The sequence below is a fragment of the Periplaneta americana genome, chromosome 17, assembly GCF_040183065.1.
Source record: "Periplaneta americana isolate PAMFEO1 chromosome 17, P.americana_PAMFEO1_priV1, whole genome shotgun sequence".
Lineage (NCBI taxonomy): Eukaryota > Metazoa > Arthropoda > Insecta > Blattodea > Blattidae > Periplaneta > Periplaneta americana.
In genome coordinates, this window is record NC_091133.1 from 12,746,671 (window position 1) to 12,890,849 (window position 144,179).

The 144,179-nt window shown below is 36.0% G+C and overlaps 1 protein-coding gene and 2 long non-coding RNA genes across 9 annotated transcripts; 1 reads left to right on the forward strand and 2 right to left on the reverse strand.

The window, feature by feature from the left end:
• Nucleotides 1-21,167: 21,167 nt before the first annotated feature.
• Nucleotides 21,168-64,938, reverse strand: LOC138692825 (uncharacterized). Of its 5 annotated transcripts, none has more exons than XM_069816076.1 (6): nucleotides 62,855-64,938; nucleotides 52,771-52,863; nucleotides 47,926-48,071; nucleotides 37,385-37,509; nucleotides 33,857-33,980; nucleotides 21,168-23,770 (listed from the first exon to the last, which is right to left on the reverse strand). In XM_069816076.1, exon 1 carries the CDS (start codon nucleotides 64,779-64,781, stop codon nucleotides 62,886-62,888), a length of 1,896 nt encoding a protein of 631 aa, XP_069672177.1. In that variant the 5' UTR covers nucleotides 64,782-64,938; the 3' UTR covers nucleotides 21,168-23,770; nucleotides 33,857-33,980; nucleotides 37,385-37,509; nucleotides 47,926-48,071; nucleotides 52,771-52,863; nucleotides 62,855-62,885. The 5 variants fall into 5 exon arrangements, with proteins under 5 accessions (XP_069672177.1, XP_069672175.1, XP_069672174.1 ...); XM_069816074.1 differs by having other exon boundaries at nucleotides 33,857-33,983; XM_069816073.1 differs by lacking the exon at nucleotides 37,385-37,509 and having other exon boundaries at nucleotides 21,169-23,770.
• A 215-nt stretch (nucleotides 64,939-65,153) lies between these two features.
• LOC138692826 (uncharacterized) lies at nucleotides 65,154-92,128 on the forward strand. 2 transcript variants are annotated; one of them, XR_011330140.1, is made up of 3 exons: nucleotides 65,154-65,376; nucleotides 67,335-72,516; nucleotides 91,210-92,128. It is a non-coding gene; the product is annotated as an uncharacterized lncRNA (long non-coding RNA). The 2 variants fall into 2 exon arrangements; XR_011330139.1 differs by lacking the exon at nucleotides 91,210-92,128 and adding an exon at nucleotides 66,306-66,446 and having other exon boundaries at nucleotides 72,419-72,988.
• On the reverse strand, nucleotides 73,335-120,312 carry LOC138692827 (uncharacterized). 2 transcript variants are annotated; one of them, XR_011330142.1, is made up of 3 exons: nucleotides 119,994-120,312; nucleotides 98,086-98,171; nucleotides 73,335-73,730 (listed from the first exon to the last, which is right to left on the reverse strand). It is a non-coding gene; the product is annotated as an uncharacterized lncRNA (long non-coding RNA). The 2 variants fall into 2 exon arrangements; XR_011330141.1 differs by lacking the exon at nucleotides 119,994-120,312 and adding an exon at nucleotides 115,176-116,151.
• Nucleotides 120,313-144,179: the final 23,867 nt, after the last annotated feature.

Here is a 144,179-nt window from a genome sequence, read left to right on the forward strand (position 1 = left end):
ATAGGTGGTGCCTTGTCGGTATCACTTGTGACCTGTCTTCGGATAGTTGACTAAACAACAACAAAACAAGGGATCAAGATGTAAAAACAAGGGATATAAAATTATGCCTTTACTGAAATCAGATGTTTTCCCTAGGACTGGTATTTAATTTTAATATTAGGATAAATTACTATCTTGGAAATTTCAAGCTCATAGGGAACTTGCACTCTAAATATCATGCAGTCGAATACAGGGGCGTTTTAAATGAAAATAATACTAATTGATCTTATTTCTCATTACGAATGTCATAACAATAGAAACTTGTTAAAACTAGGGTTGCCATAAAGAAGAAACAAAGAAACCAGTACATGATTCACAAGTCAATTTGATCGACAGGAAAAAACGTATGAATTTATAAGAAACTTGTATATATCATTTATTTTTCACATTAATATCACTTGTTTACTTAATGTGGATGAGACTGGCCACTTCAGTGATACACTTTACCTTATCTAGCACACTATTTGGCATGCAATTTACATTATTACCATTTATTTTAACACCACACCATTCATGTCTGTAGACCACCGTCACAGAACCTCTCATACTTCTCAGAACTGTGAAGAGAAGGAAGGATGAGTCTGTGAAGCTAACTGCAATTTACATTTACCATATTATACTCTATCTGCAGATGCGTTTACTAACTTAAGTGATAATTTGTTTCTTTCTTGTATCCACTAAACATTCATCAAAGAAAATGATCTTTGAACGTTGGTATTATATCCACATAGACAGAAATAACAATTCTACCATTTGCAGCAGTTCTAAGTAGGCTACTGCACCATGGAAATACAACTGCGACAAAAATTTACCGAGATTTCGTGTGAAATCATATTTTTAGAAATTTCCTCTTTGTTGTGCAGTAGGAAAAAATTAAATTTTATCACCTAGTCAGACAGAAGGCTCTTACTGAGTTCGTAAGATGTATTATCTTGCACCCATTTGAGTATCATTTGAACACTATCTTACAAATTACTGCATTTTTCCAGATTTCTGTCCGACTTCATTCAAAATCGTGGACATCAGTCTTTTCTCCCTACACTATAAAGGTATGGACTGTCCGCGGCCCTTTGTTACAACACAATGCATTTTCTCAATTCTCTTCATCAGATCATTTTGAAGGGATATGTGTTTACATTCACAAAAATATACAAGTAAGCTCTTGAAGGATGTTTAATTTACATTCAAACAATATGATTTATTGTAAACAATAAATGCATAATATTCTAAATTGTAAAACATTAATTAATGATATAATTTGTTTATATCTACATTTTATACAGTGATATTATTGAATCATCAATCAATGCAGAGAACTTAAATTGTACAATGAGAGAGTGAACTGGGCATCAGCAGAAATATTTAAATGTTCCTTATTAATATGTTTGAATATGTCTTGAAATGTTTGTGAGATGCCACAGAAACTAGTGAAATGTCATAAGTACGCCTCAAAATTGATGTTTCTATTTCGATAAATAAGATAAATTGATGAAATCAAGAAACTGCTGTAATGGAATTGAAAACTGGCAAAACTGTAGGAAGTTTTACAGGTTTTCTCGATTGCAGGGTCATGGGGATTGTGTCAGTCTTCAGTCTGGGCATTGCACACACGTATCTTTGTGGCTACTCCGTGCCAAAGGTGAGTGTAAGCTCACGTCTATCACGTGTGTTGTGGGGGAAAGGCGTCATATGACACAGCTTCTCTCTGATGCAGAACTCCATGGTGTTGACCAGCCTGTACAGCTACCACTATGCCCCTGATGTATGGGACGATCCCCAGCCAGAGTGAGGATTTTGATTACTTAAAAAATTATCCATAAAAGACCCAAAAAGTTATATTATAATGACTAGAACCCGGAATTTTAGGTGCTAAAAGTTAATATTGTTCCTCACTATAGTTTAATATAAAAGCCATGCCCCCACTTCTTTGAGATGTCATTCTTGTCATTCAGTATTTTCCCTTCGGTACTGCTAAAGGTCTCTAATCCTCTTAACCACCATTTACAAACTTTTCCCAACCGTAAGGTGAATGCCAGGTAATCTATGGCGAATCCTCCGCTTCATCTCGCCAAATACCATCTCGCTATCACCAATCTCATCGACGCTAAATAACTTAGTAGTTGATACAGCGTCGTTAAATAACCGACTAAAAAAACAAAAAGCACACGATTTACAAAATCATTGCCATACCTCCACTTCATTGAAATGCTATTCTTGTCATTCAGTATTTTCCCTTTGGTATCGTTAAAGGTCTTTAATCCTCTTAACCTCACTTACAAATTAGCACACGGTTTACAAGATCCATTGCTCAGTCCTTCTGACTCTGTTGTCTATTATTACATATCAGAATCTTGTGAACTAAGCTTAAAACTCTCCTCACGGGCACTAGGCCTACTTCTATTCATCTACACTCAGTGACATTCTTAACTTTTAGCACATAAAATTCTGGGCTCTAATAATGACCTAAAATGCTGAAAAAACAGACCTAAAAACAAACAATCCTATACATAAGTAGTCAAAATACTACCTTAAATTAACAGCTCTTCAGACTGTCTACTATGGTATTCCCATATAAAAGTATAAAAATTTCCCACACGAACACAAATTTTCCCACAACCTACAGTGTGAGCTACAATAAAATAATTAATTAGGTCATAATTAAACGTTAAGCTACAATAAAAGAGAAGGGTGGATGTACCAACCACCAAATCTCCTCCACATCTAGCATAATGTATCCCAATAGCGGAAACTAAAATGGATGCTGGTGACTTCAAAGGTGCTCTAGTTCAATTATTTTATTTGGAAGCAAAGCGTACAACTTAGCTGAGAGCTTCATGTGCTATTCTATTCTCTTCTTCCTTTTGACATGACTATCGAAAAAATCCTTCCAAGTTCTGCATTTGAATGAGGTAGTGTCAGTACTAATTTTGCGAGTTTTCCTATATTGGGAAATTTTACTTCGTCATTGAAGACTAGCTTAAATTACTAAAAAAAAAATTACACGACTACTATGAAATAGCCAATGTGTGTTATCACCTTTTAATTCGAGAAAAATTCGTTCCGGCACCGGGAATCGAACCCGGGACATCTCAGCTCTATGCGCTGAGTGCTCTTTCCAACTGAGCTATGCCGGGACACGATCCACGGTGCCGGCCGAACTCCTCTCGTAATGTTTTACGGCCTTACTACCTGCACTTTAGACAATGTAAGTCATACATGCAGGAGCGCATATTTAAATGACTTTATGGCCATATTCAACATCAGTTTGTGAAAACTGCTAACAGTTAATACATCACATATTCATTATATATGAGGTCTCGCCTACCTCATCCTGACATTGTATACACATGCCCAGGAAAGATTCAACTGTTACATGGGAAAATGCCAAAAAGGTGACACTACAAAAACATTACATTACAATGTTTTTGAAAGAGGCTTATGCTATCTTTCGAGAGGAACAGTTCAGGCTTTTCAAAGTTTTGCAGTTTGAAACTCAAAAATGTCCTCTTATTGAAGGATATACCATGTGACCAATGCAGATGTCATTTACATGAACACTTCATTTTTAAATTGAAAGCACTAAAAATAATTTATTCTGAAGAATTCTGGAAATTTACGCTAAGTAATGTTTCATTAAATTCTGCATGTTGGTAGAACTCTTGCTGGAAGGTCTGGGAAAAAGATTCAGAGGCAGACTGACTTTGTTCTTGAAGGAAGGCTTTGTTGATGAACTTCGAGATAATGTAATTAACTATTTTCCAGAAATGATGTGACATGTCAATCTGAAGGGAATTCAAACCATGGTATTTGAAAATGACAAATTGGATTATAATACTTGTATATTACAGGTGGACTTCTCAGTGTCATTCAGTTGTGAATACCAGAATGAAATACAAAGTGCTTTATGCATAGGCGGAGTTATGGGAGAGGGGTAAATGGGGGGCGGGGCACTGCCCCCCCAAACTTGTCTGAACTCTTTTTTTTTCCGGTTAACGTTAGGAAGTATTGAATTCAAAAGATCTAAATTTAGATCTTATTTGCTTTTGTTTATGATTAAGTTTCTGTGCTTAAATTGACGAATTAATGTCTTCAGATCGTGTGTTTGCACTATAATTTTATTTCAAATTTCTCAATGTATAAGAATTTCTATAGCCTACCTCATTTGAGGAATGTTTCTTTTGTAACAGCCTGTATTAGAAGTCTGCAGGTGTTCAGACCGCTACTTGGAGATGATGAATAACATACTGCACAACAATGCAGAAAAAAGAAAAGTGATCCCGGTATAATGTTTAAACTTAAATACGAGATTAAATAAAACAATTAGAGTTTACATTTCATATGATATCTTCAGGAAGGTAAGCTTCATATAAGGAAGTTTCTGTTAGCACTGTTACGTAGTTTTATTGATGCATGCTTGTGTTTCTGTATGATAGAGAAAAAGAGGGAGATTGTTTTAAGTTACGCTCTGTTAGACCTATAATAGGCCTATGTAGTAGACCTACAGTTCAAGCTCTATGCAACTCGGTCCGAACTATCGCAGATATGGATGTAACACTGTAAGAAACATGTCCTCCCAAAAATACTTTTATTAAATTTTATCATATACCGATATCTGATCAGAATGAGAAAAAGGAATTGGTTGGGTCACTGGTTGAGAAGAAACTGCCTACTGAAGCTACGTAAAGATTTTTTTTGTCCTACAGAATAACCATTAATAACCAATAATATCCATTAATAACCATTGCCTACTGAAGAATGCACTGGAAGGAATGATGAACGGGAGAAGAGTTAGGGACAGAAGAAGATATAAGATGATAGACGATATTAAGATATGTGGATCATAGGCGGAAGTTAAGAGGAAGGCAGGAAATAGGAAAGATTGGAGAATGCTGGGTTTGCAGTGAAAGACCTGACCATCAGCAGAACACTTATGTATATATTCCGATACTGTACCACAGTCAAGCTGTAACAGGGGGAGGAAGTAAATGATGTCCCCCATAACCCCCATTATATGGAAATTCTGTGGTTTTGCTTTGTCCCAGCCAAGGAAACGGTTCACTCTCCGCCTATGGCTTTATGGTCTAGGAGAGGAATCCTTTTGTTTACAGCTGTTACATTTTTCATGGATAAATGCAAGATGTTTCAAATCTGTTCCAATACTGCACACAAGGATAAAGATATTATATTTGTCATGATCAACTTTGTAACAGAATATTTATGTTGGAAAGGGATTCACAACAGCCTGCTGAAGAAGCAATTTGGAGTGAGGAACCAGCTTCTGAATTTAAGAATAAGTACATTGTTAGGCTGATGCAGTTCCTCTCTGATAACACAAGAAACAATTCAGTTGAAAATACTTCGTTACGTCTCACAGGAAAGATGTGATAGATGATGTGGGCAGTAATGTGAAACGCTTAGTGAGGCAAAAAATTATAAATAAAAGAAATTCCAACTTTGTGCAGTGTGCAAAATATTTTCCTGAATTGGCAACACAGCTATACCGTAAACTTGTATTTTCCACATTAATAAAGACGATATCAGAACTGAAATAGAAAAGGCAATCCATGGAACACAATGGTCATGGTTCCAGGCATTTCTACTGTTCATGTCATGACATAAATGTAAGTTGCAAAGTACACGCCCTGTCAGAAGAAACTCGAGCAAGAAGTACACTTGCTCTTCATATGTAACAGTTACCCATTCTCCATGGGTAACTGTTACATATGAAGTGCAAGTGTACCCAGACCAGGTCAAAAAGAATAATTCAGGTAATGTCAGTTATGCACAAGTTTTGCATTGGGAGTACAATTGTCCAAAGGATCCAGACTGCATCATCTATGATCTGGGGGACATAAAAAATGATCACCCGAACAGGTTAACAAGAAGGAAGTTTCAAATTTGAGAATCTGTAATATTTCATGCTAATGTTGTCGTACTGTTGTTTGTTATAGCCTATGTTAAATGTGTTGCTAACTAAATGCTTTGAGAATGTCAAGAAACCATTTCATCTTTCATAGTTCAGTGCACAAATCCCATACGTGACAACACAGTTAAAGCTAAATTCTACTCTGCTGAAGAGCAAGAAGCTAATCGGAATGGTCTAGTCGATAAGCAAACTTCACAATGAAAACGTAAACAATTTGTCAAATTTTTAACATTGATAGTTTAGCTGAATATTGATAGTAGTCTTACAAAAGCAATATGATGGTGGACTTCAAGTGTCCCATACGTGACAACATCTTAATTAAGTAACTCGAGTAATAGGGCTTGCACTAAGAATCTAAATGCACTCTGAATCTCCTGAAGTGTCCTGCTAAGTCTCATAACAAGCCAAATTTTTTTGCAACTATTTTACTAGCTGTTAGAGTAATTATTTCAAAATAAAATGTGCTTTTTTACCTTAAGAGATATCCCACCTTTGCCACAGCCTTTACAGAGTACATTATTTTGCAGTACACTGGATAATATGCGAACATCTATAACCTCATTGGTATCACTAACACTGTGTTCTTGTTTCAGAGTTTCATTTTAGAATCTTCAAGTTTCTTTCCTGATGCACAGCCACTTTTACAGATTCACTATGACCACATGCTAGAGGGTTGTAGGTTAGAATTCACATTACTAACAGTGGTCACGTTTACCAACATTTCTTTTCTTCTTAAATACGAAATGGCGTGCCCAAGCTTCACAATTAATTTAAATACTTTCAAACTACTTCTATAACCCATATTGTAAGAAAATATCACAAAATGCACATCTATAATTCAACTCAACGGTATCGTACAGCACGTGTATAACGTCACAACCATTGTAAACAAACCGTTGCTACGAAACAAAGGACAGGACGCTAAACCAGGTGTGCCAATACATATAAATTCCCTACAATGAAAAAATTTCGCATATAAGGCGCAAAATTTGAAACATAGTAGAATGCCAGACGAACAGGAGACACGCCCACTTTAAATGTCGCTGTCCATTTAAACCCAATAAAAAACATATTTAGGAATCAGATACACACTTAAATCAAGGCTCATATGAAAGATAAAGCTTCATAGATCAATAAGACACGAAAAAATTAAAAATTCAAGATTTTCTGGCTTACTGGGTCCCTTAAGTTTTTTATCTCTATAGCAAAAACCATGGAGTCCATGATCTCCAACAGATTAACTTGGTATTTAGAATCCCAAAATCTTTTATCACCAAGACAAGCCGGCTTTCGACAATTACACTCTACCAATGAACAAGTCATACGCCTCGGCCAAGAAATAAAAGATAGTTTTAACAAGAAAGAAGATACCTTGGCAATATTTATTGACTTTCAGTTAGCATATGACTCTGTTTGGAGAAATAAATTATTACTAAAACTCCAGAAATTAGGTATCTCCAGCAATATGTTCAGATGGATATCAGAATTCCTTAGTCAAAGATTCATTGCCACTAAATTCCATAACTCACTTTCTAGTTACAGACAAACATATCGAGGTCTACCTCAGGGCGCTGTCCTCAGCACAACTTTATTCAATATTTATATAAATGACTTACCCTCCCTATTAGAGGAATCAAACATGAAAACAGCATTATTTGCAGATGATATAGTTTTGTGGACTTCCGGATCTTACAGACATAGAGACAAAATTCAAAATTCTGCTCTTAAAGCTCTAAATCAACTACATGAATGGAATACATCAAATCTGATGACACTCAATTTAAGCAAACGTAACTACCAAATATTTTCACTTGGTAAAAAAGAAAGAGAATCCAATATCCAATACAATGGCCAACACCTTCCTAGGACTTACGAATCCAAATATCTTGGAGTTATTTTCGATAGTAAGTTAACATGGAGCAACCACTTGAAATACATTTCTGAAAAAGCTCGTAAAAGATTCTTCCTTCTAAAAAGACTAGCAGGAAAGAAATGGGGATGCTCTAGAAATACTTTGAACACTGCATACAAAATGTTTATACAGCCAGTGCTGGCATACTGCGGAGAAATTTTAATTATTTCACCTTTCATAAACGAAATAGAATATGTTCAAAACCAAGCTCTCAGACTCATTACTGGTGGAATCAAAACAACTCCAATAGATTCTATGAGATTCCTCACTAATATTAACAGCATCAAAATGACAATAGAAGAAAAAGCACTGATTCAATATGGAAAACTCATTAGATTACCAGGAAACAATTGGCATTCATACAGTCCTCTCTGTAGATTGAAAACTCAAAAAAGTTTCATATCCAATGTTCAAGAATTAAAACAAAAAATCAATATCCCGAATTTAAAAGAAAACTTACAAATTAAACCAAACCCTTTAACTCTATTAAATATAAAATATAATCTAAATTTTACAGAAGAAATACTGAAATCAGAAGTAAACACTGAAATACTGAAACAATTGTCTTTAGAGACAATTAATATTACGTACCCTCCACAAAACTGGCTTCATTTGTACACTGACGGATCCTTGAACTCCACAGAACAAGATGCCGGTGCAGGTCTTACATGCTGTCTCTTCTCACTTTATAGATCTCTTGGGTATGGAACAACAAGTTTTGATGGAGAAATCATTGCAATAAGTGAAAGTCTCAGGAATCTTCTATGCCACATCAATAAATTTAGGAATGCAGTTATATTGTCAGACTCCAAAGCAGCTATTCTATCAATAGTCTCTAAACACACACCTTCATCTCAAACAGCAGAAATAACTAAAATGCTCTCTCAATTAATATCACTCAATGAAAGAATTGTATTCCAATGGATACCATCCCATTGTGGAATCCTGGGAAACGAGAATGCGGATGCTTTAGCAAAGAAGGGCACCACTGCTACTTACAGACCTGTTACTAAATCTACATATTACTCTGTGAAAAGATTTATTAAATCTACATACTTAGACTTCAACAAACAAAATTTGATAACACAATCTCAAGGGAAAAAATGGAACTCTCTGCATCAAAATCCACAGTTAATTCCCGATTTACCACGAAAATCGTCTGTAGCTGCATTTAGATTGGCAACAAGCCATGATTGTTTGGCCAAACACCTGCATAGAATTGGAATATATCAGTCCCCTAACTGCTCATTGTGCAACTCAAACCAAGAAATGGATTCGGAACACCTCAAAATCTGTGCTTCAGTGGCTGGCCATGATAATATCTTTGAAAAATATTGGAGTGCAAGAGGTCAAATGACTTTATTGTCAAATGCCTGGCATTAGAAAACAACAACAAGTTATTGATCTGGTTTCAAGACCCTGTACAGATTATACTTAACGGCACCATAATTAAAGAAGTTAAAAACACAACATTTCTAGGTATCTGGGTTGATACAGACCTGACATGGGAAAGCCACATTCAGTTCTTAACAGAAAAAATATCTCGACTATGCTATGTATTCCGAGTCCTTTCAAAAATATCACCCATTGAGCTACTATTGTCAGTTTATTTTGGCTATGCACATTCAGTCATATCATATGGTAACGTATTCTGGGGATCATCATCAAAATCTTCTCTTATACTTAAACTACAAAAACGAATAGTTAAAATTATGAAGCAAGTATCCATTTGCACAGAAAGTAAAGGACTTTTCAAGGAACTTAAAATTTTACCGGTACCCTGTGTTTATATCCTAGAAACGGTATGCTTTATTCATAAAAATTTAAATTCTTTTAAAACAAATTCAGAATATCACGAGCACAATATTAGGACATCAATAATATACATTGGAATTATCACAGACTTGCCAAAACTCTCAATATCCCTACGCATATTGGCAGTAATTTATATAATAAACTTCCCCCACATGTCAAGGCACATAAAATTAGTATGTTTAAGAAATCTGTTAAATATATATTACTGACACACATGCCAATGTGCACAAAGTAATATTTAAATATAAAGTTTTAAATCTTAACCATTTATTCTTGTGAGTACTGCCCTTCTGTTTTCTCTTGTTTCATGTGCCTGGAGACCCTACTGGAAGAGAGGCAGCATCAGGACTCAGAAGAAAAAAAATCTAGTGAGCTAGTGTGTGATTACAAAATAATTAATTATGTATCTCTTAAAATAAATTCAACATCTTATTTACAAGTAACTATTCTAGTGTGTTATGCATTACTGACTGAATTAGTAGTATGTTATTTGCTTAGTAATTAAATACATTATATTCTAAGTAACTAGTATTCTATTAAATAAGCATGTGACATGTTACCATAGATTAAGATGACTGTAATATTTATTGTATCAATGTTAGATTAATGTACATTGATGATGCCATGAATAATTGTATTCCAACGGTTAATAAAATATCTATCTATCTATCTGATAGTTTTATTTTGACAAGGTTATTCAAGTCAGGTGTTATGCAGTTTATTACTTTAGTTTTATCAAGTGAGATTTCATTATTAAAATATATCCCTAGATATTTAATATGTTCGTTTTTTGAGGTAAATGAAGCAATAATTGATCCTTGTAGAGTGGTGATTTTTCCTTTTCGTAAGACAATAGATTTACTTTTTAGAGGATTGAGATTTAATCCTCTTTCTGAAAGGCTCGTGTCGGTAATGTTCTGTTCTTATTGTTAAGTGACAGAATTTTGAGGTAAAATTGGACAATACTCATTTTGTACATTCATACTGCAAGAATGTGTAGTATGTATCTTACATTTTACATTGCATTAAACCACAAAATTGGCTTTGCACTGAATATTTTCGTACTGGTTTCATCATCTTTTTTTTTTATAGAAACAACAATCTCAACTTTATTACCCCATCTTGTGATAATATGTGTTGCATTGGTTGCATGTAAGGAAAAAGTTGCTTGAGATCCTTCAATTTGGCTTCTGTGATTTTTCTTACTTTTGGATATAAAGTAGCCAACTGGGCCCACCCCTCTCTTTCCAATGAAGGGCGACCTTTCTTACAGACCTCAATGTTACCCACTTGTATTTGAGTTTCATTATCATTGGTTGACTACTCTATATTCTATACGTAGACATTGAGTTTGTAACCATTCTTCTTGATATACAGTATATGTATACAGTGGCGGCTCGTGGGTATTGAATTCAGGGGGGCTGCATAAAAAAATAAACCATGCAACTTACCTTATTTAAAGATTAGTTCCATGCGCCTTGTCTTGTAGGTTGCAAACTTTTGAATCCTCTTCTTATTAAAATCCGATGTCGTTTAACATAGTCTTTACAATGGAAAACATAGCTAATGCGGTCAATCTCTCTTCTCTCATCGTATTTCTGAGATAGGATTTTACTCTCTTCAAACACGAAAAGCAACGTTCTGGTTCGGAAGTTGTCATTGGTATGGTGATAGCTATGCGTAGTAGTTCCACAACTTCTGAAAATGAGGCCTGCAAGTTCTCAGATAGAAGAAACTGCAAGAGCTTGACTGCGTCACTGATATTTCTGAATTCTTGTCTCTGATACAAGACAGTGAGTTCCGTTTTCAGTTTGTCTTTATCGAATGTTGGAAAAAGCTTCACATATGCATTTAGGTCATTTTCAGGAAATGAGCTTTTATAGCTTTCAAATTTTTCTTGGCACAGAAGAGAAGAAAATATCAGGTGATCTATGAACTGGAATTGGGTGTTAGCTTATGTGATAATGAGGTCACACACTTCCTTGGCTGCCGCAACCCTTGTCTGAATCCCTTCGACCTTACGACGCTTTTTAGGGTTTTCATTTTCACAGATCTCGCTGCTCAACTGTGCACTGTTCCGTATTGTCTATATGGCATTAACAAAGCTTGATATGCAGAGTCGGCCTCGGTAGCATAGTCAATTGCGGGTTCGATCCCGGCCCAGGTCGATGGCATTTAAGTGTGTTTAAATGAGACAGACTCATGTCAGTGGATTTACTGGCATTAAAAGAATCCTGCAGGATAAAATTCCGGCACACCGGCGACGCTGCAGTTGCGAGTGTCGTTAAATAAACCATAATTTAATTTTTTATATGCAGATTTGAACCTTAGAAATATCTAACTGGCGATGTTGTAGTTGGTTTTATAATATATCTACATGATACATCAACAAATGAAAAAAAAAAAAAAAAAAGAGCCAGAAATTGAATTCAGGATCTTCAAGAGTACGCACCAGGGCGCTTGCCTCATTTATTGTGATGTTAGATGTTTCAGATTCCATTATGGTTTGAAAACATTCTAGCAATTCTCATGAAAACATTTACTGTTCGTATTTTAAAACTCCATCTTGTTGCCCCAGCTGATGGAATTGTCTTTGAAACACAATAATCTAATACAGGCTGTGTGGAGATCGAGAGAAGAAAGCAGGGATACTGGATAAATTAGCAAAAAAATATGCGAGCTTTGTAGGCTATTTGTTTATCGGCTCTTTCCATTATGAGATTCGACTGATGGGCACTTAATTTGACATTTCTCCTGAATTGTTAAGGTGCTGAACTGAATAGACTGTAAATATTGTACAGAATTAAACACTGTTGCACTTGTCATACTCACAACATTAAAGAAAATGTATTTAAAACTGCGCGCTACTGATAAACTGCTGCAAATTCTGCAGCGCCTGGAACTCTGGATTCACGGCGAAGGGCAGCAGGGGGAGGGGTAAAACTAACACACAAAGCATCCGAGACGAGACTGGCAGCTCCAGGGGAGGAAGTGGCTTCACCAATCCATCCTTGTCTCTCGTTTCGCTCTGGCTGCACCAGGGGAGGAAGTGACTTCACTAACGATTGCATGCATGTCAGTGAAAGCGAAATTTAAAAAAAAATTAGAGCCGCTAAATAAAGACTGTATAATAAATGTATTTCACAACATAAAACGAATCAAGAGCCACAAATGTCTGGGGGTGCTGCAGCTCCGCAGCCCCCCTTCGAAAGCCGCCCCTGTATGTATATACAACATCTTTCACCCAATCAGCAAGAGACACAAAACCATTTTTCTGCAGTCTTATAAAGACCCATAAATTCTTTCTTCTTTGTCTTTTGTAATATCTTCAATCAGTGCTAATAGATTGTGATTTACAGATTTACATTTTTCATATGCAGTTTGCGAAGGAGGGATTATTTGATCAATTCCTTTCATAATAATTTTTTATCCAAAAATTTGTCATAGGTGCTCTAGTGGAATGATACGTTTTCTATTCTGTTGGCTTTAGTTGTAATTATTTTTGTATGTTTCCATACAACCTGAGTACTGCGTTAAACAGCTTAGTGATGTGGTATAGGTACTGTCTTACGGGACATTATTTTCAAAGCAAGATAATTTATTTTGTCAGATCCCAGAGCTTTAAACGATTTTAGAGTTTTAATTACCAGTATCTTCTTTTTTCTGACAGAGTAGTGTAAGGTAGGCCTATACTAATATTTTCTATGAACTAATTTATTCATTAATGTTCAATTCATGAATGGAGGGTTCTCTAAATAGCCCCTTAAGTGCTTTCCAAGAGCTTCAGTTTTGTTCATCAGTTGACAGTAGATATTCCAATGAATTCTGAAGATATATTATTTTATAGTTGGTTTACTAAGATGTTTTGTGATACACCAAATATTACTAGAGGGTCCGGCATATCGAATATGAGCCTCAAATTTGTTTATTTTTATCTCATTTGTTTTCCCATAATCTGTTTTTGAGATTACCATATAGCCTACATTTCTGTCAGCCTCAGATTTAGTTCTTTGCCACTATTTCTGGTTTTTTATTTTTGCAGGCATAAATACTTAAATCCTGGATTTGTTTAGAATGAATAGTCGTATCATTTTGTTGCTATTTTGACTGCAAATTTAATAGTTGATATATAAGTACATATCCATTGCAATATCCAAATCTTCAATTCACGTAGGATTTATAATTCCAGGAATGGAAATGACTTTGTAAGTTTTACAATCATTGTCAGCACCACTGTTAACTTTTATCTTTTATTGCTGTTGAGGCTGAAGAATAGTGCAAGATAAGAATAACAGGGTTATGATCAGAAGTTAGAGCTACTATTGATTCTACATAAAGTAATATCATACCGTAACTGTATGAATTACTGCAATATCCAATAAATCAGGTCGATGACTGATGTATGGAAAACGTGTAGGTTGAGATATAATATTGCAATGATGTTGAGTTGAATGATCAACAACTATTTCTTCACTGAAAGTTGTGATTGATGAATTCTAACTTATATTCTTGTCCCACGATGTGGCGTCACGGTCTAAGGCATCCCGCCTAGGACTCGTGTTACGGAATGCGCGCTGGTTCGAGTCCTCATGGGGAAAGAAATTTTCTCATGAAATTTCGGCCAGTGTATGGGACCAGTGCCCACCCAGCATCGTGATGCACTTGGGGAGCTACGATAGGTAGCGAAATCCAGTTGTGAAACCAGCTATAACGGCTAGGGGGATCATCGTGCTAACCACACGATACCTCCAATCTGGTTGGATGATCGTCCACCTCTGCTTCGGCATGTGGGCGTGAGGCCAGCAGGCAGCTGGTCGGTCTAGGCCCTTCACGGGGTGTAGCGCCACGGATTTTTTTTTTTTAACTTATATTCTTAGTATTAAAATCCCCAGCGTGCATATAGGCCTAAATATTTGAAAGAAAGCAAAGTAAATAGAGATATGATTTTAATAATGTCAAATTCGGGGAACAGTAAATGTTTCCAATTTGCAGGTTTGTGTTCTTTATAGGAATTTCTATAAAGCAAGCTTCTAGATTGATGAATTAAGATGTTGGGAATGGCCTTTAATGAAATAAAGATTTCACTGCTATAGCAGTGGCACTCTGTGGTGTTCTTGGTCCGTCATTTCGATATATAACATAATTTATTATTGTCAACCATCTAATTGCAGTAAGATGCATTTCATTTATGAGAGATATGTTAATACAGTTTCCTTCACGAAAATCTATTAATATAAGCTTTTTCAAAAGTAGGAGGTAATTTTAATTGTTCATATTTCACTGAAGAACTGTCAAGTTATTCAAATAGAATACTTCACTGTATTACTATTAAACTACGTATTTCTGCCTTTCTTGACTAGTTTCGATGTGAATAATTTCACAGGGAGCATTACCTGAAAAACTAGACTGGCATAATACGAGGCATGTTCTTAAAGTAAGTTCCGTTTTCAATTATAGCCGTCGCATCGCTGCAATCGTTATTTTGTGCATGCGTATTTTCTCCTTCAGTCCTCAGACAAGCTGTGCATGCAGTTTCAGAGCTTCAGTCCATGTGTGTGGTTAGTTGTGATCAATTGAAATGTTTAAAGTGATCAAGTACCCTGCCGACTGTGAGATGCAGTCTGTTATCCATTTCTTGAATGCGAGAAACATCAAACTAGCTGACATTCATCGTCAACTTTGTGAGGTGTATGGTGATGATTTAGTGATGGAATGGTCAGGAGATGGGTTAGGAAGTTCGAGGGCCGCGTCTCTGAGCATGACGAGCAGCGTACCAGTCGGCCATCTTTGATCAATGATGATTTGGTGTGTGCTGTCGATGAAAAAATTCATGAGGACAGGAGGTTCACAATTTCTTTGCTTTCCATGAATTTTCCACAAATGTCGTGGAGTATTCTCTACAAAATTGTGACAGATCGATTACGATATCGAAAATTGTACTTACGATGAGTACCCAAGGTGCTCACCGAGGAACACAAAACCAAACGAGCTTCCAGTGCATTGAGCTTTCTCACACGTTACAGTGAGCAAGGCGATGAGTTTCTTGACCATATCGTGACAGGTGACGAGACTTGGGTGTCTCACATGACACCTGAATCGAAGCAGCAGTCCATGGAATGGAGGCACACTGCATCACCAAGGAAAAAGAAATTCAAACAAACCATGTCAACACGCAAGATCATGTGCACTGTTTTTTTGGGACAGAAAAGGAGTCCTACTCATCGAATTCTTGCCTCGGGGTGAAACCATTAATAGAGACCTTGAAGAAGCTTCCATCGCACAATTCAGAACAAGAGACGTGGGATGCTGACCGATGGAGTTGTGTTGCTTCATGACAAAGCTCGGCCACACACAGCTCGTGACACCCAAAATCTCATCTCGAAATTTGGCTGGGAACAAATTGACCATCCCCTCTACAGCCCAGATTTGGCTCCGAGTGACTTTCATCTCTTCCTGCACCTCAAGAAGTTCCTCGGTGGTCAACGTTTTGATGGCGACAATGAAGTGAAAACAGCAGTGTGGGAGTGGTTCGCATCGTGGGCGGGCGAATTCTACAATGAGGGGATAGAAAGACTTGTGCCACGACTCGATAAATGCCTCAATAATGGTGGAGATTATGTTGAGAAGTAACTGAAGTGTGGGGAATACAATGCAACAAAAATGGTTTGTAAATATCTTCCCGTTTACTTATTACACCCTTTTGGAACTTACCTTAAGAACACGCCTCGTATATACATTATTCTAGGTACGCTAACACAATTCCAAGTCACACAGAATTTGTGTGCACTCAATGTGGGTCTCTGGCATCTTGTCAGCCCTGTCGAGTTGTGTGCATATAAGGGGAAAAATTGAGATGGTGTCGGATGGAGTTCCTGGGTAGCTCAGTTGGTAGAGCACTGGTACGTTCAACCAGAGGTTCCGGGATCGATATCCGGCCCTAGAACAATTTTTTCCTTGAAATTATTCAAGTCTACGTCACAAGGAGCTTTACCTGAAAAACTAGACTTTCATAGTTTCGATGTGATGTGCACTATCTTCTGAATGAGGTCTCGCGCAATCTTCTGGCTTTCTGTTATTCTTGGTGGGGTATGTTCCTGATTAGTAGCGGGTGTGTGTTCAGTATGTGTAGTGGGTATGGTTTTGTGTGTCTATAAATTTCGTATTCTTGTAGAGTAGGGATGGACATAACAATATTTCTTGGCTTTTCTTCTGCTTAGGGATATACAAAATTAATGTGGCAAACAGGTACACTGAACATGTAATATACTCATTATAAATAATCACTCACAAGTTAGATCGCCTATACTGTTTGGTCAGGATGAGTCTGTCTATATTAGGATGAATACTATTACTACATAAACGCAGAGCAGTTACGAGATGATAGGTTTTTAGATGTGTACAAGCAATATTTTTCATCAGATTCACTTTAGAAAAAAGAAATGTTCTCAGACATAAGGGAATTCAGAGATTGCCAGCATCTAAGTTGCGAAATTACTTAAGTTAGGAGACCTGTTATTAGGTAATAATTCATACAATTCCTTGCTGGTTTTACCTGACATTTGAAAAAGGGGATTGTTCTCTATGACCAGCTTATGTGATTGAAATGCAATAAATTGAACAAAATGCATTTTCAATTAGTAATCTAGCGATTATGGGTTGGCTTTTCCATTAAAAAATTATTCTTATGGATTTTTTAAAACTTTCTTACTATTTCAACCTGCACAACAAATTACTTAAAATAACACACTGCTTCATTGCATGTAACAACTATTTCATTAATGTAAACCATTTTTAACAATCCCATTTTAAACTTTTATGTATAAATAAATGATGATAAAAGAACCTTCATTTGACTGTCTATTTATTATGAATAAGTTTATGTTCGCCAAAATCCTTCTGATGTTCAAGACTGAAGTGGTGTCTGATATTATAACAATTTACATAAATCTCAACTGAACAGTTGAGACATTGAATTTTACCTTTATTCATAATAACAAAACAGTCTTGTTCCCATGTTTCTTGGAAATTAAAACGAAACCTACAATTTATTCGTCATATTCAGACTTTACACACCCCTAACCACAACAGTATGGTACCGACGTCAACCTGTGATTACTGTATCAACTTTTTTACTCAACAACAATATGATACTGGTTGTTCATATAACAATTTTGATAACCAAAACCTAAGTAAAGAATCCATTAGTGGTAGTAGATACCATTTCCCATAACAAACCGGAAGTAGAGGTATCTGTGGTCAACTTCGAAATTTCAAATGAAAACATAGGTCATTGAAGGTACCATAGGATACCACTTTTGAAAAGAAACAACTTTTACTCAAACATTTTTTTTTCTAGGTTTTATCGTTTATTCACAAAGCAACAGAAATTGTCTTCTGAAAAATGCTGTATGTTGTTTTGTCCTTACTGTATCTGTAGTAGGTACAGCTATTGTAAACAATGCAGGTTTTGAAACCAAGTCACTTTTCACTGTCTTTTATTTTTACATAGCCATAGTGCATTTTGTTCATTCATCCACATCACATCGTCTTCCTTTGGGTTTGCTATTTGGAAAATGCCATTCACAAACGAAGAAGCATTTAACATGTTCATGATACTTGGAAGAATGCCATTGGAATTGCAGAGAAGCAGCACATGTTTATGCAGAAAAATATCCATTGCGAGCCCATCATTCGTACAATGTTTTGCATATAAACGGCATGGTGCAACCGAAATACAATTAAGGTGAGCATATCAGACGACCTGTGAGCTGCCGATGTCCTCACTAGTTATCTTCATGACTCCACAAGAAGGAATTACACATAGTACAGTATTTAGAATTCTCTAAGACAAATTTCATCCATACCATATCCATCTCCATCAGGAACTTGGGGGACATGACTTCCAAACTCGTGTTGATTTCTGCGACTAGTTTCTAAACATGGACTATGATTTCGAGCTCAAAATTCTGTTGACTGGTGAGGCAACTTTCAAAAGTAATGGTCAGGTGAATCTCTACAATGTCCATTTTTGGTCTCAGGTTAATCCACACTGGCTAAGGGGAAATGGATTATTAGCACGTGTGGAGCTTCAACACATCGTGTGGCCTCCTCAGACACTGAGTCATAGGACCATACTTTTTTGAGAATTTGAATGGTAGAATGTACGCACGCTTCCTCTAAAACATTTTGCACCAGTTTCAGCAGGATGGCTGTCCAGCTCACTCTTCACATAGGGCTCAGTGAGTTATTAACTGGTTATTTCCCCTACAGTGGAGGATCAGTAGCTTGGCTGACCCAATCTCCTGACTTTGCTCCAAATGACTTCGTCTTGTGAGAGAGAATTAAAGACATGATCTACAAGGTGCGTCCAACAACTAGAGAAGACATGAAACAAAGAATTAGAGAAGCCTGTGGGTCTCTGACGTCAGGTGTGCTGAAATGTTCAGTGCAATCATGGATGTTAGGAGGAGATCAGAGCTTGTTTAGACAGGCTGGAGGTCATTTTGAACACTTACTATGAAGAGTGTACGTACATAAACAATGTAGTACAGCCTTACTCAGAAGATACCATTTTTGTTGCTTTGTGAGTAAACAATAAAAAGTTTGATTAAAAGTTGTTTCTTTTTAAAAGTAATTTCCAGTAGTACCTTCAATGAACCATGTTCTCATTTGAAATTTTGAAGTTGACCACAGGTACACCTACTTCCGTTTGTTACAGTTACAGAAAATGGTACTACCACCAATCGATTGTTTACATAGCTTTTGGTTATCAAAATATTGTTATATGAACAAACAGTATCATATAGTTTTCGAGAAGAAAGGCTGATACAGGTGATCTGAAACACCCAGTATATACACACAGACAGGTAAAATATTTGTGGAGAAAGAAATAATGAATGTACACAGTGTCCGTATGGGAAAATAGTGCCCATCCCTGTTGTAGAGTTTTGGTTGAATGTCGGTTTCTATATTGTATGTATGCATGTATGTATGTATGTATGTATGTATGTATGTATGTATGTATGTATGTAATGCTCAACCAGATTGATTCAACATCATTTGGTTTCTGGCAGACCAGTACAAAATTCCCATAGAGGATTTAAAATGTACAAGTTTTTTACAAACATTTCAATGTTCCCAATTCATAATAGAATTTTCCTCATTACAAATGACACACTGAGGTGATGGTAAAATACCCAGTTTATATAAATATTCTGCCAGGCAGTTGTGTCCTGTGGCAATCCTTATGGCAGCTACAGTCTCTCTAGTATCTCTGACTCGACAACAAGACCAGCCCATTTCTTGCCATCATTCTTTATTTGAAGATCTGAGAGAAACTCATTCCTAAATGAGCGGTTAACTAATCATTTCAAGTTGTGATACAAAAGTTGGGAGGTCGTCCATAACAATATTTCAGTCCCTTTTTGTTTCTGTATTGTTGTAGTTGTAGTTGGGGTTTGTTATGTGTTCTGCATAGGTCACATTGTAACTAATCAATTAAGGCAAAAATACATAGTTTAATATCAACACAGTTAAGTAGTTCTTTATTTAAAAAAGAACTTAACAATTCTTCAATAATATATAAACGTTAAAAGAGCGGACAATAGAAAAGAATGGAGAATGCTGGTCTTGCAGTGAAAGACCTGCCCTTGGGCAGAACACTATGAATGAATGAAAAGAGTAATACCTAATCAAGAATAAAAATTCTGGCATTGGCATATTACACAAGGAATAGGATTTTTCGCATCACCACCCATCGTAATAACTTAATCATAGTTGTTGTGTGTTCACTATGTTGTTCTTGTACAAGTAACAACCCCTCTTCAATGTTTTACACAGCAGGCTGAGTTCGTGTTCTGGAATATCTGCCACGGTGTGTGTGATGAAATCCAACTCATCAATTGTCGTAGGTTTCCTCAAGAACACCCTTTCCTTCAGATAGCCAAAAAATCAATAATCTGCTGGGTTAATATCTACTGATGACAGTATTACCAGAACAATCACGAAACAAATAAATCATACATGGGCAGAATTTTCAGTTGCGTGCGGCACAATATTACGCAATACTTTGTTTACTAGGAGGGCAGAGTAGGAAGGAAGATTCAAACTGCGACCAGTGTCCACTTATCTTTTTTTTCAGTAGGTTATTTTACGATGCTTTATCATCATCTTAGGTTATTTTGCGTCTGAATGAGGTGAAGGTGATAATGCCAGTGAAATGAGTCCGGGTCCAGCACCGAAAGTTACCCAGCGCTTGCCCATATTGGGTTGAGGGGAAACCCTGGAAAAAATCTCAACCAGGTAACTTGCCCTGACCAGGAATCGAACCTGGGCCACCTGGTTTCGCGGCCAGACGCACTAACTATTACTCCACAGGTGTGGACTCGTCCGCTTATCTTAATTGCTTGGACGATCAGTGGCGGATTGTAAGTAACCATTAACAAAGCATGCTATATACAGGAAAAGACTTAAAAATGTTATAATTGAATCAGTCAGTGGAATAAGGACTGAAGTCCAGAGAAGTAAATTTTTCAGGAGACGAACAAAACATCACATCTCCTAAATCATTACACCAACACTAACAAAAATTTGCATAGTTCCAGGTCATAATGCAAGACTCTGACTGATAATGAACACTCACGTCTGAATTTAATAGTGTGGGTAATAAATAGGATGATAAGTGATGGACTTCGGTCCTTATTACATTGTTTTACTACGCAAGTGTAAAAGACATGCACAATAATCTGAAATAGTGAATTTTATTTATTGAGTAAGTTGTATTTTTAGAAAACACAAATCACTTAAGCTAATTGACTAGAAAAAATAGGATATGACACCAATATGATTAATAATAATATAATGGCGGCTCGTGAATTATTAAATTCGGAGTTCACAATAGTATATGGATAACAAAAGAGACTATTGATTAAATGTTGTCCTTTTCTTATGTGTCTTTAATTGCCAATAATATAAGACAAATATTTTTAAATAAGTACTGGAAGAGAAATTCATTTTGACAAGGTCTGAAACTAAATTTAAACAATAAGCTTAATTAATATGAAGATTAAAATTCAAGTTCATATCTAAAATTGTCAAAGTAAAAGCATTTAATATCTTGGTTTCACTATTTGTTTCTACAATAAACATTTCCTTTTACTAAAACAATTTGATAGTTTGTACTTAAAAAAAAATAAAGTGTATTATCTTAAAAGTACCCATTAGGAATACGCATCTTTCAGTTTTTATGTCACGGCTGGACTTCGATTTTTCTTCTATCCTTTATACATGTATAAGCTAAATATAAACAAAAGATCTGATACACAATGATACTGTATGTTAAATTTGACACAAAATTAGAAAATATCTAAATATTTCTCACATAATAAGACATCCTAAAGATCGGACATAAAATAAAACAATATTTGTACATTTGACACAAAAATAAGATAGAACAACATCTAAATATTTTGCACACAGTAGGAAAATATATAAAGATCTGACACACAATAAACACAAATATCTAAAGATCTAACATGCCGTAGGGTAATATAACACATATGTATGAAGCTTTGACATAAAATAAGACAAGTAGGCCTAATGATCAGTTACAAAATAAGATAGGCCTAATATTTATAGATTTGACACAAAATAAGAAAGTGTCTAAATATTTTTACAGTAGGAACATATCTCAAAGTTTTACACACAATAACACAAATACTGTATATTTCTGCAGATAAGACGACAATTGAATTATAAAAATATCCAAAAGACGAGGGTAGTCTCATCTGGCAGATACAAAAAGGAGGAGATCTTAAAATTCTACACTAAAACCATTACAAAATACAACAAATCACTTACTTGTATATTTAAAATCCTGCGAAACCATAATTTTCGTCGTCAAAGGCAAAGAACTGGTCAAGCACGTCCTCACTTTCAGTGTTAACAGCGTCGTCATATGGTCTCATTCTGAAAGTGGTGACTCAGTTCTACTTCATCAGTATTCCATAACAAATCATCCTCTGGACATCCATAGCGTTAGAAATTCCGCACTTATTTTTTAAAGGATTTTATCACTGTTTCCACTTCCACTTTTTTCCATGATTTCAGCGCGAACTCGTAAGTGACGCAGCACACATGTTCATAGTTTGGGGTTCGTCTTGAAGGACAGATATAAGCTACAGTAAAACCATAATACTGTGCTCGAAATTTATACCTCGTCTTATCTGTGGAAATATACGCCTTCTAAAAATTTAACACATGATAGAACAACATCTAAAGCTTTACATACAATAGGACAATATAATACAAGCATAAAAAGATTGACACAAAATAAGACAATATTTAAGAATTTGGCACACAGTGAAACAATGTTCATGTACAGTTTTGGTATAGAAAGTCGATCTTTCTTTCTTTCTTCGAAGCAAACAAATCAATCACAGTTTCATTAAAATTAGCAATGTTGCTAATCATGCTTTTTATAATAGAAAGCATTGCTAATGCACTTAACTTTCCTTCGGTCATGGTACTTCTTAGAAAGGTCTTTATCATTTTTAAAGTTGAGAAGCAACTCTCGGCCTCAGAAGTTGTCATAGAAATTGTAATAACAATGAGCAATAGCTTGTAAGTCTCTGAAAATGTATATTGTAAGTTATTTTCTATGAGAAATTGCAAAAGACTGACAGCGCCACTCATATTCCTAAAATCCGATCTTCTGTAGATAATCTGCAATTCTGTTTTAAGGCGATCCTTTTCCAGAAGTTCATAAACATCTATTATTTCTTCAATTAGTTCATAAGGGAAGTGTTTCTCATATTGTTGAAATTTTTTGGCATCAAAGAGACACAAGGCAGAAAAGTGAGCAGTAAAAGAAAATCTTCTTTTTGCTTGATTTGTGATGTTGTCGCAGACTTCCTTAGCTGCCACAGTCTTATTAATGTAAGTAGACCTATTTTCTTCTTTTTTTTTTTTGTTGGCACCTCCACATTCTCAACTTCCATCCTTACTGCCTCCATTCCCTCTCTTTCCTTCTGCATTGCAACATCATATACTGGCACAGATACATAGACGACATACTAAATCTATACAAAGGAAACAAAAGACAGATTGAAAACCTACACAAACACATAAACAAAATACACCCGAAACTACACTACACACTAGAAACAGAGAACAACAATCCATAAATTTCTGAGACATCGCAATAACAAATACAGACAACAAACACAAGTTCAAAATATACAGGAAACCCACTACCATGGTAACACACATACACAACACCTCCAATCATCCCACACAATATAAACACGCAGCATTCCGATCCACGATACATCAACATTCCTATGAACTAGCAGGACTATAAGTAAGAAATAGACACTATCAAATACACAGCATAGGAAAATGGATACAACCCCAACATAACAGACAACATCACAAGAAAAACTAAATGCAAACAACACTAACATATCAAAACATGAACACATACAAAACTGCATCATCATTCAAGGAACTAGAATACAACATAGAACATAGAACACACTACAAAAACATCTTAACACACAGACAAGACATCACAAATAAATACAACTTGACAAGAGTTTACAAAGTATCATGCAACAGCAGCAACGACTTCTACATTGGACAGACTGGAAGATCATTTCAAACGCGTTACAAAGAACACATCACAGCCTTACCAAACTACACAACAATTCAATCTACGCAGAACACATCACAAACTCCAACCACAGCTACAGTAACATAGACAAAGACATGAAAATACTACACATCCAGCCAGAAACTTGACGTCCACACCTGTGGAGTAACGATCAGCGCGTCTGGCCGCGAAACCAGGTGGTCCGGGTTCGAATCCCGGTCGGGGCAAGTTATCTGGTTGAGGTTTTTTCCGGGGTTTTCCCTCAACCCAATACGAGTAAATGCTGGGTAACTTTCGGTGTTGGACCCCGGACTCATTTCACCGGCATTATCACCTTCATTTCATTCAAATCCTAAATAACCTAGATGTTGATACAGCGTCGTGAAATAACCCAATAAAAAAAAAAGAAACTTGACACCCTGGAACAATATGAAATTTATAAGCATACAAAAACAGACCCTCAGCACATCCTGAACACTCAACTCAATTTCAAAACACACACAATCATGAACACAACCCACCACAACACGAAACCAGAAGATAGACTTTGGACAATGAAACACAAGACTTCTAAACTAGTCAAGCAAGGTAAATCCTAAAGATTAACACAGTAAGGAAGTCGGAAATTTAATCAATGACATATAAGACTTATGTGAAACCAGTTTTAATGTATGGCAGTGAAGTTCTTATATCTACGGCACCAACACAACTTAATGAAATGGAACCAAGCTAAGAGGATAATTACATGTAGTGTTAAATCTGCCCTCACACAAATAAGTACTGACAATATACGTACAATAAGGTTAAAAAAGAATGGGCCAATGACACATGTCTGAGTTCCAGGAACAGAACAGTGCGCATGCCGGCTCCAGTCCATGTAAGTGTGCTGCATTTTGTTCTAAAACAACTGAAGAGTGAAATGGCAATAAAATTGATAAATACTACATCTATCAAAATGGGGTACAAAATTTACCAAAACGAAGATGAATGAGAAAGCTACGTAATACGCCAGATTAAAGTATGAGCCATTGTAGCAGAGGTGGCTTAAACATGGGTCTAAACGAGATAGCATTGGTTGTAGGAGGTTCGAATCTCGGTTAGTCTCAGTGTTTTACATTACAAAATTACCATGTTGATTGAATATTTAGTACATAGCACAACCCATCCCCTGGGCAACACTACTGTCTTCATAAAACCATCTGCATTTATATCTCATTTATAGCTTTTAATAATATGTTTAACTACAACATTAAAACATGTTAACATTGTAAACATTAATTTTGTTCTATTTCTTTTAATAATGGCAATACTCAAGTGATACTGTCTACCATTCTTCAGTTTAGCTTTTTGTTTACCTATATTCTTCACAGGGAGTGTTGACAACGTTTGAAAGCCAATTTTCATAAATAATAAAACAACATTTGAAATAATAATAAAAAGTAGAGTGATATGTTATAATAATATATAACATATTGAATGATCGTCCACCTCTGCTTCAGCATGTGGACGTGAGGCCAGCAGCCGGCTGGTCGGTCTTGGCCCTTCATGGGCTGTAGTGCAATGCATTTACTTTACTTAATATATAACATATTACATTGATATTTCATATTCTTCATCAGTCATATGTCAGCTGATACCTGCAGCCGTTTAGGTTCTTGAAGCCCCTTTTTGGGCCAGACATGATATTGCAAACATTAATTAGGGCCTACATATCGAATTAAACCGTAAAATTTTGCATGGGGACTAGAGAAGGATAGTTTGTCTTTTTATTTAGATACATATTAAAATTATTTTACTTTAATATGTGTTTTGAATATTAACTCCAGAAATAAATTGTATTTTCGTCCAAAAACACCTGTGACACGAAATTTTTACAACTCTCATAATGTTGGATCATTCACATCTTACAAATGTGTTATGACAAGGGAAGAGAATTCTATTACAATGAGACAGTCTTCACTCAGCGATTATGTGGCTTGGTCTGCGACATTTCTCAACAAACAAGTATCATTATCAACATCGTCATATTTTACGACACAGATTAAGTCAAATTATTTCAGTTTCAAAGTGGTTTAATATTTGTCTGATCAGCGTTTTCTTGGACGCCCTATCTTTCTCCTTTCAACTGGTTTGTAATAAAGCAGTTTACTGTATATGGTATTCCAGGATTCTATTCATTCTACGTGTTGTCTCCATTTATTATTGTCATCTTCTGTTTACTGAGATATAATTATAATTTCCCTATGTAACATGGCTGTACTTATATAATTAATATCACATAAAATTATTAATTTCTGCAAAGTATAAGAGTCTGGGAAATTATTATTATTATTATTATTATTATTATTACTATTACTATTATTATTATTAAGGTGATATGGTGAACACATGAAACTGACTATAAATGTTGTTTACTCATATTTGATGTGCTTCTGATTTTCAAAAAGCAAATAAACTATTAATTTTGTATACAGGCTAGCTAATAGCCCACAATGATACTTGCATAACTAAGTTTATTAACAAATTCCACTAACATTTGTCATTAAAAACATAAGATAGCTAATACAATAAGAGAAAATCAACTCTACCAGGAAGCGAACTTACACCTGTGGTTTCGAAATCAGAAACATTACCCCAATGCCACACCACCTCGCTGTCATTGCAGATGGGTAGCTGTCAAAGACTCAATAACACAGCACTGCCTTCGAACACAATGAGTTTGCTTGTGTGAGCCTGACTTAAAAACTTTACATTAAACTGCCAACTGTACCTATTAAATACGAAATTGAGAAACGAACGAAGTCTTATTTTGTCTGAGAAATTAAAACGAATTCCAAAGAATGCTTACTAGGAGGAACTACAAAAATTCTGAAGGAAACTCAAAACACAACCTGGCTTCTTCCAGGATATTTAAAAATTACGAAGTAAATACAATGTACAAACGACTGAAAATATAGAAAAACTTCTATTCCCAGAAATTAAATGTGAAAATGAACTGATACAACACATCACTGCAAAACGTGACATTGACCAATCAGTATTAAAATCATTAGCTATTGAAACCATATGTACAAGATATCCAAAATCTGAATAGCTTCATATTTGTACAGATGGATCTCTGCTTGACAAACACAGTAACGCTGGAGCAGGAATCTAAGTGACTTTTTTAGCTTTTACGTATCTCTTGGAACAATGTCCACTCATTATGATGGTGAATTAGAAGCAATCAATACAGCTTTCCATCACATACATAAATTTAACAAAGCAGTTATACTTAGTGATTGTAAATCTGGACTCCAAGCACAAACATCGAGTCCTCCAGAAAACAGACTAGTAAGAGAAATTCTTTCTGCTCTTAAAATGCTACAAGGGCTTCGTAAAGAGGTAATTTTTCAATCAATACCCTCACACTGTGGAACAGTAGCTAATGAGAAGGCTGACTTCCTACCCAAAAAAGGAACAAACATCAGACAAACTCGAAATAATATGAGTACAAACTCCTTTCATACTTCAAAAGTAAGGATCAGACACACAGTCCAGTCTTTTGTAAACAGGAATCCCTGAAGAAAAGCGAAGGCAAACCTTGGAATATTCTGCTAGACAGTAATAACATCCCAGATTTGCTATAGTTATATTTCGCTTAATCACCGGACATGAATGTCTCGCCTCTGATTTGCATTGGATTAATATTTACCAGCATCCACAGTGTACACTGCACCCTCTGTAGAAATCAAAACTCCATCATGGAATAAACAACATCTGCTACAATGCCCAGCAATAAAGAAAATAAATGCTGATTTATCACCACAGCCCACCATATATTATTGGGAGAATCAGAGAAATCCAAGATCCTTAGCATTGGTCAACAACAATAACAGTATTCAGTATTCATATTGTAAATTTGTGTACGTTACACTGTTTAACATGAAAGCTGGAATAATCTTACTCTTGTGCATTCCAGAAAAAGCACAGTTAAGGTTACGGCACTTTTCATTTCCAGGTATGATCCATTAAAGTTACACGAAAATGCTAAGCAGACTGAACAGCACTGCAAAGAGTGAACAACCCATCTCAACAATATCGTAATAAAAATACGCGCATTCTCATTCTTCTCCAAATTCTTTCTTGGAGCGAATCTTGTTAGGAGTCCACCTGTATGTAGGCAACAATTTCGCACGACTGTCCACAAGTAGCATATATACAGGGGCTCTTGTTTACTGCACATGCGCAGTGTGCTGTAAGCAAAACTTATACAATAAAAGAGCTCCAAATTTGCTTTCCATATCTGTACATACTCGTAGATCTGTGGTTCACACTTTTGTACGTGGTTTGTAACACCTGGGGCTAATCCACAAAGATATGGTGTTGTACATTACAAATTACTGATGAAAGATGTTGTAAAGTATGGAGTTGTATCTTTCTGTTCCACGAAAGGATTAAAGTGTATTGTACATTACCAATGAACCGCTACTAATGACGTCATATCAATAAACATACTATGTCATAACATGAAGCAACTGGTTATCTTCGTATTTCATTAATCGAATTCAGTTATGTTTGCCTCTTTAATTGTAATGTATTTTAAGGTTGGTTACAGAGCAAAGATTCGTAGATTCTATAAATTTCGTAACAATGCAATGCTATTTATTTTAGTTTACTTCTTTAATAATGAAAAATTTACTTCCTTATTATCATCATGTTCTGTGATCCCCACATAATGCTCCTTCATAGTTTGATAGTTTCCCATATTAGCACTATACTAGGGACAGAAGAAATAGGCGGGAATGGCGAACCCCTCAGAACCTGCTTGGTGTATGGTCCTGTGCCAAATAACTTACTCCTCCATTCACACTTTTTGCACTATAGGAAAACTTAAAAGAACAAATAAAATGAAGGGCTTGGTGCAATAAGATGCTAACCCTGACTTTTGTGAAAATTGAGATTTATACACAAACATACATGGAATAATATTGTGCACTTTCTGTCAAAAGATGGCTCTAGTACGAGTATAAATTTCGCAGCAGTAAATGCATATCCTTTTTCCAATTAATGTTAAGAGTAATTTGTTTTGAGCAATAAGGCGCCAACCTATACAAAGTTGGAAGGAGAAAGTAGCCAAAAGAACAGATTATAAAAAAATAAGTTAATTAAAACGATGACGTGAGTAACTACACTGATGATAGCATCGACAACCCAAATTATATTATATCAGACTGGAAATGAAGGCACATCAGAAGAGGTAAGGATTAATTTAATTTCTCATTATTAAAATAGTATTGAGGGATGGCGCCTTTTTGAATCAAAGTTAAACGTTATAAAAGTTACATATATATATATATATATATATATATATATATATATATATATATATATAATTTTACTCCACTGTTTCAGTGTGAATTAAACATATCAAGGGAACCTGAGATCAGTCACATCAAATTCCCTCCAAACAGGAAAAGAAAGCGTCACCATCAAGACTGGGAACGTTTTAAACACAAGAGAAGGAAAAATAAAGGACAACAATATACTTCACTATTCAACAAAAAAGTTATTCAATCTAGAGCGATCGTGATTTTGGTCGCATACAGTAGAGTTGTATTCTCGGAGATATTGTTCCACCGTTTATACTACAGAAGACTGGTCATATACAGGGTGTATCAAAAGTTCAGGTCAAGCCTTAGGGAGGTGATTCAGGATCTTATTTGCAACAAAAAATCCTAATACACTTTTCCAATATTCATCCCCACTTCCGAGTTACACGAATATCCCTTACCGTATCTACCCCCTTTGATTCCACACCTAATGGACATGTTTGCTTGAGAGAAGGTAGGCTAATTGTCAGTTGTCTAGAGCAGATGCTCAAAATGTCCCCCCCTTGCATGAACACACGCTTCAGCACGTCGTCTGACCTCTCGCTGCTCATTATCCAATCCGTGCTGGTGTATCTCCATTGCAGCCATGTTAATCTTTGCAACGAGCTCTTCCCTGCTTGCTATCTCTGTTTGGTACACTTTCTCCTTTTGCAGCCCCAGAGAAAGAAGTTCAATGGTGTTAAGTCTGGGGACCAGGCTGGCCGGGCAACTATGATATCAACTAGATCACCATTTTCGAGGTAGATGGATTGAAAGGGGTGGTCCCATTGCTTGGCCAGCCCAGTTCCCAGACCTAACACCATTGGACTTCTTTCTCTGGGGCTCCATGAAGGAGAAAATGTACCAAACGGAGAGAGCAAGCAGGGAAGAGCTAGTTGCAAAGATTAACATGGCTGCAATGGAGATAACCACCACGGATTGGATAATGTGCAGCGAGAGGTCAGACGGCGTGCTGAAGCGTGTGTTCGTGCGAAAGGGGGACTTTTGAGCATCTGCTCTAGACTACTGACAATTAGCCTACCTTCTCTCAAGCAGACAGGTCCATTAGGTGTGGAATCAAATGGGGATAGATACAGTACGTGATATTCGTGAAACTCGGAAACGGGGATGAATATTGAAAAAATGTATTAGGATTTTTGTTGCAAATAGGGTCCTGAATCACCTCTTTAAGGCTTGACCTGACCTTTTGATACACCCTGTATAATCTTAAATGCTAATACAAAAAAAGATGCATCAGTTGGATTAAAAAATTTTCGTCCATTGACTTATTCAATACTGAAGAAAATAGTTTCAGATTCAAAGAAACCTCTCCAATTTTCAAATGCCTCTTTGTTTAAGATTGACTCAGCTTTACCAGGCATTTTAGAGGTTTGTTACACTTACTAGCATGAACTGTCATTACATTCAGTACACTCTCAAGAAATGGGGTCGTCATAGTTCAACAATTTCAATTTGTAATTTGCAACCTTAATATTCAACACAACTTCCTATAGAGAGTCGAAAATTAGCAGATGTAATGTTACTTCTGGAATAGATCTCACCAGTACATCATGTTTTCTACAGGAATCTCGTTACTCGCGGTAGTGCAGATGAAGAACATTAACCTGAAAATGTGGATATACTTGATGATATATAGTGCATGGTAAAATTGAATTGCTGTAATGCCATTTAAATTTCAGCCAGTGTATGGGACCAGTGCCCACCCAGCATCGTGATGCACAAGGGAAGCTGCAATAGGTAGCGAAATCTGATTACGAAAGCCGCTATAACGGCTGGGGGGATCACTGTGCTAACGACACAATACCCGCATCCTGGTTGGATGATCGTCCACCTCTGCTTCGGCATGTGGACGTGAGGTCAGTAGCCGGCTGGACGATCATGGTCCTTCATGGACTGTCGTGCCTTGGATTATTATTATTATTATTATTATTATTATTATTATTATTATTATTATTATTGTAAGCAAATCTTTTTGTAAACACAGAATAATACAACGTTAAATTAGAATGTCTAAGTGTAGAGGACAAATTCAGATATTATTCATTATAATTCTAATTTAGTTAGGTTGTATAAGTGTTCAGAATAAATTTATGTTTGTAATTCATTCGTAATCCCTCTCAAAGCAGTGTCCAACCATCTGGTGCAATAAGGTGCTAACCAACATAGACATCCGCGATTATCAAATATGCCTGTAATATAGGTCTTCCAAATTCGGTAAAATGTTTCAAAATTACATAAATGTAACTTAAGAGTCACAGCTTCACATTGAAAGCAGTTTCAGCATTTAAATTTCAATATTTGGAATTATGCCTTTTTCTAAACTTTAAAATACTCATATCTCAGCAGTAACTACATGTGGGTTAACATCTTATTGCACCGAGCCCTTCAAATAATAACGTGATTTCTAGTAATTACAAATACCTGATTTACTGAACATTGTTGTTTTGTTTAGCCAACTGTCCAAACACAGGTCTCAAACTCACAACAATGAGGCATCATTAATGAGGTAACTAAGCCAGGAGATAATGGGTTATGGTGGACAGTTCTCTTTCCCCCTCCTTTGCATACGTCGCTGAATAGTAACATATTACACTAATCAGACTTTAGATTATATTATCATTTATAATATTTTGCAAGTTAGCCATTTCACAAATGTAATAATTATCATCATGTAATGTGAACGTAATACGAGAAATCAAATATTTAGCATTACACACAATTATTAATATTTTGTTTTTATGTGTTTTCAGAATACTGTATTGAAATAGTAACTACTAAATAATGTTTATACAGTAATCAACTTTGTTGAATCATGAGGAAATTAAAAATTAAAGTGCAAAAAAAGTAATATATTTTTCTGTGTGTAAAAAATATGTATACACGTTATTGTAACATGGAGTATCATAATAAAAAATACTTATGTATTAGAAGCACACTTAAGACTGGCTTAGCTTAACAAAAGAAATAACACAATAAATATGACTAAAAAATCGTTCTGCACAGATTCTCTTAAACGCTGTAGAGATACACCACACTCCTTGGCAGTGGCTGTCTGTGTTGACACTTTTAATGTCGTCACAAACTTTAAGTTCTTTCAAGAAACAACACCTTTAGTAATGACTTCTGATAACAGGGCTCCACTGAAACATGATAGCTATTGCCTGGATGATTAGTATTTCAAAATACTGTTTATTGTGTTATATATTTTTTCGAACAAGCTCTAACATAGTAATATCACAGGCGAACACTTGTCAACAACTAGCATTCGAACGCAGCAACAGGAAGGTCTCTTTGTTCAGGTCATAAATAGCCGGGGAAAATGTGGAGTGAGTAGTTTCCGCACAAGACCAAAAACCTGCCTATTTCTTCTGCCTTTACTATAATAATGATCTTCACCCTCAAACTTAAATGTTGCGAAATTACAAACACTGCAAAGTTATTGAAATGGCGTCAAAAGAGATGAAATTGTTTCTTTTGAATGAGATAGGAGCAAGAAAAGAAGATATCCTATAGCACATATTTATCAAAATATATCTTAATATTATGAAATAAATATAATTAAATCGCATTAGTACATGTAATATATTAGTCTCCTAACACCTGACAATTCACTAGTAAGTTAATATACTAGTACTTTTGTGGAACACAATCAGGAAACTTCATTGGTAATTTGTAAGTATGGAGTGGTAAAATACTGCTGTAGAGGAGTCTGTTGTGGAATAGAAACTCTAGTATGTTCACTACTTACTAGAGAATTTATTTATAATGTACAACATCATACCTGGCCCCTGGTGTTGCTGAAACTCCAAAAGACACAAAACCCTATAAGGAAGAACACAGGCTACTGTTTTATCGTCGTTAAAAGCTACATATTTTCACACATTCGAACATGCAAGTTATCAAAAATCTCTACAAACTAACTTCAAGAATTAAGGAGAAATGCCCGTTGAAGACATTATGAAAATGCAATAATTTAACATGAATATTTATCAAAGTAAAAACCTTATATTTCTAGACGTAAACAATCTTAAATCCTCAGTTTGCTGCTATTGCAATGTGGATCACGAATATTGTTGGAGTAATAGTTCATGCTAATTCAATTATTTGACCTAATAAAGAAGATAAAAGCCGCAAGGTCTTACCTTGCTGGCGAAATGTCTAGTCCACCATCATTACTTCTGTTGGGTATCCTGTTCGGCTGGGTTAGTCTCACTCCATGGGCTGCATGCCATTCTCAGTGTCAGTGCCTTCTCACTGCATGGGCTCCTGCTGTTCCCAGAACATTTCAGAAAGTGGAATAATAAATGGTAACATTTTAATCGACAATGGTGAAGTCTTAAGGGCTATAAATGCAGTAATTTGGCTCAGTTTCCAACAAAAATAAAGATTGATGCATTAAATTAATCTTATTCCTGAATGAGTGGATTCTATGTTCATTCAGAGTTCACTTTCTCTGAAAATTTTCTCTGTCACAGATAGATCTCCCTATAGACCTAAAATAGTGCAAGAAACTTTGATGATCGAATCAGCGAATTACATGTAGATTCCTGGAATTGTTTCGAAAGTTCTGAAAGACTTGTAAAAGCCGTCTATAAAATTTTCGGAAAGCTTGGAATTTAATTTAACACAGCTAGTGACAACAGGCATAGATAGAATAGGGAAAGGGACTCTTGTGCTGGGGAAGTGAGTTTGATTACACTCCGGCTCACTGATTATATTAGCATATATTTTTTCTTTCAACGCTCTTGGAAACAGGGCCGAAAATGCAGTACACAGTGTAACTTTCCACATCTGAACGAGGAAAGATAAACTGCAGGCCTATGCACTTTTTTTTCTTTCCAGCAACTTATATGTCTGTTATTTAACGAGGTCACTCATCGACTCATTAGTGGAATGGAGATGTTATTAAGGCAAAATGAAAGGATTACATGACCCAAACAAGTGATCAGACCAAGTGGGATACAAGCAGTTGTGGAATTCAATATATTTCAATTGCTGTCAATGTTGAGACCACTTCGATAATAGTAGCTCCAAAGAAGAAAGATGAGTTCATGTCAATTTAGTTGTTATTAAGGGACCTGTGGCCACCTTTAAGGCCTTTGATATTGTGAGTTCATAACGTGGATGAAAAATTACAAACATTTCGTAGTAGTTGTTCATTCGCACAATATATTCCTGTTAAATTAGAGATAGGTGAAGATTTTCATAACAGTTACTTGAATTTGAATTAAATTTAATAATAACTGTAAACTTATTGTAATGCATTATGCCTGTGTTTCTCAAACTTTTTCCATTTTCGATCACTTTTAACATATTGTACAAACTTAGAATTCTTGTAGTCCATTTATTATTATTATTATTATTATTATTATTATTATTATTATTATTATTCACACCCATAAGCATTGCTGACTAGATCAGACGCTATGGACAGTACTCTATAACAGAGTCGCCAGTATGAAAGGATAATTCCAAGCCTTTGGCATGAGACAAACTCGATAGCTCAGTGGTAGAGCACCTGACCGGAGAACAGGAAGTCGCAGGTTCGATTCCCGCTCGAGGTTGTGTAATTTTTCTTTCATACCATGGCATGATTGTGACTATAATAGTATTTAAATTCAATATTATTATTATTATTATTATTATTATTATTATTAATCATTGGCACTTCTTCACCACACTCGGAAGGAAAAACGTACATATATCATTGAAAATAACTTCAAAATTGTAACATACCATTCTAGAGACACGATGTCTTCACTGACAAGGTTATATTAGTAGGTAACAGTGGGCTGGGGGGTCCCTGGCAAATATTAATTATCCACAAACCCCTATAGTAGGGAGCAAGAATATTGGCGGATGGAGGTATACCCCTTCATACTACCCAACCCACGTTCCACCCCTACTTTAGCTGTAAACGTTCTTCGAAGGGTCGCTTCCGAAACATCTTTCACTCCTCGCTATGTAACCTAAAGTCTGTAACATCGAAATAGTGTTTATATATAAACACTGTCTGTGTGTCAGTATTTAGTGTAATTTCTGTGCGCAGCATGATAATTATTTCATTAAATAACAGCACATGTGAACACTTCATTTGTTATCATACAAATTACTGGTATACAATATGCGACATGATTTTATAACTACTATACTGATATGGAATAGCATTCGTATTTTGAGGTGAATGAACTAAGAAAATCAGTTGAATTCATATCTCCCAAGTTCGACAGTCTTAGAGAGGAATTGGCGCACACAAGACATGGACTCAAGTCCACGCAGGAGGAGATGAAGAGGCTAGTGCAAGAAAATGACCATCTCAAACAGGAAGTGAGTGATCTGCAGCAGTACACACGCAGAGACAATATAATGCTATTTGGAGTTCCGGAGATCGATGAACAATCAACTTATGAAGTCATTGACCAAATATCGGAAGTCATAGGTGGTAGTGAATTGGTGCAACATGATGTAAGCGTAGCACATCGCATACCATCCAGGCCAGGGAAGACGCGTCTATTTTCATCCGCTTCACAAAGAGTAGAAGTCGTGATGAATGGCTCCAGCTGTTCAGAAATGAGGCCAAAAATGATGGCAGGGGTCCTGGGATTGCGACAAAGGAAGTCAACAGGGACCTTCCGGCAGGAAGAATCACAGCAGGTGACCAACTGACAGCAGTGACCAGAGATCTTTTGAGCAAGACAAGGATTGCAAGAAAAGATGAAGACAGTCCCGTGAGTAAAATCACTAATGTTGACGATGTAAATAATTTGTAAATAGTATTGTGTCGGTACCCAGGTTTTATTTTATATAATATAATTGACTTAACAATGGCTAGTAATGCTATATTAAATGAAATCCATCAGTGCAAATTTAATAATAATAATAATAATAATAATAATAACACAATGGTTTTTACTTCACTGCAATGATTATACTGCCAATATACTACCAGATCTTAAAATATTTCACTTAAACTTATAGTGACCTAATTCCTGTTTTCCTCATTCTCTTAATAACCAGAATTTCAATTATATTACGAAAATTTTAATTTGTTGTATTAATTAAAGTTTTTTTAAGTATTCGTAAACACTATGAATAATTCCTTTCACTTGGCTCAGCGTATCCGCTCCCTTTCTAGACATGTCGCTCAACTAGGCACAGAAGCAATTCCACTGTTAGTATTGAAAATTACTGTTTGAATATGTGCACAGTGAACAGACAACAGCTACGATGACTACTCTCTCAATACACAACAATTGGCTTGCAAGCAACTACACCCGAACGCATCGACACACTGCCAGTCAGTCATCCCAATGGACAGGTCAGAAGAGAGGGGGTGGTACGTGCAAAAATGTGCTATGTACGACCCGCCAATATCTTTGCTCCCTACTATAAAAGCCCAACCTTGAGTGGGTATCGGACGTGCCAGCAGGTGGTGGATAGCCGAGGACCTGCACTGGGAATAGTGCGAAATCACTAGGCCTGGTCAGGCCTGTCTCTGAATATCAAATAACAGACTGTGAACAAACTCGCCAACCCTAAAGTGTTATGCGTTTCCATGCCGATGGGGTGCATGGCACATGGGACATGTCACTAATGGAGTCTCCGAGAAACTGGCGACTCGTGGGATCTAAACGAACTCAAGTACAGAAATCAAACTAACTGAAACTGACCAAGGAGCCACTTCGGCAGACTTGGCAGTACTTCCTCAGAAAAGGCTGTCGAGTCCTTGGCTACAGGCGTTGAGAAAACGAGACTGCAGTCCGGGAAGCTCTCAGGAACTCAAAGGAAAAAACTCCTGAAAGAGAAAAAAATGAAAGAGGGTACTTAGACAGTTGAAAAACCGCACAAGAATACCTCTCCAAAAGGAAAAGAAATAGCAGGACTCAGTGGGAGATTTAAAAGGCCCCACTCAGGATTCTAGCACCTCTACTTCCGTCAAACAACATCCCAAAAATCACAGGAGCTTCACTGCGGAGCAACTGTGTCTTATTGCGGGTATCAAGATGGCAGTTGTCTGTCAACGTCATCCTGATACCAAGCTGACCTGGTTCAGACTAAACTAACTGTGGCAGTGGAAGCCACTACTGGAGAAGGAACACCACTGCAAAGCTGCAGATTTGTACAGGGAATCCTATGGACAACCTGTGACCAGAAACTGTTGAACTATCAACAGTTAAAAACAGACTCAGGATACAAAATCCTGAGTTCAAAACTGAAGACTGGCTCCTTATGAGTCGGAAGGTGGGAGAGAAGGAGCAAATGCTGGCTTATCAGTTGACTTCCACTCGTACAAGGAACTGGAAAAAAGAGATTTCAAGGCCTTTTGGGGCCTTGGGAGGATCACCTTTAAAAAATTGGACTGGGAGGCTGGTGATGAGGGTATTGCAGGTATTAAATCTACATCACAATAGGGCAGCATTGTCTGCCCTATGTATAAAGATAAGTCCTGCGATGTAGCACTCATCCAGGAACCCCAGTGCTACAATGGTATAATCAGAGGTCTCAAGGAGGCTAGTGAGGAATTGATATACAATAGAACCACCAAGACTCCAAGAACCTGCATTATAATTAAAAATAATACGAAAATACTACCATTAATAAACCTTTGTTCCAGGGACCTTACAGCAGTAAAAATAAAATCATCAAGTAAGGAGGGACCGAGGGAGATAGTTCTTGGATCGACTTACCTCGTCCACCAGAGATGTGGAGAAGCTGTCAGAAAGAGGGCTTACATCTGGTCATCGGTTGTGATGCAAACTCCCATCACACTGCGTCGGGGAGTTCAAACACCAACAACAGAGGTGAGTCTCTGTACAATTTTATTGTATCTAATAACTTCGATACAGCTAGTATTGGTAACAAACCTACCTTTATTACCTCTAGAAGGCAGGAAGTTATCGATATAACTCTGGCCACCAATTATCTGGTACATTTATTAAAAACTGGTATGTATCTGAGGATGTAAGTTATTTGGACCACAGATACATCCAATTTGAAATATTATGTAATTTTAAACAGGAAGAATCTTATCGGGATCCAAAAAAGACAGACTGGGGCTCCTACAAGGAAGACCTAACCAGGTATCTAAAGAAGATGGACGATAAGAGTAATGATTTCTCTGACTTAGAAATTGCTGCAGGGCAATTGCAAGATGCAATTATCTCTGCATACAATAACTGTCCTCTTAAAACAAGGAACCTGGACCTTGCTAATAAGAGGAAGGAGACGAGAAGGCTATTTAATGTAGCAAAGATAACAGGACAATGGACTGAATATAATAAAGCCCTGAGAGAAGCTAAAAGAGCCTCCTGGAGAAGACACTGTGAGGAGATAGAACAGGCACCAGAATGTGCCAGAGTAAAGACTCTCCATGTGCTATTGGCAATCTCCAATTAGAAAACGGAGAATTTACTAAAACAGAGAAGGAAACATTGGAGGAACTCCTCCTTGTCCACTTCCCTGGTTCACAAATCATACAAGAGCCTCTTGGTGGCTGGGACAGTTTTGGACTTGAATTTCCAAATTACCGGGGTTTAAGAGAAAACTGGGCACTGCCAAAAGTGTTATTAGTTATGACAAGTTGAAATGGGCCGTGTTCTCATTCCAACCATACAAATCCGCAGGATATGACGAAATTATGCCCATCATGCTCCAGCAAGGATTAGAACCAATGTCCAAACAACTGATACTTATTTTAAGGGCTAGTTTGGTATTAGGACACATACCAATAAACTGGAGGCATAGGTATAAGGGTAGTATTTATACCAAAACCAGGGAAATCTTTGATCCTGGCGAAGTCCCTAAGACATATCAGTTTAATGTCATTTATACTCAAAACTCTTGAGAAATTGGTAAAGGACGGTGATTTGAATACCTTTTCTTTGCACAAGAACCAACATGCCCATCAGGAAGGCAGATCAATAGACACTGCACTTTTTCAGGTTTCACGAAAATTGGAAAAGACAATTAAAGCAAAGGAGGTGGCACTAGGTGCCTTCATTGATACTGAAGGTGCCTTTGACATTACCTCCTTCAAAGCTTTTACTACAACTGCAAAGAAACATGGTATAGATGAAACCTGTATCAGATGGATTGAGTCCATCTTGAAAGGCAGAGTGGTACATACAACCCTGCAAAGGTCATGAGTGGATGTCCACAGGGAAGTGTATTATCACCCATCCTGTGAAATGGATTACTGGATAAAGTCAGTAATCTAGGATTTGATATTATGGACTATGCTGATGATATAGCCATCATAGTTCGGGGAAAATTCACGAATACCATTAGGAAACTTATGCAAGTGGCCCTAAGAGAGAGAAGGTCTTAAGATCAGTCCTCATAAAACAGCCTTAGTACCTTTCACCAGATAAACAAATTTAAAGGGATTAGGACCATTATTTCTTAAAGGTGAAAAGCTCAAAATGGTTGAGGAAGTCAAGTACTTAGGGGTGATTTTTGACTCTAAGGTAGACTGGAATCAACATTTAAAAAGAATAACACAACGAGCAAATACAGTTTTTGAAACTGTTAGACGCACGTACGGAAAAAAATTGGGATTAAGGCCTAGTATGATTCACTGGATCTATACTAGAATAATCAGACCATCTATAACCTATGAGCTCTCGTTTGGTGGAAAAAAAGTTCTTCAAAACAACTCCAAAATCAAGCTATGCAGAATTCAGAGAACAGCCTGTATGGCTATAATGGGAACTATAAAAACGACTCCCACTGCAGCTATGGAAGCACTCTTAAACTTGACTCCATTAGACACAGTAGGAATGGAGGAAGCGAGACTGCAACATTCTAAGCAACTGATATTCTCAGATGTAGAGTTGGGTTTGCTGGAATTCAAGAGATTTATGGCAGATGACATACTGTACATGGAATCAGACCATATTAATCCTGTTCGACATTATACAAAGAATTTCAGTCACCATTGACTCTGAACTTTGGAAAAACAAAACTCCAAAATTTCCTGAGAAGTCTCTGATGAGGTACACAGACTCAGGAACTGGATCAGGAGTCTATGGCATCAGACCAATGGGTAGCTTAAGCTTCCCCTTGGGTAAATATGCCCCTGTTTTTCAAACACAGATATACGCCATTATGCAATGCATTCTTGAAAATATAAGAAGAGCTTATATAGGAAAGCAGATTCTTATATTCTAGGATAGCCAGGCTGCCCTTATGGCTTTAAATACCATATTGTTACTTCAGGACTGGTTCTTAACTGCCTCAATATAATTTCGAACCTGGAAGAACAGAATGAGGTTAAACTCATCTGGGTACCAGGGAAACGAAAAAGCTGACGACCATGCAAGACAAGGAGTGGCTTCAAAATATATAACAGAATACCTAGTTGTTCTGTCAGAGAAGCAATTAAAAAATGGTCCAAGGTTCAACACTATAAAACCTGGATTAAGACACCAGGTATCAATCATGGGAAACAATTTATTATTAGACCAAGCAACAAAAGAGCTGAAATATTACTACAATGTAACAGATTTCAGCTGAGAACAGTCACAGCTTTTCTCACAGGTCATACACCTGTGAAAAAGCATCTTAATTTAATGGGCCTACTTCAAGGTAACCTACACTGTAGATTCTGCGGGAAGGAGGCTGAAACAGCCCAGAACATTACTTGCTTCTGCGATGCATTGGCTCGCAGAAGATACCATACCTTATCTTTGGGAAAGATTCTCTAGAACCAAAAGATTTTGAACCGAGTTCTATATCTGAACTGTATACCTTAATCAAGTTAACAGGGCTGATGAATCGGTATTATATTATAAAACATAGGTAGCACAATAAGCTTAAGGCTACAGTGTGTTCGGAGCAATGACGGGCCTAAATGTTGGAAAAAAAAATACAACGCAAATCAGATAACAGTCTCATGTGTGGAATGGGAGGATTTCGAAGTTTCATTATAATAATAATAATAGTCATAATAATAATAATAGTAATAATAATAATAATAATAATAATAATTATACATAAAATTATATATTATAATATTATTATAAAGATGAATAGAGATGGTAATTGATGATGTTCAATAAAGATTTTAAAATGGTTGATGCAATTGTCTGAAGAGTCTTTTCAGGAACCTTTAATTTTCTGAGGATCTCCAATGTAAATTTGGGAATTGTTCCTCGCCCACCAAACATAAGTCCAATGACATTCCAATCTTGAATATTATATTTGTGACTGAGATCATCACAGCATGAAAGGTAAATAGCGCGTTACTCTTCATGTACCTGCTTTGGTTGATCTTCATTAATTTCGAACCTTACAGTGGGGTCAAGAATGAGACCAGTTTTTATCTCGGTCAATTATTATGATGTCAGCACGCCGTGTAGATCCTTCCGTAGAAAGACATTGAACTTCCTCATATACTTCGTATTCACCATGTTCTCTTAATCTGATAGCAATTATTGAGCAGACTGTGTTATGTCTGTCAATTGGCAGTAATTCGCCCTGAGGGCAGAAACCTAGCACGTGGGGTAACGTTTGATGCTCATTGCATCTCCTGCAATGGGTATTGCTAAGGCTTCTACCGGGAAGAGATCTAACTGCGATGACATTGGTGCTCATTTTAATGGCCTCGGTCCATTGGCCACAAGATAGACCTTTCTTATTGCTAATCCAGGTGTTACCTTTTTTCCAGTGAGAGTAGAATGTAATTCCTTTACCTTTCCCAGGTAATCCACTCCACTGGTTATAAGAAGTGACACGAAGTTGTTTACGGATGTTACATGGATTAATGGTTCCAATATCGTTGACATTAATTGGTAAGTGGCAAAGGCTGTCAGTAATTTCGTTTGAAGGCTCCTAGTTTGATTAATATAAGGGTTGTCTTCTTTAACTAATAATCTGCAAACATTAAGATGTTGAAGAAAAGCTTCCCACTGTGCTTTAAAAATTCCAAGTCCTCTCAAATTTCGAGGTGCATATAGCATTGCATCTGGTACATCTGTCGGTAAGCCAACAATTTCCTTGACAGAACTACGGATAAGTTTATCAATATCATTAAGAAATTTTAATTTAAGATCCTTTAACGGTGCACATTGAAATGGATAGATAAGCTGAGGCCAAATATATTGGTTCAAAATGTTCAGTTTTTGATCAGGAATGAGCAAAGGTGATGACACCAGGTGGTTGAGACTATTTGTCAATTTATTAATAATTTCTGTAGGATTAAATTTAATTTGATCATGAAAAGTGATTCCCAAATATTTGATGTTTTCAATAGAAGTCAGACAGGATATTATAGACCCATCTATTAACTTAAAGGCAAGGATTAAGATGAAACAATTGTTTCATCTTAATAACTATTCAAAAAATTGCACCACTAATATTAATTTCATACTTAATGAGAAGAGAGTTGACCTGGTGAAGAGAAATTACTTTACTTTTATCAGTATTAATCGGCAGTCCAATTTTTGCAAGTGAGTTCTTGACTAACATTGTCAGATGTTTTGCAGCACTATCATTTTGACTTATAAGAACTAAATCATCAGCAAAAGCTAGCACTGATATGTTTTCAAGGTTAGGAATGATAGTGTAACCATATTCTTCTACAACTTGCTTTTCACTCAATTCTTTTAAAAGAAAATCTAGTGCCATATTGAAGAGAATAGGAGAAAGAGGAGCACATTGTGCAACTAATTTTTGCATTGAGATCTGTCCTGTTTTAGATGTTCTGTTGATGGAAACACTAGTTGTATTGCCCTTAAGCAAAGCAATGATGAGATTTTTCAATTTAGAAGGAACAGGGAAAGTATGAAGAGTCTGTTCTATGTGAGCATGAGAAATATTATCAAAAGCTCGTGTTATATCCAAGAATACTACTGTACAATCTTTATGTTTCAATTTGGAATCAGTTCAACAACCATTCAAAATCGGTGAATTAATGTAAGCTCCTGGAGTGGCCATAAATCCTCGTCGGTTGGAATTAAGGCAGAGAAACATTCTAAATTTGGTGTCATTTATTCTTTCAACAATTCGGCAGATTAAGGAGAAAATTGTGACTGGACGCCAGTTTTTAACTTCGGCTGGGTCACCATTCTTAAAAATTAAAATTGTTCGACCATGCTTGAGAGGGAGTGGGACATAATTCCAACGAAACATGTATGTCGCGAGGTAAGAAATTGCTTTATATATTTTAAGCTCTCTTATAACTTTCATCCTTACTCCATCCTCTCCCGGCGTATACTCCTACAAGCTTTGATGACGTCGGTATCTGTTATTAGTATACTTTCTTGGTCTAAGTTATCAAGATCAACATATAGGTTATATCTTTCCATTAGAATATCATTTGTAGATCCAAACTGGTTATTAACATAATCGGAAACAGTTGAGGTATTGAGTTTACATTCAATTGAATTAGAAGAAGATATTACATGACGAACAATTTTCCTCCTTTGATAATAGTAATAAAACTGAGCTAGTTCAAAGTCAAATTTATTTTTTCTTCTTTCAGATTGTTTTCGACTGTTTTTTTTAGATTAGCTAAAGTATTCACTCCAGGGCAAATAAAAATGCTTATAGCGGGGAAAGAAAGCAAAGAAGGGAAGAACAAGACATAATCCCTGCATTAGCTCAGAGAGCAATCAGTGATAAACTGTACAATCATTTGAGATCACAGGTGGGAATTCCTCTACCAAGCACTGCTACCCTGCAGCGTTGGACAAAAAAAAATTGCCCTTTTCTCCTGGTATTCTTACACTGGTACTGAAAATTTTAAAAGAGCAGGGACTGTCTTTGAGCGAAATGGATAAGTTATGAGTGTTACTATTTGATGACTTGAGTGTCAATGGTGTCATTTGTTACGACCACGAGGATGATTCGATATTGGGCCCTCACAGAAGTGCTCAAATCGTAATGATCCGAGGATTGACAGGTGAGTGGAAGCAGCCCATCTATTATGATTTCGATAAAACAATGGACAGAGAGCTACTGTTCGAAATTATAACAGAAATTGAAGTAGCAGGTTTCAGAGTAGTTGCAATGGTTTCTGATCTGGGTGGAGGCAACAGAAGACTGTGGAATGAGTTAGAAATAAATGTAAATCAGACCTGCTTTTCAAATCCTGCTTCGGAAGAAAATATTTGCCCCACCTAATTAAGTTATTAAGGAACCATTTTATTGATAGTGGGTTTCAATTGAAAGACACAATTATAGCAAAAAATGTAATTGAACGCATTATTAAATCCGATTCTTAGGAGTTGCAGCTATTCCCGAAATTACATTGGGGGTCACTTTACCGTGCAGGAGAATGATGGGCAAAGAGTTGCACCAGCCATGGAACTTTTTTCGCATCACACTGCTGTGCTGATTAAATATTTGGTACCCGAAAGTGAGTAAGTTCATGAATTTTTTTCAACTCACAAATGACTTCACAGATGTAATGAATTCAGGAATTCCGAAAGATCCCACAAGGAACAAGTAGAAGGAATGTAGGAAACAGAGGCAAAATAGTCTTCTACCTTTTCAGAATGGCTTCCTTACCTCTATTAAGAGCTTGAAACGGTTGTATAGCAATTCAAAAGAAAAGGAATTGATTCTATAATGACCAGGAAACTCAATCAGGACGCTCTGGAGAACCTATTTTCCCAAATTCGTGGGATGGGACATTTTTATAATAATCATCTAACTGTGGAAGTGAAAAATCTTTTGCGCCTATTAATATTAGGATGTCGCCTGCCCCACCCTACAAGTGCCCCAGTAGAAGATTCAGGTGGAGTAATAATAACAAAGCAAGTTTTTCAGGATCTTGTGGACATTTCTCATGAAAGCGTGAACGAAATCCTTGAGGAAATAAACTCATTAGAAGTGGATACTGATGATATAATTGACACAACAGAGCTAATGAAAAGGGAAGAAGTAGAATTGCTCAGATATGTTGCTGGTTATATTGCTAGAAAATGTAACAACAGAAGTGCTGTTTCGAATGCTAATTCCAGTCAACAATCTCCAGGATGAATAGAGGTCGTTACACGTATTGGACTGGTTCATTCCTCTCCTCAGTGGATGGCAACAATTGAAGAATGTGAAATAATATTTAGAAAATTTCATAAAAAATCAGTCAAGAGTAAAAGGAATGTAATAGGCCGCTTATTTAGATTTTTGAGGACAAAGTTTCCAAATGAAGACCTGGAATTACTAAAGTTATTTAGTAGAGCACGAACATTTTTTAGAAACAGGACGTCAAAAGAAGAAACCGCATGAAGCAGAAGCAATGGCTGCTCGTCGCATCCTTCACAAGACTATTTGAGTCAGTTCAAATTTTGTGAAACATTCTTAAAATAAATTGTTGTATTTGTACAATCAGTGTTAAAATTGGGATACTTTTACTCTCCGCTGCAATTGCAATCCATCCTCAACCATTTCACTAAAATTTCATTTACAAAATTTCATTTTACAATCCTGTATAAAATTAATTATCAATTAGTTTTAGTACACACTCTACTCCACTGTTATTAAGAGAAATTTAATACATTTTGCACGCATCATTTAAATTCTGTCGTTCACCAGTAATATAATTAATATTTTGAGGCTCAGAAACAGAAATTGTCGTGTAAAATAAATTAAATATAGGCTACCTATTGTGCAATGTGTATTCGTTAATAACGTTCTTTAAAATTGGACTGAAATATTCTACAAAGAAACAATCATTGAATTACAAAAAAAAAGATGGGATATTGAAGTGAGAGTTCTACCTCTAAGCCTTTACTCCTCCAGTGTGTATGTAACCCAAACAAATATATAAATATAGGTCTTTAAATGACTTGGTTATCGTTAGTAAGTGCAAGCTGAGGGTTGACAATGTTGCCATGGTGACGTCACAGATTTACAACCCTCTTGACTGTCTCTTTAAATGCTGTTATGAAGGGACCTGTGAGAGTGATAGCGACCGACAGTTCACCGACCTTGGTTTTTTGTATTAACACCACTGCCACCTGGTGAGTGAAATTATAACTACTTACTCAAGTGGAAGCTTTTGATGGGTTAGGCGCTAGACACAAGTCTAGAAAATAGGTCACAGTCCTGCCATCTATCCACAATATGCGGAATCCGAATCACTTAAAGTGAAGTGAGTAGACATTAGATACATAGGCTACATGCTAAGAAATAAACGTGAAGTTCTGTCTACATTAATAATAAGATTATTAGAACGACATAATTTTTAAGTTCACAAATACTATTAATTAATTTTTAGTTTGCGCAATAACTAGATGTGAAACAGGGACAAGATAAAGTTAAACTTCTATCAAGATTAATCCCTTCAGACCTAAATTTATGTTTTAAAAAATTGGAAAAAAAAAAAAAAAAAACTGGTCACATAATTATTCTGGGGATCCAAAATTCCCGAATCAAGTCTTCACAGAAAATCAAAATTTAGGAACAATTTTGACCCCTGGGGCCCCAAAATTTTAAATTTTATTTTTAATTCAGGTATAGAAATGTTTAAAAAATAATATTCTCCATTTCTATGACACTGAATTTTTCAAAATAGGCCTATTTAAAAGTATCGAAAAAGTTCCAAAAAAGAAAAAAAGAAACAATGTACAGTATAATGTAGGAACATCAGGCCTGAAGGGGTTAAGCAAACTAACACTTCAATGTTATTTATTTATGCAGTGATAAGAGAAGTTGTGAAACAAATACAAAGAAAACTCGTGAACTGAATATAATTTATTAAAGTAAACTGAATATAATTTATTAAAGTAATAACTATAGGACTGATAGAATTCTGAAAAAAAAAGTTTTAACTTCAAGTTTTATATTTGTATAGAGTGGAAGGCACACAGGTATGCATGGGATAATTTTGATTGTGCTACTAAAGCCCCTTGAGTCTTGGTGTTGCCTAAACTCCGAAAGACACAAACCCCTATAAGGAAGAACATACTGTTTTAACATCATTAATAATCAACATATTTTCACACAATTTGAACGCAGAAACTATCAAGAAATCTCAACTAACTAATTTCAAGAATTAAGAAGAATTGCCCGTTCAAGATGGTATGAACATGCAATAATTTAACATTAATATTTCTCAAAGCCAAAGCCTTACATTTCTAGAGGTAAATAATCTTAAACCCTCAGTTTCCTGCTACTGCAATGCGGACCAGGAATATTTCTGGAGTAATAGTTCATGCTAATTCAATTATTAGACCTAATAAAGAAGATGAAAGCCGCAAGGTCTTACCTTGTTGGCGAAACGTTTAGTCCACCATCATTAATTCCATTGTCTGGAATCCTGATGTTCGACTGGGTTAGTTAAAGGGTCTCACCCCATGGGCTGCAGGTCATTGTCGGCGTTGATGCCTTCCCACCACATGGCTCCTCTTGTTCCTAGAAAATTTCAGAAATGTGGAACAATAAATGGTAAAACTTTAATCGACGACGGTGAAGTTTTAAGGGCTCTTTGTCTCACTTTAGAACAAAAATAAAGTGAGATATCCCATGATACAGATTGACGCAATTAAATTAGTCTTATTCCTGAATGAGTGGATTCTATGAAAGATTGAGAGTTCATTTTCTCTGAAAATGTTCTCTTTCACAAAAAGATGTCTCTGTAAACCTACAATACTGCAAGAAACTTCGATAATCGAATCAGTGAATTACTTGAAGATTCCTGGAATTCTTTCGAAAGTTCTGAAAGACTTGTAAACGCCGCCTAAAATTTGGAATGTAATTTAACACAGCTGGTGATAACCGGCGTAAATGGAGTAGGAAAAGGGACTCGTGTGCTGGGATGTGAGTTTGATTACATTCCGGCTGATTGATTACAATTATGTGCACGTATTTTTTTCTTTTCACGCTATTGCAGGCAATGCCGAAAATGCAGTACACACAGTGGAACTTTCCACATACAAACGTGGAAAGATAAAATGTATACCCTTTCTTTTTCCTTTCCGGCAGCTTGTAAGTCTGTTATTTAACGAGATCACTTAGCGTCGACTGAATTGGTGGAATGGAGATGATATTAAGGCAAAATGAATTCATGATGAGCTACGGGATTACGTGACCCAAGCAAGTGATTAGACCAAGTGGGATGCAAGTAGTTATGGAATTCAACACATTTCAATTTCTCAGTCCACAGCGAACAGCGGAGGGAGTTCGGCAGTGAAGAAATATTGTGTAGAGGCATTGACACCGACATCGCGTAGCAGTGAAGATAATAGCCAAGCAGTAATAAACCTGGAAGCAAACATTGAAGAGATCTATAAGAAGTTGGAAACTCTACAGAAGGAAAACGACCTAATGAAAAGTAAGGTGAATATCTAGAAGAAAATCAGAGAAGAAAGAACTTAATATTTTTTGGAATCGAGGAAAAGGAGGAGGAACAGGCATTGGAAACATACGAGATTGTGATGAAAGTGTGCTGGGATTGGTTCAGGATTGATGTGAGTGATGGACAAATAAAAGAAGCATACAGAATCGGGAAAAATGGAAATAATCCTACTCTAGTTAAATTCTCAAGTGTAATGGCAAAAGAAAAAATTTTGAACAAAGTAAAGGACTTAATAAACTCAAATATTAGACTGGAACATGATTTTGAATATGAAGTAAGATGCAGGAGAAGAATATTGATTTCTTTTATGAAGGCTGCAAGGAAAAATGGTCATTTCGCTAGATTATACGGAGTCAAATTTATATAAATGGGGAGATGTCTGATGTGGAATTCTGTTTGGAAAATTTGAACCATACAGAGATAGGGACAATGAAAGAGGAGATAAGGAACATTATAATGAAACATACGAAGGGAGAACTATTTGAAAAATTAGAAGGTGGAGAGGTCATCACATAGGAAATAATAGCAAGCGATGGAATGAATCAGTCAGTCAAATGAGCCAGGAAGAGAGGCCAGCGACCAGAGTTTGCACAGTGCAGCAACAGCAGCAGACGAGGATATCAACAAGCGATTAAAGAAGAAACAAGAGGCTTGCACTAAAATTATGATGACGCCATCAGGCAGACAGGGGAGAACAGAAGGACGGCATACAGGAGCTGAGAACAGCAAAAAGAGTGCAGTGAATCCAGCTGGAAGAACAAATATGGGTCAGCAATTACAAAAGGAATCGACAGATGAAGAAGATACTAAGATAAGAAGTCAAACTTCTGCAAGAACTGGAAGGGATGAAGTAATATTAGGGACACCGAATAGAGTTATGTCAGTGGGAAGAAAATAAGGGACAGAAAAGTTATAACTTAAGAGATTGGTGCATGAGTAACAAAACATAGGAAAGTGATGAAGTGAAAAAATGGTATGCATTAGTGACAAAACTTAGGAAAGTGATAAAGTGAAAATGGTGATGGTGACAGAAGAGACAGTAAGGCAATGGGATGATAGTGAAAAAGGATAAGATACAAGTAATAATCGGAGATTGATAATAAATATTTATTTAGTATTTTTTTAGTATTTAGTATTTATTTATTTAACCTGGTACAGATAAGGCCGTCAGTAGTGACACAAATATAATAAAAAAAGTAGGAATGGAAATGTAATGAAACTTCGTTTGAAAATATACAGAGTAGGTTAATGGGAATAAGTGGTCAGTGAACGTTAGTGATTCAAGTGAATAAATAAGTTAACAACTATGAAAGAGTTCAACTAATGTAAACAATGTTGGGAACAAGTAATAAGAGGTTGAGAGAAGTGATTGTATTGTTAAATGAGATTAGTTAGAATAAGATAGATAACTAGGAATGGGAAGGGTAAATAGAAAAACAAGGGAGGGAAACAGAGGTGAGTGATGTAATAAAAAAGTGATCTGGGTCATTTATATGTAATAGCCGGATATTTAAAAAAGCGTAAGCAGAATGTTATGATGGCACCATATACAGAAATGTGAAGGGCCATCACGACCGATGTAAGCTGGTGGAATAAACATATCATATCATTTTAATTTCTGTCATCGTTGAGACCACTTCGATAACACTGCGTAACAAATTTTAACTATGGAATTCACAACACATTTCTAGCTTCCATCGTTTATAGCATTCTAATACTATCTTGTATACCTACATCTCAAATGGCTCAACTAACCTTATGATATCAGTTTTAAAGTCCATACTGATAATTCAAGACAAGATAGCCTAGAAAAAATATTTTAATAGTACGAGTAATTTCCACTCTGCGCGTATGATTTCTTAGTTTATTTCTATGTAATATTGTAACTTTATGAATACCACATCATTAGGCCACAAGCTTGTTCTATAGCCTACTGTAAGAAATACCTCACATCTGGAATTCGTTACCTAATGACGTCAGAGACTGCCGGACTTTATCACAATTCAAAATTAAATTGGAAAATAATCCTGCATATGATGCAGCCATCACCAAGTAACCTAACTTGAGCTTAGTACTGGCGCGTAACTTAAACAAGGCTGCTTTTATACTCCAACCCACTGTAATAATTCATTAATTCATTTAGTGTCCTGCCGAAGGGCAGGTATTTTACTGCAAACTCAGCTTTCTCCAATCTTTCTTATTTTCTGCCTAGGACTCGAGTTACGGAATGCGTGCTGGTTCGAGTCCTCATGGGGGAAGAACTTTTCTCATGAAATTACTGCCAGTGTATGGGTGTCCAGCATCGTGATGCACTTGGGGAGCTACGATAGGCAGCGAAATCCCCTTACTAAACGTAACGCCGCAATATGAGAACGTTACAATCATGGGGGACTTCAATTTAAATTTAGTTGACTCACATTCTAGTACGACTAAGAGACTTCAACAGAGTTGCCAGATGTCCCGATTTTCATATAAAAATCCTGAGTCCCACTTCGATTCGAGGCGGGATGCAGAAAGTCTCTCCTTTAGAAAATTAACATCACTTGTATGATCTTAGTAACTATTACATTTAATTAAATTACATTTAAAATTTTTGTTTTTTTAACATTGGAAAGAACGAATATTTTGGCAAGTGTAAGGTTTTTAGAGATGAAATCAGTGGTGAATATGATATTTCTAAACATTTAAAAAGAGACGTTCATCAGAAATGCGTGGCACAGGGAATGGAAAAAAGCTTGTTGCAAATGCTAAACTCCAGTGATAAATATGTAGGGTCTATATAAACTCTGTAAATGTATACTGTATGTTAAATGATGGGTTTTGAGCAATAGTATGCCAAGGCACAAAATAAAATGTCAGTTTAGATGTATGTCTTTAAAAACACAGGTAGAAATATTTCAAATAAATTATTTAAAATTTAAGCCCTTTTAAACTTTGTCCCATACATAACACAAAATTACACCACTGGAAACATTTTCAAGCTCCCTTTCAAAATTCTGTACATTTTTGCAAAATTATTCATGGATCTAAGTAATAGAGATTTTGAAGCTTTAAAATGATGTATTACACAATTGTCTTTCACTCATTTTGTCTGGTCTCTTCTGAACAGAAATACTGTGGTTTCACCCTTAGGAAGGAAAGCTGTAGCCTTATTGCTTCTGCATTTAGCCTATTTCGGTAATTTGTTTTCATGGATATTCAGAGAATCCAGATATGAAACTGATATTACATTCCTTTTTAGACCTTTAATAGTATTAATGATATTAATAATAATGAAATGTAATTATTAATATTTCTTTTGTAATATTACGATTAGCCTATATTATATTAATTGGTGAGTTTTCATGTTTTTATTGATTCGTATTTTCGTGACTTTGTATATATTTTGCAGTATTCTCCAAATTTAAAATACTATTTATATACAATTTACGATTCACAGAATTCCAAACTTTCAGAAGCGCTGCATTGTGCGATTTATTTTGCTTGTATTTATTGATAAGGCAGGTTGGTCAAAAAAAATATCATGTATTAAAACTATAAAACCTCATTGTTCTCAGTGATTTTTAAACTGCGCCATGCGTTTGGTAGTGTTTCTAAATGTGCCTGTCCAATAGAGGCTTAATTTATTATCACCCCCAATAATATAGACATTTATTCCTAGAATCGCCATTGCCGCTACAAAATGTAAATGTTTTTAGTCCCTACTTATTATTGCAGTTTTCAAGTAGGAATCGTAATATAACTTAGGAAGCTTACCTTTATTTGGAAGAGGTTCATCCTGGTTGTCCCATGGGAATCGAACCGAGCTCTTCAATACATGTACTCTCCATAAAACGTTATCTCTGCGTGCTTTAAATGAAATAAAAAATCATAATGGCGACCCAATATGTCATTTACATTGTTAAAGACAGCATTGTTACACGTTGAGAGATGAATGTGAATTCCATAGAGAATGAAAAAATGGATCTAGTGTAGGAGAGTATACTGAGTCCAATGGGAGGCAGTTATTACTTTACCTAATGAGTAGAAGCTGTACATAAGACAATAAATTGATAGTACTTGGGTCGAGTACTTTCGACCTGATTTTAAAATATAGTCAACTGGCCTCAAGGAAATTTAAATATTGTTTTCATATTTTATATTTAAAACATATTTTTAAATTTTTTGAAGAAATTGATATAACTTACATTTTATGAGCAGTTACAGAGCCACGCACTGCATTCGTGTTACTTGATGTTTATCAGTATAAAAATCACAAATCTTTACTTTTCTTGAGAATATTAATTTCAAAATTCTTTGGCTTGAAGATTTTCTTCCTCTTTTATTAATTTTGTAACTGAAAGGTGAAACTCATTCTATACTATGTTGGCTGTGTTCTCATTATAGTTAGGACTGAATTCTTCTTATACTGTGGTTAGGAGATGAACCTTAATGTTGTGACTGCAGTTAACAAATTATCCATGTAATATGTACAATTCAAAATTTGTTTTGTAAATGGTGTACTTCGTCTTCTAGGCAATCCCTGTTGAGGGAAAGTGTTTGATAATAATAACAATTGAATATAAACACAATTTTTCTCACGTGTTCATCCGTGTATTTGGTTTTTAAAAAATTATATTTCTTTGCATGTCTCTTCATTTTCTCTGGAACAGGTGTAAGAAGACAGTTGAAATTCCACAGTTTTCTCTATCATACTACATTATGTCAGTCATGTAGTAAGACCGTACTGATTGAAAATAAAGATTAGAAACCTCTGTAAGGGTCAAAACTTTTTCAAATAATAATACAATAGAAATATATTACCTAATTCGACACTGAATAATTGGAATAAATGTCTGTTTCTCAAGTAATTGCTTTAAAACGAATGTTGATAATTAACAGAGTCAAGGGGATGATAGAGGCAGTACCTTTGTTTGGGATCCTCATCTACCCAGGGCTAAGCGGAGGCAATTGCAAGATCTTTTTGCCGAGGATGCTATAGTCAAGACCGTCCATGCATGGCGAAGTGCCACATCCTGCAAGAGGTGACCCTGCTTATACTGAACATGGCAGATGTGGAGTAACAGTCAGCATGTCTGGCCGCGAAACCAGGTGGCCCAGGTTCGAATCCCAGTCGGGGCAAGTTACCTGGTTGAGTTTTTTCTTCCGGGGTTTTCCCTCAACCCAATACGAGCAAATGCTGGGTAACTTTCGGTGGTGGACCATAAAATAACCATCGTAAAATAACCCAATAAAAAAAGCATGGCGGATCTAGACTTGGCTAGTCGATAAAAAAGCCCCGACATGTAGAACAACAACACATGGTAATCCGGTGAGTTTTTTGGCTGGTTGATAAACCTGTGAGATATTCTTATGCATTGGAAAGATATCTACAAAAACTCAGATAAACATCTGAAGAACCAGCGATCTCCCCAGGGAAGTCCAAAGGCGAAAATCCGGTACCTAATCGGGAAACCAATGCTAAGGAATGGTAACCCCTACAGCAGAGTCCCTGGCCTTCCAAGTGGGGGGTTGGTCGTTAGGCCAGCTACCTATCACTGTAAAAAAGAATTTGCTAAAAAGTCTCAACAAACGAAAGTCAGAAGGAAAAATGGAATCGGACTAAGGCGAAGACAAAGGAACACGAGTAAATTAAATATTGGAACATGGAATGTAACTGCTCTTCTAAAACCGGGAAAAATGCAAGAACTAGTAGAACAAATAACTCAGACCAAATTAGACATAATAGCATTGCAAGAAATTAGATGGAGTGGAAATGGCATAATAAATAAAAAAGATTTTACCCTATATTATAGTGGTTCAGATAAAAGAAAAGCCCAGCCTGGTACTGGCTTTTTAGTTTAAAAAAAGTTACAAAATAACAATGGATTTTAAACATTTCAATGAAAGAATGTGTAAACTAAGAATCAGGAGCAAATATAACAAGATTACCTTAATAAGTGCATATGCACCAACAGAAGACAAGAACATTGAAAGTAAGGAACAGTTTTATGATGATTTAGAAAAGTTAGTTAAGGGAGTGCCTGGAAGTGACACACTTGTGATCTTGGGAGATTTCAACGCGCAACTAGGAAGAGAATTAATATATAGACACGTCACTGGTCAACATACACTGCATGAAAAAATTAATGAAAATGGTGAACTCTTATGTCAATTTGCAATGGCGAATGATTTAATAATAATGAGTACACAATTTCAGCACAAAAGGATACACAAAGGTACTTGGATCTCACCTGACCACAATGCTGTAAACCAAATAGACCACGTTATAATTAATAATAAGAAGAAAGATCTTATTGAGGACGTAAGAAGTTTGAGGAGTCCAAATATTGATTCTGATCACTTTTTAGTTAAAGTCATCATAAATCAAAAACTGCCAAAGATATACAAGAAACAGAAAACTGATCAGATGATTAAATGGAATAAAGTTAATTTACAAAATACCAAGAAAATTAAGCAATACAGAACAAAGGTGTTTGAAAATCTTAAAAGGCCTACCAGAAGAACAGGTTGTTAATAACAAATGGGAAGGAATTAAAAAAAGGCAATAGATGAAGTGGCAAATGAAACAATAGGTAAGGAAGAGAAGAAACAAAGAAATGAGTAGTGGGATGAAGATTGTAGGAATATTATAGCTGAAAAAAATGAAGCAAGAATGAGAGCATTGCATAATAAGACAAGAGCTAGTAATGATATTTATAATCAAAAAAGGAAAGAAGTTAATAAAATATGTAGAAACAAGGGAAAAAAATGGTTAAATGAGAAGATCATCAAAATTGAAGAAAATTCCAGCAAGAACGAAACAAGAAAATTTTTTGAAGAAGTTAAGAATTTCATATGTCAGCAAAGTGTGTCTCCCATGATATGTAAAAGTGCCGATGGCAACATATAAAATGCAACCAACTGAGATACTGGATAGATGGAAGGAACACTTCCAGACACTCCTTAATATAAATACTAATGAAACAGAAATAACACAAATTTTAGGAATGGAAATAGATACTGATCAACAAGTATCCTCACCAAGTTTTAATGAGGTATGTCATATAATTAACAATCTGAAAACAAATAAAGCTCCTGGATCAGACAACATCCCACCGAATTTGATAAAATATAAGGGAAGAATGCTCAAACAAGAACTGCATAAATTGATGACAAAGATATGGGAAGAAGAGAAGTTACCAACACAATGGAATGAAGGAATCATCTGCCCAATCTTTAAAAAAGGAGACAGATTAATGTGTATTATGTTATTAAATATAACATATAAAAATATGCCATTATATTAAACCAAAGTCTTGTTAAAATAATAGAAAACAAACTGGATGACTATCGAATGGGTTTCCGAGCTAACAGATCAGCTGTAGACAATATATTTATAGTTAGACAAATATTTGAGAAATGCCATGATTTTAATATTGACCTATATAACATCTTTATTGACTTCAGTAATGCTTTTGATGCAATATGTAGAAACAGAATTATTGAGTGTCTAAAATTTTATGAAGTACCTAATAAAATGATACGATTAATAGCCCTAACATTAAGAAACACTGAGGCAAAAATAAAGATGACCAATAAGATAAGTGAAAAGTTCAGTATTCGAAACAAGGTGATCAGCACTCAGCTGCACTATTTAGTTTGGTTATAGACTTTATATTGAAGAAACTGGAGATGAGGGGAAACATTACAACAAAATTAAGGCAATGTATAGCTTATGCTGATGATATAATAATAACTGCAAGAACAAAACCGGCTTTGATAGAAACAATTAACAATCTAAAAGAACAGGCAATGATATATGGATTGATAACACTGTGTAACAATGATTTTGTTTAAGTTAATTTTTTTGCTGTTTCTAATTCAGTATGTTGCAAAACACAAGAAAGCATCAATTTCCCATGTGTGAAATTGTTTTTAGAGATATGGTATCGATTTTCTTAATTTCAAGAAAATATCTTCCTTTTGTACAATATAAGTGAGTTTACAATAATAGTTTTTTCTATATTAAGGCAGAAAACATATACAGGGTCTGAGCAAATGTGCAGAAGTTATGTAAGTACATTAAAACATTTACACGTCATAAAAATGCATACACAGTGTCTAAATATGTATTTTTTCCTACTCTCCCTTTTGTAGGTTAAAACACTTACACATCATGGAAAGATATTCACAGTGTCTAAAAATGTGTTTTTTTTTTCCTACTTTTTCTCTCGCAGCTTACATCAGACTCTGATCAACCCCAGATGTAGTCGCCACTATACTGTACTTGGTAGTCCATCTCTTTTCTAACAGTTGTAGGTCCTGATGGAATCTTTCGCCCTATTCCTCTGAGTATGCATCCATGTGTGACTTGAAAACATCTAGATGCGACTGGAGGACATATAACTTGAGTGACTTTCTTCAACCCATTGCTTTGTAATTCTTCAGAAGATCCTACACCACCTCCCTGTAATTGTCCACTCTACGATTACCTGGGAAACCTTTCACTATATCACGGAAGCTTTTCCAGGTTCCCCTTTGTATAGGTAGAAGTTTCACAATGAATTCATCATCGTGAAGTAATTTCTTCACCAGGGTGCCCACAAAAATTCCTCCCTTGACCTTCACCTCTGAGAGTTTGGGGAAGACAGATACTTAAAGATATCTGAATGTGTATCTAGTACTTTTACAAATTGCTTGATGAGGCCAACCTTAATGTGGAGCGGAGGCATCAGAATCTTGTTTTCCTTCACAGAGAGTTCCCACCTGTTTTTCTCACCAACCACAAACTCCGTCTTCAATGGCCATTCACTGGTCTGAAAATGCCTGGCTATATCCCTGCTAGCCTACAGGCAGAGAAAACAGGGATATTTTGTCTTCCACCTTGTTGTCCCATCAAAGACACAATCATTTTTAAGTCACTAATTACATTCCACTGTTGTTCTGCATAGTTGACCATCTGCAGAAGCTGCTGGACATGGGAGTAATCTTCTTTAAGATGGGCTGAATGAGCAATTGGAATTGAGGGACACTTGTTGCCATTGTGGAGGAGGACAGCTTTCAGACTCTTCCACGAACTGTGAATGAAGAGCTGCCAGTCCTTTGGATCATAGGGAAACGCTATTTCTTTAACAGGTTCCCCACATTGTGGCAATAACACAGTTTGTCAGCGAGAGTGAAGTATTGCGAGAACGTTTGGTGACACTTCCTCTTGTCCGGATACCTTGCAGCTCCAGTCCAAAATGTTCCACTGCTTTTAATCTTGATGTTAAAAGTTCTGCACAGGATTTTATTAATCCTAAGTCCCTGATCAAATCGTTTAACTCCTTTTGAGTGGGAAAGTGAGGTGTAGCCTCTGCATCCTCTGAGAAGTCCTCTTCCTCGCTGATACGATTCACTATTGGAAAAGTCAGACTACTGCCGTCAGGAGGAGAAACCAGAAGCTCCTCGTTGTGTGCAATAGGCCTGAGTGATGATGGTAGGCCCGGATATTCGAACACATTGTTTTCGTACCTCTTCTGTGATGGGATAAGTCAACAACACAGAAATAGCAGATATTCTGGTGATCTGCTGGTTCATACCAGATTAGAGGTATACCAAACTTCATTCTTCTGCTCTCTCCTCTGTACCAGGCCTCGAGAATGAATCTACAGCTCCTACACACAACATGTGGTGCCCAATTTTGTCTTGGTCACCCATAGGTACGCCGCAATATGACTTGTAGGCTGAGCGGGAGTTGTTGGCATACTTGATTCTGTTCTTCAGCACTCTGGAAGTCAGGAAGACCCGCACACGTAACAAAACCAGTCTGGATCATGCTTACAATCACTGGGAGACACCATCATTAATCAACCTTGTTTGTGAAGCAGTAAATTGGATTAACTCTATAAATATAAGTTGAATATTACAAAAAATACAGAAGACGTGCTAAGCAAATATTACGTAAACTATTAAATTACATAATTGACCACTAGGAACAGAGAAACGATTACAAGAAGGTAGGAGTACCCAATTTATCTTATTTGTGATCTAATTTATCCAATAAATGAATAAAATTTACTTAAACCGAAAGGTTTTTTTTGTTACACAGTGATAATTAATGAGAAGAAAACAAAATTCTTAAAATGTAGCACAAAAAGAGAAACTTTAGGAGATTTTAAAATAAATGATAAAATGATTCAACAAGTACCTAGTTTCAAATATCTTGGATCAACTGTTAATAACAACAACACCATTGAGGAAGAAATAAGAGAAAGAATTGTAATGGGAAACAAAGCATACCATGCCAACCTGCAGTTATTTAGAAGTAAATTGATATCTAAACAGTCCAAATTTAAGCTATACTGTACTACAATAAGCCCTGTAGTAACTAATGCCAGTGAGACATGGGTCCTTAAAAACTGCATAAAACACAGACTACCTACTAATTTTTGAAAGAGCAATATTAAGGAAAAATTTTTGGTCCAACTAATATGAATGATGGTACATGGAGAATTAAATATAACAGTGAACTGAATGAGCTGATAAAGAATAGGAACATAATAAATCATATAAATCATTAAGATTAGGATGGTTTGGTCATATAAATAGAATGGAGACTGGTCAAACAAATATACAAATATATACAAATATATAAATATACAAATGGAAACCAATAGTTAACAGAAAGCAGGGTAGACCAAAAAATTGATGGGAGGATGATGTCCTGAATGATTTGAAATTGATGAAGGTGGAAAACTGGACAAAGATAGTTGGAAGCCGTAAGGAATGGAAGAAAGTTGTTGAGAAGGCCAAAACTTTCACCTGAGAGTTGAAGAAGAAGAAGAAGAAGAAGAAGAAGAAGAAGAAGAAGAAGCTGATAATTAACACTGCATTCTAATTTTCGAAGTTTACATTATTTGGAAAATTCATTAATTTCAATGAAAATAGTGCCCATTCTGGAATCCAAGAGGATGTTGATGAAATGCAATTATTTTTTCTTTCAGTTATAATACGTTGTCCTTTAGTACACTTATTCATTTTATACAACTTTTAACACTAGGCTTATATCACTTAGGGATACAATAATAATTACTTTCACGTGTTAATAGCACAAGGAAAGGTTGTCAGATCGATGTCACAGTTTTGTATGGGGATTTGTTTGGAGAAAATACACAAAAAATAAAACAACCAGTGTCTCAGCTTTCTCTTCCAAAGGCCCTAGTTTACACGTAAAAAATAAAGTATGAAATACTATCGGATGTTCTTGAGTTGCTGTTGCATATTCATACAGCAACACAGACTGATGTCTTCGATCTCTGTAACCGAGTTTACAATACATTATATTATTTTTTTGTTTAGATATTATTAAGCCTATTATTTTTTACGTATTATAATTATTATTTGTTGATTTTATGGACACAAACACATCGTCTGACATTCCGATAAATGTGGAAACTGTCAATAAAGCTGTTCTCACAGGAGCGCCGCGATATTTTCAAGGTAAGGACGTTATGTATCACTACTTTTTAAAATTACCATCATCATTATAATGGTTTTTCGTTTCATGAAAATTTGAAATCAATTTTCATTCATAGTAGAAATACACTCATTAAAATAACAACAAAATTAACTAAATAAAACATAATTGGAAAGACTACTAATTCGTTAGAAGCACAGAATTTTTTTATGTTATTTATTTTAACTACCAGATCGGCATCTAAAGGTGGGACTGATTGAAGACCTCTCCAGTGCAGAAGTAAATTTGCAGTCTTGACAAGTGACAAAGCCGTAAATTTATTCATGAACACTCTAGAAAGTTTCAAGTTCGAAGATACAGAAGAATTAATCTTCGATGAAGCTGATCCTGAAAATGATGCAGAAACACGTAGTGCTACCTCAACAGAAGAGAGTGATACCAAGTCTAGAAATCTCCCGAGATATGAGTGGATACCATTGGACACAAAAATAAAAGTGGCTCATGAGCATTCGAATTGGAGTCTGCATGCATTGCAGCAACAGGGTTCCCATCCGTTAAGACACAAGAGACTTCTTGCATTGTGGCAAAGAAACACTGAAATGGGAGGCACGTGGTACAATAAAATGGTGATGATAGACGTGGGTGTATGACAGATTTGTGGAAGGAATGAACAAGTGACAATCAAGAGACTGCAGGAGTGGGCTTTAGCGGTGGCCTTTCAATATTGGGGTTCTTCTTTCGACTCCACACAAGTTACAGCTGAGTTGTTGCTTTTAAGAAACGACATAAAATAGGCAGAGAAAAATACGAATCTGGTCTCTGCTCGAGAAACTTATTCGGAAGAGGAAATACTGCAGTCAGCAGATTGTTTCCAAAAGCAGGCATCCACCCTCATTCCACAATTTGATCCTGATTACATCATTAATACCGACCAGACAGGATGCACGTATCAGGTCAACGTTAAAACAACTTTAACTACCAAAGGAGATAGACAAGTTGTTGTTACTGTTGGCGACCTGAACAAAGTCATACATTCGTATACTGCACAATATGCAATAACATCTTTGGGAAAAGTTTTACTTGAAGTGTTATTGTGTATGGAGGAACTTGGAGGTAAATTTGGTCTAGAGTAAGTGCAAAGGTTAATGAATTACAGGAGGAACTAAAAAATGTGGTTGTTACATGTTCAATTTCAGGAAAACTGACTTCTCCACCTTTCGAGAAATTTTTGGATAGGTACAGTCCTCCAGTCATATGTGAAACAAAAACAGTTCCTTCTTATGTTAGATTCATGGGTGGACAAACAGTACAACGAAAAGTTTGTTAATGAAGACAACCTGCCAAATGTACTACTCTAAATGTACACCATTATGCCAGTCATGTCACATGTATTTTTACAGGGAGATTAAACAGTTTACATATCTATTAGAAAGGAGTAAAAATATCTCTTGCCGGGAGGATGAAATAGAAATTCATTCCCTTTTACATATCAGCTGTCGTCTCCAATTTTTAAAGACATGCTACTGTATGTATGGTATGCAAGTAAGTTAGTAGCGGAAAGAAAGCTTGTCTTGAACATCAAAATCATGTGCTTCTGAATGACGTTAAGAGAAGCAAATGTGATTGTGGAATGATGAGCTTCACGAGGTGTGCCTGGTACAGGAAGTGTATCTATTTTCCAACACTTATCGTCCACAGTTCTGTAGTGAGTGCACCATTACAAAGGACCAGGAGTAGGTGAGTCCTTTCATTAATTGAAGACTTGAAATATAAAGGCTCTAAGTGCCATAATCATGAATTTGAGGAAAATGAGTTTTAAGTGTACTAGGTAATTAAGAGTACCCATGAGTAAAATTACGAAATTCTAAACTATAATAGCTAGATTTTTCAAATTTATACCATAGGTGTATACTAATGCAACTAAAGAACTCACAAAATTTTGTCCTTGTAGCTATCATGGTTCACAAGTTATGGGCAAATTTACATTTTGGGGGGGGGGGGCGTAACTCAAAAAGTCCCTTGCGTAACAATTTTATTTTTTTTTTTTTGGTCTCATATTATGTGAATAGGTTCACCATACATATACTTCTTCAAATTGCTCTGGGTTTCAATGTAGATTCATTAGTTAAGCCTCTAGAATTTTTTTTTAATTTTGTATATTTTTTTTTCTTAAAAATAAAAAAAAAAATAATAAGAAACTGAAAAAAATATATATATTAAAATTCTATTCACAATAAGACCCAGAGCAATTTTTATTCATTACATATCTGTGAACTTAAATACCAAGTTTGAACTGTCTATCACAAAATCTGCATCGCAAGGAGCATTTTATAGGAATGAAAATGCTGAAATTTTAAAATGTGAGAAAACTGCAATGAAAGATTTGAATACATTACTCACATTAAATCCTCCTGGCTCATAGGTTGGACCCTCAGATTTCTTCTTCTTCTCCTCTTCTGCAATTTTTTTTCATTTTCCTCTTCTTCAGCTGCTCCTTTTCATCTGTAGAGCTTCGTTTCTTACTCTGGATGATACGATTGGTGTCACGTTGTACAGAAATTTTTCTTGCACAGTCCACTACTATATCACCTCTCACCTCATGCTGAAGTTCAAGTGATTTGACACTCCCCATGTTGAATTCACTGATAGCTCTAGTCACTGCCAAATCCAATTTGTTTTTAGAAACAAATACCTCTTTAGGGCATTTATTCCATATTACATGATGGAGAGACTCGTTGGCATTTTGAGTTTTTCCCTTAGCACACCTCTCCAGTAATGTTGTAGCGGCCAGTCTCTGATAAATGGGCATCATTGTTACATCAATATTTTCAGACAATTTGACTTTTCTCTTGGAATGTGTATCTACACATCCCTCCACAACCTGCCTGTTGTACCAGCACCATGAATCGATTCCTTTTGGACATGTCGTATGCTGTGGGTTGTCATCGGTGGAAATGTAATGCCTAAGTGTGGCATAAATGGCATTTTTCATGTTTTCCACATCATTTATATTGTCTGCAATGGCCTTCCTATAGTAACTAGTGAGTTTCTTGATCATTGTTTCCTTTAAACTTCCCTTTTTTTTCCCTCCTAAAGTAACACCTTTACTTCTCGATTCTTTCACAAGCTTGCGAAGGGCAGTCCCTAAACGTTTCGATACATGGTTAATACATTCTTGTTTCACAATAGACATGTCAGATCCATAAACTTTAATTTTATTTAGATGTATATGAGTCTTGGCATCTCCATCTGACAACATTTCTGTATATCTAAATTTTCTGTTTTGGACTGATCTTCGCCACAAAATTTCTGCTGCATCTTTCTCCATTGCATTTGAAGATCCATTGTAATTTTTCTGACAATGTCCTTTTTCTAAATGATCTTCATACCATTTTCTATATTCCTGACTATTAGCCCCTAAGCTGTCTATAGCAGAAACACACATCCCACAAAACTTGGAAAGTATTTCATAGTCTAATACGATACCTGTCATAACATCTATGACTATGCCTATTCCATGGTTTGAGATGTGTCCACGTTTATGGAAAGTGCCATCATATGAAACATAAATATCAATTACATCTTTGTCTTTCAATGAAGGATCAGACTCTACGTAAGCAGTCCGTACAACTTCACTATTTAGAGTAAAGAGTTCTGTTTTTAGAACCTGTCCATCTTGAACTAACCGGTTCAACAGTTCTGAATATGGTCTTGAACCCATTGCATTCATTCCCATATTCATTGAAAATGTTTGCATGGCAGCGTGCCCCTTTCCCATGGCTAAAAAGGAATCTACCATCCTTTTATTCACATCAAAAGGAGCCCTTTGAGAACTATCACTTCTTATCCTTGGTGATGTGTATATCTGTGATGAAATGTTCTCACAAGCAACACATTTCACAATTAATTTTGAACAAAAACCTAAATTTTCAGTTATATCAACATTTATATTGTGTGATTTACAAACACCACATAATAAACCCTGAAATAATTGTTTCCAAACACTACTATGTACAAGTGTGTAAGCAGCACTGCACCTTGGCTTAGGAATATTATTTTCACTGTCATGAACATTTTCTTTCTGAGTAGGCCTTAATGTATACAATTTTCTTTCACTTGCTGTAGGCCTATGTGACACTGTAGAAAAAGAATCACTTTGATTTGAGCTATCAGGTTCAGTAGAAACACTTACTACGATAGGATTTCCAGGCAATTCACATTGTTTTTCCCTGGTTTTATAATAATTCAACTTGCCTGCTTTTGTCTTCTTAGAAGGACGCTTTTTTGGAATTCTATAACTAGTTCTTGGAGATTTTAACATTTCCATGGTGAATAATAACTATAGGCCTATATTACACTAACAGAATTGACTAAAACAACTGGTATAGAATACAGATAAGCCTACTTTCACTCACTAATAACACGTTTTGTAACCAGACACATGTACACATCAAACACGTGCATGTACAAAAAAACAAAACAAACTCCATTTTGATAAACAGGAACATAATAGGTCAACATAAATAATAATGTACTAAAATAATATTCATAGACTTCATAGAACTATATAGGAATAAAATAATATTTATTCTAAGTATTGTAATGTCTCTGTGTTGTACTAAAACATTATAGGTAATAATTTTGTTTTATAAATATTGTGTACTATGACTCAAACAGTAGTTGTAGACTATGAGAAATTTTAGAGACAAACACCAGTGAACCTATGGAAATATCTATCAATCAAAATAGCGTGGTATATTAAAACAGTCAATGAAAATGCAAATAAATCCGAATTGCCGTGTACTATACACAACTGGGCGTGTCGCAGCAGAAATTTAAAACACCACCAGACTTTTAAATTGGCGTATGGACTTTATAAATGGCGGTACCGTACATCTGTTGCTATTTTTTAATAGAGGAAGGTATGTAGGATTTTATAATGTCAAAAAACAAAATTGTGATTTTTGAGAGATTTTCTTCAAAATTCACTCATGGGTCATAATGGTCATAATTTCAGTATTAATGTGTTTTAAGCATAGTATGGAGCTAGTGTCCAAAGGAACTTACAAACATAATATTGTAATAGTATGAAAAATGTACTGGAAGTGGAAATTTAATGAAAGGCTCTAAGTTCCATAGATCAGCAAAAAGATAGTGAAGAGGACAAACGAATGAAACAAAAATGGTTAATTGTTCATAAAGTAAAAGTTCATTCTGTAATGCTTCTGTAAAATTGTTTGTGGTCATAATTTGTCAGGTACTGTATCTTTTCAGTCAAATTCTTCTTCTTCTCGGTTAATACCTGGATTTTCTTCAGAGTTAACGAAAATATTTCAGAAAATGTTCCTCTGCAAACTTGCACTAAGTCACCTTGCCCATCTGGAACAGTGTAATGAATAGTTGCTTGTCTCCTGTTCTGTGAAGGGTCATGGTAGGTACCATGACGTCTTCTTTTAACATGTGATACTTGCGTCAGCCCCATCAAGTAACTCCCTCACTTTTCAATATCTTCCAGGTCATAAAAATCTTCAAACAGCCCTATCTTGTGTTCTTGCATTTATACTTGCATGCACACCGACTCTGAAAGCAAGATGGAGAATCCTGTGCACTGTACCTCACTAGGTCTATCAGTTTTTTTCTGATGTCACAACCAACCTAATTTAGTTAGACTTTAATGTTGCTTTCATGCAAAAAGAACAAGAATAAACAGTCTGTCCAGGTATGGTGTAGATTAGCGATCAGTAATGAGATTAGCCTCTTGTGCTGGACAAGCTTTTGCAGGAACATGTTTATTATTTGAACTTATGTATTCATTTCCTTCATTTTTCAGCTTTTTTTTTTTTCATTTCAGCCGCAGTACCTTCACCTTTAATTCGTCGTTTCTTTCCACTCAGACTGTTACAAACATCTGCTGCCTACGCCATTTAATCTAACTATGAGGAGGAAGTGCGCACAACATAGAGCCTTTCATAACAGCAGCGGCAGTTAAATCGTATGCTATCTGTCAATTGCATTTAGTACTACATTTTCATTCGTGGCAGTTCAAGTCTTTTATACATTATTGGGCTTGGCATATAGATCCCATTTTGCACACAATTTCAAAATTCCTTATTATGGCACTTAGAGACTTTTTTATTTCAAGTCTTCAATTAGTATAGCATGCTTCTCTGTTTCTTAAAATGTTTTCTACATCTTGATTACACAACTTTTAACACTATATCACTTTGGGAAATGTATTATGTGTCTTTCACGTGTTAAATTTAACACGTGAAAGACAACATAATACGTTTTCCAAAAATGTTTTGATTAGAATCCTTGAAAGAACAATGTAAAGCATTAGGTCTACTTCTGACTCATCATGGTATTGTGGCAGCTATGCCTCGGAACAGATGCGGCATGACTTTCATGAATTGGTCTGCAGTATGACAGTAGCTACGTGGGAGTATAACCGCAGTCTAATTACATACAGTCACGAAGCTTGAGATGATTTTTGCATTTCTCGCGATACAATGCTCCAAGCAGTTAGCAACTGAGAGTACTAGGAACAATAATCTGTGTGATAGTAGTGATCCTAGTGGCTAGCAACTAAAGTTCTACTGTCATTGCATGCACATTCCCTATGTATTGAGCTTTGTCACTGTATGTACTAGATTGTGGTATAACTATAACTGACAATGAGTCTATGCACTCAAGAAGGGACTATTATTTTGGGCTTATCTGGATCACATGAAAGAAAATGCCGAAACATGTATCCCTTGATTTTTTTATTCTCTATCAACTAAAAATAATCCAAGTTTCTGCAGGATGTTAAATTATTACACTTCCAATACATATGAATATTAAAAATTTGCTCTAATACAGTACATTTTTTTTTTCCCAGGAGAACTAAGACCTATTGGAGAGAACACTGAGACACGAGTCTTTATATGTTTAGTGTATTTTCACCAAAAAAATCCCCATGCAAAATTGTGACATTGTTCTGATAACTTCTCCTTGTAAGTTTAAGAATTACCTTAGTTGACTAGTTTTGGCTTGGAATCCATCTTCAGAACTGCATTGGTCCTCGTGGTTTCAGGTATCTTCGCCCCCCCCCAGTGGGGGTGTGTTTGTGTTGTGCAATGTGAAGTCAAATAGTGTGTATTCTGAAATTCAGTTGTGTGTTGAGGATTTGTTGCGGGTGTGTGTTTGTGTACCTGTATATTTGGTATTGTTCTAGTGTGTTTAGTTCCTGGTTTTTCAGTTGGATATGTAGAATTTCAATGTCTGTGTATATATTGCTGTAGGAGTGGTTGGCATTCATGAGGTGTTGTGCGTATGTGGAAGTGTTATGTGATTTGGTTATGGCTGTGATGTGTTCTTTGTAACTGGAACGTGTTTCAAATGTATTCAACTACGGTATTCTTAAACTTAGTTCTATTAACACGTGAAAGTAATCATTATTGTATTCCTAATTCATTTTATTTTTTTAACAAAACAAAATAATGGAATTTTTATGTTGTGCTAGCTGAAAGCACCTGGCGTTGCCTGAAAATATCAGGGTTGACCGGGTTTTTCTTTTTGCTTCTATTTTTAATTAAACTGGTTGTTAAGACTTTCCAGAAATCTCGGAAGCTCTTTTTAATTTTAAAATTAATATTTAAACACATCAGTGACAAGATAATAAGTCTTTACTATGGAGGAACCTGTAAGGAGTCTCTCCGAGTGCTACTGACAGAATAACATGATGTTACTGGGGAATAACATTTCTAATTACAGTTGAAAGCAGAAGTGTTTGCGAGCCCCATCCAGAGTTAATGCTTACAAAGAAAAATTTACAGATCTCCCATTACCCCCAAAGCCAATACTCACCCGCTGGGGCACGTGGGTTGAAGCTGCTCTCTCTATTCAGATAATTTCAATGCAGTTAAAGAATTCGTTGGTGTGCTAAATCCAATTGAAGCCTTGTCAATTCAACGTTCACAGAATATTTTAATAGTGAATATTTGCAAAGGGAGTTGGCTGTAATCAAGGCACATTTCAAAGTTATACCTAGCTGAAGTCATATAAAACTTGAAAAATATGGTTTGTCATTATATGAATCTTTATCAGTCCTCAAGGATGTTTAGAGTATATGTCAGAGTGCTCCTTTAAAGTAGGCCTATGTTGAAAAATTTAGTGATAAATTGTGTGCCGTTTTAGGGAGAAATCCTGACAAAGTTTTAAGTTCTGTGGATAAATATCTTCAATATGAAAATGTTGTGCTTCCAGAAGAAATTTCGCCAGAGCTGGTAAGTGCTTTCAAATTCTGCTCAATAACATGAATGGTCCTTCTCAGTTCTGTGATAAAGGTCATAAACTTACCCGAGCATTTGGAGAAAATAATCATTGTGTACTGCAAATCAAGTTACAATAACCAGAATGGTGTCTAAGGAAGAATGTACATCATAAGTAACAAAATGCATAAGCCTGAAATTAAAATTTTTAGTGCATGTTTAACACATATTTTCGAAATGGAGCATATTTTACAGATTTTGACAGCATAAATGCATGCATATTTTAGATATTTTTAGTGCATATAAATCCGATGTCTATTTATTACACTAAGAACAAAAGGTCAACTAACATGTATATATGACATGAAAGCAAACGTGCAAAAGTTTTCATTTAGTAGATTTCAATATGCACTCCGTTCGTAGCTCTGCATATGTGTAACCAATATTCAATCACTTCCCATGTGCATGCCATCATGTTGGGAGTTATGTTTGCTAGGCCTGCAAGTATCCTTTCACATAGATCATTAGATGATGATGGTCAGAGTACACAACATTCTTAACATACCCCCACATAATGTATAATGTCTGGACTTTGTGGTGACCATGGGATCAGCCCTCCTCTTCCAAGCCATCTGTTAGGAAACAATAAGTTTAACGCTGTGCATTTTAACCACTGATGAATAGTCTTACCAGTTAGAGCAGTGTTGAGATGTGCAAATGGTAAGCTCCGTCATGCAGCAGGAAGAGGTAGAGAGCATACCCGCTAGCAGACCATGGTGCACTGTGTTCTCCGTGGGTAAGAGATGCTAGCCCCAGGGTGCTCTGTGCTGACGACTGCTGAGTTGGAGCATCGCCACAATCTTCTCGACGAAAATTTCGTTGAAATGTTACAATTGACCGTGTTTCAATCATCCAAATTACAGTCTGTGCTTTCTGCTGTGGTGTTGCCATTCTGACATTTCTGTGCATTTCGAACTGGCAGCTCAAGGTCAAGCAATGGACTGCATTTGTGATGTGTACTTACCCCAATCCTGGATAGTCTCCTCAACTAAAGTCAGCTGGAACAGCTGGAATTACCAGTGCTTCAGTTCAGTGACTCGTGCGTGGTTTGTACTCTTGTATGTGATCTTGGACAGCCAGCTCGAAATGCACAGATAATAATGATAGCAATGAAATGTAAAAACAAACAAATGCCTGTAAATTTATGCTCCAGGTGAGCCAACTAACGACCCATTTACACTACATCAAACATTTTGAGTTACTGAACATGCGTGAAAAATAGGATGTTTTCATCTCACTTATTTCTCCTATTTATGATTCTTTTTATATCCTGGAGTTCTTTTGTGGAAACCCTGTACAGGACTAGTTGAAAGCACCCAGCATTGTCCGGGTTTCCTTTTTCCTTCTATTTTTAATTAAACTGGCTGTTAGACTTCTTGGAAATCTTGGAAACTCAACTACTGACAACCAAAACGAATTGTCTTTACTAAGCTTTCCCTGTCCATAAAGATCAAAAGGGCTATAATATAAGAGAGGGATTCATCACTATCCAGCACTATGAGTGCTACCACCATTTCTTACCAACATTCCACCACTGAATTCAAATTCAAAGAACTGGAAAATGAACATGCGTGCTTTTAGCTTAAGTTGTCAGTCCTGAGTCCTAACAAGGAATGTGAAGAAAGACATCTTGCCACCATTGCCAACTGTGGCCGAATTCGACTAAACATAGCTTAATTTTTAGTAATGAGCTTGTAACAGAATGGTCGCACTCGAATGTCAAAATGTAGTCGAATTGAGATTCGATCTGGCGATTATCTGTGAATACTCTACTTTTATGTGTAAACATTTTCTTTTAAGAGTGAACACTAGCGAGTTTTCTAACTTTTACAATTTTCAACCGATCTGAATGATTTTTATGTAAGTTAGCACATGCAATGTTATAAAACTAAGTACCGTGCAAAATTTGAAGCTGATTGGTTCTGAAGTTATTAAGTATTTTGTATTTTTTAAATGTGCATATTTGACGAGCCCCAAAATTTGAAAAATTTGATTTTGGATGTTTAACTTTTTTTAATAATAAACTGAACCTTACTTTTGATTTCTGAGTGCAGGTTTGCCATTCTTATATGTGTGGTGAAATGTGTCTGTACCATATGTAAATGCAAGGTAACAGCATAGGAACGTATTTGTAAAGTCTAACCATGTACTAAGCTAGTATAATGTATCATGTAAAATTAGGAAGTAAGATGGACTCTTCTTGCATGCAGCTAAAGCAACCCTCAGAATATCCATTTTGCTTCACGGTACATATGTGGTGAGAGGGGGTGGCATAGCCTTTCACACAACCCTAAGCATACTTAATTCCCCTAGAGACTGTTGTCCCTTGAGAAAAAATTTTATTTCTCAAAGAAGTAATTAGCCTAAAGGGCTGAAAGGTTGTATCACATCCTGACCCAATGTTATAAAAGAGGCGGACATTGTATCCCTGTGTGATTTCTCTCTGGATCTTGCTTCAGGCAAGTCCACTTAAAATTGTAACATTTATACCAGAATAAAACATTATCTACTGACTACTGATTCTTGTTACTGCTGTTTGTCTTCGCCAAGACCTGAGGGTCCAACCCACGTGACTAAAAAGTAAAGACTGTTCTACACTACACCACATACGTAGAAGTGGGTTATTACACTGTTAAAATTAATAATGATATTTAATTTTCTTTTTTTAAAGTTTTGCAGGGTTATAAATGCTCCTTAACCAGTTCATATTGTGAATATCCAAAAAATGCCACTACAGTTTGTTAACCACCTATTAGTGATATGCAAGCAAAATTTCACAGCAATCAGATGAAAAATAACCATTTTGGAGTGTTTAGAAGATGTGAAAATGTCATCCTGAGAAAAATGGCAATTTGTAAAATACCCTGCAGCAAGTGAACTCATACAACTGCCCAGGATCACATGTTTCATCCTCTGCATGTTTTATGGCTCTCTGTATTCTCGTTCTCTTTTCAGAGCTTCTCCATTCGCTTATACATTTTCTCTTTTCGACATGTCTCTTGTATACAATTTGGGCTACCTCTGTCAGCTCACTATTTGTCACTGCAAAATCAACCCGTTTCTTTGAAACAAATATTTGTTCTGGACATTTGGCCCAGATTACTGAATGAACACATTCATCTGTATTTTGTGTACACCTGGCTAGAATTTCATTACATGCCAAATGTTGATATAGTGAGAAATTTTGTCACTACTTCAGAGCTCAACTGGTGTTTCATTTTGTGATGACTCTGAGACTCCTCTCCCTTAGCCTGGCTTCTGTTAGGAATCGGACAGTGATTATGACTTGGTTTCTAGTCAGTTGACATGCATTGAGATAGAGTTGCATAAATACCCCTTTTCAAGATTCAAAATGGATTACCCCTTTTCATTCCTGTACATCAAGGATACCACTTACAATTGCAGCTCCATAGTAATTAATGAGAGCTGAAATTGTTTTTCCATTCAGCTTTCTTCTTCCAAGTGTTATGCATTTACCTTCCACTCTCTGATCAAATTTCTCAGTCCTGTGCCCATGCGCTTGGCGACATGGTTTATGCAGTCCTCTTTCATAATTTGGTATCATCATAAATGTTGAGTTGAGCCAAATGTTGCGATTTTTAGCATCTCCATCTGACAATATGGTGGTCTATCTAAATTTACATTTTTTCAGAACGAGACCACAGTCACTCTGCTGCCACCATCTCCATTGCATAATGCATCAAGCAAAGCAAGAGAAACAGCCTACCTAGCTCAAATGGGATGGAAGACGTAAGAAAATTTATGAAAACAACAGGATTTTTTTTTTGTGATGTATGGCTTTTTCGGTTATGTTGTGGTATATAACGTTTGGAAGTTTTGTTGGTAATTATATTTTACATCATGTGAATTTCATAAAATTTATTACAAAAATGGAGACTGTATTTAATTCAATATGGCTACTGTATTGGTTACAAATATGTTTGTAACATCATCAAGGCCTTCATATCATATCTTTAAAATAGCCTATTTTCTAAACTACAGAAATATGGTATTGGCCTTACTTTGTGAGTATACATTCTTTCCCTGATGGTGTTTTATGTTACAAACTAAGATATTTTTAGTATTTAGTGATCAATACATTTGTAATTTTAATGGAAGAAATAAATCCTATCTCCATCTGTCCTCTGTTAGTCTGTTACATAAAAAAAGAGTTCACTGTTCATTCATCACGGTCTTCAATGCACCGTCTAATTATCTTAAAGCTTTGAAAAAAGATTCAGAATAGAACTGATAAAATTTCTTCATATTCATACCTTCTACTCAACTCATGACTTGTTTATTCTTATAAACTGTATTAACTTACACAGGCGGCTATGTAGGCCTACTTATAATTTTGTACATCTTTTGACTTCTTCCGTATCACAAAGGTACAATGCTGATCAATAAATGAAATGTAATACATTTACATCTAACATTAACTATCCACTAGCACTGCATTTTTGTCTATTTTTCTGTACCTTTTCTTGAAACTGCACGCACACACCGATTTCTTTTGACTTCCTTGTATTTTTTCCGGAGCCAAGCAACTTCTAATGATTTATATTCATACTTTTCCCGTAACATAGCTAGCATAATGTCATTTTCATTCAAAGAAAGCTCTGTTTGTGTGGAAGCATCACACATTTTATTTGAGAGATCACTGGTAAAGTCATCAAGTTCAGTTGACGCACAATCTTGCAGTAAAGAGTCACCATTAAAGGATTGACGTAACTTTTTCCGCAATACTTCATACTTTTTGGTGCTCAATTTTCTTTTTACTGGAGAAGGCAGATTAGGAATATCGAATAGTGTGAACAGCATTCCACACTATCTTGTTCCTATTAGTGTTCATAAACTGCCCATCTTCGAAATGATTAGAGCACAGTTTTATATTATTATATAAATAGTCAATACTCTTATTCATTAAATCTTTCCTTCCAAGGTTTATCAACCACAATCTGTTCCTGAAAAAAAAAAGCATTAGATTAGATTAGTCTGCATTTCTATAGCACGGGACACTGAAATTTCCAACTTGCTTTTTTCTAAGTTCTGTAGTGTGGAAATCTGTGACAGATTAGTTTAGGCTTTTGGTATGCCTTGCATATACTAAGTGAAAAGAAATGTACGTTTTGCGTTCATTTTTAGTGTTCTACTTCTTTATTTTACGTGTTAAACAGTCACTTTTAGGTTACCTACACTGATCAGTTCTTTCCAATTTTTAGTTACACTGACCAGCAAAAAAGTGGACCACCTAAGATTTTAAAGAACTATAATCATTTTATAGCTTATTGTTTTAGGTTATTTTTCCTTCATTCTGACTAAGGCATATTGTAAAATGGAAAAAAAAAAAAAAAAACATGTAACCTGTGCACTTCATCCCATCATCAAAATGCTTTTTGTTTGCAGTTTATTTTAAGTTCTAAAGTGTTGTAATTTACACAAAATTTCAAGTAATCCATTTTGTGGCTTACATTAACAAATGATTAAGCCACTGTAACTGTTACTGTGCGCGTATTGTGTTATCACTCCTAGTGGAGATGATGTCCTCCATGCTAACCACCAGATCCTGAGATTCCACTTCTCCTACATATGCACAGATGTTCAATAGGATTTAAGTCCGGCTGCATCCCGATGTCACAAAGGCAGTGAGCAGCATGGAGGGGGATGGTTATGCATAGGGAATTACACGGTCTGCTAACACCTCCACTATGTATTGGTGCGCCTCCATCGACGAAAACAAGTTTTGCTTGAGTTCAAGAAATGATATCGCTCAAACCATGACAGAATCATCCAAACAGCGTTCTTTCAGGAAAGTTGCAAGGCGAATATTGCTCCCCACTCTCTCTTTCTCTAACATCAGATAACCAAAACCAAAATCGCGATTCACCCGTGAACGGCACCATTGACCACTAGTCCACAGTCCAATTCTGGTGTTGACGCATGCACTGTAATCACACTGCCCTGTACTGGAGGTGAGTGATGGTGAAATTACAGGTCTTTTTGAGGTCAAATTGACTTCCTGGAGTCTTCGTGTACCATTTCTCTCACTCACAGTGATGTTCCTCACTGTTTCAAGATGCTTTCTGGCCTGGACCGCAGTTGTGTGGAGATATCGCAAGATACAGAGAATCAGAAACCTGTCCTCCTTGGTTGATGTAGATCTACCACGGCCTGATTCTGGTTGTCTGAGGTTGGTACCCAGTTCACAGAATCACTGTAGGACACATAGAATGCTTCTACGATAGCATTAACCGCATAAAGAATGTTTCATCCATCTTCAACGAACATGACAGCTCTCGCAATGTCGTCTCATATAAGAGGCATTTTAACTTATCAAATTGAAAACAGAAACTGAAGAAACATTTTGATTTACGACAGACAATGTGCGATGCATTGATAATTCATTAATAGGGCCACCACACAATTGTAAAACATGAAAGTTTTATTACTGGTCTGTGTCGTAAAATCATAAATCATACAGTCTAATGGTTAGGGATTCAAAGTGGCTCACGAGGTGGTGTGGCATTTTATAACATTATGTTCATCTCCAAAAATGTTGAATACATCCATAGGCGGAGAGAGAACAGTTTCCTTGGGGGACAAAGCAAAACCATAGAATTCCCATAACGCAGTTATGGTGTCATCATTTACGTCCTCCCGTCAACACCTGTGGAGTAACGGTTAGCGCATCTGGCCGCAAAATCAGATGGCTCGGGATCGATTTCCGGTCGGGGCAAGTTAACTAGTTCAGGTTTTTTCCGGGGTTTTCCCTCAACCCGATATGAGCAAATGCTGGGTAACTACCAGTGCTGGACCCCAGACTAATTTCACCGGAATTATCACCTTCACCTCATTCAGATGCTAAATAACCTAAGATGGTGATAAAGCTTCGTAAAATAATCTACTAAAAAAAATTACGCCCTCCCCTCATTGTAGCTTGCCTTCACCTCATTCAGACGCTAAATAACCTAAGATGGTGATAAAGCTTCGTAAAATAACCTACTAAAAAAAATTACGTCCTCCCCTCATTGTAGCTTGCCTTCACCCCATTCAGACGCTAAATAACCTAAGATGGTGATAAAGCTTCGTAAAATAACCTACTAAAAAAAAATTACGTCCTCCCCTCATTGTAGCTTGGCCATGGTACAGTACAGCGTATCAGATTATGATCATTTATTAGTATAGGGCTTGAACTGTAGATCTGCTATAAATTATAATAGGGCATAATTTAAAACAATCTCCCTCTTTTTCTCTCTTGTACACAAACACATGCATACATCAATAAAACTACGTACCGGTATCACTGCTAAAAGAAATATTTTTATCTTAAGCTTTCCTGAAGATATCTAATCTACACAAATCTAGCTACACAAAAAGAAAATTGTTCAACAGAAGACACATCACTAGTCTCATCTGAAATAACTGACAAGGGACACCTTTGACCTCGAACGATTGAAACCACACGAAACCATGCTTAGAATAACAATCTATCATAAACAAAACAGTGGTGTGTGTCATTTCCATGCAATATGTTGCATTCTACCTCAAGTGACATTTTAATAGAGAGAAACAAAGTAACAAGATATCAATACCATAGGAGGGAAATTATACGTAATTCAATGACGTCAGTGTATCATTACATTTTCAATCAACAGTGCCAAAACCTCTCTGCTTAAAGTACTTATAATAGCGCATATACAGCAGTACCACACACCTGACAGTGCTTATATTAGTCCTCGAAGAGCAGATGCGGGATTTCGATGAAGTGGTTAAAACAAAGTGGAAGAGAACAATGTGCACACCTCACAAAAGCCATGTTATCACATTCAAATCACTTTCGCATTCACGCAGACCAATATCAAAAGCCACACTAATTACATTTTCAAATGATAATGTTGGTATGTCAATGTCATAACCTGGCTTTCGCCAAGCATATTGCAACATAGGCTTATACGTAGGTGCAGCAAATTGGTTGTAAATCACAGAGTGAAGTTTCATGATGAAATACCGATCATGTATCTTCACTTGTGGTTTGGCACATTGTAGTCTTACAAAATCAGTAATCCTTCTGGTATAGAGTTTATATTGCCGAAAAAAGTAAACATCAAGGGATTGGCAATATTTTGTTGTTTTCAGTGGCAATATCTTCAGCATAACATCTTTGTTTGGAAAAGTTGCTTCTAGAAGGGTACGATCTGTATGACCTGACCAGGAATCACACAACAATAAGCTCTTTTCACTTGTTACATGTTCGCCAAGGACTGAAGTTAGAAAACGTTTCATGTGTTCTTTAGTCATTTTTCCACTTTTGCTTGCCTCCACATGAATGTTTCGTGGACACGTTGTTTCAAGTTTCTTTGAAATATTTGGGCAGAAAGTGCCTTGAAAACAGATGCACAACTTGTTTGCTAGTCTGCCCGTCATTGATAAAGCCACATCAATTGTGTAGCTGTGGGCAGAGCTATGTACAGACTGCAACACACTAGCTTTAGATTTCTCTCCTCTGTGGGACAGTGTTGATGCTGAAGACATTTCATACTGGAATTGACTCTGGTCATTGTTCCAAACATTACCTTTCTCCATACCCTCCTCTCTTATAAACATGTTCACTTCCTCCACAAACTGTTGTGCCTTCTGACGTATACTATTATCGTCTTCTATGTCCTTACGTGTGACAAATGTAGTAATATGCTTGGATGAAATGCATATTCACTCACAGTAAGTTTCGTGTAGGTGAAGCAAAATAAAGTTCTTAAAGTAAAGTATACAAAGTGTCCCAAAAGTTGGTGTCATGGGAAAAATAGGAAGTAACTGATGTAATGACAATAATTTGGTACAGTTAAGCGAATGTAGTTTAAATGGATGCCAGAGATGGAACATATACTATGCAAGATAAAGCCGAAATTCAGCATGTCTTGGGTCTTTCTCTGTCAATGGCAAACATGGGATGAATTTCACTGTTGCCATCCAATCAAAGAGACCTGGAAAATTATCCGTCGGTCGAAACTTCAAACTCTTTCAGGAGACTTGTTCTGTAGGAGAGAGACCACATATAGGGTGTCCCATGGTAAAAACAGTTCTGTTGCAGTACTTGATCAAGTTAACAGGAAATCCCACCCGATTATTGCGAAAGATTGAACAGGAACTTGGAATTCCTAAAACCTCTATGCAAAGTATTCTGCAATATCATACATTTCACTCTTATAAAACAAACTTTTGCAGTTACTGCATGGTGATATTGATCATTGGGAAGAATTTGTAATTGGTTTACTAACAATGAGTCCAAACCTGAGGAGTAATGGTTAGCGCGCCTGGCTGCAATATCAGGTGGTCCGGGTTCAATTCACGGTTGGGGCAATTTACCTGGCTGAGGTTTTTCCGAGGTTTTCCCTCAACCCAATATCAGCAGATGCTGGGTAACTATCGGTGCTGGACCCTGGACTCATTTCACTGGCATTATCACCTTCATCTCATTCAGATGCTGAATAACCTAGATGTTAATAAAGCGTCATAAAATAACCTAATAAAAATACTAATAATGAAATAAACAGTGCGAGTATCATGGTCATGGTGTAATGAGCAAGAGAATCCCCACATAGCACAATATATTGATACCCAGAATAAGTGTGGTGCGTGATACATGGACAACAGATAATGGGACGAATTTTCCTTGCAGGATGCGTCAACGCTGAACGATGTCTGCAGCTCGCAAAAGATGAGTTGGAACAGTACATTGGCGATATGGTAGTAGTAGGAAGTAGGAGAGTCTAATTCCAACAAGACGGAGCTCCCCTGCATTTTGGTGTACATGTACAGGAACGCTTTAACGAAAATGTTCCTGGACTATGGTTCAGTTGGACCTATAGAATGATTCCCAAGGTCCCCAGACCTCATAAACCTTGACTTTTTCCTGTGGCAACACCTTAAATCTGTCCACATTCAACTGATAATCTCAGTGCTGCATGTCACACCAACAATGTTTCACAATGTACGAAGATCTTCCATGCTCGTATCCGTATCTGCAAGGCTCATGAGAGAAACCAATTTGAACATCTTTTACAGAAATGCTTTTTCTATCTCAAAGACTGAGATATCAGTATTATAAATAGGTCTATACAACAATCATTACTGGTACATCAAAACTTCTGGTATGCCCTATGACAGCAGTCTTTTGAGACACCTGGTATAATCCAAAACTGTTATCAGCATCTGTTCTAAAACTAAATCTAATGTATGATTTTTATCAATGAATACTTTTCATAGAGTGATCCAATGATACAGCTTTTAAAGATCTATGTAGTTACTATAAATTATACTGTACTGCAAATTGGTAAATTGTGGAGTTACTTACAAAGTTGGAGAAGGTCATTGGAATTAGTTCTAGTTGTACCAACTCCTATTAAAAGAAATTTGGGAATAATTATGTAGAAAATATATCTATGGGCAGTAATTGCCAGTGCCTTCATGCTAAGGAAGACGGCAGTAACTACAAAAAAATATAAATTTGCCGTGTTTGGTATCGTTGGATTCGTCTCGATATTTTGCAGTACAAATTTATTTTTGTTCAAATCAAACGAAAAATCACTTACTACTTTGCTGTTTTTTCAATCTTAACGGTGACAAAAAGCAGCATGTAGCCTACTGACCACACTCTAAGAGAGCAGTGTCGGTACCTATACAACTTTCTTAAACTATATTACAATCCCGACCTTCAACCTCAGTAATGACAGAAAGCAGAATGTAGCCTACTGACTACACTCTAAGAGAGCAGTGTCGGTACCTATACAACTTTCTTAAACTATATTACAATCCCGACCTTCAACCTCAGTAATGACAGAAAGCAGAATGTAGCCTACTGACTACACTCTAAGAGAGCAGTGTCGGTACCTATACAACTTTCTTAAACTATATTACAATCCCGACCTTCAACCTCAGTAATGACAGAAAGCAGTAAGTATAGGCTACAGTATCTTTCTCTATACTCCTGGCACTCTGAATGTAAAACTTGCGATAATTAGGGCTTCCAGTGCAATGAGACAAATTATAATCTTGGATACAAAACAATATATGAATCAAGTGAACTCTTTGAACTTAATTTTTTTAAACATGACGTGCAACCTGTCCACCTTCCAAAATTTTGAGAAAATCTCCAAACAAAAAGTAAAGATATAACAATAAAAAAAAATTGACTTTGCTAATGTCTGAAAATACGTCATTCTGGTGAAACATTTCTGAATATGAATAACCAACACATTATGTTTTGGCCGCGAGTTGAATTGCTCTTACATTTTCTATTCAATAAAGCGGACATGAATAATCTTTATTTCTAGTGTATTTTCGGGTAGCAATCGTATCGTGAAAACTTAATTGTATTTTTGTCTGTAAATTCTGTAATTTAATTCTACTATAATAAAATTGAAATTCAAAACATCCTTCAAAGTGTATTTATTTCTAGTACTGTACAATGAAAGTAAGAAATACGTCATACAACAAAAAAAGGCAGTTACTTCCACTTACTGCTTCAACAATCAAAGTTCCTTTATGCTCTGTAAAAGGTAGTATCTGCTGTAATCAGTTTGCGGAAAATTTAAATTTCTGATACCATAAATAAATTTCCTGCTTATTTTACAACTACACTTTTAATCTGAACTCCATCCAGAAATGAGAAAGCAACGGGAAGTATATTTAACTTTGAACGCATTTTTCTCAGGTACGAAGTTCATGAAGTTACTGCCTTCCACCTTAGCATGGTAGAGTAGCAGTTACTGATTTAACGCCAATCCTAATAACAACAAAGAAAAGAATCTACAGCTTTCTTTCATCTGAACACTCACCATGATACCATCTCCACAATGTGTATATCCGAGGGTGGACCCAAAAGTAAGTGTTACGCGCCCATGCTTTGTAGTTACGAGTTGTGCTGTTAGGTGGTGTTAGTTTGGGGTCTTCCGCGACCGTTAGTGAGCTGGCGTCAGTCTGAGTTAAGTGGTTTGTTTGTGGTGCTGTGTTGTTTGTGTTCCTGTTTCAACCGTTTGGCGATTAGTGAGTTGGCCGACGACAAGGAACAAAGAGTGTGTGTGAAATTTTGTTTTCTGTTAGGGAAAACTGCAGCTGAGACCGTTGGGATGCTTCGGCAAGCCTTTCATGATGATGCTTTGGGGAAATCACAGGTCTACGAGTGGTTTTCCCGTTTCAAATCTGGCAACATGTCAACTGAAGACATGCCACACCCCGGGCATCCTTCGACAGGAAGAAATGACGAAAACATTGCCAAAATCAAATGTGCAATTGATGAAGATCGTCGAAAGACCATTGACGAAGTGTCTGAGCAAACAAACCTGTCATGGAGGACGGTCCAGCGAATTTTAACCGAAGATTTACACATGAGATGGGTGTCTGCAAATTTGTTCCTCGCTTGCTCACAGATGACCAAAGAGAAAACCGCGTGAGAGTTTGCCGCGACTTGAGTGAAGTGCAGGACGATCCAAAGAATTGTGACTGGGGATGAGTCTTGGTACGATCCAGAATCAAAGCATCGAGCCAGTGGAAGACACCAAATTCACCACGACCCAAGATAGCACGTCAAGTACGATCCAATGCGAAAAAAATGTTGATTTGTTTTTTTAATGTGAATGGCATTGTCCACGAAGAGTTTGTTCCACTATTCCATCTTTATATTCTTATTCTCCGTCCGAATCAGACAACTGATCTGTGCTGGAATCAGATGTCCCTAAGTTTATGGAAATGTTCTCCAAAATACTGTCCATTACGTGCTCACTTTCAATGTAATTGTTCTCAACTTTCTTCACATAATCATACACTGATATCCATTCTTGGAAGAAGCGATTACAGAGTCGGCCTCTGCTTATGCGTAGAGGAGAAATTATAGAGGAGTCTTCTTAGGACTTCCTCATCAAAACTGTCTACAGCTGCAACAATCTTCTTTTTCGGCTGTGATTTTTCCGGACTGGAGAAAGAATCTGCTGTTCCTCCATCAATATTTTTCCTTTGTTTCTTGATTCTTGCCAAGGTTCGCTTTGAAATACCAGTGGCAGCCAGTACTCTTGCACACACGCATTTCAATGGAATTGGTATTCCATTTACAGCCAATTCTGACATGAATTTCCATACATTGTATGCTATTTCATGTTCGTGACTATGGACTCCTCTATGATTTCAGACCTTAGACAATGCCATAATGAGGGCGCTCAGAAGGACAATGTTTTCAGTATTAGCAATAGCGGTAGTAGCAGAACGATCTGAACACTCGGAATGCTAGTAACCAACTAACTCAACACCCCTTCAGTTGAGTGTGAGGGCGAGTCCAAGCAAACGAACTAAAATGGGTCCCTCGCGCTGGTGCCATAACTTCTCGTCCGGGCTCTACATTCTATCATTATGCCTCATCTGATCGTTTTTCACGTCTGCACAGGCATGCAGCAAACATAATAGTATGACGTACTTATGTGAGCAGGTTTTCTCGGTTCTAAAGATATGTGAAACCAGTCACAGATCATAGCTAAACAATAATCATTTGACACCTATGATTCGGCTGCATTGGAGTATGTCGATTGTTCCAAATATTACTCGTCTGGTGGCACAGACACACATGTAATGCCTAGCATTTTAAGTAGTGCTGTTGATCGATGAAAATATTTAATCGATTAACTTTTTGAATTTAATCAGTTGAAAAAATGTTTTAATGTACTGTAATACACAATTATTGTTAAATTTAACTTGTGTTCGGTAATAAGCATAAGTGTTAAATGTTGTATATCTGTATATATTATATCGTTATATTATATTAATTACTTACTAACATATTTATTATGAGGGAATTTTTTAGACAAACCTAAATAACAAAAAGTATGAAGACTCACCTAGTTAATATTACTTCATACATGATTTTAAACATGCGAGTGTAATCACATGCTCCAAATTAAGTGCCGCTCTATGTTTAGTAACAATGTTTCCTGCATCATTAAACACGAAAAAAATTATTTTCTGTCAAGCACTTCTCCACGATCGTTCAATTTAAATCCAAACGTTTCACCGAGTTTACCTCTCAAATTCTCATTTGACATAATGGAGTTTACACTTTTCACAGGCCACATAAAACTGATTTTATTTTTCTTTATCAAGCTAAACACACAACCTTCATATACAAACTCAGTACAGAAACTGCAACTGCAAAACTACGCGGTCGAAACAGAAGACTGGCCCCTATTGTAATCGAATTACTAGATTTTAGAAAGAGAAGAAGGTAGTTACGCTCTCACTTGCACAAAGTGTAGACATGGCTATTTTATAAAGGATGAGGGAGACGAATCCCAGAAAAGTATGTATTTCATAATATGCTAGGAAGATTAACTGACAACAAGGTGCAAGTTTTCTTGGAAAACCATAAACTTTAATAAGGGTTTCGCATTGTGTTTCAACTTTCAATAGAGGTAGACTAGGTCACTGTCCTCATATCTCCAATCTCTTGTCCAACACATCTTTTTGGAGCGAAATATTCCCAAACGCCGACAGTCTCTTCTGTGACATTGAGTTCCTCTGTTTTGTTTTTATTCATTTTAAACACGAGGAGCTCCTCTCGACGGATACGCTAATAGATGCTAGTATTAAAATGAGGGAATTTAACTTATACACTTCTTCAAATACATCTTTGTTAACATCGTTGTCATGAAGAAGTTTAGCACTTTCTTAACTGGTATATTCCTTTATTCACTGTTCTGGTACAAAAGCTCAAGTTTAGTTTTTAGAACCTACGTCTTTTTTTTAATATGCTGAAATAGCTAGCTTACAGTGAAGAAAGTGGATCATGTGGGAAGTTTCTACTATAAGTGTCAAATTTGGAAGCATCAGCCAGGCTGACAAAACGAAGTTATTACACAACTTTTAACACTATATCACTTCTTTCTCGTGTTAAATTTACATTGCCTCGTTAACATGTTTCAGCCTGTTATCGGCCATCTTCAGAACTGGTTGTTGGTAGTCTTGGTGCTTTGTGTTTGTGTTTCCTGTGGGGGTGTGTTTGTGTAGTGTAACATAAACTGCAACACCTGCAACAGCTTCTACATAGGACAGACAGGCAGATCAATTCAAACATGTTACAAAAACCCATCACAGCCATAACAAAACTACAAAACACTTCTACATATGCAGAACACATCATAAATGCTAACCACACCTACAGAGACCTCAATACACACGTAAATTCTACACATTTAACCAAATAGCCAGAAACTAAACACACTAAAACAATACGAAATATATAGGCACACAAAAACACATCCAAATGAAATTCTCAACACACAATTCAATTTTAGAACACACATTCTTTGACTCCACATTACACTACACAAACACAGCCCTACAGAAAACAAACAAAAGGTGCCAAGACCAGCTACAACCAGTTCTGAAGATGTCCAATAACAGGCTGAAACATGTTAGCGAGGTAATGTAAATTTAACATGAGAAAGACACATAATACGTTTTCTGAAGAAACAAAGTTTTTCTAAATCCCCAAATCTTTTATCGATCTGCATGATGATGTCAAGGATCTCAAAGAACAATATCTTGTAATTACGATCATGTTCTACATTACTTTTTCCACTGTAGCAGCAGTCTGTACCTCCTCCCTGAGAATTCACTTCTACTTTTCTCTACGTTCAAAATTCTAGCATGGTGCAGTATCTGAAATTACCACGATTAAGCGAAGAAGCGCTTTCGTCATGGCCCCGAAATGATAATTCCTGCTTGCTTAAATACAAAGCAGCGTCAATGACTGACTGCATAACATGTCTGTTTAAACGAACATTTTCAATATACTGCACTAACAATAGCCTAGCATTTTCTTTCAGAACATTCCCAATAGTGTTCATATTCTTCTGTAAATGTTTGAACTGCAGCACGCACTTTAAATGTTCCGCCGAATTTTCATGTTTTTGTAGAGCATGACTAACATTATTTTAGAAAATCACTGAATCCGGTTTCATTCCACACATGTTTTTCAACCCAAGTAGTAGGCATGACTAACAGAATAGTATTTCAATGTAGTGGCTCCCACACAACCACTCACTGATGCTTGCAGTACCATGAAGTTTTAAAATTAAGTTGGTATGATTTACCAGCTTGTGAGTTTAACTTTTTACAGTTTATGTCTAAAATTGGTTGAGTTCTGTCTAGAAACAATAGATAGCTCTTATCCTGCTCACACCAGTGAGGTTTGAATTAATGTACATACTGTGTCTTTGAACGGATTCATTTTGACATTGCAACATAATACAAAAAACTTATATAGTAGTTCCTAACACACTTATCAGAAATTCATTAGAAACTGAAACGCACTTAATGTCGTCACCTAATAAAGTAATAAGTAAAATAAATTATATTTTAAAAATTATCACAACTGAATAGCGAGAGTCGAGAACCGACATAAAAAACAATGAAAAACAGACTGAGGTACTGAGGAAAGGCAAAAATTCATTCATAATTTGCACTAACAAGGCTGTGTTCAGAACATCAAACTTTCTTTCCATTGCTTTCATAATATCAATTTTTAGTGGAATTTTCCTATGAGGTACAGTAAAATTGTAACCAGAAGAATAAAAAATGAAAGGAGTGAAGATAGCAGCACAAAAATTAAAATCATAAAACATAATAGGACCTATATAGAAAGAAGACTTGACAAAGCAGAATTTTAAGGAAAGTTTTCTTTAGGATGGGCCATGTTGCTGGACAGACAAGTAGTCGGAAATCTCCGTGTCACCTATTATAGAAAGAGCATCGACTGGGCCGAAGACCAAATACGTGTTCGTCACAGCAACACCCATTTTTTGAAGAATATGGAAGTGAGGGGGGAAATGTCTCAGTCGTTGTCATAGCAACCACCCTGACATAAGGGGAACAAAATAATATTTTAAATTTGAGAATCTGTGCTTCGTCGCAGCCGCTCGAGGAACTGAGACGTGAAAGTTACACAACAGCGGGAATATTTAAACAGACTGGTGATACTGTACTTGAGATTTACTGATTTATAGTGCTTTAGTTTTTAAAATTAAATAATTTAATATATGAAATATAAATCAAATGGCTCGCAAAATAACAAGTGAAATGTTCTTCACCTTCTTCATTTGAATTTTTTTTTTTTTAATTTCTGTAGGTTATTTTACGACGCTTTATCAACAGCTTAGGTTATTTAGCGTCTGAATGAAATGAAGGTGGTAATGCCGGTGAAATGAGTCCGGGGTCCAGCACCGAAAGTTACCCAGCATTTGCTCATATTGGGTTGAGGGAAAACCCCGGAAAAAACCTCAACCAGGTAACTTGCCCCGACCGGGAATCGAACCCGGGCCACCTGGTTTCGCGGCCAGACGCGCTAACCGTTACTCCACAGGTGTGGACTTAATTTGAATAACCGCTACTGTTGTGAATGAAACTGCCAACCAACTTACCACGAAAGGATGTGCAGTAACTACAGAATTTCAACATCTCACTCAACCAGAGAAATTCACCACAACAAAAGAACTAACAATGACCACGAACTTTAGCTAGAGAACATTATTGTGTGACAGTATTTTTAATGACCAATTGATCAGCCCAAACATACTCCATGGAGAAACAATCACACAACATTTCGACTCATTTTGTAATACAGTTACCTTGACAAAATATTTAAACAAAACTGGAACCCTTATCTCATTGAACTATGTACTAAGCACGAAGAATGATCATGCAACGGACTTAAACCACTGAGCAAACTGTGTAGTTCCTACTAACAACACTAAAATTCAACATTAGAAGTAGGCCTACTTAATGTATTAATATACTTTAATGATCAGTCTATTATCCCAGCAGCAAGGGCAGCATGCAGAATCCTTAATAAACATTTATACAAGATTGTAATGCTTATTTCATCCAAATGTTTAACAGCAATAACAGTAAGTATCGTTATCTGTAGCAGTAGTAATAATACTTAATGATGCTTTAAACTTACAGATGTCATTCAATATACTAAGTCAGATTAATTCAATTTAGAAGTATAAACAAGTCATCAATTTACTGAGTAGAAGGTATAAGTACCGGTATGCAGAAATTTTGTTAATTCTGTTCTAAATATTTTCTCTCGATCTTCAAAGCTTTGAGATAGTTAGGCAGTGAATAGTGAACTCCTTTTTTATAATAGCTGAGACTAACAGAGGGTAGATGGAGGTCTAATTTGTGTCTTGTATTAAAATTATGAATTATTTAATCAGTACTACATGTATTTTGGTTTTAACACAAAACATTACAAAGGAAAGAATGTACTCATAAGGTAAAGTCAATATTTATAAATTTTTAAAATCTTTTCACATGGTGTCCTTTTATGCATAACTGTCACTATCGTTACACCAGTACCTTTCTTTTGTAAAACAAAAATATGTTTAGCTTCAGACTAGAATATTAATCCACATTTCATTACACAATGAAAATATGCAAAGGAATGTTTATATCACTAACAGAAAATATGGATCTTAATGCTTCAACAAGGAGAGCTTAATTTAGGAGTAATATATTACATGTGAGTTTTCCAGCTTGATTGTGCTTATAGATTATTTGAGATCATGGCCTGCATCTGAATGGTAGAGGCAAGGAGCACCTTTCGGTTCTTATTGTTAATAGCATCAGAGGCAGCCATGTTAAAAAGCAGAGTTGTAATATTCCTGTGTTAGTTAATGCTAGGGCTTCTCCTTTTTTAGGTTAAACCTCCCACCAGTAAGGTGTTTGAAACAAGTTCAACTAAATTGTAAATGCTCTGATGTTTCTAGTAATGAACACAGTAACTTCACTATTTTTCATCAAAATATTAGGGGATTAAAACAAAAAACTGATGAATTGATCACTTCTTTAGCAACTCAAAAGCATAAACCTCAGATATTATGTATAACTGAACATCATATGAAGCAACAGGAAATACTACAACTGTCTTTACATGGATATGTATTAGGTTCTCATTTCTGTAGACATGTCTTCCAAAAAGGGGGTGCCTGTATTTTTATCAGAGAGGATCTATTATTTAGTAAAATTGATATATCTGATTTTTGCCTTGAACAAGATATTGAAATCTGTGGAATACAAATTGGTTATGAGATATCAAATTTAATTATCTTATGTGTTTATAGGGCGCCAATGGGAGATTATAAGAAATTTACAACTAACTTAGATTCATTATTGAAAAGACTTTATAAACCACATACCGAATTTGTAATCTGTGGTGACATAAACATAGATTATCTATCAGAAAGCTCACGTAAAAGAAAATTAAACTCACTTCTTGAAACTTATAATCTTAGTCACACAGTAAGTTTTCCAACCAGAACACAAGCTGGAAGTAGTACTGCCATTGATAATATATTTATAGATAAAAGTAGATTGAATTCCTATTCAACAGTACCATTAGTCAATGGCCTGTCTGATCACGATGCACAAATTCTAAGTGTTTTCAATATGAGTGAAAAATTCCAAAGTGTTAATCTAAAAATAAAAAAAAGGATTATAAATGCTGAATCTCTTCATCATTTAAATACATGTCTACAAAATGAATCTTGGGAAAATGTATATAGTACCGATACCATTGATATTAATACTAAATTTAATGCATTTTTCACTACATTTACGAATTATTTCAATGAATGTTTTCCAGTCAAGGTGGTGAAAAAATGTAAAAGTAAAAACATGTGGATAACTCAGGGAATTAAAATATCATGTGCTAGAAAAAGGAATCTATATTTAATGAGTAGGAATAGTGATGATCCTCATGTTCTTAATTACTACAAGAATTACTGTAAAACTTTGACAAAAGTTATAAAAGATGCAAAGAAAATGTATCTGAATGAAAAAATACAAAATTCAGATAATAAGATTAAAACTATTTGGGATATTATTAAAAATGAAACTAATCGATATTCAAAGAGTGAAAATATTACTTGCATTAAAATCAATGATAGTAAAATACATAACCCAAAATCAATTGCAAATCATTTTAACGACTTCTATATAAATATTATTCAGAACTTAAACATTCAAGATTGTGCAGAAGATGCTGCACTTGGTTACCTAACTGATGCATTTAACACTGAGTTTTTAGGTCTCAAATTTATTCCCACTACCGCAGCAGAAATCATGCATGTGATAAAACAACTAAAAACAAAATATTCCTCTGGATATGATGAAATTCCAAGTAAAGTTCTGAAAACTTGTTCTGAAATATTATCCCCTCCGTTAAGCTATCTATGCAATTTGTCAATGCAATGTGGTATTTTTCCAGAAAGACTCAAATATTCAATAGTAAAACCAATATACAAAAAGGGAGATAAATGTACTATTGCTAATTACAGACCCATATCATTATTAACAACATTTTCAAAAGTGTTTGAGAAAGTTATGTATAATAGATTATATCATTACCTGGAGTCCAACAATATATTAGTTTTAGAACAGTTTGGATTTAGAAAACAAAAATCGACAGAGAATGCTGCTTTGAGTTTGGTGGATGAAATAATAAATTCATTAAATTCGAAACTACATGTAGGTGGGATTTTTTGTGACTTGGCTAAAGCATTTGATTGTGTAGACCATAGTATATTAGTAAAAAAATTGAAGTTTTATGGTATTAAAGATGAGATGTTGGGTTGGTTTACATCGTACTTATCAAATAGAAAACAAAAAGTAGAAATAAATGTACCAAATAGTCATAAAGTTACTTATTCAGAATTTAGAAATATTAAACATGGTGTTCCGCAGGGGTCAATTTTAGGTCCATTGTTGTTTCTAGTTTATATTAATGATTTAGCCTTGACCATAAACAATTTATCTAAAGTAATTTTATTTGCAGATGATACAAGTGTAATTATTTCAAGCAAACAATACGATCATTTTATAAACACTTCTAATACAGTGCTGAATCTAATGAATGAATGGTTCCATGCAAATAAACTAGCACTTAATGTTGATAAAACCAGTGCAGTCAAATTTAGTACACACAATAGTGCTCAGGTTTCCTACAGTATTCGATTAAATGGAACTCATCTCAAAGAATCTATAAGCACAAAGTTTCTTGGTTTAGAATTGGATAATCACTTGAACTGGAAAACGCATATAGAATGTATTACTCGTAAATTGAGCTCTGCCTGTTATGCATTAAGATCCTTATCTACTATTGGTGATATAAACTTACTTAAAATGTCATACTTTGCATATTTTCACTCTGTAATGAAATATGGATTAATATTCTGGGGTAACTCGTCTGAAGCTAAACACGTTTTTGTTTTACAAAAGAAAGCTATAAGAATAATGGCCGGTGTGCATAAAAGGACCTCATGTAAAAATATTTTCCGAAACTTAGAAATCTTGACTTTACCTTGTGAATACATTCTTTCCCTAATGATGCTGTATATTAAGAACCAAGATAAATTCAGTACTAATCAAGACATTCATCATTTTAATACAAGACATAAATCAGATCTTCATCTACCCTCTGTTAGTCTAAGCTGTTTTAAAAAAGGAGTTCGCTATTCATGTATAACAGTCTTCAATGCACTGCCTAATTATCTTAAAGATTTGAAGAACAACGAGAAAAGGTTCAGAAAAGAATTAACCAAATTTCTACATACTCATACCTTCTACACAATTGATGAATTGTTTATGCTTGTGAACTGAATTATTCTACTTAAATGACATGTACAATTTTATATAGCTCAACTAAAATATGTTTTTATATTGACTTAATCTGTTTACTATGTATTGTATTTTTTGTTTAGCATAACTGATGAATTGTATGTACTGAAAATTGAATAGTATACTGTATAGGTCAACTGATGAATTGTTTAAGCTTATAAATTGAATTAATCTACTTCATATGAATTGTATAGCTTAACGAAAATAAGTTTGTAAATTGAACTAATTTGATTGTATATGTTTGTATAGTTTGGCTGATGAATTGTATATGTTCTTAAAATGATTACTAGTCTGTGTAGCTCTACTGATGAATTGTATATAGACCTACTGTAAATTGAATGGTAATATGTATAGCTCAACTGATGAATTGTTTATGATTATAAATTTAATTAATCTACTTGATATTAATTGCACAAATTTGTATAGCTTAATGAAAGTATGCTACTTTGTATTGTATATATTTGTATAGTTTTGCCCGATGAATTGTATATGCTTTAAATTGAATAGTAATCTATATAGCTCTACTGATAAATTGTTTGTGTTTGTAATTTGAAGTAGTTTGCATGATATGTATTATCAATTTCTGTATATCACAACTGGTTGAATTGTTTATGCCTTAAATTTAATTAAATTGTTTTGTATTATAATATAGCTCAACTTATGAATGATCGTTTGCGTTTGTAAATTTAATAATCTGATTGGCTATGTATTGTATACTTTTAGTAGAGCCATCGATGTAGCTCAGTCGACAGACTCGCTGGGCTGCTGATCCGGAGCTGCGTTCGGGCTTGGGTTGGATCCCCCTTTGGACTTTGGTTTCTTCGGAGGTTTTCCCCAGCCGTGGGACTGAAGCCGGATGGTCTATGGCGAGTCCTTGGCATCAACCCCTTTGATTTGATTACCCCCTTTGATTTGATTACCTGGTTGGGTTTTTCCGAGGTTTCCCCCACCGAAAAGGCAAATGCCGGGTAATATTTTGGCGAATCCTCGGACCTCATCTCATCTCACTACATCTCGCCAAAATGTAAAAAAAAATGTAAAAAAATTGTACAAAATTGTAAAAATTGTAGAAAATTACTAAATTGTAAAACTATAAAAATTTGTAAAAATTGTAATTGTAATATTGTAAAATGTTGACATGTTCCACATCTTAAAGCTTCATTGCTCATGTAAGATCTATGGAATAAAATAAATGAATGAATGAAATGAATAACCTTTAATCTAATCTTGTAGAAAAACTAGGCACTATTACATGTAGCTACTGGTACTAAATTTGACTACAATGGAATTATCAACATTAAGTGCTAGTCTATTTACACTAAACAATACACTCATTAGATTTAACACTATTAGTTGTGTTAATAAGGTGATTGTATCGTAATCACACTTTTGACATCTGCAAATAAGTTTACCTGGGGTAATTTATGTATGGTTGAGATTAAATCATTGATGTAAATTAGAAACAATAATGGACCCAAAATTGATTTCAAGGGACTGGGCAGATAGAAATTATTCAAAGATGAGTACTGCAAAGCCATTAACCTTTAAGAGATAAGTGTTTAAACAGTATTATAGTCATGACTTGATATAATATGTTATAAATTGTGTATTATTTATAAAGTACGTTGATATTCTTCAATTTTATGTAACATTAAGAACATTAGATTAAATAAAATAATTTTAAATTTTTTCTATTGTAAAGTTTTTTTTCTTCAAAGGAGCAAACTCAGTTCTGCTACAATCAACTAGAGCCAAAGTATGAGCATGGTCAAGGACAATGAATTTTGAAGAATGAAGCTTTGTATCTAATGGCAAGCAACTAATCAGTAGGATGGGAACACTATATAAAACCACACAGGGGTTAAGTAAAAAAATTATAGCTTTAAAACATAAAAGCAAAAGAACTGACAATGTTATCCCAATTACCAGCAGCGGCAGCAGCAGCAAGTGTGCATGTCTCGTAACCTACATATTTATTCACCATAAATTTTCACACAGAATGGATTCTGAATAGACAAAATCTATCTACTTATATATTTTTACTATCCACAATGTCAAAACACCTCTGATTGAGGTTCTGGTTGATGTATACTGTACATCTATTATCAGGCAGTATATGTCACTTGACGATAGGTGTCAGAGGAAGAACAATAATTATTATTTGTATACATTTTAAGTCCGATTAGTGAAATATGTTACTAGTCAATGATGTATGAAATGAAGAGGGAAAGGAACTGGCCACTCTACCCCATTATCTCATAACTCAGTTACCTCATGAGTGTTACCTTATTGGTGTCACTTATGGGGCTCCAACCTGTCCTCAGACAGTTGACTAAACTGACAACAATGTAATAAAATTGAAATTAATTCTCCACAAAAACATCAAAGGAGGTACATCTCTCTTTCTCTCCACTACTAAATACCAACATTACATGCGAGAGGTCCAGAACGAATTACTAGGGAAATGGTCTGCTTCCCTAGTACTGCGTCCTGAACCTCTCGTCTGTTTAACAAGAAGGGAGCAAAGGCAGATGTGCCTCCTTCGGTGTAATTCTTTTAGAGAATTACCAAATTCATTTCCTGTCATCAGTACATTTCAGAACCATGTACGAAGTATCAAGGAATATGTTTCCAGAAAACCTCAAGTAGGTCTAATTTATCCAAAATTTGGTTATTTGTATGTTTAGGACAAAACTTACTACTTTCTTTTAAGTAGGCTTACAAGCTCCTTTTAACATATCAGAATAAATAAAAAATATAAATGCAATTTCAGTTTAGACCATAAGCTATCCCCAAACTAGTCGGATGATCGTTCACCTTTGCCAGCAGTCAGCCTTGATCCTCTACAGGCTGTTGTGCCACATATTTATTAATCTTTGAACTTGAAGCTCAGGTTGTAAATAGACAATACGAGGGGCACAAATGATATTCTAAAAACCAACATACAGATGAAACCATCTTAAATGTAAAAAATATGCACAGTTTAAAACGTACTGTTGCACTACACAATGAAAAGTCAGAAAGAACAATGAGAATGAATGGCCCTAAAAGAACCAACCAAACAATGAATTCACATATTATTTAATTATATTTTACAAAATGTGGTCAGTAACAAGAATGTGTACTTCAACATATCATACAAAGACTGCACTATAACACGAACATCAAAGTGAAAGTGAAGTAGAACATAGGGGCCATAGAACAATAACAAGCATGTCTCCTTTCACCCATTCTTTTTAATAATTCTATTCATGAAGTCACAAGGGAATTTTATTATATAGGCCTACAGAAAAGGAGACTTATACCAAAAGAATTCTTAAGCATACTTATGGCTTTTAGAGAACTGGAGGTTCATTTCCGCCCTCACATAAGCCAGCCATTGGTCCCTATCCTGAGCAAGATTAATCCATTCAATACCATCATATCCCACCTCTCTCAAATCCATTTTTATATTATCCTCCCATCTATGTCTCGGCCTCCCGAAAGGTATTTTTCCCTCCGGTCTCCCAACTAACCATACATATCCATCAACTCATTATTATATCTTCATCAGTTGACGCCATCATGAATCACTCTCAATATCTTCCTCAAAATCTTTCCTTCAAAAACTGCTAGCCTATTGAACGTTTCAACATTTAACGTTCATGTTTCTGCACCATATAAAACAACTGGTCTTATTAAAGTTTTATATATGTTCTTTTCCACCTTTTCAAAGAATAAATTTAAATTTCCAATTTGTATATTTCCATTTCGTACTATATTCCAGTCACGAGACATAAACATATATACTTTATCTTTTCGGGATTTACTTCCAAACCTACCTCTTTACTATGAGCACAATTCAGGAACTAGAAAAGAGTCGTCTAAAACCATCATTGTATACACTTAAAAAATCGCGTTCTTTCTTTTTGATGCAAATAACCCACAGTATGGTTAGTTGAGGGCTGGATAATGGGGATTCTATTGTACTCTCCAATGACAATCACAGTGAGCCTTAGTGCTTCCGACTGACTAAAGTTTGTGCTGTCAATGAAGAACAAAGAAGTTACAGTAAAGAGAAAATTCTCGATGAATAAAACCTTTACTACCTTTGAAGCAAATCAGCAGCCCCACCCCCTTTTTTTTCTTTTGATTATTTCTGAAACCACAGTTTCTTTGCATTCCCATTCCGTAATTCAGTACTCTGTTTCAGAGCTATCTGTTGCAAAAAAATCGATTCCAAGAATTTTGTTTTCTTGGAGCATTTTCTGTGATATCTAAGGCATGTCCAATACAGTCACGTCATGATCTTCTGTCAAACTGTGGGGAACAAACTGTGTACAATCTGGATATTTTTCCTTTACATGTTTGACACCAACTGCCAAGTGTGAGTTGTTACTGTACTTATAGTTTATATTGTCCTGTGTTTTTATTGTGATTTCAAATCATTCCTTTGTTCCTATAAAGGGTCACTGGGACTGAGTTTATAAACTTTAAAAACTTTTTATCAATTGCTTCCAAATACGTTGTGTTTCTTGTGTCTGTACATTTAAATGATAGTAACAAATTTCATAAAGTTTCAGTTAGTTCCTTAGGTAATAATGTTCACTTATTTTAATTAAATTATGTATAAATTCAAAACATTCCTCACGGCTTCAAATTTGTTACTTGCATTTTTTAAATTACATCTCATGATTAGGAAAACTGTGCATGGATTTTTAGATTTGAGTATTGGTTAATGAGATAAAAATATTAATAGAAATCATAATTTTTACGTGATAATATTCTTTGATTTTTTAAAGTTAAAAATCTATGTCATGAAAAGTTTATAATTAAGAGCTGCGCATAGCATTTTAAAAATGGATGTCAGACCTTTAAAAATGACAGATGAAGGCTAAGTATAGGACAGAATATTAAACAAATATATTTGCCTTTTTGGTAAAAAAAAAGTTCGTCCAAATGTTGCAAGTACTAGATCACTCAGTGCGGCAACTGAAACATGGGACTAGTGTTACGAGGTATCAACTGTGCTGTCATCTACCAGAGGTGATTATGAATCCAAAGAGAGATCGTTCTTAAAAGTGCTACATTGAAGGTCATCATAAACTGACGCCATTTGAGAAGGAAATGTGTGAGAAGAACTATAGGTTTTTCTTATAACTGTGTGTGTGTGTGTGTGTGTATGTGTGTGTGTGTGTGTGTGTGTGTGTGTGTGTGTGTGTGTGTGTGTGTGTGTGTGTGTGCGCGCGCGTGTCATAAAGCAAGAATGAAACAAAGAAAGAACATAACATTTACAGTTTAGCTGGGCAGAAGTGTCATACAGGCCCTATTGTATGTCAAAAGCAGTTAATTTTGTCAATGTGATTCGAACTTCAAAGCAAACAACAGTTGGCTACAAGGTTTTAAAGTCAGACATGGGATTACTTTCATTAAAGTGATAGCTGTAGAAGAAAAATCAAACACAGTGCTGGTAATCAAATGTTATTTCACAGTATGTAATGTTTCATAGTTATGTGTACTATACTCTCTCTTTCACAACAGAAAATTTGGGAAAAATTTCATAATCCTTCAATACAACAATAAGCCTAATATAATACAATTTTTCTAGTCCCCAGAAAACTGTTGTATTGAGATGGTGAAGAATCGGCAGAACAGAGAGAAGTTCTCTCTTCTCTCTGTGGCTTAGTGGATAAAGCACTGGCACATAAAGCTGGAAACCCGAGTTCGAGTCTCGGTGCCAGAGAGAATTTTTTTTCCGTCCTACCAATTCTTCACCATATGGAAATGCAGAATTACTGCACTGAAACTCCATATGTACTTCGGTACATCATAGTAATATGTTGTATCGAGGTTCGGCTGTATAAAAAATAAACAAGGCTGTAAGTCATTTTGTATGACAGCAAGGGAGTTGTGCACAAAATGCTTGTGGCCAGTGACCAGGCAGTTAGTATTATCTGGAAACTTTGAGATTCCATTGTGTACAGTGTAAGTATCAAGAAGAAAACAGTTTGTTCCTATTGCCTGACTACACAGTAAGTCACAAGGCTTTCATTACTAGGAAGTTTCTGATCAGCACAAAAAAAATGTGTGCTGTCTCATCTATTGTAGTCAGGTAATCACCGATCTTACCACCATGCGACTTATTTTTGTTCCCAGAAATCAAAGTAACCTTGGAAAGGTGTAACAGTGAAACCTGTTCAAATCGGAACCTGAATAATCCGGAATCCTGTCTATTTCGGAACAATTTATTGGCCCCGGCGAAATTCGTATATATTATGTGTATTTTTTTCTGAATAAAACGAAAACTGTCCAACGCGGAAACGGAAATTGTCTGCTACTGTTCAAAACGGAAATAATATTTTCGACACACTACTGTAATGTAAACTATATTTTAAAACAGTATGTGCTTCCAAGGAATGTATGAAATACGTAGGTCACTAAGATAAAAACAAGTTTTCTTCGCAAAATTTTTGAGGGTGCGAGAGTTTGTTGGCCTGGTGGTCATAAATTTTATTACCCTATTGACTAGGTAGACGAGTTCCTTCAAAGAAATTCAATGCTTCACGCTTCACCCCTGTATACTGTCATAGCTGGGTAGAACGAAAGTCTATTAGTGATTTCATGATGAAATTTTGCACTATCATTAACCGATGAAGTAGAAGTTATTGAGGAAAATTAGAAACGAAGCGTATGGAAAATAATGTTGAAATTTAGGAATGGAAAACTGAGGTGTAACTTAACACTTTCAGAAATAAAGGCCATGTCATGAGTGAGTGGCTTGCGGTCAATAATGGTGACATAAAAAGGAAACACAAAACAACTGGTTACATAGAAATAAATGAACTGTTGTGAGAGTCGATTCTTCTTGCTCTTTCAAAGATCGTGCCAATTTCTGGATCTATTCTGCAATGCAAACCCTTGAACTGGAAAAGAAATTGGATAATCCAGAATTCAAGGCTTTTAATGAAAGACTCCTAGTCCAATCAAATAATGTGTTGTGATATACAGTTCATTATTATAGTATAGAGTTAGATATTAAATTTAGTGTAATTAATCAACTTTATAGTGTTTAATGAGTGAGTTACGATACAATTTATACAGGAAATGAGATTTTCATCAAGATCATTCACCAATTACATAAGCGAAAGGAAGCTAATTTAATGTCACTAGTGTTAAACGGAATATTTTGTGATTCCTACAATTTGCAGCATGCCATTTTGTTTTTTATTTACACAAATGATAAAATATTCCATTTTAACTTCACACCTGAATAACACGGAAACCTGTCCACAACGGAAAAAAAAAAATAGGACCATGTCACTTCCGTCTTGAACAGGTTTCACTGTATTTTGATGTGGTAAAGACAGAATAGAATTCTATACATGGCCTTCCACCATTCCTTTCAATTGCTTCACGATCATTGTCTGTAGTGTGTAGGTGAAGGAGAAAGAAGGAACTTCGTAAACAATGCTTAGATCGTTCATACATGGAATCTTCACTTTCCAGATGTCGCACTGAATGGAACAATCTTCACAACTAATTAGAAAACCTGTGGTTTTTTATTATACATAACAGAGAAATGCTACAAATGAGAGATATATTTTAAAAAGTCATAAGTACCATCTTTTTCACCCACTAGAACCAGTGCACCCAGGCCCTTCATGTGATATGTTGACTGTTTCACAGGGTTATCATCTGGACACCATCTGCAAATGGAAGTACAAGAAATAATGAAAATTTAAGACAAAATATAATTAATAACAGTAGTGGCTCGTAGGTATTGAATTCAGAGGGGCTGCATACATTATAAATCATGCAACTTCCTTATTTAAAGATTAGTTCTATTCGCCTTGTCTTGTAGGTTGCAGACTTTTGAATCACCTTTTTATTAATGTCGTTTAACATAGTCTTTTCAATGGACAAATGGCTAATGCGATCAGTCCCTCTTCTCTCATCGTATTTCTAAGACAGGATTTTACTCTTTTCAAATGAGGCGCCTGAGATCAAAATGGGCTATGTGACTTTTTTTAGAAAATGAGTTATTGACGTCATGGGCAAGTTTGGGTTGAAGACTTTATACAGAGAAAGATTCAGTTTCAAAATGGTTCATTTTAGACGTGTAAAATGCATGGAGAAAATCAGTACATAGATCAAAATGGGATATATTATTATTAATGAATTAATCAAAATGGGATATGCCAACCATTATTTGAACAGAACAAAATGGCCCATATTTCATATTGTTACGTTATATTTCCAGAGCACATGAAACAGAATGGTCTATGTTTGCCAAAGTTTGTGTGGTTAGAGTTTTTCTGCCTGATTTTTCAGAAAACCAACATGGTTGAGGCCTTAGTTACACAGTAATTATATGTCTACACTTCTCTTCTCATTTATAAGCCCAGGACTGTATTGCTATGAAAAATATTGATGAAAGCTAATGTAATAAGCGTTATTTTATGAATTACGATAATACGTCAGACGGAATATTACAGTCCATCTTGAGTCTTGTGTACACTACTTTTAACACTTTATTACAGAAGAGTGATAAATGGGCAACTTACTAGTGTTATATAATTAAGCACGTGTTAAAAGAATTATCCTTGCAGGAAATGAGTGCTCTCTGGACCAAAATGATCGTATTTTAATTATTTAAATGCAATTTCAATTAAGTAACATATTAAACGATTTATTCTCCTATCAAACACGGATGTTCTCTGGAACAGATGTCCTAGTTTAATTATGTAATTACTTCATATTTATTTCTAACAAGTGCAGTGAAGGGCACAGGTATGACAGTTTTTAATATTTTTCAAAATGTGGAAACAGTAATAGAGGCTTGATGATGATATTGAGGGTCCCAATTATTTATTTTTATCTAAAAATAAACTCTTTGAATTAGTTGGGAGGCTGGGATGCAAGTATGGAGACAGAGCCAACCTTGAAATAAGTTCTTCTCGTGGTTATAGTCACACACTGGTTTTGCATGCGAAGATTGTGGCTTTTGAGGAAATGTTACTTCATCAAGTAGAGTAAAGTGTGATGATACTTCAAGCCTTGCTCTTGATGTCAGACGCAGGATTGTACGAGCATTTTCCGAAATTGGAAAAGGTTACATGGTACAAGAAAGTTTCGCAATGGTCATGGATATGAACCCATTGTCTAAAACTGCATACAATGACCATCTAAGTAAAATATGTGTTGCTGCTACACACACTAGTACAGATGTTCTAGTTTATCCTAGACAAGAAGTGCTTGATGCCCACCGACTGGTCTGTGAGTGTGGACTGGAGAGACAGCTATAGTCCGACCATCGGATCGGTGCCCCAGTAAGATATGCGAACTGAACCTTAATTCCTTTTCAGCCTCGGCAATTCATTTCTCTCCCTGTATTCCTATTTCTCTCTTTTCTATCCCTCTCTCTTTCTCTCCCTCACTACTCACAATTTTGAGCCTTCTTGCGGGACAGTTTATTTGCACTTGAAGTCCAGTGTTGTCAACTCAACATGAATACTGTAGCACAGAGTGGTGAAAGAAATATTATTAAGCAAGTACGTAATAGCATTTTGCGATGAAGAGAAACAAACAGGTCAATATTTGTTTCCTATAAATCAGGCAACGAAAAGAGCAGCTGCGATCACAGGTGAGGTTTATTGTATTTCAATTGATTACGTTTTAAAATTACTTACTTAACTAATACTAATATAATACAACTTTTTAATGTAATTTATATAGTCAGGTCAGAGGGCCTAATAAAGAAAATCAGGAGAGAGGGAGTCTGTGCAGGAGATGAAAAGCTAGAGTCACCAGGGAAGAACAGACCAAGGGAACCTTTAATTCTTGTAGATGATATGAACAGATGTATTTTAAGAAGAAAGATACAAGAATTTTATACGATGCAGAAAGAAGTTCCGACATTGGAGAAATTATTGAAGGTTGCGAGAGAAGCAATAAATTTCCAAGGAGGGAGAGAAACGCTATGGAAAATGATTCGAGACATGGGATTTAGATTTTAAAAATGTAGAAATGCAAGATGTATTTTGATTGAAAGACGTACTTAAATTAAATTATGAATAAGTAATAATTAACCTTACATTATTATAAGCAATATTCAAGAGACATGACATTGTTTGACGGAAGTTTGGCAACATCCCTATTCGGGAAGGTTCGTGGCCTGCTGTTTGACGTAGTGGGAGAGAAACGGGTGGAATGGGGTGAGTAGAGGCATTAACTTTTCCAAGAACGACGACTGCGCTAAAGGGGCACAGTTCCGATGGTGCGACAATACATAATATTATGGTCAGTTTCGATGGTACTTGGCCATACCTCAAACTTTGGTGTCGGTTGTGTGATTGATGTAGTCACAGGATATGTGATAGACTTTGTTGTTTTATCGAAAACAGCCAAAGATGTTCAGTAGCAAAAAAAAGCTTCATGAGAACCAGGGGCGTATTTTGCGGGCTACCGGGGCTACCGGCGGTAGCCCAAGGAAATTACAAAAGAAAAAGTTTATAATATAACATAATGTAATAATTTTGTATTATTAGTTTTAACATAGTAATTAAAATTAAAGTAATTGTTAGATATATTTTGTGTAATAATAGGGTCAGCGGTAGCCCAAACCCTTTAACCAGTATACGCCTCTGATGAGAACAGTGCAGAATTTCACTTTTGGTTTGAAGGCCATAAACCAGATTGTAACATAAACTATACTGGTTCCTCTCCTGCCATGGAACGAGAAGCTGCTGTACGCTTGTGGACAAGATCTGTTGGCCACGGATTTAGATATACAACAATACTCAGTGATAGGGATTCCAAAGCTTTCAAAGAACTGGTCGGGCTAAATGTATATGGAGACAGTCACCCCATTGAGAAAGAGGAATGTGTGAACCATGTTCTGAAACGAATGGGCACTGCTTTGCGTCAACTTATTAGTGAGACAAAGAAGGGCACCACTTTAGGGAGCAAACGTGCTGGTCCTTTGACGAAAAACATGGTCGAGAAGGTTCAAAAGTATTATGGAAATGCTATTCGCAATAATAAGGATCCTGCGGAAATGAAAACTGCAATTTATGTCATATTGAATCACTACAGATCTACTGACGAAAACCCACAACATAAGAAGTGTCTTATTGGTGAAGATTCATGGTGCATTTTCAATAGAGATGCTGCAAGGAATGTGCCACCACCTTTACCCAAGCATAAGATAAAAACCCCACTATCAGATTTTGTGGTTGCCAAAATGATGTCAGTGTTCCAGAGACTGACCAGTGATGACTTGTTAATGAGGTGCAAAGAAGGAAAGACGCAAAATGCCAATAAGTGTCTACACTCTGTGATATGGTCCAAATGCCCCAAGACTACCATGGTGACACAAAAAAGAATTGAAGTGGCAGTGATTGAAGGAATTACACAATTCAACAGTGGAAGCAACCTTTACATTGTCAAGAGATTGGGAAAAGGAGGTCTCACACCAGGAAAAAAACACAATGAAAGTTGCACGCAGAAGAACCACAGCAGAGTATCTCACAGTAAATTTCAAAGAAATGAAAAAATCCGGAGGTATTGTAAAGCTGTTCGAATTGGCAAAAACAGGGTTGAGGAACAACAAAAGCAGACTGAGAGCCCAACCTATGGTGCAGGAGACTTCTAAATCGTCATGTGAATGCAAGAACTAGGTAACTTGATTTGCCATATTTTGTGACATTACCTATTTACTTATTTATTGCACTAAGAAATATGTCTCGTTTTCATTTACCTATTTGTTATATTGGAAAATAGATGTCGCTGGTATCGTTCGATCAGTTACCAAGTTCTTGCATTACATTTTGTGCGATTTTTGCTATGCTACAAAAAAGGTAACTAAAAAACGCAAATTTCGAGTTACCTAGTTCTTGCATTCACACGACGAAATAATGTATGACTTGAGGCTTTCCCAGCGTTTGATGTAGAATAACTCTTCTCGGATTCTCAGCCAGGTAAGTTGGAGATTTGCTTCCAAGCTTTTGATGGCTAGCTCTGCCATCTTCTTCAGGGAATGAAGAAGAAGATGGCAGAGCTAGCCATCAAAAGCTTGGAAGCAAATCTCCAACTCACCTGGCTGAGAACCCGAGAAGAGTTATTCAGGGAATGAAGAAGAAGATAGCAGAGCTAGCCATCAAAAGCTTGGAAACAAATTTCCAACTGACCTGGCTGAGAACCCAAGAAGAGTTTTTCGACTTCTAAATAGTTCAAATAAGTTAAAGCAGCCATACAAGAAACATAGTTGTAAAAGGTAGAATAGTAACATGAAACTTCTTTTGTCATTTCCCGATAAACAAAATTCCTACACTTTTCATTCTTTAAACTGTAAGAAGGGGGTCATGGGGTAGTATGTGGTCTCAAGGGCACACAAACTGTTGATGGTTGTGTGCTATTCAAAAGCTTGAGAAATGCCATTTATTCCTACCAAGCTCTATGTATGCACTTCCTCGTAGTGGCCCCTGGAAACGTTTTACGGCTAAGCATACAAGGACGCAAAAGCGAGCCCTCAACGCTATAATTGGGAACTATCAGCTAAGGAAGTAAACCCTAACAGAAAATCATCGGCCACCCAGAATTGCTGGATGGTTGGGCTTAGGGACGACGACCCCATCCCGGAAAAACCCTCTGTTATGAATTCCAAAGTAAAAATGAAAGCCGGATTATCTTATGGATGAAGACCTGGCAAATGTAATAAGGACTTGAATCTCGGAACATGGAACATTTTATCTCTGTACAGACCTGAAGCCCTGATGATGCTAATAGATCAACTTCAATGCTATAAATTAGATATTACATGTTTACAAGAAATACGGTGGCCCGGACATCGGGTCATTGAAAAGAAGGATTTTACAGTATTTTATAGTGGACACAAGGAGGAACACAAGCTTGGAGTAGGCTTCATTGTGAATAATAAAATTAAACATAATATTTTGAATTTTAATGCAATTAATGAAGGAATTTGTTATTTAAGATTTAAAGGAAAATTAATCTCCATGCTCCAACAGAAGACAAAGAGGATAATGAGAAAGATATTTATTATGATATTCTCACGAAAACATATGATAAATGTCCAAAACATGATATAAAGGTTATCATTGGAGACGCCAATGCACAAATTCGCAAGGAAGATGCATATAGACCCATAATAGGCAAATATAGCCTACATGAGGTGACTAATGATAATGGAGAGCACCTCATTAATTTTGCTGCCTCTCAAAACATGGTAATAGGATCTACTATGAATAATTTCGAGGGAAAAATTGTTCCGGAGCCGGGTATCGAACCCGGGACCTTTGGTTTAACGTACCAACGCGGTGTCGGTTAGAGTTCCCGGGTAGCTCAGTGGTAGAGCGTTGGTACGTTAAACCAAAGGTCCCGGGTTCGATACCCGGCTCCGGAACAATTTTTCCCTCGAAATTATTCAAATCAACTTTACAGGGAGTTATACCTGAAATCTTGATTTGCAGGATCTACTATGTTCGATCATAAGAAAATACACCTAGCTACATGGAGTACACCTGCCAGACAACACTTCAACCAGATCGACCACGTCTTAATTGATAGAAGACATGCAACCGATCTAATGGATGCCAGAACATATAGAGACACCAACATTGGTACAACCATTATTTGGTAATATCACGACTCTGAGCGAGAATTAGTAATGGAAGAAAAATACAAAGTACAAAAACACGGAGATATGATTGTAAAAAATTTAAAGATCCAGAAATTAGATATGAGTATACTAAGAAATTAAATGCCTATTTTCAAAGTAACCAGTTAAATGATCAAGCCTTTATTGGGAACAGGTGGCCCTATTTGTCGAATGGGATTAGGAAGACAGCACAACAGGTATTAGGAATGGCGGAAGTAAATAGTAGAAACAACAGTAATAACTGGTATGATGATGAATGTAAGAAGACCACAGAAGAAAAAAATAACCATATAATAAAATGCATCAGAAAAACTTTACGAGAGGTGCGTTGTAAGAATATGGACAAGCAAGAAAGAAGGAGAAGAAGACCCACAGAAAGAGAAAGAGAGAATATGAAAACCGTAAGTTTGAAGAAATAGAAAATCTAAATACAAAAAATGAAGTAAAATTATTTTATGGGGAACTAAATAAATCAAGGAAAGAATATAAGCCTAGATTAACTATATGTAAAAACGAAAATGGAGAACTGATTACCGATAAAACCAAAATTCTAAGTAGATGGAAAGAGTATTTTAACAATCTTTTATCGAGTAAACCAACGCAGCAGGAGAATATGGATATTAGTAATGACGTTTTTAATGATGAAGATCTAATAAACAAAGAAGAACCACCCACAATGGAAGAGATACAAAGCGCAATACCTAGGATGAGGAATGATAAAGCTCCAGGAATTGACAATCTGCAACCGGAATTGTTCAAGCAAGGACAGGAATGCCCCAAACAGATACATGAAGTCATAAGTAAAGTTTGGACATATTAAACCATGCCAAAAGATTGTAAAATCAGTATTATATGTCCTATACTAAAAAAGGGGACCCCTTGGAATGTAGCAATTATAGAGGCATCAGTCTGCTGAGCAATGTCTATAAAATTTTCTCAAACGTTCTTTATAAAAGACTATCTAAATACACAGAAAGAGAAATCGGAAACTACCAATATGGCTTTAGGCCCAACAGATCGACCATAGAACAGATATATACACTCAGACAAATTTTAGGTAAAACTAACGAATACAACGTAACGACACACCATCTATTCATTGACTTCCAAATGGCGTATGATACTATTAATAGCAACAACTATATCAAGCAATGGCAGTACTGAAAATAGCTAATAAACTCATTTGAACTAGCCCAGATGACAATGAAAGAAACTATAAACTGTATTAAGATCCAGTCAGACTTATCAGGGGAATTTGAAACCAACAGAGTTATAAGACAAGGAGATGCATTGGCCTGCTTGCTGTTTAACATAGCGATCAGAGAATCAGGAATACAGACAACTAACACAATATGCTATAAGTCTGTTCAAGTTCTGGAATTCGCAGACGACCTATATTATTGCTAGATCACAAAAAGCACTATAAGAGGCATTTATCTCCCTGGAAAAGGCAGCAAAGATAATGAGATTGAGAGTTAATGAGAGCAATACTAAATACATGATCTCCAGCCCCAAAGGAAGTATTATTAATAAAGCATCAACTTATCTTACAATTGAAAATTACAAATTTGAATATGTAAAAAATTTTATATATCTTGGCTCCATGATCAATAATGACAACGACACCAGTCTTGAAATTATGAGAAGAATATCTGTAACAAATAAATGTTACTTTGGATTACTGAAATATATTAAATCGAAATTCTTAACCATCTCAACTAAAATAAGAATATATAAGACGCTTATTAGGCTGGAAACTTGGACTATGAACAAACAGGACACCAGAAGACTTAGTATCTTCGAGAGGACAATTCTGAGCGCAATTTATGGACCTGTCAAAATAAATAATGAATGGAGAATTAGATATAATAAAGAAATATGCGACCTGTTTAAGGAGCCAGATATTATAACAGTTATTAAAATTGGTCGATTGCAGTGGGCTGGACGATACTAGACCCGCTAAAAGAGCCTTTACAGCCAATCCTGGAGGAAGCAGATCCAAAGGAAGACCGAGAAGCAGATGGGAGGATAATGTATACGAGGATGCCAACTTTATTGGTGCACGAATGTGGACAGTAAAGGCAAGAAGTAGAGGCGGCTGGAATAAAATACTGAGGAAGGCTAGGACTCTCAATGGGTTGTTGAGCCAATGATGATGATGATGAAACTGTAAGAACTCTGTAGCCATTAAAGATAAATACTTCAAATTTGCATGGCATGATGAAGACATTGCCTACGAACGAGTGATTTGGAGAGATGGAATTTTGTTTTCTGTTAATTTACAATTTTTATGATTTTTCTAATATATAATTATAAAAAAATATTTTTAAAATAGCTTTTTTATTTTTTAAATAAATAAAATATTACTTTTTTTTTAATTTCCTCACTCAAAATTGTTGAACAATGAATTAGCTTTCTTTTAAATCCTGAAACAACTCTGTAAGTCCAAGCAGAGTGAAGCTTATCCGTTTTAAGTGATCACCTGCATTTTACGGTATGTTATATCCTGAGGGGAACTGGGTGGTCAGAAATTTAAAATTCAAGTTTGAAATGACATATATAGGACCATAGGTGGAGTTATGGTGGGGGCACTGCCCCCCCCCCAAACTTGTCTGAACTCTTATTTTTTTTTTTTTATTAATGTTAGAAAATATTGCATTCAAAAGATTTTTCTTGATTTTGTTTCTGATTAAGTTTCTCTACTTAAATTGACGAATTAAGTCTTCAGATCATGTGTCTGGACTATAATATTTATTTTAAATTTCTGAATGTATAAGAATTTCTATACATCATTTGAGGAATAGAAGCATTGTAATGTTTCTCTGTAACAGCCTATACTCATGTGTTAGAAGTCTGCAGGTGTTCAGGACGCCACTTGGAGAAATATGAATAACATACTGCACAACAATGCAGAAAAAAAGAAAAATGATTCCAGTATAATGTGTAAATAAACTTAAAGACGAGATTACATAAAATAATTAGAGTTTATATTTCATGATATCTTACTTTTTGAAATAAACAGATAAATTAAATGTAAAACTGTCTGTATATTTTGTTACAATTTTACTTTCAATATATTATTGTGAATATGTTATAAAAATACCGAACAACGCACAACAAACACGGAATTGTCATTCTGTACTGTCAATACACCATTATTATGATTGCCAGCTGTGCGAGAGATTTCGAGGCAATGAGTTTGCGAGACATTCGTTCATTCTTTGTCAGTGTACAAAAATCTAAAAATGGGTTAACTAGTGTTAAAAATGCTCCATTTGCAACATAAGTAATCACTACCACTACCAGCACCACTACTGATGCTAATGCTAGTGTAACCAGTACTGTGTGATGATCAACCTATTGCTAGTGCTAGTCAGTGAAATAGATATTTCTGATCTTGGCAATCTTATTAGTGGCACTTCCAGACCAGCTGTCTCGGAGTTTCCCCAAAGTGAATATGCTGGTATTGAGAGAAGTTTTACAACTTCATGGTACAGTAAATCTGAATGGCTAGAGTACAGTGTGGAGAAAGATGCTGTATTTTGTTTTCCTTGCAGACAGTTTTCGAGTTCTGGTAAAGAATGTGTATTTACCAAAAAGGGCACTCACAATTGCAAGAAAATATCAGAAAAACTTAGTAAACACGCGATAAGTTCATCTCATTTGTTTTCAGTTACTAAATGGACTAATATGGAACATTGTAAAGAATCAATAATCACACAGATTTTCAGTTCACACAAGGATCTGATTAACACAAATCGACAGTATTTATTTAAGATAATTGACATACTGTTGTACTTAGCAAAGCAGGGCTTAGGTATAAGAGGACATAATGATGGTGAAGAATCGTGCAGTAAAGGAACTTTTCTGGAGTTATGTGAAATGTTTTCGAAACACGAACATTTCAAAAGTAAATTCAGTTGTTATTATAATCTGACCAGTGGAACTGTACGGAACGAATTCTTAGAGATATGTTATAATGAAACAGTGACAAAAATTGTTGAAGAAATTAATGATGCAGGGTTTTATGCTAAGTCTCATAAGTAGGCTATATGTGCTAGATAGCTAAGGGATCTGCTGTAAAGGAAAACTTATTAGGAATGGGAGATGTTTCAATTTCATACTGGTAGTGCACATAATTTCAGTCATATGTTAAGAATTTGGGGATCATAGCATTAATGATTGGGCAATCTTATGGCGGGTGTTAATAGTGGATTGCAGGCTGTAGTTCGTGAAAACCTCAAGTACATTATGCAACTTACATACACTGTATGGCTCACAAATTAAATCTTGTTATAGTTTCTACTTGCTTGTTATGGATTTAATATAATGAGTCATTATATGAATTTTTCTCTCATCCCGATACACATGTGCAATTTGTGGATATTCAGAAAAAGCTTAAAATAAATAAGCATGAAATCAACAAACTCAGTGATACTCGCTGGGCTCGTAGAGCTACAGCTTTGATTTCCATTTAAGCAACATATCCTGCAATAGTAAGGGTGCTAAAGAATACATCTAGTAACTTAAGACACCCAAGATGTTCAATTGCTAAAGAACTGCTACAAAATATTCAATCCTTAGATTTCCTTGTGTTTCTGATATTTTAGAACATCATTTTTCAAATACAAATGTTGTAAGTAGATGACTACAGCATCTCGATTCATGTATTGGTTCCTGCAATCTGGCAGTTCAAGGGGCTATTGGAAATTTGGAGTCAAGTAGGAATGAAAAGATGTGGTTGGAGATGTGGGAAGAAGTAATAGAATATTGTAACAATAATAATTTACAACATATTCCTAAAGATATTTTGAAAGAGAATGACACATTTACAGAGCAAGAAAGATGTAAATACAGACTAAAACCACCTCGTACAATTTAAAAAAAAATTTGATGGCTATGTTGTTAGTGAAACTGTGGGGCAAAGATACAGGAAGGGCTGACAGCGCAGCAACACAGAGTGTTTGTACTTGACATGCTATTAGCAGAAATAAGATTTTCAGATGGAGGTATTATATTAGCAATGTCATGTGAAGAATTTTTGAGATTGAGATATTGAGAAGGAGCAAGATATTTTATTGATCATTCATTATTCAGTGCCACAAACAAATAAGAGAATGTTAGAAGCTGATATAGACATTGCTAGGAATGTGGTAAGCACTAAACTCAAAGAGGACACTTTGCAATTAATAATAAGTGAACTTCTGGATAAAATAACAGCTGATGTTCTTCCAAATGTTAATCTTCTGATCAAAATAGCATTAACGCTGCCTTAAAACAGCGAAAAATGCGAAAGGACTTTCTCAACAATGCGCAGAATAATCAAATGGCTTCGGTCAACAATGACACAGGATCGATTGTCAAACTTATTGGTTCTGTATTCGGAAAGTGATATTGTTAATGTTATGTTTTATTTAACGACGCTCGCAACTGCAGAGGTTATATCAGCATCGCCGGATGTGCCAGAATTTTGTCCCGCATGCCAGTAAATCTACTGACATGAGCCTGTCGCATTTAAGCACACTTAAATGGCATCGACCTGGCCCGGGATCGAACCCGCAACCTTGGGCATAGAAGGCCAGCGCTATACCAACTCGCCAACCAGGTCGACTGGAAAGTGATATTGTTCAGTGCCTAGACTGTGATGTGAATGTTGATAAATACATGCAAAACGGAAACAGAAAATTCACACTGCAGTAATTCAGTGAATTTCTCAACACAAAACAGTTTCTGATTTATTTGTTTATTTATTTATTTATTTATTTATTTATTTATCTATTTATGTCCATAACAGGGCAAAGCCCCAATTACAATAGACAGTAAAGATAAAAAAAACAAAGAATTGCATATAACACGAAAAAAGAGGTAAAACAGATACAAGTGTAAATACAAATTAAAAATGGAAAAGAGAAGAAGAAAAAAAAAAACAAATAGATACCACCCAAATAAAAGACACAGATACAGGTATAAATGAAAAACACCAAATAAAAAAAAATAAAAAAGAGCCAAGTACAGACATCACAGCCAAAATGCAAAATATAAGTAGTAAATGATGAGTAGTGACATAGTGTTTTTCCTTGCGTTACTCCTCATTCGTGAAGAGCCACTTGTATTGTATTGTATTGTATTTATTTATTCCCTGTACAATCTATTACAGATTACAGGTTCGTCATGACTATTGTATGTATAATTCCTAGTGATAGTGTTTATTGAAATACATGAACTAGTGTACTAATAACTGCAGAGGTGGCAAGATATGGAGGCAACAGTATGGCAGATTACTTTCTTCGGGAAGGTAAGCTTCATATAAAAAAGTTCCTGTTAGCACTGTTACGTAGTTTTGTTGATGTATGCATGTGTTTGTGTACGAGAGAGAAAAAGAGGGAGATTGTTTTGAGTTATTTCCTATTATAATTTGTAGTAGACCTACAGTTCAAGCCTTTGGGGGCTGTCACACTGTATCGATCGAACGACTGTGATCAACAGACCTCAGAAATATACAGAGGGTGGTGACAGCAGTCACACAGCAATCAACAACGAGCGTCTAAGATCGACTGGTTGGTGAAAACAAATGTGTTCATTTTTCAAGCGACAGTCGATGCAAGATGGCAGATGAGTTGACGAAACTGACAAATTAATCTGCCTTGTCGGGGAAAACGAAGTGCTATTCAATCCAAGGCTCCCTGGATATCGCAACAGAGAAATCATAGACTTTGTGTGGAATGGAATCGCCTCAAGAATGGGACAAAACGTGGTAAGTAACTATATGAATATTCTTCTCCAATAATAGTAACTGGTAACTATTTTGTAAACGTGTTAATGTTAGGAATACATTATGAAATGTTGTTATCCAAGATTGACTGATTAAAACAATGTTATATTAATATAAGAATAGTAATTATACTCGTGACATAATCAAAAGCAATGCCATACACTTAACCTCTATCACTCAGTCAACACATTTAATGGAAAACTCGGTTTTCTTTATTCACAAAGAGAATGTGAACAATTGCATTACATTTTCGTCACAGAACGTAATTCTTTGTTTCAGCAAAGACTTGTGTCAAGAAATAGTAAATTTTGAGGGCCGGGTATAGAAGTAGAAGAGGTAGTGTGCTCCCCTCAGGCTCTGGAGCATCGAAAGTAAAGAAGTGAGCATACTTTGATGTCCTCAATTTTTTGGAGCCATTTCTTGCTGGAAGAAGGTAAAATATTTTTCTTTTCTTCTATAGGTCTAAGCCTGTAAGAAATGTAGATAAATATCCACAACCCAATAGGTTGTTAGCTTCAGCTAGTTTTATTATTAATTTATGTTAGGTTATGTTTAGTGTAGTTTATGAATAATTTAAGTTAGGTTATGTTCTTTTCATTTTCCTAACATACTAGATTAAACTGGATCTCTACCGCAATTCAGATGTATTTGGCTAGTGAAAAAAAAAAAAATTAGAAAGATTGTATAAACAAGGCATATTATATCAGATATCATTATTCTTTCCAGTTCGTTTACAAACACCCCTACTCAAAATTCTCCTCAAATTTCTACATCAGCTCTCAAATGTAGGATCTAATAGTGGAGAATTTTTAGTGAACAGCAAGAAGCCAATAAGTACCACACACAAACTTGTTCATTATTATCATAATGATTTTTAATTTTCTTTCAAAACACGAATCTTACTTTCAGTATTAATACAGTGGTGTAATACAAAGACTTATTAAATGTTAAAGGAATGCATACTGTACCATATTGATAAAATTTATGTTGCATACTAATATAATGAGTTTGTTTGATATACTCATTTAAGGTGGCTGGATCAATGTAATGAACAAGACCGAGCTGATTTTTTTCCTTTCACAATATTAGCGAAGTTGCACTTTAATTTATTGTTCACTACACTTATTGTACTCCACAGAACTTACTTAGCACTGAAGCTTTAAGACGTAAAGCAACTCAAGATTTACACAAATTTTTTGGCGAGATGAGCTGAGCCCGAGGATTCATCATAGATTATATGAAGTTTGCTCTAAGGTTGGCAAAAAAAAAAAAATAATAACTCGAAAGGGGGGGGGGGATAAAAACCAACCAGGCAATCAGTCCAAGCCCGAGCGCAACTCGATGGGGGGGGGGGTAAAAACCAACCTGGTAATCCGTACAAACCCGAGCGCAACTCGAAGAGGGGGGGATAAAAAACAACCAGGTAATCAGTCCAAGCCCGAGCGCAACTCAAAGGGGGGGGGGATAAAAACCAACCAGGTAATCAGTCCAAGCCCGGACGCAACTCGAAGGGGGGGGGATAAAAACCAACCAGGTAATCAGTCCAAGCCCGAACGCAACTCGAAGGGGGGAATACTAACCAACCAGATAATCAGTCCAAGCCCGAGCGCAACTCGAAGAGGGGGGGATAAAAAACAACCAGGTAATCAGTCCAAGCCCGAGCGCAACTCAAAGGGGGGGGGATAAAAACCAACCAGGTAATCAGTCCAAGCCCGGACGCAACCCGAAGGGGGGGGGGATAAAAACCAACCAGGTAATCAGTGCAAGCCCGAACGCAACACGAAGGGGGGAATACTAACCAACCAGATAATCAGTCCAAGCCCGAGCGCAACTCGAAGGGGGGGGATAAAAACCAACCAGGTAATCAGTCCAAGCCCGAGCGCAACTAGAAGAGGGGGGGATAAAAACCAACCAGGTAATCAGTCCAAGCCCGAGCGCAACTCGAAGGGGGGTGATAAAAACCAACCAGGTAATCAGTCCAAGCCCGAGCGCAACTCGAAGGGGGGTGATAAAAACCAACCAGGTAATCAGTCCAAGCCCGAGCGCAACTCGAAGGGGAGGATAAAAACCAACCAGGCAATCAGTCCAAGCCCGAGCGCAACTCGAAGGGGGGGATAAAAACCAACCAGGTAATCAGTCCAAGCCCGAGCGCAACTCGAAGGGGGGATAAAAACCAACCAGGTAATCAGACCAAGCCCGAGCGCAACTCGAAGGGGGGGATAAAAACCAACCAGGTAATCAGTCCAAGCCCCAGCGCAACTCTAAGGGGGGGGGATAAAAACCAACCATGTAATCAGTCCAAGCCCGAGTGCAACTCGAAGGGGGGGGATAAAAACCAACCAGGTAATCAGGCCAAGCCCGAGCGCAACTCGAAGGGGGGAGATAAAAACCAAGCAGGTAATCAGACCAAGCCCGAGCGCAAATCGAAGGGGGGGATAAAAACCAACCAGGTAATCAGACCAAGCCCGAGCGCAACTCGAAGGGGGGGATAAAAACCAACCAGGTAATCATACCAAGCCCGAGCGCAACTAGAAGGGGGGATAAAAACCAACCAGGTAATCAGTGCAAGCCCGAGCGCAACTCGAATGGGGGGGATAAAAACCAACCAGGTAATCAGTCCAAGCCCGAGCGCAACTCGAAGGAAGGGATAAAAACCAACCAGGTAATTAGTCCAAGCCCGAGCGCAACTCGAAGAGGGGATAAAAACCAACCAGGTAATCAGTCGAAGCCCGAGCGCAACTCGAAGAGGGGATAAAATCCAACCAGGTAATCAGTCCAAGCCCGAGCGCAACTCGAAGGGGGGGATAAAAACCAACCAGGTAATCAGTCCAAGCCCCAGCGCAACTCTAAGGGGGGGGGGATAAAAACCAACCATGTAATCAGTCCAAGCCCGAGTGCAACTCGAAGGGGGGGGGGATAAAAACCAACCAGGTAATCAGTCGAAGCCCGAGCGCAACTCGAAGGGGGGGGATAAAAACCAAGCAGGTAATCAGACCAAGCCCGAGCGCAAATCGAAGGGGGGGATAAAAACCAACCAGGTAATCAGACCAAGCCCGAGCGCAACTCGAAGGGGGGGATAAAAACCAACCAGGTAATCATACCAAGCCCGAGCGCAACTAGAAGGGGGGATAAAAACCAACCAGGTAATCAGTGCAAGCCCGAGCGCAACTCGAATGGGGGGGATAAAAACCAACCAGCTGATCAGTCCAAGCCCGAGCGCAACTCGAAGGGGGGTATAAAAACGAACCAGGTGATCAGTCCAAGCCCGAGCGCAACTCGAAGGGGGGGGGGGATAAAAACCAACCAGGCAATCAGTCCAAGCCCGAGTGCAACTCGAAGGGGGGGATAAAAACCAACCAGGTAATCAGTCCAAGCCCGAGCGCAACTCGAAGGGGGGGGATAAAAACCAACCAGGTAATCAGTCCAAGCACGAGCGCAACTCGAAGGGGGGGGATAAAAACCAATCAGGTGATCAGTCCAAACCCGAGCGCAACTCGATGGGGGGGGGAGCAAAAACCAACCAAGTAATCAGACCAAGCCCGAGTGCAACTCGAAGGGGGGGGGGATAAAAACCAACCAGGTAATCAGTCCAAGCCCCAGCGCAACTCGAGGGGGGGGGGGATAAAAACCAAACAGGCAATCAGACCAAGCCCGAGCGCAACTCCAGATCAGGAGACAAGCGAGACTATCGACTGAGCTAGAGTGTGGGCTTAATAAAAGTATACAATACATAACAAACAGATTAATTCGATTTACATGCAGATAAAATTCATCACTTGAGTTACAAACAAATATACAATGCAGTGGTATGCAATGCACTACACAAATGCCTTACTATTAAATATTTTATCCATAACTGGTATCAAAACTGGTCTTAATTTCATTGCTCTTAGCAACCTAAACTACGGCTTGTTTACAGCACTGAATTAAAAACTTTTTCACGTTAGCAACCATAAAATCCATACATTCATTCATTTATAACTTGTTCACAAACAACACATGACAAAGAAAAGGCGTGCAATTTAAAATTGAATTAAGATACCAGTAATGAATAAAATATTGCATAGCACACGAGAGTGAACAGATTTTATGCACCGTGGAAATTATCGCCCAAGGCATAAAATCCAATTTTACACTCTTATACTATAAATTGCTATTAAATCAATGAAGGAAACATGCGTTAACCTAACTTATGCTAAACTCTCCAAATAAATTAAGTAATTACAATCTTATTATCATATTCCATATGCAATTCCTTACCTTATTAAATATGATTTGTCAGGCATAATATTCAAACAATATCTGATATATTTGCTCCAAAATGGTAAATGTTCAATTTAAAAATGGTTAAGGGTCTTAAAACTCTACCGCTTGTCTATTGCCCTTGTGTAACATAGTCTCTGTTGAAATATTCTTTAAATCTGTCTCTAATTTCTCGTAAGCAACGACTTGAGGCATTTACATTTGTTTCTGTGTTGCTCTGTATCTCACTGGTTAGGTTCACAAAGGCAAAAGTTTATCACACACTTCCCCATCTCTGTCCAATATGTTATCTAGAACACGGGTAGCCTTTTTATTATTTTGTCTACATTCTCAGGTTTAACTGATATAGATGTATGAAAAATTCTAAATTTGGAAGCCAATAGCCCAAAGGCACACTCTACACTGCTTCTTGCATGTGACAATCGAAAGTTGAATATTCTCTTGTCAGGAGTGAGGCCCAGCCTTGGATACGATTTCATTAGATTAGGCAGTAATCTAAATGCCTCGTCGGCCACTATCACATGAGGCGTAGTTAGTCCTCCAGTGTGCAGTGGCTTATCATCTGGAAAGCCTATCTGTTTATTAATTATTTTCTGCCCAAATGCAGAACTTGCAAATACCCCACCATCACTGTTCCTCCCAAATGATCCAACGTCAATGACAATGAAACGTAGATCTGCAGACACAAGTGCCAAGAGGATAATGGATGTATACATCTTGTAGTTAAAATATAAAGATCCACTTTTGCATCCTCACATGCTTCCCATCTAATGCACCCACACAATTAGGAAACTCTTTCTTTGTTTCAAATTTGTGTGCAATGGTAGCCCAGTCTTCTTCATTTGGGAATGCCAAGAATTCCGGCTACAGTGATGAATAGATGGCATCACATATTTCAGGGATAAATCCACTGATAGTATTATGAGCCATCCTAAATCTGTACGATGCAGACATGTAAGTCACCAGTAGCCAGGAACCTTTAAAATAAATACGTTCATTGTTAATTGTGGTGCATTAAAAGTGAGGAATTAACATTAAGATACATTGATAAGAGATGTGTTCATGTACCGGTACTTAATTGGGTCAGTTAAGTTTTAAGCAATGCAGAATATTCTCTTGATTCTGTTCTCTGGTCCAGGTGAATGTATTTGAATACCGAATACTTGTATTAAGTCGAATTTTAGCTTGAATAGAATGAAGGTAAGTCTTCTCTTGAATTTGTACTGCTAACTGTTTACTAATTGAATCATGAATTGCAGAGTAAATTTTTAGGAGATACAAAAAACTGATTATCTTCAAAAGCGTTTAGTATTTTGAAGTGATTATTTTTTATTAAAGCATAATAATAACTTCTAGTGTATGACATACATGAACTTCAATTTTTTTCTTCACTATTTTCTGGTAAAAAATGTGAATTGCCTGAACATGTGGGTTTTCAGCAATTCACGACCAATAACACTCATTTTATTTCTTAAAAACAATTTTTAGGTGAAGAAGACAAAGAAGGCCATTTTTTTAAATTACCGGTATAAAATATATATATATATAAGCCAAGACATTGAAAAAAGTACACAAACATACTAAATTGTGTCGATACATACTTACTTATGGCTTTTAAGGAACCCAGAGGTTCATTGCCACCCCTCACATAAGCCCAACATCGGTCCCTATCCTGAACAAGATTAATCCAGTCCCTACCATCATATCCCACCTCCCTCAAATCCATTTTAATATTATCCTCCCATCTACATCACGGCCTCCCCGAAGGTCTTATTCCCTCATGCCTCCCAACTAACACTAACAAATTGTGTGAATAGCACATGTAATTCTTCAAATTCCTGTAAACCTATAAAAAAGAAAGAAAAGCAAACTAACTTTTTATTAATTACCGGTACTAAAAAAATTCATGTACTAAACTGGCGGCCTTACTGCAATGCACTGTGACTTATTGCCACTGTGAAATGCACACAGAGCACTGGACGTGTGGGGTCAAAGCCTTCTTTAGTTACAAGCTGGGGCATGGGTAGGTTTGGCAACACAGAGTGGAGTGGAGTGGATTTTAGAGTGATATTGTGTTTGCTCATTGCTTTCGTTATACATAACGCGTATTTTTTCAATATTACTTCATGCACAAAGGTAAGATCAAGATTCAGAGTAGTGATGTAAATTATTACGGGTTCGAAAATAGTGTTTTATTGCAATCAATTAGCTATACTTCAGAATACGGTGTAAGTAGGCTACTTACATACAAAGGCTGCCACTTAAAATAATTACAAAAAAACATGTAAATAAAATAAATAAATAAAAAAGATATTCCTTGCACCGAAAATAATAAAATCAATAATGCAATAAAGACGTAAGTTCCTACGCAGTATTCTTAAGTTCCATTCAGTTAACAAATTTGTAGCTAGCAAATTGACAATGTTTTGCGACTTAATGGTGTTTCATCTGTGAAAGGTTTAGGATATATTTTAATATTATCTTATGCGATTATCTATCGTGTTTTTCTACAAATATTTCAGATGCCTAGAAAGTGCTGTGTGCCTATGTGTCGTAGCAACTACAATACCAAAACAGATGGTTATGTCACTACATTTAGATTTCCTGTTGATCCTGAACAAAGGCAGAATGGGTTAGAAATATAAAAAGAGGCAATTGGGAACCCCAGAAAGATTCTGTAGTATGCATAAAACATTGTTCAAATGACAGTTTTTCTAAAGGTGATACATTGTGTGATTCCAAAGGAAATGTTCTTTTTGTACCTCCTAACAGAAAATAGGTATTTGCAAAGAAACTCAGCTGAGCGACTTTATTGATACACAGCAGGCGAGATCCTACAACTCTCCCTTGAACAACATTTCTGCCTGACTATAAACCACAAGTAAGACTATAAAAATGCAGTTTATAAAATATTTAATGTCTACAAGAATCGTCAATCACTTTCTGTCATTATTAATAACAGTAAAAATTGTCAAAGACTGCAGCCATATTATTTTCATTTACTGTCTTGCTTTTATCGCCAGCCACTTATAATTTAAAAAAAAATAAAAACATACTTGTTTTTTTATTGATGGTACAAGGGAAAATAAATAAATACTTAAAGAAATGTTACTTGTACCAAAAATAAATAAAATAATGACGTACTTTCGCAATACCCTATTCAAATCAATTAACCATTATGTGGCTAGTAAATTGACAATGTTTTGCCGCTTAATGTTGTTTCACCTCTGACATGAAAGGTGTAGGATATCATATGCATTTTAATTTCATGTGATTATGTTGTGCTTTTCTATAAATATTTCAGATGTCCAGGAAGCCAGTTTTAGTTTGAACCTGGCCAGTCACCATAACAATACTGTTATCCTAAATTATTTGTTAGATGAATGTAGAGTATCCAACGCCCACTGAACGAATATTTCACTTTTATCACTGCCAATGTTGCGCTATAATTGTATATGCAAGGTAGGCTATAACAAAAACCTAAACTAACCAAACCTAACCTGTCAAAGAAGCTACAAGTTATACTAAATATGTGTAAAATTGGCCTATGTCTCTATAGTGGGCGGGACATAAGTAACATTGACCGTTGGTTCTCGTCTGCTATATCAATAAAGTTACGCCGTTGGTTTTCAAAGTCATTGTAAACAACTGTTTTGTGATCCCATAAATGTTGCAGTTTTGTTGAAGATTCGGAATGCCTGCTATACGTCAGAACTATCTATAATTTGTAGATGCATATAATCACATTTTGCCGAACCAACAATTCGACTAGAATTCTGATACACACAAACCACAAATAAGAATATAAAAATGTGGTTATACAATATTTAATAGAATAGTCAATTAGCCTACTTTGTCATCCATAACCGTAAAAATTCCCAAAGACTGCAACCATTTTATTTTCATTTATTGTCTTGTTTTTTATCACCAACACGCATTTAGTTTATATTACATCAACAATTAACTTTTGGTACGACCGTAAACATAATTCCATCGACACATACTTATATTGTAACATTAATTTACATTGAAAATCGGCATTAGCACAAACACGTGTACTGTACGGTCGGCCTCTGGGTGACAGTTTACAGTGTTGCCGACGTATGGCCCCGGCTTATAACTAAAGAAGGCTCTGGTGGGGTTCCTGCACTCCTCAAAGGCCTATGTATGAATATTACAACTATATGAATAACTGAAAACTATCATTTGTTGGCTTTCTGCAGTTCACGATTCAATTTATAACAAAGAATAAATGCACCGTGTATTAAAATATAGAAAACCGAAGGTGTTTATAAAGTAATTCGTCCTGGGCAATTTATTTTAATGCAATAAGGATAGACTTAAGTTATTTCTTAAATTTTCTGTGGAACAAATAACAGCGACCATGAGTATTTCTATTACTTAAAGCAAAACCGTCAAGAGTACATGGACACATCTCATATCAATTTATCAATATTAGTGTAAATAAATATGTCCATTGTTAATTATTGTGCATTAACAGTTGCGGTAGTTATTAATACTAATGAACTGTTATATATTTCGTTGCTGTATTATTTCAAAATACTATTCCATATATCAAACTGCACTCAATGTATATAAGGTTATTTAGGTCTTTGATAGGTTAGAGTGTAGTTTAGGTTAGTTTAATTTAGTCTTAATTTGTCCGAATTTATTTACAACATACGTCATACAGCCTAATGCTACGAAATTTATTACTAACTTATTACTTTCCACAAAATGGCATGAATACTTTTCGTTATGTCAATACTGAATGTCACTTTCAAACCTCCAATTAAAAAGCATTTAAATGCTTACCTCAAAGTTACAGTCAGTCAGCCTTTCTTCAAAACTTATGCTTCTCCTGAAATTTGTATGCCCAACATCTATTAGTGGCCTCATTTCTCTATTATTTCCTTGTATGTATTAATGGACAAACGATAATAATATTTAAACTTTTCTTCGTCATCCCACAACGAAGGTACAAGCTGGTGGAACTCTCCCAAGCTCTCACGTATATTTCTCTTGTCCACTGCGATCGCCTACTTCTTTATTTTCTCTTCAATTCAAATATTCATGTATGAAAACATTTAAACAATATCTTCTCCTGAGCTGTGGCTATTCATTTTCCGCTTCACAATATGATTATTCTACTGTTTGTTTACGTTTGAACCGTTGCTTAGCAACGGTTTGAACGATCTCTCTCGATCGATATTCAATGTGACATGGAAAACAAATTCAGTCGATACCTCTACATGGCAGTCGATTGCACTTTGTCGATCGATGCTCTATAATATATCTTCGAACATAATGTAATTAACTACAACGTCATTGTATATGACAGGGAGGGGTAATACATTTCGCATCAATTTTTTGTTTATCTCAATATTTGTTATCTGGAATTCAGTATGTGGTACTTTAAGCAAAATAATAATTAATTAATTATTAATTTGAAATTTTCGGTAGGTATTTTACTTGAAAATGGGGACTTTTTTCGTAGAATTTGGAGACTTTCAGCATTATCGTGTTGGCAGCAGCGGTAGTGCAAATTATAATATGAATATGAATCAAATAAACGGAAATAAATGAATTTAATTTTATACAATGAATCGACCGGCAGTAATTCGGAAATTAGAGACACTGTTGTTAATCGGATAGCAGTAGGAGAAATTATACAGCGCCCCGCTAATGCATTGAAGGAAATAGAAAACAGGCAAGTTTTTTTTTTAACTTTGCAGGTTATGTTGTTTTAAGGATATTATAATTACAATGTATATAGTTTACCAAAGGTTGCACTAAAGTATATCCTTGCTACTACATTATACTTTTGAATTTCAGTAAGAAGCCTACTAGTGGGTTACTTTATGACGCTGTATCAACATCTCAGGTTATTTAGCGTCTGAATGAAATGAAGGTGATAATGCCGATGAAATGAGGGGCGCGCTTCCGAACAGGGGCAGTGGCATTTCCCCTAAGGTTAGAGTCCATTTAGGTGTGTGTGTATTAATTGAAAAAAAAAAAAATGTCACATAAACATGCGTCCTATTTTCAATATTTTCTAGCCCCTTATTTTTTTATTAATATACAAACACCTAAACTGAGGTCTAACCTTAGTGGAAATGCCGCAGCCCTGTTTGGAAGCGCGCCCGTTAGTTTTGAGTAAATGCAAGATAAACGTATCAAAGTCGTATGAAAACTCCGAATTACCAAGTATCATTAGCCTACCTATGATCCCTGCAGACTTTGCGCTTGAACTTAGAGATACGACAGTTCAGTTGTTTGATAGAGGATTAAATAAAGATTACAGAACTACCTGTAACTGAAAATTCAATTTTTGAGAGATAACGGCAGTATTATTCTAGGGATGCGATTTGCTCCTATTGGGTTGAGGAGAAAAAACCTCGACCAGATAACTTGCCTCGACCGGGATTCGAACCGGGCCACCTGATTTCGCGGTCAGATGCGCTAATCGTTATCCACACTGGCCAAGAGGCCTACTATCTAGCGTAAACAGTGCCACATGAGGCACAGAAGTTACATCTCTCCCCCTACATGTAGCTATATCATTTCAATTCCATTGTTTTCCACTTGTTAAAGGGAATCACAACACAAAAACATATTAGGCCTATATTTAGTTTGTCATATAGTTAGGTAAACTAGTGCTGAGGTATCAATGGTTATTAAAGGAGAAAAATTCGCTCCGGCACCAGGGATCGAACCCGGGTTCTTGGTTCTACGTACCAAACGCTCTGACCACTAAGCTATGCCGAAGTTCAATCCACAGCAGCGGATCGAATCACCCTTCTCTAATGTTTTTTCCGGTGCTGTGATTGAACTTGCGTAGCTTAGTAGAGCACTTGGTACGTAGAACCAAGGACCCTGGTCCGATTCTCGGCGCCGCACAGTGGTCTAAAATCCATATTTAGGAGGACAAATGCAGAAAAATGACATGTAAAAAAATGAAATTAAACCCTTAAATTATTTTTCCTATATAACTGAGTAACACTCAATTGATTACGTTAATCAGTGGAGGTGGCTGCACCCAGCATTCTTACTCAGCAAGCGCCGCGAGTCTGCCGTTTTCCTTGTGCTGTAACTCTGTTGTAAGTGGTCGATTCCATTCATATTTAGTATCAATATGTCAAATAGTTCTTTGACTATGTAATACTATTTGTTTTTGTTACATTTAATGTTATTATAGTATGTAAAATTAGCATGAATGGACACGGGACAAAATATAAATATAATCATTGAGTGCAGACTTTGCTAAGGTAGAGAAAAAAAAACCCCATTGGTTCGTCCAAAAATGATTTTTTTTCACTTCCTCCACTATTTACCTCTATTTTAAATCTAGTCTTAAGGTGCGCAGATTTGCGGAAGTAATAATTTATGAGCACTATTCTTTCGAGGTGCAGTAGTGAAATTTTCCTCGTTTGCAGTTATTTCAATATCTGCGAATCGGATCTGCTTTCGCAGTATAATTCAGGGAATTCAAGATGACAGCTTGTTAATTATGTACCAAATAAGCTTCCCGAGTGCCCAAAAGGTGCAATAGTATCTAAAATGTTACTTTTTCCCCCCATAAGATAATTTATCATTGGAGAGCAAGAGGATAAGGAATATGCGTTTTTTAAACGAAATGGACATTGGCTTAGTGAGCTACTTATTAAATTAGGTTCTCCTCGTGATAGTAATGAAAATTTATAGAAAACTTACCCCTGGAAAAAGTGTCTGCCCAAAAAAGCTTTTCCATTACAGCAAGTATGAGGTCGAAACAAAGACAATCCAGAGAATTAGAGCTTGTATACAAAACAAGTTTACTACCTCTAACTACTGTGTAAAATTTCATAAAAATCTGTTAAATAGGAGAAAAGTTACTAATTTTGTCTAATTGTGCCCCCTATAAGGAGTAGTTCCCCTTATACCAACGTAATGAGAGCTTGTATACAAAACATATATGCTACTTGCAACTGTTTTGTAAAATTTCATAAAAATCTGTTAAGTAGGAGAAAAGTAACTAATTTTGTCTAATTGCGCCCCCCCTGTAAGGGGTGGTTCCCCTTATACCAACATAACGAGAGCTTGTACACAAAACATATATGCTACCTGTAACTAGTGTGTAAAATTTCATAAAATTCTGTTAAATAGGAGTAAAGTTACTAATTCTGTCTAATTGCGCCCCCTGTAAGGGGTAGTTCCCCTTATACCAACGTAATCAGAGCTTGTATACAAAACACATATGTTACTTGTAACTGTTTTGTAAAATTTCATAAAAATCTGTCAGATAAGAGAAAAGTTTCTAATTTTGTCTAAATGCGCCCCCCCCCTATAAGGGGTAGTTCCCCTTATATGCTACCTGTAACTACTGTGTAACATTTCATAAAAATCTGTTAGGTAGCTGAAAAGTTATTAATATGTCCCGCATTCTGGACCACTGTGCGCCGGAGCGAATTTTTCTCCTTTAATAACCATTGTAACCATAACAGATCAATTCTGTAGGGCCAAAAGTTAATCTTTACATAGCGCTGAGCTAGTTGTTATGCCTTGCATATTTACGATCAACTGCATCATCATAAGAAATCCTTTTTAAATTAAACGATTTTCACTTCTGAAATCACTCGAACTACCTCAGTGCTAGTTTCACTTCAAAAATCCTGGTAATTTGGTAGAAGACGTTGGTCAATCTGATGGACATCAGTGACAGGTTGGGTATGGTTTGTTGAGGTTTTTGGTACGACTTGCATACTTATACGTTTTTTGATAGGCATATAAAAAACTTGAACAAACCAAACCTAACCTGTCCCAGATTCTACATGATGTCCGCCATATTGACCAACGTTTTATACCGAATTATCGAATCCCTTATAAATTAGACGAATTTCACTTCCGAAATCACCGGAACTACCTCAGCGTCAGCACTAGTTTCACCATATAGTTTAACATAGGAAGGAATTACAATCAGTTTAATTCAAACGTGGCATCTGTACCTTCAAAAACACCCGAGGAAAGAGGGAGAAAAGCATCATTGGACTCAGCTGCTGGTGACAGCATTGCATACATACACCTGTTTCTATGCAGATATATAAATCACATTCATTTTGAGATAAGTTATAGTGTGCTATGGCTTCAGGGATCCAACCATCCACCGCTGTGGAGTAACAGCATGCCTGACACGAACGGACCTGGGTTCGTATCCTGGATGGGACAAGTTACCTGATTGAGGCTTTTTCCCTCAACCCATTAAGTGCAAATGCTGGATAACTTTCGGCGCTGGACCCTGGACTCATTTTGCTGACATCATTCAGATGCTAGGTAACCTCAGCAGTTGAAAAAACATCGTAAAATAACCCACTAAAAAAAGTACCCAACCGTACCAGTTCAAACAGAAGAAATACGATTTTGATAATATAATTATAGTGATAATGTAGTGGAAACGTTAATAACTGTTGGGAGAGCACGTGGAAAGGATTGATGTAAATATGTCCGTTGCATTGAAATGCCAACAGATATAGGGTTCCCAGACGTCCTGTAAAGTATGGGATCATCCCATTTTTTGCTATTGCGTCCCGTTTCCCGAGAAAAGTCTTCGGGACAGCTTTCTGTCCTGCATTTTAGAGTTCCAAACTGAGAAAAAACGGAAAAGTTACAATGTCGCACTTCATCATTGCAGATGACTGTAGATGGTCTGTTATGAAACAATATTATTGTGAGTTATTAATTTCTCAAGGCGAGTGATGGCAACACCAAATGTTTAGATGAAGTCTGGGTGGATGTTTTTAAAAGTACTGAAGGAGAACTCTCAAATTTGAAGAGAGTAGTGGAGTTCATTATGTGTATCCCTGGAATGAATGCGTGTGCCAAAAGATTATTTTCTTGCATGAATGCTCTATGGACTGATGATAAAAATAAATTGTCTATAAAAACAGTAAAATTAATGCTTGTAAAATCATTCTTCAGTGAGGACTGTGTTGCTTTTCATGACATGATTCTTCAAAATAGACAATTGTTAAGTGAAATTCATTCTTTAGAGAAGTATTGATTGATTTATAAGAATACTGTCACATGAGTAACTTAGTGTATTTTGTAACTATTTCTGTAATAACTTAGTAAAACCAATTTGAAAGCAACTTACATAAGGAAGCTTAAACTTAATGCAAATAACTTATGCTCCCTAACAATTTTGTTTACTATTTGTTTACTTACCCTTAGTTAGTTGGTAAAGTGTTTGTGTAATAAACTTCGCTACATACACAGTTTGAAAGATTGGTATATTTGGTGGATGTGCATATTAAACTTACTTAATGATAATTGATAAGTGTCCCGTATTTATTTTCCAATATGTCTGGGAACCCTAAACAGATGAGTGTGTTGTGTAGAAATGTAAAATGTGAGAACTGTAAAAACTGATACCTAATGGTGTGTTACTGAAAACTCTTCCTTTAAAAAGCTTAGTATTTTGGATAATGATGTTCTAAATTTGACCTGCCATAATTTGAGCGCAAAAGACAAAAACAATAGTAAAAGGCGTTTACTTTCACCAAGTAACCCTATAAATAAAACTTGGTATTATGTAAGTTACAAGTTGTGTAAATTCATGAACAGTTATTGGAAACAAAAATCGAGTTGTCATACCATCTTGTGTATAGGATTGCCAACCATCCGGAATTTTTCCGGATTGTCGAAAAAAATTAAATTGTTTTCAGGACTCTTAATGTCTGGAATTTTGTTCATTGCAGTATTACATTCTGAAATTTCATATATATATATATATATATATATATATATATATATATATTCACATTCAGTGTCCTTACTGAATATATTGCATGTTAATACAGAACTGGACTTTGAAAATTGTGCTGCATTGTACCAAGAATATTGCATATTGAAAGAGATGATGCCGATACTGAAAGCTCTACCAACTCAAGAACGCTGGGACACTGTTTTGAAGACATGTAGTGTGCCAAATTTGGTATGCAGTTTTTGATATATTGGTAGAAAGACAGTCTGAGATAAGTGAAAGGTTAGGTTTGATTTGGTTAGGTTTTTGGTATGAATTGTGTGTTTGGTTTTTGGTATATAGATATATAGGCCTAGATAGTCTTCGTAAGGTCTGAGAACAGTTGGAGGTTAGGTTTGGTTTGGTCAGGTTTTGTATTGTGTTGGTAATATCCTGCTTTAAACAAGAGCAGATTCTACAAACCCAACAGTGCCTGACAAGATTACAATGTCAGTGTTGGCCTATAAATGCTCTCAAGTAGTAAGCAATCAGTTTCAGTTTGCTGAACAATCTCTCACAGCTGACAATGGAAACTGAAATGGGTAGCGTTATTTCTGTTGCAATGCATAAAGTGGGGAAACATCATGTTCATGAAATCGAGAAGTCCTTCAGACCTGAAATTTTCGCAGTGTGCGTCGAAAGCAGCATTCTGCAATCCATTCTGCGTTCTGTTACGCATCATTATCACAGCTGTAGTTTTCGCCCGAATTTCTGCACTTGTTTTTTGAGGTGCTACACCATAACGTAGTGTGTTGACTGATATCTAGAAGGAACCCGATTTGATTCGGCTTCTTGCGACACAGAGAACCTTTTGTCCATTTCCATGTGAAGACAGTTGAGTGATTCCTTCATGACTTTCTCCATGTTTTGTCTAGCGGATAATGTGATGTATTTCCAGCTCTCGCCAGGCATAATTTTCTTTCGTCTTTGACATCTCTCAACCTCAACATACCCATATCACTTTTTACAGGAAGCAGTTGACTAAGTTCCTCTTTCGACATGAAAGTTATCTCTGAGACCTTTAATATCCAGGGTGGCATCGTGCAAGTTCCTGCAGCCTCTTTTGAACTCAGTCAATTGAAATAAGTACTTCGTTCCAAAATCCCAGCAGTGTTTGAAATCGATAATAGAAGCTATTAGGGTGGCCAGATGTCCTGCTTTTTGCAGGATACTGCCTATTTTTTAGCACCCTATCCTGCTGCCTGTGCAAAAGCTTGAATACCATGTCACTATCCCGCTTTTAAGTTTATCCTGCTAAAAGTCCTGTGAAATATAATTTTAAGCAAAAATTCTATGATTCTCAGAGAAAATAAGTGGAGAGGTAAACAACAGGAAATACTTGCAGCAGATAGACGGATGAAAAATCTAGACTGAAGCCAGAAACTTTAAAACATAGACCTAATATGTTGATCACAAAGTATAATCTGAATTACATCTGTGTTCACTACTAAGATTTATTTTAAATCATCCTCCCTCAAGTGAGATTGACCATTGGGATCCGGAAATAACAAACATAAAAGATAAAGGGCAATGAAACGAGCAAAATAATGATTCGATTTGTACATTAAAACAAAAATTTACGTGTTAACATATAAATGATAGTGTAGTATTTGAAGAGAGGCCTTCAGAATTTCCATTACAATCTTCTGAACCTCATAAAAGGGAATTTTAAAGGATTTAACATGTAAATTTTGATAAACAACCCCTCGCTCCAAATAGTAAGCCTGTAACATCCCAGTTGTAAAGCGAAATGCCGTATTTTTCACTGAGATATGGAAGACAAGGTAGATCTTTAGCTCGCTTGTCATCATTTATCTGCAGTGCTTGATTCATGTCTCGTTCAAAGCAAATCGTAGGGTCTAAGACCATCGCTTTCTGAGTTCTTCTATTCATGGCAATTATATCGACTCTTCTATGAGAACCATCTTCAGACACACAATGAATCTCCTCATGTACTTCCCATGCTCTGTTTCTTAGCAGGTTGGCAATTGCTGTACGGGCACGATGGTATCTCTTGTTATGCAGTAGCTCTCCCTTCTTACAGAACCCCAGTACTTCCTTCTTGGACAGCATCAGTTGTAGAAAGCAGTACATTCAAATCAGAAATATGTTGTTGCTTAGTATTTGCAGAAAAATAATTATGCTAAAGCAGCTACATTGTGTGCACGTATTTTTCCAAATTATGTTAGATAATAGCTAATAGTGAGCATAATAATAAATATATAATATCAATTTACACCTCCTCATAACAAAATTGATATATTTTACTATTGATTCGTTACCAGTTTTTGTTTATTGCAGTTTATTGAATAGCTATTAGTCTACATATTTGAAAATATGTAAGTTAAGTTTTTATTTTTTATAAGTAAGGTACAGGGTCTTAGCGATAGTGCAGGTATTTCTAATAAAAGCAATAAGAACACTAGTAAATTTCAAACATTTCATCAAAATGTGCAAAGTCTAGGTAACAAGAAAGAAAAACTTGAAATACTACTCACTGATAAATCTTTTGATTTTGATGTCTTATGTTTTACTGAGCATTCGTTAGACCAAGGTGATTTAGACCTCTATAAGTTTAATAATTTTACTCTTTTATCAAAATTCTGTAGGAAAAACAAAAAACATGGAGGCTCATGTGTATTTGTAAAACAGGTATAGAAGCAATACCATTTAGCCTACATTATTTGATAATGTTAATGTTGAAGAACATTTTGAAACTAGCATGGTGGAATTGTCGAGTTTGAAACGAATTATAATCTGTATATATAGGACTCCCAGCAGTAATATCAGATCCTTATTGATAAATTGGATTTAATAATTCATACTTTGCGAAATAGAAACAAAAATATTATAATCGTGGGTGATATAAATGTAGATTTTAAAAAATAATAATAATAATATTACTTGAAAATTACAACTAGTGTTAAACACACATGGCTTAGAGGCAATAGTAAATGTGTCAACAAGAATAGGAAGCAGCAGCCAGTCAGCAGTTGGTCAAATAATACTAAACAAGGATTTGTGGAACTACAGTTCTAATGTAATAACAACTGGGTTCTATGATCATGAAGCTCAAATCTTGCAGTTACATCTAGAAGATAGGAATAAAAATAACTATAATAGTTCTGCATTAAGTTAATTTTTTAAATCTTGAGGTTGTGTTTAGGTAAAAGATAAGTTATCTATGTACCTGTCATTCGAATAAATAAATAAATAATAGTTCTGCTGTATACAAGAAAGTAAGATCCTTTAAGGAAGAAAATATTCAATATCTAAATTATCTACTTCAGAAAGAATCTTGGAACTCCATATTCAAACAAACACCAGTAAACCTTGCTTATGACGAATTCTTTAAAACATTCAATTATCATTATGAGACAGCATTGCCTGAAATTAATATCAAATTTACAGAGAATACAAAAAACTGGGTCACTACAGGGATAAGGGAATCCAGAAAGAGACTAAGATTTCTTAACAAAATATTAAAAGGGGGGAATGTCTCAAAAACGTTTAAATATTATTATTATTATTATTATTATTATCATTACAAGGAAATTTATAATAAAGTACTAAGTCAAGCCAAAAAACTGCACAATGATAAATTTATAAATTCAGCTGGGAACAAGTCAAAAGCTATGTGGAAAGTTATTGAAGATGAACTGGGACAAAATAGTAATGATATAAAAAATATCAAACTAAAATGTGATGTGGAGAAATATGTGACACCAATAAAACAGAAAACATATTTAACGATTATGTAGGTATTGCAGAAACTGTTCTGGATAACAGCACACAGATTAAAAACAATAATATACCGGAAGAATGGAAAAATAGTGTAATTATTCCCATATATAAAACAGGAGATAAACAGAATGTTGAAAACTATAGAGGGATTAGTATCCTCAACACATGTTATAAGATATTTAGTAGGATTTTAAATGAAAAATTAAAAAAACATGCTGAAACTTTCCTTCTGGAGTGTCAAAATGGCTTTAGAAAAGGAAGATCATGTGTAGATCCATTATTTAGTATCAAACTATTGTTGGAAAAAAGAAGAGAATTTAATTTAGAAACCCATATAGCTTTTATTGATTTTGTGAAAGCTTTTGATAAAGTCCGAAGAGACCTTTTATTCGAAATATTACAAGAAAAAAGATTCCAAATTTGCTATTCCAAAATATAATAGAAATCTACACAGACAGCAAAATAAGTGTCAAAATAAATAACTGTATATCCGAAAGAAAATTAGTTAATAATGGAGTTCGACAAGGTTGTCCACTATCACCAACTTTATTTAATATTTATATAAATGAAATTATTTTAAAATGGAACCAAATCTACACATCAGGAATCAAAATAACCAGTGCTCTAACATTAAATACCTTACTCTATGCCGATGATCAAGTCATAATTTCCAATTCAGAGGATAATTTACAAAGAGGATTGTATACATTAAATGAAATATTAAAAGATTTTGGGATGGAAATTTCAGCACAAAAATCAAAAGTAATGGCATTTTTAGGACAAGACCCAGTGAGAAGTAAGATAATACACAATAACCAATGCCTCGAACAAGTGCAAAATTTCAATTATCTGGGTTGTGAAATATCTTATCAAAATGAAAAAGATGTGAACAAGAAAATTACCAAATTTACACAAATTCTAGGAATAATAAACAATACATTAAAAGCTAAATTAGTACAAAAATCTACAAGAATAAAAATATATAATACACTAGCATTACCCACCCTTCTATACGGAAGCGAGATTTGGACATTAAAGAAAAAAGACATGAACAGAATCAAAGCAACGGAAATGAAATTTTTCAGGAGAACAGCAGGATATACTCTTTTAGACCGAAAAAGGAATGAAGAAATTTTAGAACAATTAGAAGTAGAGTCAGTAGAAGAAAAAATCACCAGATACAAATTCAATTGGCTAGATCATGTAAGAAGAATGGAAAATTCAAGAATCCCAAAAATTATGATGCAATATAAACCTAGAGGACATCGTCGACCAGGAAGACCGTTAAGAAGACTGCTAGATGGGGCCGAAACAGGTCTACAGAGGCCTAATTCGTGAAGGATGATGATGATGATATAACAAAACACATTGTAATAGCATATTTCTAAATTCTACTAATGAAACAGAAATTATGGAAATTATTAAACGACTTGGGCGTAAAAGATCAGCTGGCATCGATGGGATTCCAGATTTTCTTATCAAAAGATGTTTCCTAAATATAGTTACTCCTATAACTGCCATTGTATATCTTTCACTGTCAACAAGCCAGTTCCCAGATAAGCTTAGTTTAAAGATGGCAAAAGTGAAACCCTGATATAAAAAAGGACCACAGATGGAAGTTCGAAATTATAGACCAATCTCCTTACTCTCTGTTTTTTCTAAGATAATTGAAAAGGTTATGCACAAGAGGCTTGTATCATTTTTAACCCAGCATAATATAATTGTTGAAAACCAACATGGATTTTGTAAGGGTAAATCAACTATTACGGCAACTATAAACTTTTTAAAAAGAGTATATGAATCTATTGACAAGAAAGAAATAGGAATAGGATTATTTTTAAACCTCTCAAAAGCATTTGACCTAGTGGATCACACTATTTTGTTGGAAAAATTAAAAGGTATTGGAATTAGAGGCTTGGCACACAGTAGGTTTACTTCTTACCTGGAAAATCGTGAACAAAGGACAGAGATCACTTGTAAAGAAAATGGTAAAATAATAAATTATCTGTCTAAGAAAAAATGTATAGGTATGGTGTTTCACAGAGCTCAATTCTCGAACCAATTCTATTTTAGATATATATAAACGATTTAGAGTCATACATCAGCCATGGAGAACCAACTTTCTTTGCAGATGATACCAGTATCTTTTTATCAGGAAAAGATGTCAATACCATGCGTTTTCTTACAGAAAAGACTAGTGGAATGGTTTGAGAGAAACACACTGGTAATCAGTAAGTCGAAAACCATAGCTATTTCTTTTCATCATTCACAAAACAATTATTCTGAGTGGCCGGTCATAGAACATCAAAATGAAATAATTTAATATTCTTACAGTACAAAATTTATTGGTATATAGCTAGATGAACATTTAAAATGGTCTGTACACCTTCAGGAACTAAGGAAGAAATTAAGTAAAATTTGCTTTGCCTTGCGATTACTAATAAGAGTATCATCTATTGAATCTGCTTGCACATTGCACTTTGCATGCTTTCACTCTATCCTAACGTATGGTATGATCTTTTGGGGTAATTCACCCAATGGAATCCAAATATTTAAACTACAAAAGAGAGCTATTAGAGCCATAATTCAAACTACTAGCTGCAGGCCATTCTTAAAATAATTACATACCTTGTCATTACCCTGTATTTATATTTATCAAACTTTAAATTTTATCAAATGTAATTTGTATAGCTTTCTCAAAAATTCAGACACAAACCAGCACAATACAAGAAATAAAGATAATATTTTTACTGAAAGTTTTAACACAACTCTATATAAAAACAGTTTCATTTATGCTGATCTTATGTATAATGACGTACAAAATTATTTTAAAGACATCTGCACATCAAAAATTTAAGAAAGCTCTTTACAAAATTTTAATCAAAAACTACTTTTACAGTATGAACGAATTTATTGAAAATTGGCATAACTGTATAGAAAAAGAATGCCTTACTTTAAAAATTTTACTTCCTCTTTTCCAGATCCTGACTTCGAGAAGGATGTCTTCTCATGAAGGACACATTGGTCGAAATTGACTCTAGACTGCTAAATGAAATGCGATTTGTCTTGTAAAGTGTTATACCTGTTGTTGTGGTTGTTATTTGTTAATGTTGAAATTCATAGGATGAAAGAGTAATGGAACGGAGAAAAATTCTCTCCGGCGCCAGGATTTGAACCTGGGTTTTCAGCTCTACGTGCTGATGCTTTATCCACTAAGCCACACCGGATACAACCCCGGCGCTGGACAGAATCGTCTCAGATTAAGCTCCAACTCTTGGGTTCCCTCTAGTGGCCGCCCTCTGCACTACGTCATAGATGTCTATGAACATAGGACCGAAGTCCACACATGTGCTGAGGTGCACTCGTTATGAGTGACTAGTTGGCCGGGATCCGACGGAATAAGCGCCGTCTTAAATCACGAAGTGATTTACGCATATCATATATATATATATATATATATATATTATTTTAATGTACCGAAGTACATATGATATTTCCATGCAGATATTCTGCGTCATCATACGATGAAAGAGTAATGGAACGGAGAAAAATTCTCTCCAGTGCGGCTTAGTGGATAAAGCATCAGCACGTAGAGCTGAAAACCCGGGTTCAAATCCCGGCGCCGGAGAGAATTTTTCTCCGTTCTATTACTCTTTCATCGTATGATGACGCAGAATATCTGCATGGAAATATCATATGTACTTCGGTACATTAAAATAACACATATATATGATATGCGTAAATCACTTAGTGATTTAAGACAGCGCTTATTCCATTGGATCCTGGCCAACTAGTCACTCATAACGAGTGCACCTCAGCACATGTGTGGACTTCGGTCCTACGTTCATAGACATCTATGACGTAGTGCAGAGGGCGGCCACTAGAGGGAACCCAAGAGTTGGAGCTTAATCTGAGACGATTCTGTCCAGCGCCGGGGTTGTATCCGGTGTGGCTTAGTGGATAAAGCATCAGCACGTAGAGCTGAAAACCCGGGTTCAAAGCCCAGCGCCGAAGAGAATTTTTCTCCGTTCCATTACTCTTTCATCGTATGATGACGCAGAATATCTGCATGGAAATATCATATGTACTTCGGTACATTAAAATAATATATAAATGTTGAAATTGTTTATAATTAATGTTGAAATTATTTATAATTAATGTTGAAATTTCGTATGTTGTATTTTAATTCTGTTGTAGCATAGTAATTATGTGTCACTTTTGACATGTCCCATATCATATATGTGATCAGTTGGCTGCAGTAAATGAATATGTATATGAATATTAAAACTGATTACTGCTTTGATATGAAGTTCAGACATATGATGTGTAAGATAAATAGCAAAAGCCTAAGACAGTGCTTTACAAAACCACTTTTAGGAATGGGTCCTGCTTTTTGTGTCTAAAAACCTGGTCACCCTAGAAGCTTGTGTACAGTATAGGTAGCTGTCACGCATCACTTCTTGTGTCACTGTTCTTGTTCTCATCACCTGTTGTGGCCTGAAGAACAAGAAGTATCTCTTCGATGTACTTGCTGATGGGCCTTACAGCTTGTGTACAGTATAGGTAGCTGTCACGCATCACTTCTTGTGTCACTGTTCTTGTTCTCATCACCTGTTGTGGCCTGAAGAACAAGAAGTATCTCTTCGATGTACTTGCTGATGGGCCTTACAGCTTGTGTACAGTATAGGTAGCTGTCACGCATCACTTCTTGTGTCACTGTTCTTGTTCTCATCACCTGTTGTGGCCTGAAGAACAAGAAGTATCTCTTCGATGTACTTGCTGATGGGCCTTACAGCTTGTGTACAGTATAGGTAGCTGTCACGCATCACTTCTTGTGTCACTGTTCTTGTTCTCATCACCTGTTGTGGCCTGAAGAACAAGAAGTATCTCTTCGATGTACTTGCTGATGGGCCTTACAGCTTGTGTACAGTATAGGTAGCTGTCACGCATCACTTCTTGTGTCACTGTTCTTGTTCTCATCACCTGTTGTGGCCTGAAGAACAAGAAGTATCTCTTCGATGTACTTGCTGATGGGCCTTACAGCTTGTGTACAGTATAGGTAGCTGTCACGCATCACTTCTTGTGTCACTGTTCTTGTTCTCATCACCTGTTGTGGCCTGAAGAACAAGAAGTATCTCTTCGATGTACTTGCTGATGGGCCTTACAGCTTGTGTACAGTATAGGTAGCTGTCACGCATCACTTCTTGTGTCACTGTTCTTGTTCTCATCACCTGTTGTGGCCTGAAGAACAAGAAGTATCTCTTCGATGTACTTGCTGATGGGCCTTACAGCTTCTTCTGTTGCACGCCACACACACGTAATTTAGTCTTTAAACACACACCTTCATCTCAAACAGCAGAAATAACTAAAATGCTCTCTCAATTAATATCACTCAATAAAAGAATTGTATTCCAATGGATACCTCCCATTGTGGAATCCTGGGAAACGAGAATGCAGATGCTTTAGCGAAGAAGGGCACCACTGCTACTTACAGACCTGTTACTAAATCTACGTTTTACTCTGTGAAAAGATTTATTAAATCTACATACTTAGACTTTAACAAACAAAATTTGGTAACACAATCTCAAGGGAAAAAATGGAACTCTCTGCATCAAAATCCACAGTTAATTCCCGATTTACCACGCAAATCGTCTGTAGCTGCATTTAGATTGGCAACAGGCCATGATTGTTTGGCCAAACACCTGCATAGAATTGGAATATATCAGTCCCCTAACTGTCCATTGTGCAACTCAAACCAAGAAATGGATTCGGAACACCTCAAAATCTGTGCTTCAGTGGCTGGCCATGATTATATCTTTGAAAAATATTGGAGTGCAGGAGGTCAAATGACTTTATTGTCAAACGCCTGGCATTAGAAAACAACAACAACATAATTTTGACTCCAACTTTCAAACCACAGGAATAACACATTACAGTTTTTCCCAGTGCTGTGTTGAGCAAATAGACGTAGAAGATTTCGATTGTTCTGAAAAATGTCATCAATAGATCTGTTTTGCTGCATGTATAACCACCAAATTTAGTGAGTGATTGCTACAATTTACAAACATTGCCGAGTTACCTCCTTAATTCTTTGACTAACACCACTTCTATGTCAGCATTATTGTAGCAGTGGGATCAATAATCCCATATATCCACTTATAGCTTGCTTCAACCAAGCTCTCCTCATCCTTCTGATTTATTTCAATGAAGCCAAGGAAAGACTCTCCAACAAATAGACTACTGTTTTTTTTTTCAAAATCAATTTCCATGTAGCCTATCTCAGACAATTGCTCTCGATATGCTTGATCAGGACTCGAGTAAAACATTAACTTGACTTCTTGTATGTTTCTTAGTAACCTCTGCCAACATTGATTGCCATTAGGTGGATGAATTCATTCTGAACCCTTGGTGAAAGCTAAGATGTTGATTCAGGATGTTTTTCTGTTAGAACTAGCTGTTGTTTCATGACAGAATCAAAGAGGTCAGGAAATTACTCATTAAAAAGCCATCAGGCATCTGAAGTGCTTTGCAGAGGTAAGTTTTGTGTGTGCTACAGGGAATTTTACGCATTGGACTCTCCTCAAGATTTCACGCCACTTTTTCAAAGTACTTGAACAAAATTGGAGTTATTTCTTCATCACTTCGTCCAGTGTGCAGTCTTCAGGAAGAAATGGGTCAGAATCATTTTCAAAGATGCCCAGTCCTTTCCTCTAAACCCACTTTGTGTGGAAAATATTGGAGAAGAAGAGAGTTAATCAATGGCTTCACTGCTAAAATTAACAACACATTTCTGCGGAAAATTCATTAAAGTAATGGAGAGGAATTCAAAATCAGTACCATTACTGCTACAAAAGCTATTACAATTGAAGAGTTTTTTGAAAAAAAATCATACTCCAAAAAAATACAAATGTCAGATATTAAGCATACGGCGAGTGTATTGTAGCGCCATCTACAGAATTAGTTGTTAGGGGGGACAAAACACCATAAGCCTATGTTGTAACAGTGGAAATTTTCACTGGTTTTCATAAAACAACCATAGCCCAAAGAATTTTTTTGTGTGTGAAATCAGTCATTGTCCAGCCATGACGATTCTAGCATTTACAAACATCCCTTGTGGTCACTGATTGAGAAGAAACTGCCTTCTGAAGGATGCACTGAAAGAAATTGTGAACGGGAGAAAAGTTCTGGGCAGAAGAAGATATTACATGATAGACATTAAGATATGTGGATCATATGCGGAGACTAAGAGGAAGGCAGAAAATAGAAAAGACTAGAAAAGCTGGGTTTGCAGTGAAAGACCTGCCCCTGGGCAGAACACTATGAATGAATGAATCACCTTGAAATATCAATTCAATTTTAAACTGTAGTAGATTCGCTGCAAAAACCACCTCAGAGAAAAATACTTTGGCACGTGAATTGTTGTATTAGTTATGGTCGTTATGGAGTACTGTATTGTATTGTATTTATCAACATTCCATGTATTCGTACATTGCTTCACAGCTAGAATATGGAACAAGTAAAAAAGCTTAACACTACTATAAAGTCTTAATTCATAGTTACAGTCTAGTGGAAATATATACAGAAGAGTTTTACAATATAGTGTACTAGTACAATACAAAGTTTTAATATCAATTTCATGAAGCGTTGTTGAATGTCATGAATTCACCTACAGAATAGAAGGCGTGAGAAATTAGGTACTTCTTTAATTTGGCTCTAAATAATCTTATGTTTTGAGTTTCATTTTTATATCGATAGGGAGGCTATTAAAAATTTTTATACATCTTGATTATTTTAAAAATTTTTACTGCCATATAACACACTCCTTTTTGAAAGCACGATAGACTTGCCGATGGAGTATGAAAGTCATCTTTAGGTGCAGAAGTAATGCCATGGAAGAAATGTAAGCAAGTAAAGAAACAGGAATAAAGAAAAAGAAGATTAAAGGGGAGGCACACTTCAGCCACAACAGAGTATTTTTTCCTAAAACAACCATTGTCCACAGTTACCTATATTTACTCATGTATTTCTATGAGACAATTTACATTATAAAATATGTACTTCAGTTTTCCCAAGTTTTTATAACACCTTAAGAAGTGGCATGATGAATTTTAACAAGACCTTGAAGTGTCAGCAACACTCCTACCAGATAGTTTCTTGTTTCTCCTGAAAATGTATGTTTTTGGACTCTTGTTGTTTAGTCAACTGTCCAAAGACAGGTCTGAACCTCACAAGTGATACCAAGAAGGCACTATTTATGAGGCAAGTAAGCCAGGAGATAATGTGGTAGGGTGACCAGTTTCTTTCCCCTCCATTGCATACATCACTGACTAGCTACATATTACACTAGTCAGACTTCAGATGCATACAAACAATTTTGTTCTTCCTCTGACGCATATCAAGTGAGATGTACTGTCTGACAATAGATGTACATATCAGCCAGAACCTCAACCAATACTATGGTTGTTTTTTGAAAAAAACCCTTCAATTAATCATTACTCTTTTTTATCTTTTCACTTGCATTAGGCCTGTTTGTTATGTATTTGTGTTTGAGCAGTGTCATTTCTTTGTATTGGAAAAAAAAAATGTCCTCAGGTCAGTTACATGTTGGATATTTGGATACCAAGTCACAATTCTTATAAGACATAATTGGAATACATAATTTTTGTAGCATTTTGATTCGATTAGAATCTTTAAACTTCATGATTACTGGTTCACAAGATTAACGTTTTTTTTCCTTGCATCCTTAATTTAACTTTTTTCTTTCTTTGCATCCTTAATTTTAAGTGTAAACTAAAATGCTGTTCAATTTGGACCATCCCTATACAAGCATTATAATTCTTAGCTATACATACTGATACTGAATAAAACTTTCTGGAATTACATAATTTTTCATAATTAGCAGCAGCAGCATTCACTGATAGGCTTATATTATGCATAATGTGAACTTGTCATTCCAGTTTGAATGCCTGTGCTACTGCAATAAAACTCATAGTGAAGTCGGGCAAGCAAACTTCGGAAGTTTGAAGATTTGTGTACAATAGCAACATACAGTTTCAGAGGAGAGCATTAGCCATTTTGCCATAACCACCAAGACAGCAGATGGTCAGTGTGCGTACAGGTAACTTATATGAATCATGATAATGTCACATGTTATTATTTGTTAATGGCATGAATGATTGACATACTTGTATAATTTTTTTCTCATAGTTTTCGATATAGAAGAGGATAGATCATATTATTCACAAGTACATAGTTACCGCATTATTGTTACCTGATTTATATAAAAGAAAAAGGAATTAGTCTGGAAGTCTTAGTACAGTGAAACCACTACAAGGCGGAAGTGCCATGGTCCTCATTTTTTTTGTTGTTGTGAACATGTTTTCGTATTATTCAGATATGAAGTTAAAATGAAATATTTTGTCACATAATTGAAAAACAAAATGACATGCCACAAACTGCAATAAGTACAAAATATTCTGTTTAAGAATTTACTTACAAATGGCTTTTAACATTTAGAAGCCGCAAGACCTATACCACTATTGCACGCAAATTTCTAACTCTTAAGCAGGAGTTCGTATACCTGCATAACCAGGTAAATTAGTGTTGGGTTCGTTAGCCGAGCGGTTTAAGGTGCACAAGCTATGTACGGCCAGCATATCGTGCCTAAGATCACAGGTTCGCGTCCTAATCACTGCAGTCAATTGAGTCTGTGGTAAAGGATGGGGAGGACCCATGTAAAACAGTCAGTGTTATGGTACGCATACGGAGTTTCAGTTGACTGCAGTTGAAATGATTTTGCTCCTTTTGGGGGGGGGGATTTTTAAATTATTGTAATCAAATGCAATGTCCTTAATGTTGTATGAAATTAAAGAATATCAACGTATTTTATATATCATATACAATTTATAACATAATTTATAAAATATATAGAACATAGAAATATCTCCCATGAAATTTCTCATTCTGCTTTCAGTGAACACATATCCAATAATCAACATTACTTTACAGACATTAACTCAGACATGGAAATTTTACGTATGAATAGGAAAGGTAAATTATTAAATATTCTGGAGTCTATTGAAATATACAAAGACAAATTCATTCATTCTCATAATTTGAATGAAAAAGCAATTTATGAAAAAAACATTCTCTTTGGCCTTTATATTACTTCCGATTTGAATAGTAAAAGACTAACTTAGTATTAGTCTGTCCTTCCCTCAAGCCAAGCAACAACACGGTTCGATCACCTGAACCACACCGGTGAGTCATTCATCCAAGTCGCAATTTTGTCCATTTTCCTTTTATTTTTATTTTTTAAATATGATCTGTATAAACTTTTTATCAGAAGAATGTACATATATTATAAGATTTTAACTTTTTAACATGTCAGTTCTATTATCACATTTTTACTCAATCTCATACATTATTATAATTTCTTATATCATTTTCAAATGTTATATGCATATATAGAAGACATAACAGTATTGCTTATTTAGAAATCAATTATACTTTATATTTTTAACTTTTCTAATCAGTGAAAGACTTTTATAAAGTATCACAACTTATGATATCTTCTATTTTTCCATTTGTCACTTTTTAATTTTTGAAATATAACTAAACAAGAGATGAATTATAATTGCTTTCGTTTTGCAGTCGTGGTAATTAATCACTGAAGATGGAGAAGCATCTCCGAAACATGTCTGACCATAACTAACATCTTTAATAATTTTATTGTACTTATTAGTGTTCATACAACTGAAAGATATCACCTTTAATGTATTTTATATAATATCATGTCATGATCATAATACTAGCTATACCACTATAATGGTAGCTCGGCTCTTAAAGGTTAAGGAACCCGGAGGTTCATTGCCGCCCTCACATAAGCCCACTATTGGTCCCTATCCTGAGCAAGATTAATTCAGTCTCCACAATCATAATTTCACCTCCCTCAAATTCATTTTAATATTATCCTCTCATCAATGTCTCGGCCTTCCCAAAGGTCTTTTTCTCTCCGGCCTCCCAACTAACACTCTATATGCATTTCTGAATTCATCCATACATGCTACATGCCCTGCCCATCTCAAACATCTGGATTTAATGTTCCTAATTATGTCAGGTGAAGAATAAAATGCGTGCAGTTGTGCGTTGTGTAACTTTGTCCATTCTTCTGTAACTTCATCTCTCTTTGCTCTAAATATTTCCCTAAGCACCTTATTCTCAAGCACCCTTAACCTCTGTTCCTCTCTCAAAGTGAGAGTCCAAGCTTATTTTGGGGTTTCGTAACAAGCTGTTTTTTATTGGTGATGGTTTGTTAGCCAACCTCCAAGCTGGAGGACCAAACCATATCTGGAGGTCATCTCCTCTATCCGCAACCTGAGGACGCACCATACAGTGGTGATAGAGACCCACAATACAGGGATTCTGTTTAACAACACTCACATTAAATCAGCTTTCTATTACTTACTCCATTGGTGAATCATCTTGATAAGGTCACTTTCTGCATTAATGTTTCTGGTACTCACTTAATAAACACTCCACTGTAAGGCTGTACTGTGTACATTTGTACATCACTCACTTCCCTACACATCTGCTTCGAAACAGTTTTGTGCCTCAAAATTAAGCTTTTGGATATATTCCACAACATTTTGGAACTACATACAGGTCAGAGCAAATAAGTAAGACCAGAGGGGTCGCCTACTCTGTTTGGCTCATTACGCAGGCTAATCTGTTGCATTCTGCTGCTGTTTCTGATAACATCAATGTTTAGTTTACATACAGGGCAGACGTCTTGCTTTTGTATCTTCTCCTCAGATGGTGGGGACTGCTGGGTGCTTATGTCTGACATAGTTGATCAATATGCTCTTCGTCTGCAGAATGTTAAATCCACTATCACTTGTAAGCTCTTCCTTTCTTACAGCCCTTTGGCCGTGCACAGTTAGTATGGCATTGCCTTGGTGTTCTTGTTTTGGTGGAATAAGGTTTCTTAGTCGTATTTAGCACAAACTGTCGCGTATTAACACTCACTAACACTTACTGCACGACCTCCCTGAATATAGCCTACACTCTTGATTTACATAACTGAACCTTCCTAAGTCACAGTTTTTTTTATACTCTCACATAGACTGCACTCACACATTCTGTGACATGATACAAATGTTGAGTGTATTAAAAATCATTCAAACAGCATAGCAATAATAAATTATGTCTCTTTACTTCCATGAAACATAATGACTTGAAATATGCTTGATTTTAATTGTTGAATATACCTCTTGTGTTGTGATAATGTTAATTTTATTGTTTGTGTGCATTGAAACAGCCGGAAGTGAAATATTCTAAAATTTTTATAGGAGTTCACTTGTTTTGAATCTCTGTTTTGTTTTATATATTCGATTTCTGTTATCAGTGTTCACGATTGCTCTTTGAGATAATTTTACAAGAACACTCTGAGTAGAGAGACAGTGTTGGCAGTAATATAATTATACTGTACATTTGGGATGCCCAATTGAGTTCAGGTCATTCAAATGGCTTGTGTACACTCCCATCCCCCTATAGGTTTGCAGCTCACCAAGTAGTACAGCTGTCAACAGAGTTTTCCTGTTAATTATTTTAAGTTAATTCAAGTCTCATATGTCCAGCTTCCTCCAAATACAAACTCAGAAAATTAGTTTATGCCAACTAATACATCTCCTCTGGTTGCATTATTTTTATTATAAATATAACTATAAATTAAATAAATGTGATGCAACAACCCATGGAGGGCCAAGGCTTATGGTCAATTAGCTGGACTGCTGGCCTCATGCCCACATGCCACAGTAAAGGTGAATAGTCATCCAACCAGTACGGGTGTGACGGCAGAATGGTGATCCCCCAACCATTATAGCTGAATTTAACTGCATAAATATAACTAAAACCAAATAATGTATTTGAAATACGAGGCGCATCCAGAAAGTAAGTTTCCCTATTTAAAAAAAAAAAGAACACTTTCAGGAAAACATTTATTGGCAACAGGTACAGCAATGTTTCAGCTATTTTTCAACATAGCCACCATAAGAATTGAGACACTTGTCGTATTCTGGGATCAACTTTTGTATCCCTCTGTCGTAGAACTCTGCCGCCTGTGAATAGAACCAGCGTGTGACAGACATCTTCAGCTCTTCGTCATTGCCAAAATGCACCAGGACAGGAATTTCTTGAGGTGCAAGAAAACGTGAAAATCGCTGGGAGCAAGATCAGGACTGTAGGGTGGATGATCAAATAACTCCCAGCCAAATTCCGTCAAAACAGCTGCTGTACGCCGAGCCGTATGTGGACGAGCATTGTCATGGAGGAGCACAACACCTGCAGTAAGCATTCCACGCCTCTTGTTTTGAATGGCACGTCGCAATTTTCGCAGTGTTTCACAGTAACGGTCAGCGTTCACTGGAAGGAAGTCAATGAGCAGAATGCCCTTCCTGTCCCAGAACACCGTGCACATCACTTTCCGTACCGACAGCATCTGTTTGAATTTCGTCCTGACCGGAGATCCACTATGCCGCCAATGCATTGACTGCTGCTTGGTTTCTGGGGTGAAGTGCGAAATCCAAGTCTCATTACCCGTGACGATCCTGTCGAGGAACTCGTCGCCATCATCGTGATACCATTGCAGAAATGTCAGTGCTGCTCCTAAGCATTGCATTTTGTGTTCGGGTGTCAGGTTTTTCGGCACCCACCTGGCACACACTTTTTTGAACAGCAGGTGCTTAGTGACAATCTCATGCAACAAGGATCGCGATATCTGCGGAAAATGGCTGCTCAGCTCCGTAATCGTGAAGCGACGGTTCTCCATGATGCACTGCCGCACCAGCTCAACATGATCATCATTGATGAGGGACGGTCGCCCACTGCGCTCTTCATCATGGACACTTTGACGACCTTCGAAAAACTGCCTACACCAGTGACGCACCATCTGCTTACTCATGATGTTCGGCCCATAGACCTGACAGAGCTGCCGATGAATTTCAATTGGTGCAATGCTTTGTGCATTAAAGAACTTTATCACCGACCAAACCTCGCAGGCGGTGGGAGAAGGAATAAGAGCTTCAATTTCGGACCACTGCTGCCGTGCTACTGGCACCAGGCGGGACCTGTCCGGCTGGCATATGATTGATACGTCATAGATCTGTTATGCATGCGCAATTGACACGGCTAATTACGTTTACTTTCAAGGGGAAAAAATCGGGAAACTTATTTTCTGGATGCGCCTCGTAAGTGTTCCGAAGTAGAGACTTCTTACTCGTATCTTAGCAGCTCAGGTGGTATGGCACATAGTAATTGATAAAACATGTTCATGTAATCAGTTTTGTTAATTCAGATTTCATTTTAAACATTAAGTATTCGATTACTAAGACATGATGAAGTCGTCTCATTGTCATATTGCTACTCTCTTTTTTTGGCTAACAAATTATGATAATAGTGATTTCATTACTTTTCAGTTTAGT

Bases quoted from the DNA above. Each gene is read 5' to 3' on its own strand.
- LOC138692825 (XM_069816076.1), bottom strand. From the start codon at position 64,781: ATGGAAATGTTAAAATCTCCAAGAACTAGTTATAGAATTCCAAAAAAG.